Source organism: Carettochelys insculpta, chromosome 12 (assembly GCF_033958435.1).
Source record: "Carettochelys insculpta isolate YL-2023 chromosome 12, ASM3395843v1, whole genome shotgun sequence".
NCBI lineage: Eukaryota > Metazoa > Chordata > Testudines > Carettochelyidae > Carettochelys > Carettochelys insculpta.
Window position 1 is genome coordinate 15,612,088 of NC_134148.1, and position 143,396 is coordinate 15,755,483.

Sequence of the window (143,396 nt, forward strand, 5' to 3'; positions counted from 1 at the left end):
AACAGGATGAAGAGAGTCTCTCTCTCTCTCTCTCTCCCTCTCCCTCCGCCCCCCTGAAATGGCTTACCTGGCTTTGATGGAGAAGATTCATGCGTGACAATCCCAAATAGAGGTAGGCTGAAGGGAGGCGCCTGTCAGTTACGTACCTAAACCCTTTTGTACACATAGAACGTAGAACAGTGTTTCTCAACCTTTTTCTTTTTTTTTTTTTTTTGAATAAACCCCTGAGATTCTGGGGGTTAATGCAACTGCCACCCCTGACAGGAGCAGGAAAACTGACTCGTGGCTGCCACCCGTGACAGAAGCTGTTTCCTGTCCTCAAAGATGGTGGGGAGCTGAGAGCCAGGCGGCAGCCTGACTTCCCTCAGCTGGTGGGACCCAGAAAACTGAAGCTAGGTCCCGCCAGCAGAGCGGAGATGGAAGCTAGGCTGCTGCCTGGCTTCCAGCTCCCCACTGTTCAAGGGCAACTCCCCAAGTTACCCAAAATTCAAATTATGCAGGATTGCCAAGAACACAATCTCCTCAAAAGTTTAGGGTCTGCTGTACCCCTTTTAAAAATATATGTACGACCAGACTTCTGTCATGTACCCGTAAGTGTACACATACCACTGGTTGAGAAACTTGGTCCTAAAAGTAATCATAGGTCTTGAAACAAGTGCCATTCAACCTTTCCAGATTACTGTACCCTTTTCAGGAGTCAGATTCGTTCTGCATACCACTCAGTTACACCTCACTTAACAACTACTTACAAAAACATCACAGAAGACTACTGAAAGTTTGTGGATTTTCCACCATCTTATCATCAAATAAATGAATTGGAATAGAAACTGTTGTTGCATTTTGTACTTACGTGTTAGCATAACGCATATGAAGCAGTAGCAACAAGTAATTGTCTGAATGAACTTTTAGATTATACTGACTTCACTAGTGCTTTTATGTAGCCTGTTGTAAAACTAGGCAAATATCTAGAGGAGCTGATGTACACTCGGGAAGAGCTCAGTGTATCCTGATACATGTACCCCAGTTGAGAAACACTGATGTAGAAGCCCTACCTCCTTTCCTCTGGATTTCAATCCTGGCTACCTTAGAAGGCTCTGTTCAGCTTGCTGCCTCTGAAGAATCCCTTTCTTAAGTGGCTAATTCTCCTTATACAAAGCATGGGGACCCCCAAGCCTGCCAAAGGAGTGGGGAGACTGGGGAAGGCAGGCAGTTGCTTTGGGGCCTGGCATTTCAAGAGGGCTCAGAGCTCTGGTCACCACTGCTGCTGCTTTTGCAGTGGTGGCAGCTGGAGCTCCAGACCCCTTTGAAGTGCCATGGCAGCACTGCTCCACCTGCGCATGGCTGTGAGCAAGTGGGGGCAGAACCAGCTCTGAGATCTGAGTGGCGCTAAGGGTTGACGTTCTTGGCCTTTTCTGCCTTTGGCTCCCCTACCACCTGGCCCTTGCTTCCACAGCTGCTGTCAGCCCTACTGAGGAATCCAAGACTCCCTACTACAGGGCCTTGAATTCCACTACGTAGCAGAGATCCCTTTGCAAATATAGCCCTATGCTCTTTTATAAAATCTCCTCACATGCAGGAAAGGAATAGCATTGGCAGTAGGTTGCTGATTCTACAACCCTTTGTAAGGTATTTAAGCTATTCATGTAAGCAAGGTGTACTGACGTGGGTATGAGTGTGAAGGAGGGAGACTTAGCCCTGAAGATTCCTCTCCAATTCCATTAATACAAGGGAAAAGCATTAGAAGAGAGTTTGTGGTAGCTTATTGCATTTGCCTTATAAAAGGACCCCACCAGGGTTTCCCTGAAAAGGTGGCCTTGTCAAACTCTTTTTCTAAACCCTCGACATCATTCTGTACTAACCAGGTCATTCTCTTGACTTGGAACACATCACGTGTTGCTACGTGGTTGTCACTGGTAAGCAGAAAAGCATTTTTCCCCAACGTGAGTAATTTTTTCTTGCTGGGGCTAACGCCTTAACTTTGTAAAGGCTTATAAGTAGAAAATAAGATGTAATATTTATATTACTATAGTGCTTATGAGCCCTAGTTATGGAATTAGGGGACCAGGACCCCATTATGGTAGGTACTATACAAAACAGTACAAAAAGACTGTCCTTGTTAGTGTATGGGTAAGTCTATATTAGAAATGCTACAGCTGTGTACTGCTTAGCCCATATAATGAAGATGCTATATACCAAAAGAACAGTACTCTCCCATCAGCATAATTACTCTAGCTCCAAAAGAGGGGAAAAATATGTCAGCAGCAAAGCGACTCCCAACAACACAGCACCAGTGTGGACAGTGTTTAGGATTATGTAACTTGTGTTGCTTGGATGCAGGGGGAGGGGGGGAGAAGGAAAGCAGGATGTCTTTTTCACACTGAGTGTGACAGTGCTAACAGGTTCTAGGGTAACTATTTTGTAATAAAACTTGGGCCTTGATGTTAAATATCTTTTATATGGTATACAAAGGAAAATGTTAGTGTCTTCTGCCCATATCGTTGGGATCTATTAATGAACATTTAGTCCATTTTGCACAATTTTGCATTCCCCATGCAGCATAATGTCTAGCTTGCTTAAATGTTAAGTGAATTTCGAGAGCTGATCATTGTTACCCTTTGTGATGTCATCTTTTAAAAATTATGTAACCCCTTGTCTGCTTTTGATAATTTGCTCTTGATGTCAAATCTTGACAAAAATGTACTATTGTCAACTGATGGCTCTCAGTATACCTGCAACATTCCATGTAGGTTTAAAAGGTAGAAAAGAGCATGTATTAGGATCAATATATGATACCTGTGTAACAGATTATCTGGCATTTTCAGTTTAATACCTTAATCTGTGGATTTGTAGATAACTTTTTTTATTTTAGATGAATCCAATAAGAGATAACATTCTAACCTCAAACTATGTCAGAGTATTGTGTGTATACATAAATATAGGTTTGAAAACTGAAGTGGAAGTGTATCAGTATGGGAAATTTAACGGCCAGATCCTGGTGTAAATCAGTGTAGTTCCAGCATCTTCAATCAAGCTGTACCCGTTTGAACCAGTTGAGAATCTGGCCCTATCTGTCTACACACTGGGTGCATCTACACTAGGAACTAACTTTGAAGTTAACTTCGAAGTTAGGCACTACACCGAAGTAGCCAGCAGAGTCTACACACATTTTCCCTTACTTTGAAAGTAACTTTGAGGTAGGGAGCCCAACTTCGAAGTCCTTACTCCATTCCTGGGAATGGAGTAGTGCTCTGCTTCAAAGTTTAACTTCGAAGTAGGGTGTGTATAGACATTCTACATCGAAGTTGCTTACTTAGAAGTAAGCAACTTGAAGTTATTTTTGTAGTGTAGACACAGCCACTGAGAAATCATCCATCTGCCCAATAAAGGTTAATATTGATGTTTGTTGCTAGAGCTTCTACAGATTTGAATTTAAATTCATCTGACTGTAAGTTGTGTTTTTGTGCAGCACCAAGTACAGTGTGGTCCAGGTCCATGACTTGGAATCAGAGGTGCTACAGCAATTCAAGTAAATAATATACTGTCAGTTCCAGAGTGACATCATCCAGGGCTGGAATTTTAGTACAAAATACTAGCAATACTTTGGGATTGTTTTGTTTTCCTTGTTGACATAGACATTAAATATAGCTCTTACCTTAAACAAAAGAGAAAAAAAATGGGCACATGCAAACTGATCCTGCATTCCTTGCACAATAAAATCTCCCACCAACTTGAGTAGAAATGCAGAATCAGGCCAGTAGTCTAGGAAACTAAACCAAGCTGACATGTAGTACACTTTGCTTCTAGCTAATCAGATCATACTACTTTAAGATTCTGAATGCAAATCATGAACATTTGTATTGATTAACTATTTTGGAATCTTTATAATATTATGTAAAGTAAAACATATAATTAAAAAAATCAACATGTCAGCATTACAACAAGATTTACCCAGATTTTAGACTAACAATTAGATTAAGCTGTACCAAATTAAACTATTTGAGCTATTTAAGAACAGGCTAGATAGATGTCTGTCAGGGATGGTTTTTAGACAGTACTTGGTCCTGCCATTGGGGCAGAGGGCTGGACTCGATGGCCTCGCGAGGTCCCTTCCAATCCTAGTGTTCTATGATTCTATGATTTGCGCCATACTGATAAAAAGACTGCACTAAACAAGGAATGAAAACATTGAAAAACTGCAATTAAACCTTATGGGGACAATCACAAATTCAACTGCAGAACTACAAATACAGATGCAAATAAAGATATGATGCAACTAAAGTATGGTTAACATACATAGTCACTAATAGGTATAAAATCCAAAATACTTATATCAGTGACAGAATGGAAGGCTGAGCACTAAACTAATGCATCTAGGACATCACCCCATATTCATTTGGAATGAAGTTATTTTTTTAAAAGTAAGCAAAATAGACATAGACAATTTATCTGCATGTAAACAGAATGGGAAGGCAAAGAAGCAAATGTTTATGCAGATAATGCTGATGAAAAGTAAAAACTGTATCTCATGGGATTTCAATTCCCCCAAAGCAAAATCTGACTCTACTAGTGAAAGATGGAAGACCCCCAACATGTTTATTTGCTGTTCTCCTTTCACCCTTCTTTTTTGCACTTCCTTCTAACATTGACTACAATCATGGCACAATTGTTTCAGGTGTCAAAATGAGAGGAGCAGCTTCCTGTCAAAAACAAGCTAATGCTGCTCGATAAATTGACCTTGACCTGCCCATTGTGGTGCCACAAGCCACAGGCAACCTGGTTACAGTTGTTAGGTAGGTCAAGACTAGCTTTTGTTGTCGCTGCAGTTAATAAAAATGTCAGATAGGAAAGCTTTCCTGTGTGATCACTTAGCTCATCAGAAACTAATCCTGATACATTTCAAAGAACATTTGGGACTTGACACAATCTATGTAAGTAAAACATTACCCATATGCTCACTACCTGCTGCATTAGGTACTGAGCAAGCAGAAATGTATACTGTTTATACTAAAAATACATACAGAAATAGGGATGGCACTCTTACAGCATTTGTACTGGTAACTAAATTAGCCCTGCAGAGCAGCGGATGTTTGGAGGAAGCTAGTCAGGGTTTCATCTCAGTAACCTTTGGCAGGAAATGGCTGTTCCTGCTTTCCTTGAGCTTTAATGACATTGGCTTCGTTCATCACCTCCTGCAGAATAAAGGAGGGGGTGCAGAAGAGGAAAGCTCTGAATTCCTTCACAGAGCTTCCTCTCACACCCTGTCATCAGGATGCCAAGGTCTGACACCCTGTGGGGAAAGCCATCTGTCCCTAGACTGGGGGATCCCCAAGAATTGGTACAAATACTGCTGGTATCGCAGGCCATCAATGCAGAAGCCCTGATCCTCCTGATTGGCATTGGTTCCAAAGTAGTGCAGCTCCAAAGCAGCTTCGTTACCAGGGACTGTGCTGGCTGTGGTTCCCCCCAGGAAGGCTAGGAGAACCCCAGACAGTATTTTCTTGTCTGGCTACTGTCCACAGAGCTAGAAGGCAGATTATTTACCTCACACCCAGCCAACTTCTTTTCCCCAGACAATGCAGAGAGCATGCTGGGGGACAGAGGGGAGTAGTATCAAGTAGGTGACCGAGCTCTGCTTTCAAAATGAGGGGGGCAGATTTGGAAGGTTCCTTCCATGCAGGCTTAAGGAGCACAATCTAGTCTATTGTTAAAAAATAGATGAAATGTTGGTATCTCTGGGGGCAGAACAGAAAGCATATGTTCCATCACTATCTTTGAACTCTTATTTTCCTGCAGCGGTACATATAGGAATGCCAGGCCATCCCAGGGGGAACAGGTCCTGGGATAACTTCCCTCCCAGGACATCCTCCGCTGCAGGCCTCAGGGCACTGCTCCTGCCAGTCTCTGCTCCTCCCCTGCCTCCACACCCCCTCTTTCTGCACCCCTGCTCTGCCCCTGCCTCTTACACCTTCCCCTGAGTAATGCAGTGGGTAGATTTTGGAGGCCTGGCATAGTGGCAGATGAGTTCGCCCTCCTCCCCAGATCACTATGCAGGTGGTGGGAGGCAGACTGGCCTGGCAGCAAGCTCCACACTGCCCTCCAGGCCTGCTGCACCTCATTTCTTGTGGCATCAGGAAGCAGAGCACCCTGAGGTGGGGTGGACTGTTTCCTGCCACCACTGACCAGCTGCACACAGTGGGCCAAGAAGGGGTGGCACAGCAGGGCAGAGTGGAGCAAGCTGTCCATATGGTGAGTGTGTGGTAGGGAGAAGCAAACCCTGCTGCCACCATACTAGGCTCCCATAATTTCCAGGGTCCCTCCCATCCATAAGACAGTTGGGGTGGCCATTGCAGAGGCCCCAAATGCACCGGGCCTGAGGCCTATGCATTAGACAGTTCTTCGAGAATGACTATATCAAATATAAAGATGATCTAAATCACCTGCAGTAAGTTCCCCATTCCTTATGTAAAGTGACTGAGTTATCACATTTCTTGTTCCTGGATACAGGTATTTGGGCAGACCTGATATATTTCATATTCTTCTCCCTACAGGTTTGCTTAAGTACCAAAAAGTTAAATTGCAGCAGAGACGGGGATATTCTGTGTGGTACAAGTAATGTTTGAGTGTAGATATAAAAGCATATTTGTGGAAAGTGTTTGCTAAACACATACTAATATACACATTCTAAAAGTCTAGTGTAGGCAGTGCAAGCTTCACATCAGTACATGCTAGCTGATTGAATTGAAGCCTAGGGGCAGCTTTTTAGAGCACTGCTAAAATGTGCTAACACATTCTGACAACTCACCTTTGAATTCTAGTCAAGGCAAATCCAAAATGGCTTTTTAAAGAATAAACGTTTTATCTGGAAATTGTAAGAACCTGAAATGAAAGGCCTTTAGTAGGTTCAGTTGTTAATAACTGCAGTTATGAGGATACTGAAATACAGATTCCAGTATGGTGTTAAGTAGGATATCCACATCTTCTAAAAAAGTCTCAGTGTACTACCGGTTGAATCTCTCTCGCACAGCACTCTCTTGTCCAGCAACATCTGTAATCCAGCATGATTTTACTTAGCCACTTAGCATTGGTGTGGCCAAGTTTCCCATGGTCCCACACAGCTTATTTACAGCCACCAGTCATGGCTCACTGTTCCGTGCCCAGTAAGCAGTGAAAGTGTTGTTAATGCTATAGATTACATTTGCTTCCTGTGCGCTGGCAAATTCTCTCGTTCAGCACTGATCAGGTCCTGAGGGTACTGGACTAGAGAGGTTCAACCTGTAATTCAGTTCAAACTCCTCAATATCATTGTCAAATTCTGACCTAGATGTCCCTCAAGTCTAAGGAGTTGCTTAGTTTGGATCATGGAATGTTGTGTAAAATGTTCTGTCAAATGAACTTTCACATTAAAATCTTACTCTTAGTATCCTTTCATTATTACAGATGCCACTAGTCTGTAATTTGTCTGTTTGAAGACAAGTTAGTCAGTAAAACTGCCTGACTTGCAGATCATGAAAACAGGGAGAAGCAGAAATGTTGACCAAAAAAATTAGAACAAAAAAAAAAAAGACACTAGACCTAACTGTGTTACTGCCCAGGCAAGGGAATTGGGCACAGCCTCATTCATCTCAATGCTGGGAGAATGTTATTAATATTCAACTTAATTTTTCTTTATTTAATTTTATCCCATCGTATTCCGTGGCTGAGGCCTAACTCTCTTAACAAAGGGCTATAATATGATTTAGTCTGGTTCATATAGGAAAAACCAAACCTTGTTATAACAGTTAGAATATAGCTGTATTATAATTTGATTATTAGACAAAGCCAAATGCTGTCAAAATAATCATCCCTGCTGCCAAGGTTCGGACATAATGGACTTGGTTTGCCACCTCCCTGGACTTAATGTAGTCATTTACACATTTGAAAGTGGATATAAAATGCTACCGGATCAGAGTGGTGAAAATTTACACCCATTTTGCACTGACGTAAATGACTGCACGAAGTGCAGGGCATCAAAGAATTAGGCCTGATTTCCCCATGTACTGCATTATCACACCTGCTCAGAGTCAGACCATAATCCTGAATAAAGTACCATTTTGGTGGACATGTTCCTTTGCATGGAAATCATTGGTGATCTGGGCCAAAAATGGTTTAATTTACCTCACACAGTGAAGTTCCACTATAATAGCAGTGGAATGGTGTTAGGAGTACATGGAATTGCCAAAGCTCATTAAACTACTAGAGGTTGAATCTCTCTAATCCAGCACCCTCAGGACTCGACTGATGCTGAATGAGAGAATTTGGACAATGGGAGGTCAATATTTTCTACCATTACCAACATTTCTGCTGCTCACGGGGCTCTCAGAAGATATTTAGGGGTAAATTACAGCTAAATAACAGTGCAGAACACTGAGGCCCACACTGGTGGCTGTAAACAAACTTTATGGGACCTGTGACAGGGCCACTAGCCCCACACCTCTTCTGAGGACTTTCCCCACTGCCCTCAGGCCCCAGTGGCTTAGCCTGCATCCATTCAATCAGGCCCAGCGGCCTAGTGAGGCCTCCCACTTCCTCAGGGACACAGGGGCAGGGGTGAGGGGGCTCAGGCCCTCCCTCTCCACCAAGCTCCAGCCCAGGATCGTGTTCAAGGTGAGGGGGCTCAGGCCCTCCCCAACCACCAGCTCAGCAGGGATCCCCACCATAACACACTGTGCTCCCAGGTTACCTCCTGGTTCCCTGACCTGAGCTCCTTCCTACCCCATTCCAGACGCAGTCCACCATCCCAGCTCTAGCTGCGCCGCCTCCTCCTCCACTGGTGGTAGTGGTGGTAGCCCCACTGCGAGCACATGTTGCTCCCAAGCTGCAGCAGGAGCTCCTCCCCTGCTGGCCAGCCCCAACTGGGGCTGCAGATGGAGCATGCCCAGCAGGGCCATGTGGGAGGGGCCTTTTCCGCCCAGCAAGCCTGGCCTCCCATCCTTCTCCCCGGCTAGCATGGGGTTGGTACACCCCATCACAGGACCACAGGAAAACGCCACACCCAGGGTAAGTGGTTGTCCAGCTAAATAAAATCATGCTGGTTTAAGAATGTTGCCAGATAAGGATGTGCCGGATTTGAGGGCTTCAACCTGTGTATATTTGAGACTGTATGTTCATCTGTGTGTCTGTGTGTTCAAGAACTTCTTATAAACTGTAAGGGCTAGGACCACCTGCAGCTTTCTCTTATCATAACCTTAACGCAAGGTAAAGGGTTTGGATGTGCTAGGAAAATGGGATCTGGCTGGAATGGGATTGTGTCTCATAGAACCATAGAGAAAAGAAACAGAATCACCACACAGGTTAAAGGGGCTGGCTGGGGTTGATGACCCAGCCCCAAGCCTCCCACCCCACCAGGCACTCTTTAGGGAAGGTGGAGGGGGGAGGGTGAAGCATGCCCCCACCCCAATTCATAGAGGGACATTGCTGGCTATTCCCCTTCATCAGGAACCCTGGGGAAAGTGCACAGTTTTCTCATTCCTCACTCTGGCTAGGAAGCACAGGGGGCAGATGAGCCTGGATGTGCCCCAGCCAGGGCCAAACACCCATCTCCCACCTGTGCCCATGGGATCTTCAGCAGCCCTGGAGAAGTGCTGCTCACCTGGCCCCAAGATGCTGCAGTGAGAGAGGGCTGGGAAAGTCCTCTCTCCCCAGAGCAGTCTGCATACTGAACCCTTCATTCCCAGCCCCATCCCAGAGCACTGATTTAAACGAAGACAAACAAAAATTAACTGAGTTAAGGACAATTGTGTAAATCTAAGCAATGCTGAGTAAATCTTCTAGTACTTAACTAACAGAAGTTACATGAGTACATCCAAATTAACAAACACTGCTATATTTTCTAAAAATCTGCAACAATGGTACATTTTAGTCTGTATTTGTACAACGAGGTCCTGATCCATAAATTCAGTGCTGGAGCAATTCAAACCATAAGTAATTGCTCAAATCTTTTAATAACTTTATAATAGTACCATCTAGTGGTCAAATCAAACAGGATAAAGACTTTAAGTCCCTGGTACACTTAGCAACACATTTAGGCTACGTCTACACTAGCACACTACGTCGAAGTAGCCTATTTCGAAGTAAGAACATTGAAATAGGCTACTTCGACGCATATCGTCTACACGTCTTCCAGGGCTGGTGCCATTGACGTTCAATGGCGAAGTAGCGACAGGGAACGTCGAAAGGAGCCCCCCTCGAAGGAAATGCGGAGCATCCACACACACAAGCACCCTCTTTTGAAATAAGGGGCCAGGAAAGCCTGTTGACCAGGTCACAGGCTGGACTAGCCCTTCCAGGGCAACAGCAAGCCGCTCCTTTAAAGGGCCCCTCCCAGACACACCCGGCCTGCATAGCATGAGGTCTGCAGAGCAGTAGCCACTCTCTCGCAGACCAAGTCACAGCAGATATGGACACCCAGCAGCAGCAGCAGCAGCAGAAGGAAGAGGAGGCCCTCCAGGTAGTCATCCAGGGGGCAAGCGCCCTGCTAGGTGCTGCCCGGGAGGCCACCCAGTGGTTCCTGCCAGAGGAGCCCTCCCTGGAGGCAGATGGGGACGCCCCTGACCACGGGGCTCCCCTCTTCCTCCCTCACTGGCTGCTCCCCCACCTCTGGAGCTACCCCACCAGCTCCAAGTGGTGGGAGCAGCTCATCATGCGGGAGTGGGACGACAATATGTGTCTCTGGAACTTCCGCATGTGCCGGCAGACCTTTCTCGAGCTCTGCCAGTGGCTCACCCCAGCACTGAGGCACCATGACACCTGGATGCGGTGCGCCCTTCCCATCGAGAGGAGGGTCTCAATAGCTGTCTGGAAGCTGGCCGCTCCAGACAGCTATCGCTCTGTGGGACACCAGTTTGGAGTGCGAAAGGCCACGGTCGGGGCCGTCGTCATGGAGGTAAGGAGGCCTGGGCACACACCCACTGGGGGGGTGGCCGGGTGTGGGGTTGGGGGGGAGGGAGGGAGGGAGGGGTTGGGTGTGGGCGAGGGAGGGAGGGGCACCGGGGAGGGAGGGGCTGGGCGGATGGGGTACCCAGGGAGGTGCCTGGGAGGGGGGCCTGGGGGAAGGGTCCTGGGGCATTCTGCACAGCCTCATGGGCACCTGTGTTCCTTCCCCACAGGTGGTCCGTGTGCTTAACGCCATGTTGCTCCAGAGGGTCATCTGACTTGGGGACCTGGACGCAGCTGTTGCCAGATTCGCCTCCATGGGGTTCCCGAACTGCTTCAGGGCCCTGGATGGGACCCACATCCCCATCTGCGCCCCGGACCACAGCAGAGGAAGATACATGAACCACAGGGGCTGCCACTCCGTGGTCCTGCAGGCCATGGTGGACAGTCGGGGCCGCTTCCAGGACGTGTACATGGGCTGGCCTGGCTGCACACACGATGCCTGTGTTTTTAGGAACTCGGGCCTCTGCCGCCGGCTGGAGGTGGGGACCTACATCCCCCAGAGGGAGATCCTTCTGGGGGACACCACCGTGCCTCTCTGCCTCGTGGCGGATGCGGCCTACCCCCTCCAGCCCTGGCTCATGCACCCGTACACTGGCCACCTCAACGCCAGCCAGGAGCGGTTCAACGCCCGCCTGAACCACGCTCACCAGGTGGTGGAGAGGACATTCAGCCGTCTGAAGGGCCGCTGGCGGTGCCTCCTTGCCTGACTGGACGTCAGCCTCCAAAAAATCCCCCAGGTTGTGGGTGCATGCTGCATGCTCCACAACATCATTGAGAGCAAGGGGGAGGCTTTCGTCCGGAGGTGGGCGGTCGACGCTGGCATGGGCTTCCCACAGCTGGACGCCGCACCCAGCTGCCAGGCCCACCATGAGGGGGGTATGGGTCTGCGAGTCCCTGCGGGCCCACTTCGATCAGGGAGACCCCTGAGCACCTCCCTGGCCTTCCCCAGAAGACCCCCCCACACACACACAGCCCGCACTGCCTGCACACCACCCCCAACACCCGCATGCTACCCCCCAACAAGCACATGCCTCCAGCTTTTTGGAAAATAAAATCTTTTTTTTCTGAAACCTGATAACTTGTTTTGTTCACAACAGAAACTGTAATGAATATACAAAAAGGGGGACAACTATATACATGGGAGACAACTATATACATGGGGGCCCGGCAGACGGCTTGGCCGTTGGCCCATCAGTCCAGGGTGGGGGTAGAGGGGCGCGACCCCCGGTGGGTATGGCTTGCAACCCCCTCCCCCGTGTCCGCAGTCCCTGGTGTGGCCGGCTGGGGTCTGGGAGGACCGGCAAGTATGGCTGGGATGCCTCCACTGACTGGTCTTCAGCCCCAGTGGGCTCTGTGGAGCTTGCAGGTGGTGAGGCGGGTGGGGCGGCAGGCGGAGCTGCAGGCGGCGAGGTGGCTGGGGCGGCAGGCGGTGCAGCGGGGGGGGGCCTCAGGTGGAGCAGCGGGGAGGGCAGCCCGGGGGGCGGGAGCTGGGTGACGGCCTCCCGGATCGACCCGGCTATGTCCCAAAAGACCCCCATAAAGTCCTCCCATGCCACCCACCGCTGGGTGGACTCCTCCCGGTCAAAGCGGAGTCTCTCCTCCGCCACCTCCATCTGACACCGGAGAGCTGCCAGGAGCTGGGGGTCCACAGGGGCCATCCCCAGAGTCCGGCGGTGGCGGGACCATCCCGCTACCCTTGGGGGTGTCTCCAGGTGCTGGCAGTGGCTGACCTCTGGTGGGCTGTCAGGGACGACGGAGGGTGCCTGGCTGCCTGGGGAGTCAGATGCTGCAGCTGCAGAGAGGGAGAGGAAGGCTGTTAGTACAGTGCACTGGCCCGTGGCCCGTTCCCCCCCACCCGCTCTTGGGTGCTGGGTCTCCGTCCCCGTCGATGGGTTTGATGTCCGTGTTGGCTGTCGCCATGGCATTGTCCCCCCGACCCCGGGGTTAAGGCTGAGTGCTGTCCACGGGTGCAGGTGCTGACGGGTGCTGATGGCTGTGCCGCCGTCCTGGGACTGTACTGTGGCTGGGTGTTTGTGGGTTGGGGTCCACTGGGGGTGTGTGAGGCTCCCGGTCATGTCTGGTGCCCTGCCCTGTGGCCCATGGGTGTGTGCTCTGTGGGGTACATACCTGACTGTCCATTGCCGCGGTCAGGGGAAGCCCGGTGGGTGGACGCCTGGCTGGTGCTCCAGGAGGGGAGGTTGATGAGGAGCCCCCACTCTCGCTGCTGGACCCCTCCTCTCCTGTCCTGAGGGGGAGCTCCTCGGGTGGGCCCCGGGCTGCAGGGCTGGCCTCCGGGCCAGACTCTGGGTCCAAGGCCTGCTGGAGCTCATTGACCGTGGTGTCAAGTATGGCCGGGGGGGAGGAGGTGTCCTGGGGGATCAGGATGGCCCTGAGCTTCCTGTAATAGGGGCAAGCGGTGGGGGCAGCCCCAGACCAGCTGGCCGAGTCCCGGGCTTGGGCATACCCCTGCTGCAACTCCTTCACCTTACTCCGGACATGATCCAGAGTGCGGGCAGGGTGACCCCGGGTGGCCAGGCCCTCGGCCAGTTGGGCAAACACTTCTGTATTCTGTCGCTTGCTCCCCATCACATGGAGCACCTCCTCTTCACCCCAGAGCCCCAGCAGGTCTCGGAGCTCAGCCTCCGACCAGGAGGGGCCTGCCTCTTTTTGGCCCCCCCGCTTGGCTGCTGGGGGTACCTGGGTCCCCTCAGAAGGGGAGCCCTGGGGGCGCTCAGGGGGCTGGCTTGATGCCATGGCGCTGGGTGCTCGGGTCGGGGTCCGTAGAGGGCGTGCAGGGCTAGCACGTGCGTGTGCTGCTGCCTGCACACTCTCAGCTTCCTGTCACAGGAAATCTGGGTCTGTGGTGCTTTAAAGGCTGCTGTGCGCGGGGACCATAGAGCCCCACAGGGGCTGGACAGAGCGTCTCAACCCCTCAGCTGACGGCTGCCATGGAGGACCCCGCTATTTCGAAGTAGTGGGACGCAGATCATCTACACACACCCTACTTCGACGTTCAATGTCGAAGTAGGGCGCTACTCCCATCTTCGGATGGGAATAGCGACTTTGACGTCTCACTGCCTAACATCGATTTCGACGTCGAAATAGCACACGGCACGTGTAGACGCGACGGGTGCTATTTCGACGTTGTGCTGGCTACTTCGAAGTAGCCAGCTAGTGTAGACGCACCCTTAATGTTAGCTACCAATTGCATCATAACTGCCTTTTGTGTACTTTAGTGATAATAAATAGACATCTCTTATCAGCTTTACTTAACTTATTGGAAAACAGAGATGGATACTTATTTCCCTGTACTATATCTCCAGCATGCTCTACAGCACATATTTTTGAATTTTGATTAAATTTCAAATCTTTATGAAGAAATAAGAACTTTTTTTAAAAAAATACTTGCATTTTCCAAATGACCCGTTTTTGGATTAGTTCTAGCCATTACCATTTAACTAAAAGGCTATGTCGACCCAGCAGTATTATTCCCAAACAAGCTATTCCAGAAGAGATATTCTGGAATAGCCTCTTCCAGTATATTGTAGATACACACAATGCACTTTGAAATAGTGCTCAGCTGTTTCAAAATAGAGTGTCTACACACAACAGAGCCTATTTAGAGAAAGAGCCATTAGATGCACTGTGGCTTATTTTGAAATAAGCCCTAGTCCCCAGATGAGTCTACACAGCATTCCCCTTTTGGAGGAGGAATGCAAATGAGGGAGATTGAAAATGCAAATGAAGAGCTGATTTACAAGTCTCACAATTCATTTGCATAATTTCTTGTGATTTCATTTCTGGAAGAGACTTTTCTGAAAGCAAAAAGAGCCCTGTGGACAGTTTTTCCAAAGGAATCCTGTCTACACAGCAGTTTTCACTCTTGGAAAAATCACTTCCTGGTAACATGACTGCATGAGATTATGCAAATGAAGCATGAGATTTGTAAATCAGTGCTTCATTTGCATTTTCAATTTACCTCATTTGCATTCCTCCTCCAAAAGGGGAATTCTGTGTAGACATGGCCCCTGTCTATGTAGCCCCTATATCAAAATACCTATTTCAAAATAGGCACTATTCCTGGTACAGTGAGGTTTACCAATTTTGAAATAAGGCATCCAGCTGCTATTTCAAAATAACTTTGCTGTGTAGACATACCCAAAGTGTACTAATCCCCTAAGCTGCGTCTACACGTGCACGCTACTTCGAAGTAGCGGCACTAACTTCGAAATAGCGCCCGTCACGTCTACACGCGTCGGGCGCTATTTCGAAGTTGAAATCGACGTTAGGCGGCGAGACGTCGAAGTCGCTAACCCCATGAGGGGATGGGAATAGCGCCCTACTTCGACGTTCAACATCGAAGTAGGGACGTGTAGACGATCCGCGTCCCGCAACATCGAAATAGCGGGGTCCTCCATGGCGGCCATCAGCTGGGGGGTTGAGAGATACTCTCTCTCCAGCCCTTGCGGGGCTCTGTGGTCACCGTGGGCAGCAGCCCTTAGCCCAGGGCTTCTGTCTGCTGCTGTTGCAGCTGGGGGTCCGTGCTGCATATACAGGGTCTGCAACTAGTTGTTGGCTCTGTGTATCTTGCACTGTTTAATGAAAGTGTGTCTGGGAGGGGCCCTTTAAGGGAGCGACTTGCTGTTGAGTCCGCCCCGTGACCCTGTCTGCAGCTGTGCCTGGCTCCCTTATTTCGATGTGTGCTACTTTGGCGTGTAGACGTTCCCTCGCTGTGCCTATTTCGATGTTGGGCTGAGCAACGTCGAAGTTGAACATCGACGTTGCCAGCCCTGGAGGACGTGTAGACGTTATTCATCGAAATAGCCTATTTCGATGTCGCAACATCGAAATAAGCTATTTCGAAGTTGGGTGCACGTGTAGACGTAGCCCTAGAAAGATAAATAATGCTACTAAAGCACAGAGTTTAATGAGATGTAGGGTAAAGCTGGCTGTTCTTACAAAGAGACTGAAATAAAGCAAGCAGTCCTGCGGCACCTTAGAGACTAACAATATTATTTATTTATTCAGTAATGAGCTTACATGGGAAAGACCTACTTCTTCAGATTCTGGAGCAGAACTGAGAGAAAACTGAGGCATCAGCAGCTAAATATAAAAATTAAAAAGTAAGAGGGAGAGGTGAAGGGGAGAGAGAAAGTGAGAAACCTCTAGGAAGTGTAAATTAAGTGAGATGTCTGCCATTCGTTTGAATATCAGAGGTGGGGAAATTGTCCTTGTACAGTAAACCTTTGATTTAATGAACTAATGGGGGAGGGGTGTCCATTATTCATTAAATTCTGTTAAATGTGAGGGTTTAGAGCCCACCCACCCTCTCCAGGTTCTCTCAGCCCTGGTCTTCCCCCACCCCGGCACCCCAAAAGCTGGCAACTGACCAAAGCCACCACCGCTGGAGGAGCTTCTGGAGCCTGCCTCGTGGCTGGGACCCCGCTGTGCGGCTGGAGATGTCAGACCTGTGGCTGGGGTCCCTCTGTGCAGCTGGAGCTGCCCCACCATGTGTGGCTGGAGCTGCTGGACCCCACTGCACACAGCCTGGAGGAGCCACCACCGCCACCACCAGAGCCACCACATGCTCCTCCCACCAGGAATGGGGTACATATGCGAATGCCATCTGCCAGCATATGCGCCCCGCCCCTGGTGGGAGGAGCACATGGTGGCTCCGGCGGAGGTGGGGCAACTCCTCCAGACCGCAGGAGCGGTAAGTCCCTTAACATATTTTTTTTTGAGGAAGGGGATTTAGGATTTTACAGATCCCAGCAGAGTTCAGGAACTATGGGGTGGGGAGGGAGGGCTGGCAGACGTCTATCGTTCCTGAAGTCCGCTAAATCAGGGTCTGTAAAATCGAGAGCTTACTGTAATGCATAAGACAATTAGGATCGTTGCTGAGTCCCCAGTGAAAGCTATCAAACTTGCAGTGAATTCCAATTCAGATGCCTCTCTTTGTAATCTGGTTTTAAAATCTCTTTGTAGTAACATGCAAGCATTAAAGTAATTAATGGAATGTCCTGTCAGGTTAAAATGCTCACTTACCAGTTTATGAGTATTCACATTCTTAGTGTCTGATTTGTATCCATTCATCTGTTGGCATAAGGACTGTCCAGTTTGTCCAATGTACATGGCAAAAGGGTACTGCTGGCACATGATAGCATATATCGCATTAGTGGAAGTGCAGGAATATGAGCCCTGTATGGTGTGAGTGATGTGGCTAGGTCCAATGATGGTGTCTCTAGTGTAGATATGTGGACAGAGCTGGCAATGGAGTTTGTTGCAAGGAAAGGTTCCAGCGTTAGTATTTCTGCAGTATGGCGTGTGGCTATCTGTAGGAAAGAACAGGCCTCTTATGCAGGGCCTGTGAGAGTGAGGGGTCATGTTCCAATATATGTTGTAGATTGCCAGTAGCATGCTGGAGACGGTTAAATTGAGGGCTGTCGGTGATGACAAGAGGTGTTCTGTTGTTTGCCTTCTCGGGGATATCTAGAAGTAGCTAGCTTCTTGGTATTCATCTATCAATCTGTTTCTTTACTTCTCCAAGTGGGTAAGTAAGTTTTATGAATGCCTGGTAGCGATCTTGAAAGTTTTTTGTCTCTGTCAGTGGGATTGGAGCAGATGCGGTTGTATTTTAGGGTTTGACTATAAATGATGGATCATCTGATGTGTCCTGGATGCGAGCTGGAAGCAGGTGGGTAAGAGTAGAGGTCAGTGGGTTTCTAGACTAGAGTGGTATTAATTTGACCCTCAACTATGTCTGTACTAGCACGCCACTTTCAAAAGGGGGATGCTAATGAGACACTTTGGGATATGCTAATGACTCATTAGCATAATGGCAGCAGTAGCACTTCAGAAGTGCTGCTTTCGATCACACGTGGCTCATCTACATGGGGTTCTTTTTGAAAGGACCCCCAGACTTTGAAATCCCCTTCATCCTATAACTAAATAATAATAAGGGGCTTCAAAGTCTATGGAGTCCTTTTGAAAAGGACCCCATGTAGACCAGCCCAGCCACGCGTGATCGAAAGCAGCACTTTCAAAGTGCCGTGGCTGCCATTATGCTAATAAGGCACTGCATATTAATTGCAGTGCCTCATTAGCATATCCCGAAGTTTCTTATTAGCATCCCCCTTTCAGAAAGGGGGTGCTAGTGTGGACACGGCCTCAGTGATTTGTTCTGTAGCGTCCAGGAAATGGATCTCTCGTATGGAATAGTCAAGGCTGAAATTGATGATGGATGCAAATTGTTAAAAGAAACTGAAATACACAGCAACAAAAGCTTGCAGGCTGTGGATTAAATAGGCCTAAATAGAATGTGACCAAGCTTTTTTCTGTCCAGTTATTCCCTATATCATTACTCAATGTGTTTTTTTTGACTCCGGACTTTATAAAGCTGTTCAAATGATTAAAAATTGGTTAATTACATTATAAACCCTACAGAACATTCAGAAGACTGTTCTGATTTCTCATCAGTTACCATATCAAACCATAACTAGGAATATCATCTGCACACCAATGTCCGTAAACAGCTGAGAGAGAATAACACAATGGAGGACATATCTATTAGGTTTGTTTTTAGCCATATGACCTCTCCTCTGGAGTGTGCATACATCTCAGGGTTTGAGGTCTGATTTTAAGTGTGGATTTAGTTTATATACAGGTGGGGGTATGGGGTCTGAAAATATGGCCCTTTCTGATCAGCCATGATAAGAGCCTCTGCTCCTGCAGCCAGTCACTCATTACCACCAAATAGCCTTCCCATTGTTCATTATTGTCTAAATAAGAGTTATCTTTATTTGAGAGCATTATTCACTTACCAGATTGGCCTTTGTGGCAACATGGATCCTATAAGGCACCCCTGATGCCCACTGGTCCCACACCCACTTCAGTGGTAGGTGAGCTACTGAGGCACCCCCAGAATAGAAAACATTCTGGAACTTCCAGAATAATGTGGATCCGCTCCTGCTGGCATGACCTTGCACACACAGTTCTTGGGAAGCCACATCACAAGCAATAGAGCAGCACACAATGCATAATGGCACCATCCATGATGATACTGGAGAAACCACCCATATTATACCAGGCAAAACTAGAACTGTCTGGCTTAAAATCAGACAAACGGTTGGCCTACTTGCTGGTAGGGTTGCCAACCCTACAGGATTGTCCTGGAGTCTCCAAAAATTAAATATTAATGTATAATTAATGAAACATTATTTGATGTTATTTGATGAAACCACCAGAAAAAAAGTCCAACCAAAACTGGCAATAGTACTTGCTGGAGAGAGGAATAGCAAGATTTCATATAATGAAAAAGCAAACGGGTGAGATACTGCTGAAAGGGTCAGAGCTATTTTACTCAGTGATGTTGTGGTTCAGCAAAGCACATGCTCACGTGTTCTGGTGAATCAAGAACAAGATTCCTATGGGATTGAGAGACACCATATCATGGATATACCCACAACACTGGGTACCCTGGGATCCTCAGCATGTGAAGGATTGGGCCTCAAATCATTAGACCAACCAGAACATGACACCATTTGTAAATTATAAAATACTTTGCTGGGAAAAGGATTCACTTAGCGTGATACAAATTTGCTAATCATGGTGCTATAATTGATATTCCATTTTAAAAGTAATTTTAAGTGACTGCAAAGTACAGGGTCATGATTCTTTGCTATTAACAAAATGGAAAGCCACATTTCTCTTTCGTATATCCATTTTGAGAGCATATGTAAGGACTATTGGACAGTCATTGTCCCTCTGAAGTCAGGAGAAATATTACCAATGACTTCATTGCACTCAGAATTTGACCCACTAACTTGAGTTATCTGGGAAATTATTGCTTTTCTGGTTCCAAAAATTACCTTATATGAAACATAAATAGTACTTGAAAGTGCAGGTCCCACCTTATTAATTCCATTATTTTATCATTGACATAGAGGCTGTGTCTACACGTGCCCCAAACTTCGAAATGGCCATGCAAATGGCCATTTCGAAGTTTACTAATGAAGCGCTGAAATGCATATTCAGCGCTTCATTAGCATGTAGGCGGCAGCGGCGCTTCGAAATTGATGTGCCTTGCCGCCGCGCGGCGTGTCCAGACGGGGCTCCTTTTCGAAAGGACGCCACCTTCTTCGAAGGCCCCTTATTCCCATGAGCTCATGGGAATAAGGGGACTTCGAAGTAGGCGGGGCCCTTTCGAAAAGGAGCCCCGTCTGGACACGCCGCGCGGCGGCAAGGCACATCAATTTCGAAGCGCCGCTGCCGCCTACATGCTAATGAAGCGCTGAATATGCATTTCAGCGCTTCATTAGTAAACTTCGAAATGGCCAATTGCATGGCCATTTCGAAGTTTGGGGCACGTGTAGACACAGCCAGAGAGTGGTAAAATATCAATTTGCAAACTGTCTACACCGTAAACCTGTTATTTTGACTCTTTCAAAATTATCACAGCCTGCATTTATATTCCATAACTGTTTCCCTTATGTCTGTTTAAAAAACTTTTTTGTTGCTTAATTAAAATATACTGATGATTTCCAGATTATCTTGCAGCTCTGATCAGGTGTTTATAAAATAGTAAAACAGGTTTCCATTTGTACCAGTAATATCAGCTGCTATACTTCCAAGAACAGGAAGACTTATCTGGACTCCCTACATCTGGACATGGACTGTCTACATATTAGTATTTTATCACATAATTTAGGTTTTAGCTGTCAACAACATTTGGGTTGAAATACAACAATTTAACATTCACATTCTAAATTATTCTTTCAGTCCTCCTACCACCTTGCTGAAAGAACGCATAATACATTCCAAACTGCTATTCAAATTCTATTTCCCAAATTAGCAAAACTGTACTTGAGAGATGTCACGAACCTTTCATGTGCCAGATTCTGCACATTCTTATGCCAGCATAAAATTTGTATAGCAGAGTGATAATTCAGGTATGTTGTCTTTTAGCTACTGTAGCAAGGCAGGAGGCTCCTTTAAGCTGCGTCTACACGTGCACGCTACTTCGAAGTAGCGGCACCAACTTCGAAATAGCGCCCGTCGCGTCTACACACGTCGGGCGCTATTTCGAAGTTAACTTCGACGTTAGGCGGCGAGACGTCGAAGTCGCTAACCTCATGAGGAGATAGGAATAGCACCCTACTTCGACGTTCAACGTCGAAGTAGGGACCGTGTAGACGATCCGCATCCCGCAATGTCGAAATTGCTGGGTCCTCCATGGCGGCCATCAGCTGGGGGGTTGAGAGATGCTCTCTCTCCAGCCCCTGCGGGGCTCTATGGTCACCGTGGGCAGCAGCCCTTAGCCCAGGGCTTCTGGCTGCTTCTGCGGCAGCTGGGGATCTATGCTGCAGGCTCAGGGTCTGCAACCAGTTGTCAGCTCTGTGTATCTTGTGTTGTTTAGTGCAACTGTGTCTGGGAGGGGCCCTTTAAGGGAGCGGCTTGCTGTTGAGTCCGCCCTGTGACCCTGTCTGCAGCTGTGCCTGGCATCCCTATTTCTATGTGTGCTACTTTGACGTGTAGACGTTCCCTCGCTGCGCCTATTTCGATGTTGGGCTGAGCAACGTCGAAGTTGAACATCGACGTTGCTGGCCCTGGAGGACGTGTAGACGTTATTCATCGAAATAGACTATTTCGATGTCGCAACATCGAAATAAGCTATTTCGATGTTGGCTGCACGTGTAGACGTAGCCTTAGAGTGAGAGACAGGCAGCCCAAAAAGGGAAAAGACCTACTAAATAGAAGCAGAGGGTAGCAACACAATTAGAAGCAGGTGAGAGGGAGCTGACACAGGCAAATTGGGGCCAACTGACTCCACTGCTGGCTTGATGAAGGCCTTTATAAAACTTCCACAGCTAGATGGGCAGGAGAGTGAGAGGACAGACAAAGCAAGATATAGCAGCATCAGGTCAGAAACAACAGAGAAAGAAGTCCTGGGAGCAGTGGCTGGGTGCCTTACCATAGAGACCCATTGCAAGTCCCAGCCACTAGGATAAAGAAGTGAGAAACTGAACCAAACAGGGGTCCTTGCCACATTGCACGTTACATCTTGGCTCATGTCAAAGTAATACAACGTTGGATTTGCATTTTAGTTCTTACATCAGAGGTAAAAACTGTCCTGGAGAAAGACAGAAAATCTGTGGTGAGGGGTTCCAGGTCTGCACTCTTTGGGTCTGTCTACACGGGCACAAATCTTTGAAATAGCCATGCTAATAGGCATTTTGAAGATTACTAATGAGGTGCTGAACTGAATATTCAGTGCCTCATTAGCATTAGGACGCTTCCGGCTGTGGCGCTTCAAAAGATAGCGCTGCTTTTGAACGTGCGCAGCTCAGCGTGGCTACACGGGGATCCTTTTCGAAAGAACCCTGCACCTTTTGAAATCCCCTGGTGCTGAATATTCAATTCAGTGCCTCATTAGTAATCTTCAAAATGGCTATTAGTATGGCCATTTCAAAGATTTGTGCCCGTGTAGACACACCCTTTGTGTTCACAAAACTTACACATGCAAAAAGTCATCTTGGTGGGGGTAGGGGGAAATGTCAGTTAGACTTCAACAATTCCAGCTGTGAATGCTTTCTGATTGTCTGCTCCCCAGAGACACTTGTAATTTGCCTTTGTGAAAAGATAACAGGCAGATCCTTGATACAGTCTTGCCCTATCTGAGCAGCAGATTCCATTTGCTTGAGTTAACTGCTAACTGGAAGAGCGCTGGCATAGGAGAAGGTGTGGGAGAACCATGGATGGGCAGATAGCATGTCTCGAGTGGTACAGCACTCCAGAGATCCCAAGCCAAAATAATGGCCCCAAAGATGCAGATACTGTCAACACCAGATTGAGCAGTTCTGAGACTGCTCTATGTTGCACTGAGGGTTGAATGGACTCAGCAGCTTTGTGGATGAGAGAATGGTAGAGAAGCACCTTTTTGTGCACCCACCCCCACTATGACCTACCCCAGTTTTAGCCGGGATAGTGCCATCACACCTAATTGTTGCACACTTTTTATTCAATAGGCACTAACTCTGCATGTTTACCTTTTTAAAACCAATTCTGGAAAAAATGGGAACAGCTTTGAATAAAAGTAGAGCATATTTTTTATTGCACCTCATTTGGTATTCATTTAACGGTAATTGATAAAATACACATGGATATAAGCAGCAAATTAGTGTCTTATTTCCTCATGGGGATTTTCCCATCAGCCTGTCAAAACCTGTGGGTATTCAGATATCCACAGAGCTGGGGCACAGACAAGGTCTGGAACTATTTTCGGGGAGCATAATCAGAGCAATTAAGTACAACTGTATTTGCTTTCACACACTACTGTCCCTCACAGCATGGCTTTTACATGGCAGTTTCGTATACAGTAGTATATATGAGTTTTCATGCTGAAAAAATGGTTTTCAAATTATGAAAATTAAATAATTTATTTTAAGGCTGTAAAATATTCTAGTACATTTCAGAAATGTCATGGTCACTCAGGCTACGTCTACACGTGAAGCCTACATCGAAATAGCTTATTTCGATGAATAACGTCTACACGTCCTCCAGGGCCGGCAACGTCGATGTTCAACTTCGACGTTGCGCAGCCCAACATCGAAATAGGCGCAGCGAGGGAACGTCTACACGCCAAAGTAGCAGACATCGAAATAGGGATGCCAGGCACAGCTGCAGACAGGGTCACAGGGCGGACTAGCGCTTCCGGGGCAACAGCTAGCTGCTCCCTTAAAGCGCCCCTCCCAGACACACTCAGCCTGCACAGCACGCGGTCTGAGGAGCCATAGGCACACAGACCCCGGGCGCCGCAGTCATGGACCCCCAGCAGCAGCAGCAGCAGCAGCAGCAGCAGCAGCAGCAGCAGCAGCAGCAGCCAGAGGTCCACCCAGCCCTCCCGGCAGGAGCAGGGCTTGCCCTGCTCCATGCCATGCGGGAGGCAGCTGAGCACCTCCTTGCTACCCCGGAGGAGGAGCTGCCCCCAGGGCAGCAGGGCTCAACCCCCCACCCTGCAGCACCCCACCGCCGCCCCCGCCTCACACGCTGGCGGCTGTGGAGCTACCCCACCAGCACCGACTGGTGGGAGTGGCTGGTGCTTGGGGAGTGGGACGACGACCACTGGCTCAGGAACTTCAGGATGAGCCAGCAGACATTTATGGAGCTGTGCCAGTGGCTCACCCCCGCACTCAGGCACCAGGACACCGCCATGTGGCGTGCCCTCACAGTGGAGAAATGGGTCGGCATCGCTGTCTGGAAGCTGACCACTCCCGACAGCTACCGATCCGTGGGGCAGCAGTTTGGTGTGGGCAAGGCCACCGTCGGGGCTGTCCTCATGGAGGTAAGAGAACCCACGGGGGGAGGGCAGGGCAGGGCAGGGGAGGGGGGCCTGGGCAGAGGAGGGCAGGGCAGGGCAGGGCCACGCACACCCTGCTCACCCCTCATTGGTGCTGTCCCATGTGCTTTCTCTGCAGGTTGTGCGTGCCATCAACGCCATGCTCCTGCACAGGCTCGTGAGGCTGGGGGACCCAGATGCCACCATCGCGGCCTTTGCCACCCTGGGCTTCCCCAACTGCTTTGGGGCTCTGGATGGGACTCACATCCCCATCCACGCCCCGCATCACAGTGGAGGACGATACCTGAATCGCAAGGGCTACCATTCTGTCGTCCTCCAGGCCTTGGTGGACAGCCGGGGACATTTCCAGGACATTTATGTGGGCTGGCCTGGCAGCACCCACGACACCCGGGTTTTCCGGAACTCGGGCCTGTGCCGCTGGCTGGAGGCGGGGACCTACATCCCCCAGCGGGAGATCCCTCTGGGGGACACCACCATGCCCTTCTGCGTCATCGCAGATGCGGCCTACACGCTCCTGCTGTGGCTCATGCGCCCGTACACGGGCCATCTCTCCGCTAGCCAGGAGCGCTTCAACGAGCGCCTGAACCACGCGCGCCAGGTGGTGGAGCGCTCATTTGGCCGCCTGAAGGGACGCTGGAGATCTCTCCTGACCCGCCTGGATGCGGGCCCCAACAACATCCCCCTGATTGTGGGTGCCTGCTGCGCCCTGCACAATTTGGCGGAGAGCAAGGGGGAGACCTTTTTCCAGGGCTGGGCTGTGGAGGCCGGCAGGGCCGACGTCCAGCCACCTGCTGCCCCCAGTCGGCAGGTGGACCCCGAAGGGACCCGGGTCCGGGAGGCCCTGCGGGCCCACTTTGATGATGAGGCCGCGAGGTGAACTCTGCCCAGGCCCCCCACTGCCCGCCCCTTCCTCCAGCACACTCCTGGCCCAATGCCCACACCATGGAGCACCCAACCGCACCCCACTCCCACTTTTCCTGGACAAATGACAGCACGCACTTGTGGCTGAACTTAAACTTCTTTTTCTTTGAGAACTTTTTTTTTAACTGTAAATATATAAAACAAGAACAAACTATATACAACATGTGGAAACAAAGTCATATGTACAAATAAAACAATCGTCACAAACAAGTGTCCTCATTAATAAAAAGAAAACCAGGGAGGATAAAGGGGAGAACTATTTACATGGGGGGGACGGGGCAAACGGGGGACACAAACTAATAAGTTTAAACTATATACAAGGGGGGGGGCCACGTCCCGGGCCCCTCACCCCTACAGTCCGGCACTGGGCATGGGTGGCCGGGAGCCCCGCCACGGCCGCAGCCCTGTCCTGGGCTGGCTGGGAGCGGGCCAGACCGGAAGATATGCCCGGCGAGTCTCAGCTGGCTCCAGGGGTCCCTCGGCGCTCCAGCCCTCGGCGGTGGGTGGCGGGGCGACGGCGGACGGGACAGCGACAGGCGGAGCTGCTGGTGGTGCGGCTGGTGGAGCAGGCATGGCGGGCGCTGCAGCGGCCGGCGCGGCATGGGGGGCCAGGTAGTCCACCAGGCAGTTGAAAGTCTCCATGTAGGCCCCCCATGCCTCTTGGCGCCAGGCCAGCGCCCGCTCCTGCAGCTGCAGGTGCTGCTCCGCGACCTCCAGCTGCCGTCGGTGGATGGCCAGCAGCTGGGGGTCCGTTGCCATTGGCTGTTGGTGGCGCGGGGTCCGCCGTCTAGCCCGCCGTGGGGCCGGTCGGTCCTCGGCCGAGGGGCTGGCCTGGAGCGATGGTCCCGGCCCTCCGGGACCACTGATGCCTCGCCGGCGCTCTCTTCCGGTCCTTCCGATGGTGCAGCTGCGGGACGCAGGAGAGGAGGCGGGGAAGAAGAACGGAGACAGGCGTTAGTGTGGGCCCCGAGCCGTGGCCTTTGTCCCCCCAGCCCTGTGCTGCAGGTTCCCCATCCCCATCCCCGGGAGATGCTGCTGTGATGGATGGGGTTCAGGGGTCCCCCTGCGCTGCACCCCGTCCCCTGGTGGGAGCGACTCTCACTTCACTCCGCAGGGTCTAACAGCAGGAGAGGTTTCTTAGGCCACAGATGCCCAGTTTCTCCCAGGAGTGACAGCACCAGCTGTCGGAAGAGACAGTCCTTCCAGCCCGTCGTGGGGAGAAGACCCCAAGGGGTGCCCCTCTGGGATGCAGCTTTCCCTCTCCTCAGGCTGGCTGCCTTCCAGCTCTCCCTTCCCCTAGCCTCTACCTGTGGCCCCCGCCCTCCCCCCCCAATTCCAAGCCAGCTCGGCTCCTCCCTCCTCTTTGTTCAGGGCAGAGGTGTCACCTGCCAGCTGTAGCCCCAGGATCATCCTTTGCCCCTGGGAGCTATTCGGCTCTTGTTGCTCATATGTAGCCTGAGTCTCCCTTTTGCACTCCCCCCACTCCATCACATGCTGCTGCTGCTGCTGCTGCTGTTGCTGCTGCTGCTGCTGCGGGGTGTCCCACCCACTCCTCCCGGGGGCCCCTCGAGGTTCCGCTCCCCCCTGCCCCGGGGATGGGGCATGGCACTGTCGTGCAGGGTGGGGGTGGGGCAGGGGCTGATGCAGTGCTGTGAGGGCCATGGCCCTGCTGTCCTTGGGGCCATGGCCATGTGAGCATGTGGGGGGCCCTGGACACATATCTATTACCCCCCGCCCCTCAAGCCCAGGGGTGTACACCAGAGGGGGGTACCTACCTGTCGGTCCACTCCCATGGTCTGGAGATCCCCGGGGGGGGGAGGCCCGGCTGCTGCTCTGGGATGGCAGGAGGAGGATCTGCAGCCCGGATTCTGCAGAGGAGGAGCCCCCCTCCTCCTCCTCCTCCTCCTCCTGCCGCGATGTCCCGGGGGTGGGCTCCGGGGCTTATCTCCGGGGCGGACTCCAGCTGCAGGGCCTGCTGGGGCTCGTCGGCTGAGGTATCAAGGGTGGCCGGAGGGGAGGAGGTGTGCCGGGGGCCCAGGATGTCCCTAAGCTCCCTGTAAAAGGGGCAAGTGACGGGGGCGGCCCCAGATCGGCTGGCCGCATCCCGGGCCCGGGAGTAACCCTGCCGCAGCTCCTTCACCTTACTCCTGACGTGATCAGGAGTGCGGGCAGGGTGACCCCAGGCAGCCAGGCTGTCGGCCAGCCGAGCAAACGCATCCGCGTTCCGCCTCTTGCTCCCCATTACCTGGAGCACCTCCTCCTCACTCCAGAGCCCCAGCAGGTCCCGCAGCTCGGCCTCCATCCAGGAGGGGCCCTGCTGCCGCTTGCCAGCCTGGCTGCCCTTCTGGCTGGGCTGGCTGCCCTGGCTCCCCTTGGGGGGGGTCCCCTGGGGGCACTGGGGGGGCTGCCGGGCAGCCATCGCAGCTGGGTGGGTGGCTGAGGGACGTGCAGGCTGGCCGCGTGTCTGGGCTGCCGCCTGCACGTTCCCTCAGCTTCCTGCACAGGAAGGGAGGGGGAGGGGACCTTTAAGGGGCCGCTCCATGCGGCCACCATTGAGCTGAGGGGCTGGAGAGAGCGTCTCTCAACCCCTCAGCTGATGGCCGCCATGGAGGACCTGGCAATTTCGACGTTGCGGGACACGCAACGACTACACGGTCCCTACTTCGACGTTGAACGTCGGAGTAGGGCGCTATTCGTATCCCCTCATGGGGTTAGTGACTTCGACGTCTCACCGCCTAACGTCGAAGTTAACTTCGAAATAGCGCCTGACGTGTGTAGCCGTGACAGGTGCTATTTCGAAGTTAGTGCCGCTACTTCGAAGTAGCGTGCACGTGTAGACACGGCTTCAATAAACTGCAGCTCTTCTGCATTCAAAATTCTTAAGCTCAGTTGTAAAGCTGTTTTCAAACAGCAACTTGAGATAGCCACACACACACAGAGTTACATGGAAAAGGCTGTATACAAAATCTATTATGTTCCACCTGTGAGAATAACTGGCCCATGTCATAACATTTTTAAAAATGCATCTCATGTTCACAGCCTGGACATTATTTCCAATGGTAATTCCTCTGACAGGGTGGCACAGTCTTCTCTTGATCCAGAAGAGACAGATACATACATATTCTATTTATGCTAATAAGAGACATATGTCTCAGTTCTTCATCCCCCAAGCAGTGGGAGAAAACATCATTGTCTAACAGGAGGAAAAGTCAGAGACAAAGAGGAAAATAATTAAACATTTTCTCATATGCCATCTGTGTGAATTTCATGGAGCTAAGTTAAAATGTGTAATAAGAAGGCAAATTTACAAACTAAAGCTGCAAAAGCACTGTTAATTTGAGCACACGCTCTGGTGTCTGTGACCCCGGTACAACCCTTTATCCCCATCCAATGGAGATGTTTTGGGTAGTGAGCTCTCACTTCTAGAACTTCCTGCTTCGATTTAGCATGTGCCCATACAAATATTTCCTTTCTTTTTACTCAAGTCTCTCTAAAGTCTGAACATTGGAATCTTGAAATCATAACCAGCAGGACAGAGCCCTTTGCATCTTTTGCCTTAAAGCTTCTTGCTGCATGGGGACACAAAGGTTCTATCTTCTCATGCAGAAAGATAATGATAAGCCAAGTTAAACTATTTATAGTGCACCTCGAGACCACAGTAATGAACAAATTATGTGTGTAATAAAAAGGTGTACAGTCTAACATCTCATAATCTGTTCCTTATTACATTAGAGATTAATGCAGTTCCTATTAAAGTCAATTGAAGCTTTGCCCTTTATTTCAATGGAAGCAGGATCTATCCTTAAATGTACCTATGCTTTATGTGATTTTTTTAAATAATAGTTGTAAATGTTACTATCAGTCCATTTTTCTCTTTGTATTTGCTGTTTCTTTTGCTATAATAGTGCTTAGTTTTCCTTATTGTCTGCATGTAATTCACACTTCCCTTACTGTTATATTTATGGACATTATTGTCTGTCTCTGATTGGTTGCCTGGTTGGTAGGGGAGACTGTTGCCTTGGTTCTTAACATTGTGTGAATTAATGCAGGCCTGCGTGGGTGGTGCATATGGCCTGCTTTTGGCTATAATATTTTCTTCAGACATAGGGCTGTCATTTTCATAAATTGCTACAAGTCCTTGGGATCTATTTCCCCCACACACACTCTGTGGGGAATGTGTGTGGATGTGAACGGTTTCCCTTCTGACAACTGAAGTAGGTGTGACACTAATGGAAATCACAGTGAAGGCTGGATGCCAATGATGCTTTCCCCTGAGTGAAGGGATAACAGTGTCAGCACACAACAAGAAGTGTGAAAAATTTTGTTTGTATTTTGGAAGCACATTATTAGTATAGTTGTGGGAAACAGTATTGCTTCTGGTGGTTTTTATTTTTGTCCATCTGCTGCAGGTATTGGGTAAACTGTGAGCTCGTTGGTTAGATGCTTATTTCTGTCCCTGACCTCCTTCTGGCCAGGGCTTCGACAGAGGGGACCATGATCTACTGTGGCTGTGGAACACCTCTGGTCACAGCAGCCCACACTCCATGCACTTGGGAGGACTAATGATGGTATCCTGCATGGCTGTACTTGCAAAAGTATAGCTTCCCATGCATTTTGCCCTAGCACAGGTTGAACCTCTCTAGTCCAGGACACTCTCATCCAGCAACATCCCTAATCCAATGTGATTTTAATTAGCCGGATGACCACTTATCTTGGGTGTGGCCAAGTTCTCATGGTCCGATAAAGTTTGTTTACAGTTACCAGTCCTGGCACCTAGTGTTCTTTGCTGTTATTTAGTTGTAATTTAACCCTAAGGCCATGGCCACACTAGCCCCTACTATTGGAAGGGCTATGGTAATGTGGCACTTCAGAAGATGCTAATGAGGTGCTGCAGTGTCTCATTAGCATAATAGTGGCTTTGCAGGCTTCAAAACTGCCAGTTTCGAAATGCATGCCGCCCGTGTAGCCTGGGGCCTTTAGAAACAACCCCCTGATTTTGAAAGTCCCTTCTTTTCATCCAGTTTTGGGAAGAAGGGGCTTTTGAACTTGGGGGGGTCATTTTGAAAGGCCCCCCTGGCTACACGGGCAGCGTGCGTTTCAAAACTGGCAGTTTTGAAGCCCGTGCAGCCACTATTATGCTAACGAGGCACTGCATATTCATGGCAGCACCTCATTAGCATATTCCAAAGTGCCACATTACCATAGCCCACCCGAAAGGCGACTGGAAAATTAGAGCTGTTAATTCCACAGTGGAATTTCTAATTTTCCAGTCACCCACATGCACTGATTTTCACATAACTCTTGTGAGGTAGGAAAGTACTACCCTTACCCCTACAAATGGAAAGTTAAGGTATAAAGAAACTAAATAAATAGCTAGAGTGCAATTAAAACCCATGGCAGGCCCATGCCAAGGAACTGTTTAATTCAGTATTGACATCTGGGCTTGGGCTGGAGCCCAGGTCTGAATGTCTATACTGCAATTAAACAGCCTTTTAGCTGGAGACCCATAAGCCTGAGTCAGCCATTGCAGGATAGCCACAGATTTTTTAATTCCAGTGCAGGCATACTCTCAGGGTACATCTTTGCTACACGGAAGATTGACTCTGGCTCAATCAAACTTCCAGAGTTCAGTTTAGCATGCCTGGTAGGGATGCCCTAAATCGAACGTACAAGGCACCTGCATCAGCACTGGTATTCCTGTCCCTCCTTAGGAGTAAGAGAAGTCAATGGAAGAAAATGCTCCTTTCGACCTTCATTAGTGGAGATGGTACAGAAACACAAATTAAGGTACATTACCTCCAGCTACGTAAACAAGGTAGCTGGTACTGTGTACCTTAATTGAAAATTCTGCTGTAGTGGAGACCTGCCCAAAGTGAGTCACTCAAGGTGACACAGATAGCCCATGACAGAGACCCAGATCACAGCCTTTCCCACAACATCAGCCTCTCCCCCTTTTTGCATCTCTTTTACATGAAAACCTAATCAAAAGTTAGTAAATTAAAAAGAAATATGAATTCTTACATAGTGGTATGGTCTTTCTGCATCATATGGTCTTTACCACTGAGAATTTCAAAGGCCTGTCAGAGACATAGCTACCTAACTCCCATTGAATTGCACCAAAAGTTGAGTGTTTAACTTCCTTCAGCTCCTTGTCAAATCCAGGCCTATGTAGCTCTCCTGTATGACATTGCTAGGGTTCTTTTAAATAATAAACTGGGGCAGTTGGATCTCAAAATTACCCTGCGCCACTCTCAGGACTGATAGCTTGTAAAAGACTTGAAAAAATTATTTAAACTAATGCCAGTTTTGTTGTAGTTGTATCTTTTTTTCTTAGTGAGGAATCACATATCTATACAGTTAATAATATGAGGAGGACATGAGTAGTGGGTCCTCTGAATAACTACTTTACTCGTGACCACTGCAAATAGATGGTGCTTCCAAGTGTCACATGGTTACAGGAGAAGACACGCATGAGATGTGAGTTTCCCACCCTTCCTCCTCAAATCAAGTTATCTTCTCCTGTCACGCAAAATACCAAATGATGAAGACCAATGACCAAAACCCAGATCAAAAGACATGGTCATTCAACATGGCATTGATAGCAATATATGTCAGAAATAGTGCATGAAACCAAATGAAACTAGAAACTTCCTATTAGACTCCCTGAATTTTTTCTAGAAACTGACTAACAGCATCTAGTGTGATGGCTTTTTTAAAAAAAATAGATAATATCAGTAACTTGAACCTGTACCTGTTGAAAGATTGATTCAGTTTTTCCCCAGAAGAAGGTTTTCCTTCCTGGTTATTGGTCTCATGGAGTTCCATCTCTGATACAGCTATCAGTTTTGTTTTTTCAGCTGATAAGTCTGGGAAGCATCTATGAATCTTACCTGAATAACAATAAAGACATTTTTTAAAAGCTGACATACAGCTCAAAGTCATCTACTGTACAATAGGACTACATAGATACTACCCACTTGTAGCATCATAAATAGTGGTAGGACACTATATCTGATATCTATTTTGCAGTAAAGATAAATTAATGTATTTATGGGCTCCTGTTATGGGAGAATTGTATTTGACATAACCTGGACTTGATATAATTGCATCCATTTTAACTCAGCCACCATAAGCTGGAAGTGAGGATACCACAAGGTCAGGAATAATTTGGTTTTTGCTTATGCAGAGAAAAACATCTGCACAGCTGCCGTGTTTCTAATAAGAGAAGATAAAGGACAGATTCATGAGCATGGAGGAAAGTGTGAATAGCTGATCTTGAATCTGGGTGTCTGTGAGATTCTTTGCTGATAAGTAGAAATTATAATTTTTTTTTGCTGTTACTAGGGAAATTGGCAGCCCATTGGGGTTACTATGAGTTATGGGCTTTGTCTTGAGCAACATATTAAAGAAATTAGTTAGAGGACTTACTTTAGAGAAGTTTTGGAGAGAATTTCAAGGAATTCAGAAACTGACCTAGGCATGCTGTGGAGCCTCAATCATTGGAGACATTTCAAAGCTGCTTAGATAAACATCTGTCAGGAATGGTGGTGCTTGGTCCTGCCATGAGTGCAGGGGACTGAACTTGATGACCTCACAAGGTTCCTTCCAATTCTAGTATTCTGTGATTCTAGGTGATCAAAATCCCCAGTGAGTAGGAGAAAGGCTGACCGTAGGAAACCTGCTACTGCCCACTCAACACGATCTCAGACAGTGGGTACCTGTGTCTGTGGAGCTCTAGACTATTGTTATAGATGTGTGCTTCAGACTGGATGAAAACAACGATTTTGGAGGTGAAAGCACTTGTGTGTGTACCAGTCATTTATCAGTTATGTCCCCCATTGATTTATTTCCTGACAATGGCTGGAAAACAGAGACTAGCCACAAGTTTCAGGTTCAGATAACCCCGGATTAACCCTCCATGGTTTTTGCTTTTATTACTTTATCTAAGGTGGTCTGGAAGGAATGGGCATTGGAAAGAAATGCATTTAGGCCCTGATTCTGCAGTTCATTACACACAAGTCCACTGAGTTTAGCAGTCCACTGTGTGCAAGAGCAGGATCAAAGCTTTAATTATTTGTTTCCAAAACATTCAAATAATAGATTAACCAAACTGATTCTTTACACTAGTTTAAGAATAAAAAAGACTGAAAATAATGACTATGGTGGCCTGCTATAAGTAATTAAAAAGAAACATAACTTAACATGTAACATAAGGTTACCTGCTTTTTGGTAGAGCAGTAATAATGATGCTAAAAGAGTCTTATCCTTCCTGACCTAAGTCTGTCCAGTTTATTTCAATGGGCTTTGGGGTCAGCCTCTCAGTTTAGAGTAGATTTTTTGCAGTAAACATAACTGCTGTAACATTTAACTTCAAATCTAAGGAGCCAAAGCCTAAAAATAGATTTTAGAGAAATGATTTGCGGCTAGCTGGTCAGTAGTCTGCTGTCACGCTAAAAAAGTTAAGAGTATGGGGAAACAGTCTGCTACTAACTCTGCTCCAGCACAAGTGCTGGAGAGTCACAAAGAAACAGAATTGTCTCCATATAAATATCTCCATTTGCCTTGAACAGGCACAGAGCAGAATTAATATGCGTAGGAGTTTGGGAACAAATCCAACAATATTTACTCCCTCTAGGTGCCTCTTCAGCCAGTGAAGGACAGACTGATTTCTCATTGTACTCACTGTTCTCAGCAGAGTGGGGGCCCAAATCTCACTCCCATTGCAGCAATTGGCATTTTGCCACTGACTTTAATGAGGATTCTGTGGTATGGAGGGAATGGAGAATGAGGTCACTCATGACTTGAGGAATAACTATGGCATTAACACCTCTTAAATTATTCAGGATGTAATCCTCCATGAGTTAATGAGGCAGAGGAATTCAGTGTTGATAAATCAATTGTGAGTGAACAACACTACACACCATCCACTGGTCACAGTTCACTGGCACAGTTTACTGTCTTTATAATGAACTGAATTAGGTTAGAGATTAAGGGACCTCTCATCTGGAAACCTGCCATAATTTCAGTACCTGTCACCTGTTCCTCTCTACCAGGGCAGCAGAACATGTGCTTTGGAAACAAGCTGAAATGCCTTTCAGGAAAATGATATTCCAAAGCAGAATGGACTCCTGTTCTTACTGGCAAGACATTTAGGCTGTTTCTACACGTCACTTTCTCTGAAAGTGGCATGCTAACAAACAGCCTGAAATATGCTAATGAGGCACAGATGCAAATTCTCTGTGCCTCATTAACATAAGGTCACATGATTTGGAGTCCAGAAGACTCTCTTCTGGATTCCAAAACGCCATGCAGAAGCAGGGTCACCGGAGGTCTTCCAGAAGGAAGTCCTCCTTCCGGAGGTCCCTTCTTCCCAAAAATTCTTCCGGACTCCAAATCACATGACCTTATTGTAATGAGGTGTGGGGAATTTGCATCTGCACCTCATTAGCATATTTCGGGCTGTTTATTAGCATGTGTAGAAACAGCCTTAATGTTTTGTAACCAGTACTGTCTAAGAGTGGCTTTAGTTCTTATTCTTCACATGGTTTTGCTACTCCCAAAATACTGCTAGACAACTGTATACAGAATGCCCTTTTCATTTCACAGTTTCCTTTCCATTATCTGTTGTAGGTGCCCAGTCCTGCCTAAACTTCATTATAAAATTTTTATGTGTGCGGTGTTAATCAGTACCATTTTGTCAGTTAGTGTAGCTATACCAATTTATACCAGCAGAGCATCTGATTATAATTATTGCATTGTCTTCAAATATATGCATTGTACATGGCACCACTTAGCAAAGCTCAGGCCCAAATGATGCCTTACCTTATAGGTATGCATAGGGTGGTCACTGACATATCTCCAAACTACCAGACATTCAGATACTTGTACCTTTCTGCTTCCTGACGTCTTTCCCCAGCAGCAGATAGAGGAGTTGAGAGGACAGTGTGCCCAAATGGGAGATCAGAGCTGGAGTGCCCTGTGTTTCTTGGCTTCCAAAGCCTACACCCTCCACAGCTATGGTTATAAACCATGGACTAGCAGCATAACTATGAGCTGACACGTGGCAGTTGCACAGCAACTCAGGACCAAGCCTCTGGATTGCAGAAGAGGATTCCTTTTCCCTCCATGACACTGTCCATTCACCCAGTCTTATGTGGGGGTAGAGGTACTAAGAAAAGAGAAAACTACATCCTTTCTCATCTCTAGCTACAGCAAATTTTGGATCCTCATATTAGTTTCTATTTTGCTGAACAAAAGTTCAGTGTATTAGCTTACAGGTCAGCAACCTTTCCGATGCAGAGTGCCGATATTTGACCTCTTGACCTCTATGTGTGGTCTGAGTGGTGGTGATACTTTTAAATTTCACTAATAGTCCTACTTACAACATTTTTAATAAATAAAGATGCAGAGCTTTACTGTTTAGGTGGTGGTTGGTTGTGGTAGCTGGTCTTTTGTTAATCCCCCAGGTGGCATGGCTTTGAGCAAGCTCCCAGCTGCATAGGGAGGAGGGGCAGGGCTGAGCTTCCGCCTTGCATGTGGATGAAAATCAGCCCACGTGCCATTCTTGGCACCTGTGCTAAGGGTTGCTGATCATAGCATTCATTTTAAAACTATGCAAAATCTGTACATGCAGATATGTAATACTGTTTATCTTTGATCATTTATTTACTTCAGAACCTTCAGAATGCATGTATGAATTTGAACTTGCAATGCACATGCATGTAAAAGTGAATCTGCTGTGTGTGTGGGTGCATATGGTGTGTGTATTAATATGAGCCTGCACTATCTGTGGCTATGTCTACACCAAGAGGACTTTTCTGGCAAAATAGACTTTTCTCAAAAAAACCCGTGGAGCACCTAGACGCAAAATGTACTTTGTCAACAGTTTGCCGACAAAACCTGGCACATCCACTGGCAGCGTTAGACCTACCTCCTTTCAGGTATAATGCCTCGCAACAGTGTTCTGTCGAGAAAACAGCCGTGTCGATGCTCTGGGAGCCCTTTTGTCGACAGACAGGGCTTCCGGTTCACTGGGCTGCCCTGTTTGCAGAGCTTCCATCAGCTGTTCTGTTGAGAGAGTGCCAGGCAGTCTGGCTGCTCTCTGTTAACAGAGGGGATTGCTCTTTCGATCTGTTTTTATGTGTAGATGCAATCTGTCATCAGAAGTTTTTTTGGGAAGTCCCTTCCGATAGTCACTCCTATCGACAGATGCTTCTTGTGTAGATGTAGCCTGTGTGTATTTACTTTACTATACAGCATGTTCTTTTCTTATCCATCCATCAGGAGATCATGATCTCCAATAGCAGAGTCTGAAATGGTTGCTTTGAATAGCTGATGCATGCTGGTGCAGGAAGGCATAGGGAAGTGGAACCACAGTGGCTGAGGAAAAGTAGCCTGGGGCATTCTTCAGAGACAGGCAGAATGGACAACAGAACAAGGGAAGCAGTATCAGCAGCATCCTTTATTATTGCTTGTGAAATATGCAGCCTCTGCTTTCTCTCCTTTATTCCCTGCACAGTCACCTACTGCCATATACCACATTTGAAATGCCAGGCCCCAGTGCAGCTGCCCTTTTTGTCCCCCATTTGGCAGGCCTGGGCCCCATGGCCCAGTTGCCATTGGGAGCGCTAAAGACCACATTGTGGCTGGCTGCAGTGTGGGGTGATTTCAAGGATGCTGAAGGAAAGATTCCCTATGTTGTCTCTGAAGCGGGTGCAACTGGAGCCGAAATTTGACCCCAAATGCACATCCTAAAGATGAAGCTTTGTAGAATGTACATAATTCAGAATATCTGGATGTGTATATGTTTTGACTTGATGATGCTATCCCATGTAAAAATTCATTTTTATGATAGCTGATAATGAAGAATCCCTTAAATGGACATTGTGCATAAAATACAATTTGTATGCATCAAAATCCACTTGGGTATTTGAGAAGCTCATGCTTTTATTTTCTTGTAATGGCATAAATCTGCCCTTTAAATGGATAATAAGGTTCACTAAATGGACATCTGTTCTTAAGTAAATAATGGTAAACACCCTTCTGCATAATTAGATTTCTAACTGTCAATTTTAAAGGTAATTAAATTTTCAAGTGTGGACACAAGGATACAGTTATTTCTAAAGCAAAATGACTTCAGATTTTCTTTATATAACCATATAACCAAAATTGCAATGGAGCCCAGATTTATTACTGTTTCTATATTTATAGTTTTATTACTGAGGGCTTTTAAAACTTTTTTTCTTATTCATTAAGAAAAAGTCTTCATGTTTCAATGAAATTTTAAAATTGCTTTCTGTATATAATCTTTGAGCACAATCCTATAGTCATTACTTAGCAAACTTGCCCTGAGTTCAAAGCTTAAAAACACTGGACTATTAAAGACTTTTAAAAAATCTAGGGCATGAGGATGTATTTTGTAACCACTCCAAATTTCTTCTATACTATATGTACTCACATCTAATAAACAATTTAAATTAATTGAGATATTTGTAGGGCCCAGTGCTCAGAGAAAATTTCCATTCATTTAAATAGTAATGTGGATATTTAGGAATGCAACCTTTTTCATCCAGTAAACATTTTTTTAATAAATGTAGTACATAATGTGGCAAAATATGCCTTGTGAAAAGAACTGCGATTTAATAAGTACACATAATTAAGGTAGGATGCTTACAAAATATCACTTACATGGAACAGCTTATTTTATTTGTGCACCTAGGTATACCCCTGAATTTCCCTTTTATGGCAAGAAGCCATATACAGAACTAATGGTTAGTCCAAAAGAGGAAGTAAATGCCTAATTACAGTAAACAACTAGAGACAGAGGATTTCAGGACATGAGCAATATGTACTTGAACATTTCAAAGCAAACAATGACCTTACCTTTATAGTCAGGAAGAAGGCATGTGAGCAAGTGGGGACAGACCTCTTCCAAAATGGAAAAGAAAGCAGAAAAAGCATATGGGCCTTTTAAAGTGAGTTTATCCAAAAAATATTCAGCTCTCTTCTTATAGCTCTCCTGGGACCAAATATCTTTGTATTCCTCCAAGGAAAAGATTCTCTCATAAACCAAGTATAATAGCATTCTGTTCACATCCAACTCTTCCAGTATCTTCTCCCTGTGATTGCTTAGGATTTCAGAAAGCCATTTATTCCTGTTCCCAGTTTCTTCTTTAATAGGTTTTTCACAGTTATAAAAACAAGATTTGGCTGTTCTTCCAAACATTTTGGCATTTAAATACACAATCAGAATTTCTACTTCAGTGTTTATTTTGCAGTCTTCAGCACGCAATGTGCACAGATAAAATGCGAATACATATTGCTGTCTGAAGTGATTCTAATTCTACTGGAATAAAGAAGGCCTACATCCAAACTGTAAAGAAAAATAGCTCAGTGCTCGCAGACCCCTAAGAGGATTACTTTACACTAATTAGCCCTTTATACCAGTTAACATCTTTTGAACCATAAGGAGGAGACTGAGAATTGCTCAGCTACTGTTACTTTTTAATTCTGTAACTGATCTTCAGAGATACCCCTCTGCAATAAATGGCATATTCAAGAAGACAACTGATCATACTGAAATAATCTGCCCTAACTGCTAAAGATCACAAGATAACATGACTTCTTTGGATTTCAATTATGTATTCTGAGAGGACCATGACACAAATCCCAGTATAAACTATCCACTCTCTCTCTTTTGGGAAGCATTCTATTAATGACACATTAGATTTACATATTTAGAGAAATAAATAGAAAAATTAATTATAAACACACAGTTCTGTACATATTTCAAAAAGCTATATATGAAGCAGGAAATAAAGGAGCAAGTGTGCTTTCTTTGAGAAGACAAGCCTTTGTAACTCCTGAGGGGGGGTTGTGTTTACATTTACTAAATCATGTCTAATATAAAACCCCCTTACAGTTTCCACTTGATGAAGCAGAATTAAGAGACGAGATTACTGCAATCCCACTGTAGGTGTTCTGCCACTGGTAATCATTCACTGAGGATTGCACACTTATATAACCTCCTCCCTCAAGGCCTGCAAATCTCTGTAGTTTACTGGAATTTCTCATGTAACAGGATTTTTTTTTACTCTTTTTTTTCCCTCATATTCTCTCTTTTCTGTCTTGGACTCTCTCCTCCCACCAGCAGAACGTGGGCAAACCCCATCTCATCCCTGTTGCTGATATTCTGGTGCATACCATTCCAACACTGCCCAGCTACTGCTGCTGCATTCATAACCCTCACTTGTGCTGCCTCATGGGGGATCAGTGCTAGGGCTACTTCACCTATTGTACCGCAAAACCGAATGTACTTGAAGACATTTTTGCTAAGTCTGCAGGAACAGAGAGGTAGCTGTGGTTGTCTGTATTCTAACAAACAAACCAGCACTTTAAAGACTAACAAATGATTTATTAGGTGATGAGCTTTCGTGGGACAGACCCACTTGTCCCACAAAACCTCATCACCTAATAAAGTCTCTCGGAAGTCAAGTTTTATAACAACATGTTTGCTCCTCACCATCTTCAGGAGCAGGTACTCTCTCTTCCTGTCAGACCTCCTACACCTCTGACGTTTCACCCATTTATGATCCTGCATCACAGCTGACCAGTGAATACAATGCCAGCTAAACAAATGATTTGCCAGACTAAAGGGAAATGTTCTGAAGCACTGCCACAGCGTGGTTATTTGTGGCTATAGCAAGACTACATTCGAGTTCCAGGAAGCATCAGATTTGCCACGTTATGAGCAGTCAGTAAAATCAGAACCTGTACTATTGAAAGCGATATATTAATTTCTTAATTTAAAAAATTTATGATTTACTGTACAGGGGAATGGGCGTGTTCCTACCTCTCCCACAAAGAGTTAGTTTGACTGAGCCCTGGGTTTTGTTAGGATTATGTAGTATCCTATGCCCCAGTGACCCTGCAGGGAAAACCCCCATTGACTTTAAGAGGGATTATGATGATAAAAGTCACTTGTAATATCCATTAAGAATGGCCCCATATGTGGATGGTCAGCCAGGGATGGCTATGACATCTGTAATTTATCACACTCCTCCCAGCACCCTCCACTGGTGGCTCATCTAGAACTATGACCCTGCTTGAACCCCAGAAGAAGGGTGTAGTTTAAACACCACTCATCCTCCTGGCGTGCACGTGCCGCCACTGGTTAAATCAAACCTACTGTTTTCTTCAAAGTTCTCCATTTCTTTTCATTATTAAGAACTATTATTAATAATCAGAATCATAAATATAGCACCATCAACTAGCCCTGATAAAGTTTTGGGCCCCATTGTATTAGTTCCTGCACTCAATCTCTAGTTCCTGCACACTCCAGTTCCTGCACTCAATCTAAGATAGAACTGTCCATTTTATATCATCCTAACAAATTTACACTGTGAATAAATTCCAGAATAGGGCCCAGAAGTCACTACATGAATTTTTGTGCCTCTTTAGTATGAGTGACAATGATCTGTGAATGATGAATACTTTATAGTTTGTCTAGGGAAGCAAAATCTTTTGAGCCAGCACTCTCTGCATAATGTATTGGAAGAGGACCTGTCTCCACAGTTGAAAGGAGATGCCCCATTAATCTTAAATATAGCATCTTTATAAGACTATCAAAGTTAGAAGGACTAATGAGTCATGTTATAGGAGATGAACCATTGCCAAGTAAAGGTGCATTTACTCATTATGTATTGCACATGGAAGTAGAAAATATAAACCTACAAACAGACACTGAGTCTGTGAGTCATTCATGCCTTGCCCACGATGTAGTTATTTCCATATTTTACAAAATAGCTGTGCAAAATGGAATGCTACCATTCTGATTTGGTAATCCCCAGACCTCTAACAAGAGTGGGGGTGGGCAATAATTTTTGATGGGGATCCACTCTAAGATTTTGATGTGGTCAAGGACAGCACTTTTCTATGGAAGAGGTGTGGGATCTGGAATAGCGGTTGGGTACAGAAAGGAGCTCAGGATAGGGGATTGGAGCGCAGGAGAAAGTGTGTGGTCTGGGAGGGAACTTGGGTGAAGGAGGAGGTTTTGACTTGGGGTCAGGGCTCAGGAAGAGGAACAGCTTCTGGGAGAGAGTTGTGACCAGAAGCAGAGGTCAAGGAAGGGATGCAGCAGGCTTGGATTGTGACCAGAAAAAAGAGTTGGGGTTTGGGAGGAGGTGAGGTGCCAGGTGCAGACTCTGGTTGGCAGGTGGCTCTTGACCAGCAGCATGAGACCTTAGGCCAGGCTCTCTGTCTGCCATGCTCTGCCTGGCACTCAAGGTGGCTGGCATCTGGGGCCATGTGTGTCTCTGTGAGGCACAGTGAGGGGGAGGGGGCTCCCTGAGCTGCTTGCACCCACAAACAAAGCCAGGCAGCTCCCAATGGCCGGTTAGTGATAGGCGCACACTGTGCAGAGATCGAGCAGCTGACTGCTTTGAGCAGCATGCAAAATGTGACAGCCATGGTCCTTCTAGGCTGTGTGACATTGGTGGCCCAGAGGATATGGCAGACCAGATCTAACGCTTTGGCAGGCCAGATCTGGATTATGCTCTGTATTTTGCCCACCCCAAACTAGAGAGTCCAAACCAAGGGAAGACGCTAGTCATAGATACTTCACCTAGACAATACCTCCTGACTTTCGGTGGTGATAGAGGTGTCACTGGGTGACACGGGGCAGAGCGATGAAGGGGGCCAATCTAGTCATAGCTCTGCGGCTGTGGTGGACATAATGGAGACTGCTGCCTAGGCAGGGGAAGGGGAAGGGGAGAAAGCTGTGAAGTAGGTTGGGTTCCTCCAAGATTGTCCTAGAGGCTCTAGGAGTTAAAGATTAATCTTTAATTAAAGATTAGGTCATGTGATGAAGCTGCTAGAAATACATCCAACCAAAAGTGGCAATCCTATGGGGCATGCAGATGTCTGAGGAGGTGACAGCATTGGGAACACAGATAAGGGGGACATGTAGCAGGGAGAAGTATCAGGGAAAAGGGGAAAAGTCAAGTGTAGCAGCCAGAAGCAGAAGAGAACTTAATGGGAAAGCAGACTGAGGGGAGAGGGGAAATCTGAGCAGGGGAGCCACAAGGAAGGTGAGGGAAAGGAGAAGTGTGAGAATTGCTTCAGGGGCAAAACAGATCTGAGGAAATGGGGAAGCTGAGGTGAGAGAATGAAGGAGGAACTTGAAGGGAGAAGTGATGTGTTTGGTATGGAGAATGTATTAACAGCACAGTCAAGGAAGTAAGGGATTCAGTGGTAAGAGATGTATGTAAATGAAGAAATGCATATTCACTGACTACACAAAACGAGGCATAACATCTCTAGATTTCCAAACTCAGACTTCCTGGGTAAGCCAGTGTTGCATACTGCCTAAACCAGGGATCTGCACCCTGTAGCTCCAGAACCACATGTGGCTCTTTAAGGACTTCTTTGTGGCTCCTGAAGCTATAATTGCAAAGTAAAAAAAAAAAAAACCCTCCTGATTATTTTTGAGAAACAGTGGATGTCTAAAAGCCCAACAATGAACAATTTATATCTAAATAGCAAATGATACATGATCTCGAAACATCAGATAACTCCCTCTTTAATATGTGCAGTGCATTGTGGGATATGATACTGTATCTGTGTTTTGATCATGTTGCTAATAAAGTCTCGATTTTGAAAAGGAAAAGGACGCTTGCAGCATTACTGCTGGGAAGAACACATGCATTTTAAGAAAGAAAACTGAAATTAAACATGAAGTAAAATTGGCAGAATTAAAATAGGTTCAGGAGTGACCGTCAGGAAGATAGTGGTACAAACACACACACATGTAAAGTGTAAAGTGTGAAGGAAACAGAATATGTAAAAAGTTTGTGACTGTCCTGCAGTAAACACACATTGCATTATAAATCATTCTGTTAAAATAGGGGTTACAAAGAGAATGGTTGACGCTATTTATTCAGGACCATCCAGTATTCACATGCATTGTGGCTCTTGAATTATTGAGCTCTTTACCTAACTCGAAAGAAAAGTGTCTTTTCTTGCTATTTTGGTTGCTGACCCCTGGCCTGGACATACAGTAAATCTACACTGCAATAAAAGGTCTGCAGCACAGCTGTAGCTGGCCCAGCCCAGGTCAATTGTTTTAGACTCACTGGGATCAGGTTGCAGCACTAAAAATTGCAGTATAGACTGTTGGGCTGAGGCTGGAGCATAGGCTCTTAAACCGTGTGAAGAGGGATGGTCTGAAAGCTTGGTCTCCAGCCCAAACATCTGCAAGCTTGAATCAGCTGACGTGGGTTTCAAGATGGGCTTTTTATAGCAGTGTAGCTTTACCCATGGAACTTATCAGCTGATTCACCTTGGTGCAGATTTTAAGACTCTACATAAAAACAGTATTTTTCTGAGTCCCACCGAAATTATTGAGGCAGGTTCCATTAGTGCCAACACAGGATACAAAATGGGCTTTAGCCACACTCAGGGAGAATCAGGGGCAATGCTCCCTTTAGCGTTTTCAGTTCCTGTGTGGATGTGTTTCATCCGTGTGCAGAATAAATGTTATGTGCACACCCAGTAGAAATGAAAAACCTTGCTGGGGAAGACAAATCTAATGAGAACTTCTGTTAACTCCCAAGTCAATTGTTATTTCAGAGGGCACAAGAAGACAAGTGAGCCATGAAATTGCAGTAATATGTAAGCCAAGGAGGATGTCCAAAAGGAAATATCATAAACTGGTCTGAGCCGATGCCCAGGTGCCAGCTAAAGGTCTGGTGGGGCAAAGGGGGTGATGCCACACCAGCAGCTACGCTAAGCAGCCAGGGCAGGCTGGGTTCTTTGGTTTGTGTTTAGTTCACAGCAGCAAGAGGAAAATTACACTTAGAGAGGCTTTAACAGTTACTTTTTATTTATACAAAGATAGAAACAATTTAACTAAGACAAATGATTAAAGTACAAGTTAGTACTCGTGGTTTTTAAAGAGGAAACAACACAATTCAACTTAAGAAAAGTTTTAGACAAACTAGCTAGCTTAAACTAATACAATTAATGTGTACACAAGAAAGGCAAGTTGCAGGTGTGATTTTCGCCCTTGCCTCTTAGACCTGGTGGAACCAGAGTCTTTCCCTCAATTCCTATACGAAAGAAGTGTAATACAGGTGTAATTCTTACCCCTGCCTCCTAGATCCAGTGTGACCCAGAATCTTTCTCTCAATCCCTCGGGAAGAAGTAGATACGAACCAGGCGTCCCCAGTCTCGGGAGTTAATTCCAGACCTGACCAGCAGGTGTAGGTGATTGAAACTCAAAGGCGGGGGTGGTCTGCCAAGCCCCTTTATATCCCTTTTGTCACGTACGCTTCTTCCTGGTCTCAAGTGGCCAATCGGGAGGAATGTTTTGAACCCCAGGTTTGCCAGGGAAGATGCAAGGCTCAATTCGCACCTGTGAATTATGGACAATTGGGCACCTTTGGAGGTGATGGGCGGGGTTCCCAGTCCTTCGTGGGGAAGTGATCAAGGCGTGTCAATTACTGAGATCAGCCAGAAGGGCGGCCATTAGCTAGCCCATTCACTTTCTGGTTTTTGTGTATAGTAGAGAGGCTGGGCGAGACAGCACACCTGTGTTCCCAGGACATCAAAGGCTACCTGTCTCCCCTGCTTGTTTCTCTCTCTGTCTCTCCCAGTGGGGGGGAGAGGAAGAAAAGGCCAAGTGGGGGGTTCATGTCTGGCTACAACTGGCAAGGTGTGCAGTTTTATTTACCATCTGAAACTAGATTTGACCATCAATATTCAACAAACTATGAGCCTTCTTCTGCTTCAATGTTGTTTCCCTATTGACATATACACGCAAAAGCTGGAAATCCTAAAGGTACAGCCCCATGCCAGATAGGAGTAAGGGGATTTTGAAGTTGGCGGGGTCCTTTCAAAAAGGACCCCCATCTGGACGAGCTGTGCAGGAGTGAAAAGCAATTTTGAAGTGCTGCAGACAGCAGCATGATAATGAGGCGCTGAATGTGCATTTCAGTGTCTCATTAGTATTCTTCGAAATGGCCATTAGCATGGCTATTTTGAAGATTTCTCTTAGTGTAGATGTAGCCTAATGGTTTTATTTGGACATATGCTTTCCTGGGTGAAAACCACGTTGTCAAGTGCATGGAGTGGAAATCAGACGTAAGGCTATATATGTGTACTGGCATCTAAAAAAGAAGGGAGTTACTTTTTTAATATAGGACCATTGTTATTGAGGCCATTCAGTCAGCGTGGGTGTAGCTGACTCCCACCAGAGGGGGAAATTCTCCCAAGGAGGAGAGAACCTTGTGGTGAGAACCATTCCAAGTCATTCACTCCTAATTTAATCGTGTTAAACTTGCAAAGGAATTGCAGCTCTGCTGTTTCTCTTTGTAGTCTAGTTTTGAAGTTCTGATGACTAAGCTGTTACAGCATGTCCAGGAAGGTTGAAATGTTCTCTGATGGTTTCTGTTTGTTGCCTTTCTTGACGTCTGATTTGTGTCCATTTATCTGTTGACACAAAGACTATCCATTTTCACCAATAACATGGCAGAGGGGCATAATAGTGACCTAACCACATCACCTACACCACCAGGTGAACTTCTACTAATGTAATATATACCAAAGGATTTAAGGATTAAAACCGTTAACAGTAAAGTAATTCTCAAGAAATCACTAAGTGTATCCAATTGTCTTTTGCTTCCCCCCTCACAAATAAATTACTCTTGTCTGTGTTGGTCCCACACAGAGACAGACTTAATATTCTGAGTCCCAAAAATGATTCTTCGGTGAACCTTTGCCCAAAAAGATTCATTTTACACTCAAGTGCAGACTGGGATTTTCATTCCATCACCAGTCTCCTGTAACAGCCACGAAAAAGCTTTTCAAGAAACAGTTTTCCAGCTAAGCTGTGTGTGAGGGACGCAAGTGACTCTGCTGCAAATGTTAAATATTAGCTAATTAATAATTCTGCCATAAATGTGGTGGGTATTATTGACAATTTCAGAGAAGCTCTTGAAGCATATAGGTAATATGTCGGGTAGCAACTTTCATAGGTTTATAAGAAGAAAAAACCGTGTTAAGTGAACCTAGTAGTGAGGATACTAGAGTGCAGGTGCGTCTGTCTGTCACTGCCTACTAACAGGAAGTGTGACACTGCATAATACCCTCCGGGGGGATGACAACTTCCTAGGGAAGCTTAACCCTTCTCAGCCCAAAAAGGACGTGGCAAGCTGAGCCATGTTTATGTCTGTTTTTTAATGACCGTTGTTAGTTATAACACCCAAATTTCCTCTAATCCAATCCCAATAATTTTCTCTCATTTCTGACAGTCTACCAGACACATTGGACAGGAGGTTTTGGTGGTCTTGCTCCCATCAGCAACAGCCTTGGTGACACCATCCGCACCCACGTTTTGTGCCGGGTTCCCTTCCTCCCCGGGCCCGAGCGATTGATGGCGGGGTTGCAGCTGTCCGGCGTGCAGGGAAAGTCACTCCGTGCGCTTTCCAGCCCAGTCTCTACGTCGCTCCACAACATCGTAAAATACAATGGAGATTTTTCCTGCAAGGACAGGACAGGAAATCCCGGGTTGACCCTAAATTACACCCTGCACAGTGGGGGATTTTAAAGACCTTCCCGCCCGCCCGTAGCACTGAAACAACCAAGCAAAGGTGAGACATGAATCCCCCACCCCTTTACGGTTCAGTGAATGGCTGGCGCCGGACACTGGCTGCCGCTGACGGTATCAGCCGAGCAGCGTCTGGGCGGGGCACGGGGGCAGTGATTCCCGCTGCTCCTGCAGCCTCAGCCCATCCCCCGCGGCGGGCAAGGAAGGAGCTGAGCGGCCGGACCGGCGCTCCCGACGCGGGGAGAAGATGGCAGCCGCCGCCGCCGCCGCCATCGCCTCGCGCCTGGCCCGGCAGGAGGAGGAGATCCGCTGCTTAACAGCCGAGATCGGCCGCCTGAAGGAGCCGGAGCCGGAAAGCGGCCTGGGCAGTAGTAGCCCCGAGCTGCAGCGGCTCCGGGCGGAGAACGAGAAGCTGCGCTACCGGCTCCTGCACCTCCGGCGCAGCCTGGCCGCGGAGCTGGGCCCCGGGGAGCAGCGGCGGCCGGGCCCTGCAGGCTGCGGCGAGGTAGCGCACGCGGGGGGACGGAGGGCGGGAAGCCTCCAGCCTGCTGTGTGCGCGGTTCGGGAGCAGCTGGGGCTGGCGGCCTGCAGAGCGTGGGGCGACCTAGGGCTGGGCTGTGCCACGGCAGCGGGGGCAGTGTTTCTAGTGGTGTGAGGGAGCCACTGAACCAAACTGTAAATCAGCGGAGCCCTTTCGAGTCAGGGGGTGCTGCAGCCTACACCCCTAGTTCCAGCACCTGTGGGCTGGGCTTCACGCCACGGGCCTCGGTGGCCTTGTGGTTTTCCAGCTGGATTGGGCTGCCTGGGGCCCTCTGGCAGCTGTGGGGGTTCAGTGGCATAACACCAACAGCCATCACTCAAGTGCTAAGTTCCCAAGACTCTTTAAAAAAAAAAAACAGCCTGGTTTAATTGGGGCACTTTCAGGTTGCCCTCCTGCCATAACAGGTCATCTTTTTCTTTTGACAAGTGCTGAAATGCTGGTGCGGCCACTATGTGGGGGTGGAGAGTAGCTCCCTGAACGTGCATTGAGCATGCATGGGTCCGGGCCAGGAACTGTTTGCTTAGTGTTTGTGGTTTGTTTTGCGCTCTGAAAATGTGAGGTGCAATGCAGGTGGGAGTTATCACTGGGTCACAAACTGCGCAGTGCCTTGCTGGAGTAGGGCAAACTGCCGTGATTTCATAAGGTAGGGACATACTAGAACAGACGTTCTCAAACTTCATTGCATTGAAATCCTCTTCTGACAGCAAAAGCTACCACATGGCCCCAGTAGGGGTGAGCAAAGCCTGAGCCCTGCCATCCTGAACCCAGCCTTGCGGGCTGGGGCAAAGCTGATGCCTTAGGGCTTCAACCCAGATGGGGGAGGGCGGGGCTGCAACCTGAGCACCCAAGGGTTCAGCTTGGTCCTGGTAGGTGAGGTGCTGGCTTGGGCTTTGGCCCCAGGTGGTTGGACTTGGGCTTCAGCCTAAACTAGTCCTGGGACCTCATTAAAATGGGGTTGTGATGGACTTTGGGATCTCACCCACAGTTCGAGAACAGCTGCATTAGACGAAGTGGCAGGTGTTTATATGTTCTGTGTCCAAAAGGTGAGTTTACCTGCCATTTGTTCAGGTTCACACCTTGTATGTTGTATTGGGTGCACAGCATGATTCTATGTCCTCAGGTAGTGATAGCTGCCTGTTATTGGTGGTATGGGGCACCGGAGGCAGTGACTCCTTTAGGATAAGATCCCTGCTCTAGTGATTCACGTTTCTGTGATTTTGAGACTGTTACTGCAATATGTACTTCTCCTTCACAAATAACAAGCAGTCCTGTAGCACTGAAGAAGGGGGTCTTACCCATGAAAGCTCTGTACTTAATAAATTCGTTAGCCTGGAAGCTGCTACCAGGGTGCTTATTATTTGTGAAGCTACAGACTAACATATCTAGCCCATTGCATGTTGATTTGTCCACATATCTTCTCTGGAAATACCATCACTGGACCTAACCAGGTTACTCACAGAATCACAGGCACTTTCTCGTGCTCCTCTACTAACATCATATATGCCATCATGTGCCAACAATGCCCACATGCTTTGTATATTGGACAGACTTCTAACTCCCTTAGACAAGGGGTCAACGGACACAAAACAGACATCAAAACACTCCAGATCCACAAACCAGTTAGTCAACATTTTAATGGAATGGGGCATTCTGTCAATGACCTCAAGGTGTGTGTGTTACTGAAGAGAAATTATCGCACCATTTGAGAGAGAGAAGTGGACGAGCTGACTTTTATATTCAAATTTGGCACATTCACACATGGCTTAAATCGTGATGGGAACTTTCTGAGTCACTATAGGGGCTTGTCTGCATACTTGGCTCAATCGAATTCTTGCTCTTCCCCCCACCCCACCCCTCCACTCTCTGATTTGCTCACCTTGATTATCTTTTTCTGATTTGTCCTCCTTGCTTACTGTTTTTGGTTCTCTGTGCCTTAAATATTGAGTCTGTTCTGGTCTGGCTCTGGTCTGAAGAAGTGGGTCTGTCCCACGAAAGCTCACCTAATAAACTATTTTGCTAGTCTTTAAAGTGCTACTTGACTGCTTTTTGTTTTGATATCTAGCCCACTGTGACTATTCTCCTTTACAGTCACTCAAATTTCAGCTGGGATAGACTAATAATCCATTTGTGTTGCTTTAGAGAGCAGATAATACAGGAGCTCAAATAGATGGAATTGAAATATACAGTTTTAAATGGGATGCAACCTAGTTACCTCATTGACACCTTTCTCTCTTAATGATTAAATGATCGTATTAAGTTAGCATATAGTAGTAGACTATGACCAGTCCCAAAATGTTTGCATTCTAAACAGCTTAGTGGGTAGAAGGGAAAATAGGTATATCCCAGCAGGTGAAATGACTAGGTGTAGGTCACACAGCAAGTCAGTAGCAGAACCGGAAATAAAATGTATCCTGAGTTGAAATCCATTAGTTTATATTCTGGATCACAGTACCTCTCTATAGTCAACTTGTTTTCAGTATATTCTGAGTGTAGAATTCACTTCTTTTGTGTCCTCACCAAAGCCTGATTTTGTTGCTGTTCAGGCTTTTTTGTTCTCCAGTCTTTTTCTGGGAAGAAGGATGTTGCTGTGTTGGAGCAAGGAAAAAATTCTAGAAGATTTGGGAAGACTCTGGTCTCTTGGATGCTGGACCTGTTGTTTTCTTGAACCTGGGGACATATACCCAGAACATTGTTGAGCCATGCAGAGTTATAATTTATTTGTTTATATAATGTCTTATGATAGGGTACATCTCGTGACTACTTTACTGAATCATTAGTCTATGTCCTTTTTCTGAATGTCCTTTCATTGTTGTATGTCTGTCTAAACCATGTGCCAGATATGGAATGTCCCAGTAAACACTGTAGTAACACCAGATTTTATTTTATTTTTTTCAGAATGCCTCCAATGCAGGCCTAACTGGTGCCCAAAATAAGAATAAAAAAGAGAAGAAAAAAGAAAATGAAGTTGTGAATGGGCTTCAGAATGAGGTAAGCAGATCTTCTATGCTCTATAAAATAAGAGGCTTCGCTAGGTTCAGAGCTGGTCCTTCCGTTTGTCACATCTTGTGTCTCATGAGATTGTTGGGGTCTCTGACAGATTTTGCTAATTTGTGAAACATTTTGGGGTTGGGCGGCATGTTTGATGTTAAGGAGAAGTGGGAGACTTCTAGTAACTGGCTAAGACTTGCACTTGTTCTGAACTTGATGCACTCACTAATCCTATTAAGCAAGTACTACTAAATTTATGGTGTGACTATACTTACTCGGGGGGAGCATTGGCACACCGCGATCAATCCTCCTGAGTTCGATTTTTGCCATGTTTGTGAAGATGTGACAAAATTGATCTCTCTGGGCTTGGCCGTTGATCCTGGTACCCGTGCTATTGTGTGGAGTCAAGGACGTTGGTGTGAGCCTGAAGGGCCCCAATTGACACAAGGGCAGGAAGTCGATCCTGATATGGCGATTTTGGCTGTGATAATGGCATACCTAGAGTTGCATATCTGGGATTGACTTTATGCCTTTGTTTAGACCAGGCCTTGCAGTATATAGAGTTAAGCGTGCGCAAAGTTGTTTCAAGATTAGTATATTCTTCTCAATATTCACCAAGAAGCAGAATGGTTTAATCAGCTGTAAGTGTGGCAAGCGAATATCAGAACTGAGTCGTGCTGTGGGCAGAGTGGTACATGGTGAACAAGAATGCAAGGGGGCATGTGGTGAATGTGTAGTGGGAGTGCTGAGCCTTCCCAGAGTAGGCCTGGTGAGATTTGGATTTTAGAATATTTCAATATTAACCATTATAACAAACTTGAAAGTGGCTATGATCATTATTACAACCTGACACTTTGGGTTTGGAAGTGTTCATGAATGTCTGTATTTATATTTCAAAAGCACCTGGAGACATCAAAGGAGATCAGTCTTCTTGTGCTAGATGTTGTATCAACACACAGTAAATTAACCTCCTCCGTGTGTGTTCTCTTCTTAAAATCGTTTTGTGACTGTGATTCTTACAGCTGCAGTGTGAGCCAAGCTTCATAGAGGACAGGCTGAAACTTTATGAAACACTGAAAAAAGAGCATGATGCTTTGCTTGCTTACAAAGCAAACAAGCAGAGTAAGCTGATCCAAGTGGTTCTGACAGATGGTAAAGTGATTGAAGGAGAATCTTGGAAAACAACACCGTGTCAGTTGGCTGCAGGAATTAGGTAAAAAAAGTTAATGTTTTAATAAATAGTGGCTTTTTTTGTCGCCTGTGTCCTTTGGAGTTAGTTGATATGGGGTCTTTGAGTGGGTGATTGGCTGTTTGTAAATATTTGTTTTCATTGTGGAAGCATTGAAACAGGTCTTGGACATACTGCAGAAATCACTGGGTGTGTTTCTTTGGCCTTTTGTTATGCAGGAGTTCAGGCAAGATTACCAGAATGGTTTCATCTCTTCTGTCTTTAAAATCCAATGACATGGTCACAATTAACACTAGGGTTGGACATGATTTCAAGTATCAAATAATAATAGAATTTGAAATTATTATTCAGTAAGCAAAGGATGGGAATACTCTCACTCTCTCCTGAAGGAGAGATATGGAGGTGCCAAGTTTGAAAATGTTCTGTAAGTCTGTGGAGGTCTAAGGACCAGATTTTGGAGGTTACATTTTAGGCATCTGAATAGATAAATGCATGGTAGGATTTCAGGACACCTACATAAAATCTGGTCTCTAGTACACATGTTGTTACTTTTATTCATTAGTCGAGGACTGGCTGATAATGCAGTAATAGCCAAAGTGAATGGTGAATTGTGGGATCTGGATCGTCCATTGGAGGGAGATTGTTCACTGGAGCTGCTTACATTTGAAAATGAAGAAGCTCAGGCCGTAAGTAAATACTCTGTCTTGATATCACTTGATTAAAGAAACTAATATCTTGAAGTGATATCTCCCTCCTATTATCTTGATTTTCTTTTTTAATTAAAATTCTGAATATTAGTAGTAATTCAATGTATTTTATAAGTTACTGATACAGTAAAATTATTGTTAAATGATTAGTGAAGTGACAAATTATTGGAGTTTGACCTAGTATATTTGATAACAACCTGTTTAGGGCTGGGGAGTGTTTCCTGTCTCCTTTTTAGCTAATGTATAGAAATTGGGGGGGGACCAAAAAAAAAAACTAGATTGGTATATTAAATTTTAAAATCAGTTTAGTGTTTTAAAATTGTCTGTAATATATGTTGTGGATGAAGCATCTGATGATTTGAGTCTGGGAGAGCAGTCAGGTCCTAAATGTGTTAACATGTGAAACATCATAGACTTTTCCCTAAAATCTCATCCTGATAGAGAATTTGATGCATGAATAAAATATATCTTCCTGAGCCAGCAGCAGTTTAATTATTTCAAGCATGTGCATATCTCATTCAGTGAAAATGTGCATGAAGTTCCATGCCTATGAGCTAGGGGATGAAGGTCCAATCCTACAAAGATTTTAAAATGTTCCTAGTTTGTGCACTGTGAATAGTTTGATTATGTACAATAGGGAACTAATCATGGTGCGTAGAGGTAAGTCCATGAATAAGTCTTTGTAGGCTTGAAGGCTAAATTCACAGTAATTCAAAAACTAAAAAGACTTTGTCATTGCAGAAGTGTGTCTATCAGGTGTTCTCTAATAATGCGTCTAATGGCATTTATAATCATTATTTGGATATAAATTAAAGATGAGTTGGCCAGAGATTCTGATTTATAAATGAATAAAAAACCAAAAGGTTATTGTTGCTGAATCACACCAGAGGTCCAGTCACCAAACAAATTAGAATAAAATAGGGCCACAATAGTACAACTACCATCACAATGTTGAGCCAATGTTTATCAGATGCAATGAATCTACATTAGTTATCTAACATACTAAAAATGAAGACAGACGTAGCATTTCCTGCTCAGAATTTAAATGTCAAGGCTTTATCTCAACACTTCTCTTCCATAGAAATGCACCTCTTTTTAAATATTATGTGGCATCAAGAAGACACTGTTCTGTGACCAACTTTTTTGACTTTATTATTTGTTTATAGGTTTATTGGCATTCAAGTGCTCACATTCTTGGAGAGGCCATGGAAAGTTATTATGGAGGCTGTTTGTGCTATGGGCCGCCTATTGAGAATGGATTTTATTATGATATGTACATTGAAGACAGGTAAAATGTCACAGATGTCTGTAAATATTTTGGTTTTGACTTCAGTACTTAGGTGCTTTTTTTATGCTGAATCAGGTTCCTACTTGCTTTAGGAAGTACAACTGATCAGTATTTTGCTGGAAAACTGTCAGATTAGTCTTTTCTTCCTGGCAATTTTTGGAAGAAATAATTATTTTTGAAATTCATTCCTATCAGACTGTTCCCCAAGACTTTTTTTTTTTAAAACAGAAGAGAGTAGAATTTTGGGATAAAATTTTCTAAGATGCCTACGTGACTTAGTAGCAGAAGTCCCATTTTCCGAAGTGATAGACTGGTAAGGGACTAAGTCTTCAGTGCCTTTCCAAACTTTGTCTTCTGCTCCTAAGTTACTTAGGCATTTGCCCTTTGTCTAACTGTTTTTTTTTTTTTTTTTTTTGCAGTTATGTAGCTCTGTCTTTCTATCTTTCCTATGTGAATATAGCCAGACAAAACCGAGAACCTGAAACTAACAGGATGTGTCTTCAATGCTGGCCCATGTATTGTTAAAAGTGAATATTACAGGAGAATTTTCTACTCTGTTATATGTAAAGTTGACTTAATGTTTTCTCCTTGTTTTTGTTTAACCTTAGAAATATCTTAAATATTGAGTTGTCTTCCCTTTTCTGAAGTATTTCTAAAAATTGGAAAAACTAAAAGTGTCTGTTTTCTCAGCCCTCATCTGAAGGGGACATAGTGTTGAAACCTTTGCACAAAAACACCTCTTCTACAATGTATTTGATATGTGTTTGAGAGGAGCATGATTTTTTTTAAAGCCTGACTGCAGGTCTGGTGCTTAGGTCTTTTGGGGTTGAGAAATTGTAATGTAGATGTTTGAGATCTGGGACCCTGACGGTGTGGAGGATCTCGGAGCTCTGACTCCAGCCTGCTCATGGACATCAACACAGCAACTTTTCAGCAGAGGCCTGAGCCAGCTGACCCAGGCCAACCACAGCCATGCTGTGAGATTTTTGTTCCTGTTTTGGATGTACCTTAATGCAAGCAGGTGCCATGGAAATAGAATCAGTACAAATAAACAGGACAATTGTATAACAGAATATATCATTTTGGGGCCCCAATCCTGCAACACTTCTACATGTTGATTAGTAACGGTTACTTTTCTGTGTTGGTCTGTATTCTAACAAAACAGAACAGCAGTCATGTAGTACTTTAAAGACTAACAAAATAATTTATTAGGCAATGGGCTTTCTTGGGACAGACCCAATTCTTCTGATGGTCTGTCCCACAAAAGCTCATTGCCTAATAAACTATTGTGTTCGTCTTTAAAGTGCTACATGACTGCTGTTTTGTTTTACTTCTACATGTATTTAACTACTACAGAAAGTAGCCCCATTGATTTCAAAGGGATTTCTAACAATAATAAAGTTAATCGTGTGTAATAGTTGGCAGGGTAGGGTTCTGAATGCATAGTTGTATTAAACCAGCAGAACGATTATCATGATCTTGGAGTTATAGTGCATAGTTCTCTGAAGACATCCACGCAGTGTGCAGCGGCAGTTACTAAAGCAAATGGGATGTTAGGAATTATTAAAAAAGGGATCGATAATAAGACAAAAGATATCATACTTCCCCTCTATAAAACTATGGTACGCCCACATCTTGAGTACTGCGTGCAGATGTGGTCTCCTCACCTCAAAAAAGATATATTGGCATTAGAAAAGGTTCAGAAAAGGGCGACTAAGATGATTAGGGGCTTGGAACGGGTCCCATATGGGGAGAGGCTAGAGAGACTGGGACTTCTCAGTTTGGAAAAGAGGTGATTGAGGGGCGATATGATAGAGGTATATAAAATCATGAATGGTGTGGAGAAAGTGAATATAGAAAAATTATTTACCTTTTCCCATAATATAAGAACTAGGGGACACCAAATGAAATTGATGGGTAGTAGGTTCAAAACTAATAAAAGGAAATTTTTCTTCACACAGCGCACAGTCAACCTGTGGAACTCCTTGCCCGAGGAGGCTGTGAAGGCCAGGACTCTATTAGGGTTTAAAAAAGAGGTTGATAAATTTTTGCAGGTTAGGTCCATAAATGGCTATTAGCCAGGGATAAAGTATGGTGCCCTAGCCTTCAGAACAAGGGCAGGAGATGGATGGCAGGAGATAAATCACTTGATCATTGTCTTCTGTTCTCCTTCTCTGGGGCACCTGGCATTGGCCACCGTCGGCAGATGGGATGCTGGGCTGGATGGACCTTTGGTCTGACCCAGTATGGCCATTCTTATGTTCTTATGATCAAATCAAAGATCCATTCTCACAAAAAAAGAAGTAAATGAATATGGTTTCCAATGGCATTTGAGGGTAACAAATTGTCCTTGTAAAGGTATAATAACTTTTCTTCTTTTTTTGTTTAGAGGTGTGTCTAGTACTGAATTCCCTACGCTGGAGAACACATGTAAAAATATCATAAAAGAAAAGCAGCCTTTTGAAAGACTAGAAGTCAGTAAGGAGGTCCTATTAGATATGTTTAAGGTAATTCTTCGGAGTAATGAGCATATAATAATTTTTAAAAAATAATTTATTTGGATAATTGTACTTTTTCTTTATCCATTTGTATAATGGGTATTTAATTACCTCTAAGTTTTTCATAAAAGCACTTTGAGGTGCTTTATGGAAAGACACTACATATAATGTGTGTATACCTACACTGATCAGCTATTTTTGCCTTCTCCAAATGTTTTTTAACACTGTCTTCTGGAAGCAATGTCAGGCCCTCCGTGCCATGTGTATGTACATCGCTCTTACTAGTTTTAGTACCTTCTAATGACTTGTATATGAGGGCTAACATTATACCAGAATGCGATTGTAGTAATTGATGTTAATAAACTTACAGTTACAGATACCTGTTTTATTTTCTTTCCCTTCTAGTATAATAAGTTTAAATGTCGTATCCTGAATGAGAAAGTTAACACACCGACTACCACAGTATACAGGTAAAATACACAAAATACATACATTATTTCATTGCTTAAATAGATATACATTGTGCTTCTATAATTGGAAAACAGGAATTTGGGCAGACTTTATCTGTGTTGAAGGAAGAATTTATTTTCCCTAAATTTTATTAAGATGACATCTCAGACTTCATGAATATTCCCTTTTTTAAAACTAGGACATACTTAACTTTAAGCACAAGAATATGCTCGCACTCCGTCCCCAACTCAAATCCATAAAGTCAAACACATATCCGAGATTGAAGCCTACATATGCAGTTGGTAGTTGTGCGCAGTTGCAGCTTATCGTGACACATTCTTCCACAAAATTACCTCCTGCCTTCATGGGCAGACGGAGGAGCAAATCCACCCTTGTTGTAATTGCCTCCCATCTGAGGGAGTAAAACAAAACATGGTCACAAGTGGAATTGGAACCCCACAGCAGTAACATTAACTGTGAGTGTGATGTTGGATGTGAATCCTGTGCAACAAACATGGCTGGAAAGTGACATGCACAATTTTTGCCAATTTTGTCTAGATGAAACCTTCCTGATCTGCTTTGACTGGGGAGAGCACAGGTCGCAGGATGTCCTAGATTAGTGGCGCTCGGCTTTTCTAGGCTGCTTAGGGAGACCATCCATCCCATTTTGACCGGGACAGTCCCTTATTTAAGCTGTCCACAGGCATTCTGACTTATAAAGAAAATAGGCAGATTGTCCCACATTTTGCAGGTTTCCTGTTGCCTGACACCCTCTGTCTTGGGGGGCAGCCTCTCCTGCCAGGGAGCTCTTCTACTGGGTGATTGACTTGTTCCCCAGAGCTCTGTGCCTTGTGGGAGCATGTCCTGCTGCAACAGAGCTCCTCTGTGGAGCAGCTGCCCCATTCCCTGGCACCCCACAGTGGCAGCCCTGCTGCTGGCGAAGTCCACAAGAGAGTGGCTGCCTCATGCCCTGGTGCCCTACACTGAGGGGAGACAGCTCCTGTTGCCAGGGAGCCCCTCTGTGTGTCAGCTGCCTTGTTCCCCAGCCTCTCATGCCTCAGGGAGGCAGCTCCTGCTTCATTCCCTACTCTTTCCCCCCACTCCCACCCTCCTGCTTGGGAGGCTTTGGGACACCCCCCCACCAGGGACTTCTGGAATCCCCATCCTCCACTCCCCTTCATCCCTAGTGCCTCCCCTTTGGAGATTCCAAACCCCCCATCCCTGGTGCCTCAACCTGGAGCAGCAGCCCCCATCACCAAAGAGCCCTGACACACAATAGCAGCCCTGTTCCCATCCCCAGAGGCCGGTGTCCTATATTTGCTATAGGGTAATGCGGTCACCGTACCACTGCTCGTCTCCTTTCATCTTGTTCATCTAAGTTTCACCTCACTTAAAAACTACTTGCTTCCAAAATCAGATATAAAAATACAAAACTGTCACAGCATGCTCTTAGTGACAAATTGCCTACTTTCTCACTTTTACTGTAATGAGTGTAAAAGGTCAATTGAAATACTAATGGTTTACTTATTTCTGTCTATCGTCAATAGAGCACTATAAACAAATGATTGTGTGAAATGTTAGTTTGTACTGACTTTGCTAGAGCTTTTTAGGTAGCCTATCGTAAGACTACTGCTACTACTTACTACTTAAATTCTGCTACTCCTGAGTGGAGCATAGGTCATCTAAAGTCTCCTCCACTTCACTCTGGACTAGGCAGATAAATTGCTCTCTCTCCAAAAGATCTCTGCATATCCCACTGTCTTAGGTACCCTCAACTATCTAATGAGGTCAAGTGCAGAGTGTTTCCCAAGACTCAGCTCCTTATGACTCCAGGAGGAAGCGGTTTGCTCTACTGGGTCGTAGACCTCATGCTCCACAATTACACACAAAACAGGCCTCAAATATCTGAGTACTTACAGTAATTATATGTATTAGTAGCTGTGTGCTAGCCTATGTACTGTTTCTTGAACATTATGATTTGACAACATTATAAAATGTTTGTAACATTTCAGAAATAAGACTCCTTAATTATTTTGTTGTAGGTGTGGTCCATTGATTGATCTCTGCAGGGGCCCACATGTGAGACACACTGGAAAAATTAAAGCTTTAAAGATTTTTAAGGTAAGGGTAGAAACTGAAAAGCTTTTCCAAGCTCACTAGAGCAGGTGTAAAATGGAATTACACTGACTTGTGCATTCGTAATTTTTCACCTGAAATGCCATACAGTGTGATCTAACGTGTCTTTTTTTTTTTTTCTTGAGTGTAGCAAAGCCATCCTTAATTTATCCCCTTCTCTCTGAACCTCAAATAAAATTACCTTTTCTCCTCCCTTCCACCCGAGGTCAATTGACTCTTTGTCTATTCTGATTGCACCCAGTTTCATAGCGTTGTAGATGAACAAATTCAGTTCATTGTTACAGATTATTAGTGTAGCTATTTGTTTCCAAAGTAAGGGAACATCCATCTTTATTGGCACAGAAAACAGTGTTGTGTTTTGCCTTTTTTTCTTTCTTTTTAGAGCCCATTAATTTGGCCATGTGCTGGAAGTGCTGGTCAGCTGAGCTAATGGAGCTGGCACAGGTGCATCTCAAGACCACACCTGGTCTGCTACCACATGTTGCCTTCTGCACTCTCATTCAAATCCCTAGTGAGCACAATTTTGAGCTGGTCTCCTTGTATTCAACAAGATCTCTAGAGTAGGTGACCACAAGAACTAGTTACCCATAATTATTTTTCCCAAATCTGGAATGTTTGCTCTGGGTGGCTCGAAGGAGTCTGTAAATTTGTAATTGTAAGAGAAATCAGTGAAAAGCATCTGTTTATAGCCTTGAGAATGTTAAAGGAAAAAAAAATTCAAGGAGACAATTTAAAAGCTGTTTTTTTGTAAATGAAAACTGAGGGTAGGCCTCTACACTATGGGGTTAAGTCAATCCAAATTAAGCAGCTCCAGCTATGGGAATACTATAGCTGGAGTCATGTAGCTTAAGTTGACTTATTGCAGTGCCTAGGTACCTTAGCTTCTTGTTCTGGCGGAGCACCAGAGTTGACAGAGCGAGAGGCAGTTGATTTAGCAGGTCTTTGCTGCAGCGTAGATGGGGATGGAGCGTAGATGGTAATGGAGACAAGCCCTGAGAATCGTTTTCATGTTTTCAGGCCTCTGAAAGTATGGCATTTACATTCCTGCTAATGCTGGGTTAGCTTTCTGTACCTGACAGCACTGCTTCTTTGACGTGACAAGAACCGAACTTTTAACTTTTGCAAATGGTTCTGTTAATTATGTAATATAAGTTACTGGCAGCCGCTAATTGATTAATTTGGTTGGGCTTTCAGAGCCCTTGATTTCCATTGCACATACTTTTGTTCAGTTAACTTTGTGCTTGACATCTATGGTGCTGTTGTATTTAAATATTCAGATTAAGAGTTCAGTCCTCAAAACAGCAGCAGTATTTGACTTCGAAAAAATATTTTAATGTGTTCTGTTTTCTTCTTATATTGCATCATATTGTGAAGTTACAGCATGTTGCTTTACATTATCTCTAATATTCATGACATGATGTGAGTTAAAATAACATGGCTAAAGACAACAAATACATGATTAAAACAATTACTTATTTTGTATACAATGTATTAGTGTCCCAACAAAAAAGTAGTGCAAATATCTTTAATAACAGCAAGTAGTCCTTTAGCTTAACTGCATAATTATTTTCCCAGGGATCAGTCAGATAATCTGATTGCATTAGTATTTATTCTTCCCTGTTGGCTCTGCTTGTACAATGCTTTTTTTATTTTAAATTATTTATTGTTTGTTTGTTTTATTTAAATCAGAGTTCTGCTACATACTGGGAGGGAAAGGCTGACATGGAAACATTACAGAGAATCTATGGAATATCCTTTCCTGACAATAAAATGATGAAGGAATGGGAAAAATTCCAAGAAGAAGCCAGAAATCGGGATCATAGGAAAATTGGAAAGGTAGGTACACTTATTCAGAAAGGACATGATCCTGATACTGGTGATCCACAATATATTTTTCACCCAGAAAGACCTTCTGAAATTTGAGTACTATTGACCACCCCCAAGTGATGGCTCAAGTTGGGTGTCCTGTCAACAAAACTAAGACTGACATTGCCATTGCGGATATAAAAACATATGAATTGAAGATGACTAGTCAGATCACTCAGACGAGGGGTGCGCTAAGTGGGGTGTGTGAAATTTCTTAAGAGGGGAGGTATAGCATGGTTGGCCTCCTTTTCCTTCTTCCCACCAGCCTCTCAGTAGGCACAGGCAGCACCGTAAGAATTAATAGTGGCTGAAGGAAGGAAGCACTTTCAAAGAGAAGGTTTCAGAGCTAAAAGTCCATACATCCTATTTACAGATAGTCCCTGACTTATGAATGGGTTACGTTCTGAACACTTGGTCGTAACTTGATTTAGTTGTAAGTCAGAAATACCCTAATACTGTAATCCTTCGAGTTATGTGAGGGTTGCGGTCCTCACGTACCTTGAATTTTGCATAAGTTGGGGACGGCTTGGCTTGGGTTGGGGTCCTGGGAGGGGGCAGTGGACTTAAGCCTGGGTGGGTTAGGGCAGCAGGGGTGGTGGAAGGGTGTAGTTGAGCTGGGGCTTGCACGGGGTTGGACCTTTAAGCTATGCCATACAGTCTCAGTGATTTTTATCTCAGAAGCCATACCTTCTCTTAAAGAACAGCAGTCCAGTTTTGTGTTGCCTGCTTTTTTTCTGAATCAGCATGGGATTAAAGTTGATGAAGGTCCTGCTTTGAATCACTCAGATAACAAATCAATTTCCTAATATTGAAAATATAAATCAGAAAATCCTGTGAAGCAGCTACTTGATGACTTAGATGCAATTATGTGCTACAAATAACTGAAATCTTTCATATATTAAGCTGAAACTAGTTTACATGCACTGAGTCTCCATAAGTCCTATATATGCTTATATATGGCTGCTTCAAGCTGACTCTCTTCTCTCATTTATATTCAACCTTACCTAAATCCTAGCCTGTAAAAATCAAGAATGGGATCTGACTACCTACATGAGGAACCTAGTGATAATTGTACAAAGAGTAAACATGATCTGTGTGTGTTTGATCACATTTCATATTTGGATTCTATGCATAACAAATTTTAAAGGGATTCATAAACAATCAGTAGATGCTGTAAGTATGTTACAGGTATGATCCTATGTGTATTACAGATGGTTTCAAGCACATCATTAGACTTTGCTGTAACTATATGAGCCACAGATTGATTTTTTGGACACCAACAATAAAGTAACATGAATTACAACATTTGGATAATTTATAAAGGGTTAATAAACTGAATCTTTAACATGAAGCGTGATCTTTTGTTCAATGTGCGTTATTTGCATTTTCTTCTTTCCTGGTTCAAAATGGGTGAACTAGTATAACATTTGAGAACCTCTTAGTATTCTAAGAAAAATGTACTATATTCCCCACTCTGCCCGCGGTCATAGCATGGGCTTTTGACAAACTTTCTACTTGCTCAAAATCCTGGACCTTAAAACCATCTCACCAGTGAGTGGTGTTTGCCTGCCAGATGACTTTCCTCCTGTAATGTTGGGTAGGAGTGTCATACTCATTGATCAGACTGTTTGTTTGTTTTAAGGGGTCCAAAATTTGAGGAACCATGAGGTTAGTCAGCCACACCTTTGGAGATGGGTCTCTAGCGCCACGTGACTTCTGAAAACCAAAGTTGCTAGGAAATTTCTCGACATGTTTAATCTTGTTCTTCTCTATATTTGTTGCTACACTCTTACAGTAGCTTTCCTTATCTGTAATGAGGCCTCTGAACGCTGTTAATTAAAAATACTGACTGAATTGGAAAAAGAGTGCATGAATACAATTTAGAGGGGTAACTGAATTCTACATGTGTTTGTACAGGAGCAAGAGCTTTTCTTCTTCCATGATCTGAGTCCAGGAAGTTGTTTTTTCCTCCCCAGAGGTGCCTTTATTTATAATATGCTCATGGATTTTATACGAGTAAGTGGGCATGTCTTCAGAATTTCTAATGAACATCTTGAAAATGGGTTGCCTTTTTCAGACTGTCCATGACGCATTCTTGAGGTCCCTTCTAGCTCTACATTTCTGTGGCCATGTCTACAATACCACTTTATTGCACTGCAACTTTCTCGTTTGGGGTATAACTGCCTCCTTCCCACTTCCAGTGCAGCAAATTCCAGGGCTGTAAGTGCCCGCGTAAATGGCTCGTGGTGCTGGGAGTTATTCCCCTTGTTCAGGTGGGTGACACAGAGCTCTAGGACAGCTCTCTCCCAGTGCTGGTGCCATGACCATACTTTAATTTTTGGCCCTGGCCAAAGAGTTTGCAGGGCCCAAGCTGGCATGCTGACAGCAGGGTGAGTAGTGGGCAGTGGATGTTGTTATCAGTTGGAGAGTGGGGCCTTAAAGGCACAGGGCTCCAAGCAACAACCTTGGGCTGGGCCTGTTCATTTTAAATTGCTACCATGGCAATGCTTGAATGTTTAAAGTGTAGATTTAGCCTGTGGTTTTTATTGATCCAATTCTTGCCTTAAGCAACACGCAACAAAAAAGTGTGCCCTGTGTATATATTTTTGTACAGATATACTGAAACTTTAGTGAGGATGCATGGGGTAACTGCAGGAAGAATTTGCCTAACTTTGTTTTGCAGTAGTAAGCTGTTGACAAATTATTACTTCACAACATATTTATAACTTGATCTCAGTCCTCTAACCCTTACTGTGATCACTCACATGTGTAACTTGAGTAAAGAGCTGTTGTAAGTAAGGATTGCAGCATCAAGCCTTTATGTCAAACACACTAACTATTTTGTTATTTTGGCTGCATCATCTTTTGGATTTATTTTCTAGGAGGAATATCACAGGCGTAATTTTACTGAAGTTGTATCACCTAATGTCTACAACAGTAAACTCTGGGAAACATCAGGTCACTGGCAGCACTACAGTGAAAACATGTTCTCATTTGATGTTGAGAAGGAAACATTCGCCCTTAAGCCTATGAACTGTCCAGGACATTGGTTTGTATTTTCAGCTTCAATCAAAATTCTTTTCTGTTTGGGAGGGTAGCTTTTTTGAGGCTCAGGTTATAGTAAAGCCTCTACAGTAGACAACCTTTAATAAAGCCAGCAGCTATTTTCAGTGCGTGTCCCAAGGTATCTTTGGAGGACTTGAGTACAGCTCTTCTCCAGACATATTGGAAAGCCCCTTGGTGATTCTCCCCAGGGGTAAAGAGAGTTGAGGCATTTCACCATTACTTGTTACCAGTTCTGTCCCTAAGTGGATAGAAACACTGGGTTGTGTGAATCTGCTGACGACCAACAGTTCTGAGATATATTTTTAGAGAAAATAAGATATAGTTGGGATACTAATGGAAACAGAAATGATTTTGTATGAAAACAGTGTGACACACTTCCCAGACCTAAACTTTAATAGTCTAGACCCTTGTCTAAAGCAGTTGCCTGTCCATAGGAATCTCCCAGTATCTGCACCCAAATGGCTGAAATTCCACTTTTGTTCATGCGAAAAGTGCTGTCCTTTTATCTTCCTTGGTGAAGGATAAAGATGTCCTTATGCCTTCTCATATCTCCAATGTACTTTTTTTTTTTTACCCCAACAGAGTGAAAATGCCCCCCTGTGAGTTGTTTCCTGGTGTGATGACTCTATGTTGCTGTCACATTCTCATGTGACTTCACAGGCAATTTACATGTGAACTGAGGCAGTCTGGTTCTTGTATATAGGGTTTTTTTTGGGGGGTGGCAAAACCAGTTTGTCAGCCCTGTTTTGATTTGAACTTAAACATGTTTTTCAGTGTATGTATATTTGTGTATTCATAACTCATTTGTTGTATCAGCATGTACAGTTCACGATTGTTATTGACCGTTGTGATCCTGGCATGGGCTTAAGATCTCGCTTGCCATTCTTTCTAGCTAAATACTATGAAAGCAACAGAGAGGAAGCCGTGCTAGTCTATACACTACCAAAACAAAAAGCAGTCAAGTAGCACTTTAAAGACTAGCAAAATAGTTTTATTAGGTGAGCTTTCGTGGGACAGACCCACTTCTTCAGACCATAGCCAGACCAGAATTGAGTCTGTTCTGGTCTGGCTATGGTCTGAAGAAGTGGGTCTGTCCCACGAAAGCTCACCTAATAAGCTATTTTGCTAGTCTTTAAAGTGCTACTTGACTGCTTTTTGTTTTACTATGAAAGCAGTGTGATAGGTTAGTGAGTTTGTCAGGCCTCATAGGAGCTGCTGTTTAGAACAGTGAGCCCTTTGCCAATTGGCATTGAGGTTTTTCCTATGGTTGCATCCTCTACCAAGTAATAGGTTTTTGGTGCTTGAGACAGATTTCAGCATACTATTATTAAGTGTGTCAATATATTCAATCTATGTCTATACTAGAAGCATCTGTCAAGAGGGAAGTCTTGACAGAACCTCTGTCAACAGATTACATCTACACACAACTTGTGGTCAACAGAGAACTGCCAGACTGCACTGCCCTCTGGTGCCAGAAAGCAGAACGGCAGCTCTGGAAAAGAGGGCTGCCTGGCAACTGGGAACCCTCTCTGTCCACAGAAATGTCTACATTGCACTTCTGTCAACAATACTATATCAACAGATGGTTATACCTTGTATTTTTGAGGGATAATATTGCTGAGGCAAATGCAGAGTTCTGTAGATTCTGTCGACAGAATGCTTTAAGTGTGCAGATGCTCTCTAAGTTATGGTGACAGAAGGCCCCTTCTGTTGACAAAATTCTCTAGTGTAGACTCAGTCTCTGTTTCTTGTATTATTTCTTTTCTGGAGACAGAAGTAAGAAATTTAGGTTTTTGGATACATAATGGCCAAAAACTTAGTCATTTCTTTGGGTGCTCTTGATGAATACATGTTGAGGGGAAACAATGTTAGAATTTGAAATTCTTGTTTATTTACAATTGGTTGAAAATTTACCGTAAATTGGGATGGGATGGCCTCATGACTAGAGACTACAGGTGCTGAAAACCACAGACTTCTAACTTTGGCTCCCACAGAGATTTGGCTCTGTGTTCTTTGTCCAGTCACTATTTTTCCTATGGTTCCGTTTTACTATCTGTTTAATGGTGGCTATACTTGCCTACCTTTTTATGGGGTGTGGAGAGAATTAATTGTTGTATTATTTAAGTGTTTTGTAACTGATAACCTATTGATCTTTTTGGGATTGGCCTAAGATGATTTAGTTCAAAATGACTTTTATTTATAGCCTTGTGGAAGAATATGAGTATGCAAAGAATGTTGGTTAAATGTTTTACTACCTACGTATACTTTGTTCTGTCTCTTTCAGCTTGATGTTTGCTCATCGCCCTCGGTCATGGAGGGAAATGCCTATCAGACTTGCAGACTTCGGGGTTCTTCACAGAAATGAACTCTCAGGGACTTTGAGTGGTTTGACTCGAGTCAGGCGTTTCCAACAGGATGATGCACACATCTTTTGCACAATGGAACAGGTGAAGAACTTTTCAGCCTTGATGTTCTCTTGACATGTTACTGTGTTGTATTTGTTTCTTTTATTTCATTCCTCTTAGGCTGCTTTCTTCCTAATGAATCTAGGATTCAGTACATCTGAGGGGACTGACGTAAGCAATTATATAGACCTCTCTCATGCTTAGTGTCAGTGTCAAATTGACAACAGGATAATACTTTGTTTTAAGTTTTTCTGTTACTGCAGAAATATTGCTGTAGTTGTAAAGGAGAACAATAAGCATGTGAGATGTTACACAGTAGACCTACCTGCAGCTGTATGTCAACAGGGAAAAAATCCTACACAGGATCTTACCTTTTTGTGTCTTAACACAAGGATATTTAAGTAGTAACAAACAATTACAGGAGATTAAAGAACGAGTGAAGAAAAAAGTGGTTCATCAGGTTGATGTTCTCCACTTAACTATGCTGAGTTGTATCTTATTCCATGAGCGATCCCAAATTAATTTAAATACACGGTGTGTGAGAGTGTGGTACAACCTCGCCTCAAAATCCCAGGGCTCTGAAATATTCTTCTGGTACAGGAAGAAATTAAGCTAGTCTGGTTACAGTGATAATACAAGTTAAGATCAACCAGTTTTCTGTGGCAGCATTTTGAAATTCTGTTTGTCAGTTGATTTGTGTTGCTTACATTTCAGATTGAGGAAGAAATGAAGGGCTGTCTGAACTTTCTGAAGTCCGTTTATGCAGTCTTTGGTTTTACCTTTCAACTGCATCTTTCTACAAGACCTGAAAACTTCCTAGGAGAAATAGAGATATGGGACCATGCAGAAAAGGTGACTCAGGAAGGGATCTTAAATTTCTGTAAATAAAAGTATTAGGAGTTTTAATATGGCTAAACCTAAATGCCTACATCTCAGAACATATAGTGTAGGCCATACTTACATAACAGGGGACTCTTCCTTAGGAAGCATTGACTCTGAAAGAGATTTGGAGGATGTGGTGGATAATCAGGTGAACATGAGTTCCCAGGGGGATGTTATGGCCAAGAGAGCTAATGTCATCTTGGGACACATAAACAGAGGACTCTTATGTAGAAGTGGAGAGGTTGCTTTGCCTCTGTCTTTAATATTGGCATGGCAACTTCTGGAATACTGTATCCCCTGTGGTTCCTATAATTCAAGATGGATAATGAAAAATTGGAGAGCATTTAGAGAAGAGCCACAAGAACAATTAACAGGATTAGAAAATGTGCTTTAGACTCAAAGATCTCAGTCTGTTTAGCGTAAAAAAGACAGACGAGATTAAAGAATGACTTGGTTGCAGTCTGCAAGTATCTACGTGGCAAACCCATTTAGTAATGTGCTCTTCGGTCTAGCAGAGAAAACTATAACTTGGTCCAATGGCTGAAAGTTGAAGCGATACAAATTCAGGCTGGAAATACGTCTTTTTTTTTTTTTTAAACAGAATAGTCAACTATTTATGAAGGGTCACGGTGTATTCTGCACTGCCAGTTTTGAAATCGAGATTGGATTTTTTTCAAATTTATGCTCTAAGAATTATTTTAGGGAAATTCTGTGGCTTGTGTTATACCTGAGGTCAGAAAAGATGATCACAATGGTCCCTTCTGGCCTTGGAGTTTATGAAACATATGACTTTCTAATGTTCAGTCTTGCAAACAGTCAGTCATGCTGAAATCAGTGAGATGTATATGAAATGTGAGTATTTTAGGGCAGGACTCAGAAATCTGTACTTGGTAAATATGTTTGCTGAGAGGTGTGAAGTACACCCATCCCTCATTTAATAGTACTTCCTTTATGAGTATTCACTAAAATGAGGGAGACACAAACCCATGTATGTTCACTCAATGAGTGAACTTCCCCCACTAAAATGAGCAAGCCACAGGGTCCCTGGCCAGGAAGCGGGAGACCTGCACACACACCCCTCCCCACAGCCCCTAACTGCCCCCAGCCTTAGAACCCCCCTGCAGCTCCAAACTGCCCCCAGCCTTAGGGCCCCCCCCCACATCCCTAAACCACCCCCAGCCTTAGATCCACCTGCCCCCGCCCCACTGCAGCTCTAAATGGCCCCAGCCTTAGACACTCCTCCTCCTCCTCCTCCTCCCGCCCCCCGCAGCCTCTTCACTGGGGCTGTTAGGCTGGGTGGCTCCTCCCGCCCTCCTGCTCTCAGCAGGTAGCAGTTGTTAAAACCAATTAACTCAAGTGTTAAGCTTTCAGCACCTAGGCATAAGGTAATTGCTATCTCTAGTGACAGACATTTGCCTGAGGCAGCAGTTTTAAGAAACTGCAAATGGCTTCTTTAACAGCCACGTGCAGCTTGGAACTGCCCAGCTGGTGATCCTTAACAAATTTAATGGTGACCCATGTTTGGATCCCGATCCATAGGCTGGGAATCCCTTCTCTATGTACATAGACTACATCCTATTTCTGGTGCCATACTATTCAAATACATCAGAAAAGTACCTAAACTCAACTCCTTTATGTCAAGTTACAAGCACTTGGAACAAATCAGAGACTTTTACATGTATTTTAATGGGAATTCAGTGTTGCTATTATGAGTTTTCGCCAATGAGCAGAAATTTGGGAGCCAATTGCGCTCATATAGCGAGGGATGAGTGTACTGACGAAACAAATGTCCTGATTCATATAGTTTTTTGTAGATACCCCTAGCTTCAACTATCTTTATAACAAAAAAAAAATTCTTGTTGTTAATCTTCACTCTCTATGGCTCCAAAAGCCAGGATTTAAAGTAATTATGGCTTTTAGCTGCATTAGTTTATAACTTGGTATTGCTAAGGAATTTGAGTCCATATTACCCATTTTCTTACTTCATATGAATTAGTCTTTGAAATAGTTCTTTTCCCTCACCTTCCCCTTTGTAAGAGGCCTTGTTAGGATTGCTAAAGAAATAAAAGTTTGAACAAACCTGTAATATTTAAACTTCATCTTTATGATTTTTATAAATAGCAATTACAAAACAGTTTGGATGACTTTGGAGAACCATGGAAGCTGAATCCAGGAGATGGAGCATTTTATGGTCCTAAGGTTAGTAAATCAATGCAGATCCACAGTGAAGCTCTAATGCAGTTTTTTTGGTGCATAATACAGTAACCAAAAACTTGTATCTAGTAACTAAAGTGTTTCCTTTACAGATTGACATTAAAATCAAAGATGCTATTGGCCGGTACCATCAGTGTGCTACCATCCAACTTGACTTCCAGCTACCTATCAGATTTAATCTTAGTTATGTTGGGTAAGTTGTTGAGTTTTAGTCTGTTGACTACATGGTGGGTAGTGTGTGTTTGTTTGTTTCATTTTGTTTTATAACTTTCACTGTTTATAGCTCTCATTGAAAATGAGTTAAACAAAAACTTTTTAATTGTTTACTGATTTCTGGGCAAGCTGCTGACTTAACCTTACATGCGTAGGTGTACTGGGGGGGGGCAAGAGAGCCCCTGCAGTGGAACTGAGTACTTGGACTTGGCCATGTCCTGAGGCTGTCCCCCTAATTTATAGCATGTTCAACTGTTCAGTTGCATTGTAAATGCTACTGAAGAGCAGGGAAAAAAATTAGCCTGTCTGTCTGATCTGCTCTTCCTGAAGAGAACCGCTTGTATCTGAGCATAAGTTTCCTCACAGGTTACCTATTTGGGACAGGCATACTAATCAATCACTATTGTTTGCGGCCTCTTCTGTACACATTTAAGATGACCATTAAATTGTCAACATCTTGCAGCCTTGGATTCTTGACAGAATCCCAATTTAAAGGTCAGATCAGCTAGTTTATTCTTGATGGAAGTGCATAAATCATATGAACAGAGCTGGGTAGTTTTTTCCTTTTTGGGGAAAGGCAGTATCCTTCAGTGTTTTCAGTTTGAGAGGAGAAGACTTTGTTGAATTAATGCCTTTTATGACAGTCATGTTGCTCTTGGATGTGTGCTTCCATTGGTTTTCTGTTTTGCGACATTTTGATTTGTGTAGTAATTTCTCTCCTGTCACTTTCATTAAATAACAAAAGGAGATTTTTGTTTCGATTTATCTGCTCTTGCTACTCATTCCTCATCTGAAGTCCCAATTCTTTGGTTTCTGTGGTGATTATTATGCTATGAAAAACAAAGGATTGAAGTGTCAGATGGAAAATAAGCAGTAGGAATAGGAAAGAACCTAATGAAGATAATACATTAATGCAAATGTCAGTAAAAATGAGAGGAAAACTGTATCAGATATGAAAATATATTGAGATGGACCTGAGTCATAGAGATGGAATTTGAATCTGTATTCAGTGATTTACAAAGCCAGGGGTTTCTTTTCTTCCCCTTTCTCATATGTAGGATTACTTAAACCTGCCTTGACCATACCTTGAATGTCACTATGTCTTAAACAGAGTAAGTTTGGAATGAAAGCTGTTGGATTTCATGCAGTAATTAACTTGTTAATATTTATTGTACCTTTTTATATAAAACCAAAGTAGAGGATGGAAAAAATTACAGTAAGCTTATGTGTGCTGATTAAAGCAAATGTCTTAATCTTCTTTCTTTCTTCCCTTGCAGTAAGGATAGTGATGATAAGAAAAGGCCAGTGATCATTCATAGAGCTATTCTGGGCTCAGTGGAGAGAATGATAGCTATTCTAGCAGAAAATTATGGAGGAAAATGGTATGTGGCTCATGTATAGAACTAAAACAATTAGGAATAAAGCTAGTAAATACAGTAGCTTCTTATATCCAATATCATAATAGAAAATAATTTGCTATGACTCCCAAGAAAAGTAGTACAGGCAAAGCAACCAGAAGTTCAAATGTCTCATGGAAGTGTGAATACCATACAATCATTACTATGGTTCATATTTCAAATATTTCCACTACTGTGTATATCTGAGTGGGAATAAGTTGGAGGTGCTTCATATTAATTGCCTGTGCAACCACAGATCACAGTCGCTTGCAGCTCATGTTGGCTGCAAATTGCTGTTCCCAGCCAGTGGGAGTTGTGGCAAGTAGCATGGACTAGGGTCCCCACTTATCATTGTTCTCAGCCAGTGGGAGCTGCAGTCTGTAGTCATGGGGTGCTGTGAGAGGCCATACCTGTGGCCATGCAGGTAAATAAAGTGCTGGTGGCCTGCAAGGGCTAACCCTGGTGAACTGCTTCAGTCTCACAGGCCATTCAGTGACCAGTTAGTAGACCAACTCATACATGACATAATTGTAGATTAAAAGATTAGAAATTCAGTTTTACAAGATGTAGTAAAGCTAGTAGAGTAAGACCATATTTTAAATATGGCAACTGAAACATTTGCAGAATACATTTTATTCACCCTTCATTACTTATCTTGCAAATTCATGTTTATACTTATCGATGACTGTTTAAAATATTTACAGAATTATATAATATATTCAACATTATATAAATAGCGAAAGCCTCTCCTTTTTTCATGATTAATGTCTGAAAGATAGTATATCCATGAATTGGTGATAAAGTTTCATTGAATGGAGGGGCTGGGGAAGAGAGCAGATTTTACTTAAGAATATACAGTCCACCTATTTTGAAAGTACAAAATAAAGGAAAATGGATGTGTAAAAAATTCAAGTGTAGTTGTGTATGAAACCAAATGTGTAACTTAGAAGAGAACAAGAGATCAAAGCTGTGTATGTATCTTTAGGCACTGTGGGTTTGTATCCTGAGTTCATTCAAGGGATTCCAGATTTTTCCTCAGCTAATTGCACACTGAAATCACAAGCAGAAGTGCACAACCCAAGGCTGGTAGCATCACTAGAATATTTCCTTAAGACAGTGATTCCTACAAGTGATTCTGCTTTTAGACCATAAGCAGAATTGATTGTAAAGCAACCTGAGCATGTCAATTATTATCTGCTAATATTTTCTCTCTTAGAAACATTAAAACCAAAGTAAAGGTAAACTTAGAGTAACATCTTTCCTTAATTTTTTATAATTCAAAGGAAAAGTGAAGCATATAATATTCTGTAATGTCTAAAGATTATCCACTGTTTTTGAGACAGCTAGTCACACCAGAATGGATTGAATTCCTTATATTTTAGTTTTAACAGTAAAGGTCATGGCCTCCTGTTCATTTATCCCAGATCCAAAATTATTCTTTAATATATTATGTTCAGGTGAACTGGGCAGGATAAAGATCATGCTTAGCCTAGATATCTAATTAAAATTAAATATTTTTGAAAATTATTCAGCTACTTTCAGGGCGTATAAACACTGGTATGAATGGAAGGTGGGTTTGGTGTAGGTATACATACAATATTTTTTAATATATATTTTTTTACATTTGCCAGGCCTTTCTGGCTCTCTCCTCGCCAGGTCATGCTTGTCCCTGTGGGGCCTACTTGTGAAAAATATGCTCAGCAGGTAAAAATAGACATCCTTTTAAAAAAAGAAATCTGTAATTCCGTCCTAGAATAGGAATGTGCAGCTCCTGGGAAATATTAGACGTGCTTGTCAGAGATGAAAGCGTTACTGAAGTAATCCGTATCTTCTAAAAGTTTCGTCATCTAAGAAGGGGATCTGAAATCCTAACAAAAATGTTATTTTGGGCTCTCTTGCTGCTTAGGCTTCAGAAATTCTCCAATTTAAGAAAAAAATAACAACATAGCTATAGACTAGCCATCTCATATATTGTAATCAGTGTTTCATTAGGCTAACAGAAAAAATTAGCCGCAGTTTTGTCAGATACATAAGCTTATGTAATTTTCTCAATGATTTCCATGGCCTTCCTCAAAAACATATATTTATGCATACTTAAATGTCTTGCTGAGTCAGGATATCTAGTATTTGATTGCTTTCTGGTGTCATATTAACTGCAATATTAATGGAACTTGAACGTTCTTTTAGGTTTGTCATCAATTTTTTGAAGCAGGATTTATGGCTGATGTTGATCTAGATCACAGCTGCACATTAAACAAAAAAATAAGAAATGCACAGCTTGCACAGTATAACTTCATTTTAGGTAACTATTTGTTTCTCATCATTGTAAAAATGAGGTTTTTTAAATTTTGGTTATAAACAGAAAATGCTGATATGGAGTTTGATTTTAATTTTAAATTGAAGAAGAGCAGATGATAAAACAGATTTAAGCAAACTAGTTAAAGCAGAGTTTCTTTCCACATCTTTTAAACAGTATAAAGTGATAGGTGTAATGGTTTTATGTTAATGGTAGGGCATGCATTCTTGAATGTACAGAAATGGCTAAGATAATGGGTCTGGAATGGTGACCAGCATAGGCCCCAGGGTGTTTGTTTTGTTTTTTTTTTCCTAGTAACTATTTTCTTTTTACCATTTTTTTACTTTTTACTATTTACTTTACAAAAAATTACATTCCTGCTACATATCCATTAATGTCTTTCTGAAACATTCTGCTTACAGTTGTTGGAGAAAAGGAAAAAGCAAATAATGCTGTCAATGTACGAACAAGAGACAATAAGGTTCATGGAGAGATTTTGGTACCATCTGCCATTGAAAAACTAAAGAAACTTAAGAAATCACGTTCTTTATATGCAGAGGAAGAATTCTGAAATTGCTGCTGATGTGAGCCATCTTGAAACTGATTATTTTTCCTCCTCTTTAACATTGTTATGATTATTTGCAAGGTCTTTGAATTAATGCACAAAAATGTTGTAGATCTATGAGTTTTGAAATTGTGTGAAAGGACACATGCAAACCTTGGACAGTTCAAGCAATCATATGACTCCATAGCAATTGGAAAATTCCAGTTAGAAAAAAACCTGTACCTTAATTGCAAAATGTATTGTTTCTGCTATACAAAGAAAGCCGGGACAGATTATTCAAGTGATCGAGAAACATTTGAAAGTGTGCTTGCTGCTACTGCTAACAAACTTAGTCAAAAGATATCCATTTAACTTGTGTGTCATCAAACCTTGACAACTTATAGAAGAAATTAAAATGTTCCTCATATTTGTTTTGACTTCAGGTTTCTCAAATATTTGTATTTGGGATCTGACTAGTTACAACTGGACTAGTGTCTACCGGCCAGTCACAAGTTGCTGTTGAGACTTGTAGCAAAGACAGGCACTGAACTGGCATTAAGAATGAACAACCACTCATTCCACAGGTGACCACCTAAAAATAGGTTGAATTATAGATACTAAGCGCTGTTGGGAACTTAAGTTGTTGTCTGTAGTATTCTTGTTTTGTGAGTACATGGAGGACCTCCATTTCCAGTGCTGAAAACCTGTCTCTTTGAACAAGCACAGAATGTACTAAATAACACCTTTAAAAGGCTTAAAAAATAAACCCCAAACCCTCTTTAGAATGTATTGCAGTGTTTCTGCTTTGTGTGGAGGCAAAGACACTGGGAAAATATGTCCAAAACCTGTGATGTAAAATTCCTTAATTTATTTTACCTTTAGAACAGAGTTGTGTGAAAACATCAGCCTATGTGTATTTTGAATCCAAATTTCTTTTAATTGCTCCATTTTGTAACTAGATTGAAAAGTTTACGATTCCTGGCAACTGAATAAATCTTCAATACAACTATCTGTTTTGAGAGGTTTATTCGCTATAGGAGTATAATTTTATTTCACTTTCTTTTGTACAGTTTAGTAATGTGGCTTGTCTAGTTTTTGTTTGACTTGATACTAAATTATACTAAACCAAATGTAAAACAGTTAAATAAATCAGTGTATCTAAATTAAATTATTAATTACATATCTTAAAAATGGAAGCAGAAGGTAGGATGTAATGTGCAATATTTGACTTAAATGGAAAATTCATTAATATAACTTTGACATCTCTACACCTTCCTCAGGCTGTTGAACATGCAAAATTGCCTATACAGATTGCATATCTGAAATCTAGGACTCCCTGGTCAAGTCAGGACCATGGATGTTGCTGAACTACAGAGCCTGGTGGCCTGTAGTGGGGGCTAGCTGCAAGTTCACTGGAACTATGGTGGTCTGGTGACAGGGAGCGGTGATTGAGCAGCAGCCCAACAGTGGGCAGGAAGCCATGGCCACCACTGGGGCTGAGCAGCAATAGCCCAGCGGCAGACAGGGAGCTGGCAGTCATGGGGGAGTTGCCACCACAAGGACTGATGGCCTAGCAGTGACCAATGGTTGGTATAGTGGAAGTGGGTAGGGATGAGAATAGGCCCACAACAGGAGTGCCCAGGGCAGGGCTGGAGGTTGTCAGGGCCATTGATTTTCACTGGTCCTGCCAAATCCCTTGAGCCAGAACTACTCAGGTCCTTAGAGTGCTGGACCAGGGAGCTAGCTACAACTTTTACTGATCTGGCCCTTGAAGAGCAGGAGTAGGGAAGGGGCTGTAGCTCTTGGAGATGAGAAGCAGATGGTAAAAATTGTGCTTGTGTTACTTGTGCACTACAGGGTGAACCTCTCTAATCTGGCACAATCTTGTCTGCAGTAAGGGCAATCTGGCATGAATTTAGTTAGCTGGATGTCCACCTATGGGTATGGACAAGTTTCCCACAGTCCCATAAAGTTTGTTTACATCTACCAGTCCTGCCTCTGGTTTTTGTGCTGTTATTTACTCCTACATGTCTTCAGGGAGCCTGTAAGCAGGGTTGCTAATGCTCCTACACAATACGCCTAGCTCACGATCTCTCAAATTGTCTCATTTGGCACTGGTCAGATCCGAGGGTGCCGGACTAGAGACGTTCAACCTCCTGAAGCTGTGCAGATTTAGGCCCTAGAGTCAGAGTCTGCACGCGCTCAATACAGCTCTCCTACGTATTAGAGTTCATTCATCTGCTACCACACAGGCGCAAGAGCTTGAGTCAGGAACTGACTTGCATTAGAGGAAGGAAGAAGGTGAGGGGCTGGGAACGCTTGCCAGGCCGGCAGGTGGAAGCAGACTGAGGAGCGTGGGCTCACTCAGTTCATGCCTGGAGCGGTTCAGGCCGGAGGGAGGTTTCCCGAAGGATGAGGAGCCGTCCTTCCCCTGCACGCCTGGTTCCGCCCTTCTCTGCGCCTTGTGTCCTGGTGACAGAGGAGCAGCCCGGAGGAGGGCAGAGGCCCAGCGACTGCAGGAGACGGGTAGGAGCGCAGGCCGGGCTGTTTGGTAGCTTCTGAAAGCGGCTAAATGGTGCTGGATCCCGCCCAGCTTAGCGCCAGCAGCGCTAACGCCCCGCAGCAGAGACGGGTAGCGGGCCGGCATCACGCCTGCAAAGCCAGGCTCTCAGAGGGGCTCGGGCACTGGGCAGCCAGACGATCAGAGCGGCTGTTGAGAGGCGAGGCGCTGGTTAGCCTATCAGATGGGAGAACTGAGGGGAGAGGAGGGGAGGCGGTTGGCCTATCGGATGGGAGAACTGAGGGGAGGCGGTTGGCCTATCGGATGGGAGAACTGAGGCGAGGGGGGGGGAAAGGGAGGCGGTTGGCCTATCAGACGGGAGAACTGAGGGGAGGGGGGGCGGTTGGCCTATCAGACGGGAGAACTGAGGGGAGGGGGGGCACCACCCGTACGTGTTACGTCAGCTACCAGGCGGGTGGCCTCTGTCCGTGTGATTTCCGTGTTGTCACAGCCCCTAAGCCCACCCCAATTCCCGTACACCGAGCAGCCTCCCGGAAGACGCTGCCGCTGCCGCTGCCGCTGCCGCCTTTGCTCCACCCCGCGCGGGCGGGCGGCCTCTCCGCTCTCTGCGCCTGCCTGCCTGCTCCTGCTGAGGGCGCGGATGGGGCCAAGATGGCGGCGGTGACCGCGGCGGCGGTGGCGAAGTGGCTCTGTAGCGTTCTGCTCTTCCTCTCGCAGCTCTACGTGCTCTCGGGCCGCGGTGAGTGTGGTCGTCATCCTCCTTCACTGGGGCACGACTGCCACCCGCCGCCGAGAGTTAAGGGCTCCCTCAGCTTCCCGTGCACGCTGGCAGCTGGGTCATTCCCGGTCGTAGCCCCGTAGGAAGGGCCACTGCGTCCGCGCCGACCTCTGGTACTCCCACCTCTCTGCCCCCTGTCCTCGGTCAGCTGCCTGAAGATGCCCATGGGACTCCGCGCATCAGCCCAAGGCCTTGGTTGCCGACGCCCAAGTGACCGAGGCCTGTGGACCTCTTTGCTATAAGCTGGTGTTGATGTTGCTGCGTTGTGCGCTGGTTGTGTGGCTGTTTCTGCTTGAGAGGGAGGCTGCATTGTGGGGGTGTAGTTAGCAGGCCAAAGAACAAATGGCAATGATATACGGAGGTGACTTAGCAGAGTGAATAATTCATCTGTGGCATTTATTGTCACAGGAATTTTGGTATGCCCAAGATCTGAGAATTTAAGAAAGAATTGGCTTTTTGTGGGGTAGAGATGCCAGCTAAAAGTGACTTTTACCCAGCGCTGATTAGCCTCATTGTGTGCAGCCTCTAAGAAATGTTATTGTGTTGCTTATTGAGTAGTTTGGTTGTAACCACATGTGGCTAGCTAAATGTGGTAAACATGTTTATTTTCCCATCTTGGTGTGTCCCACATACCCTGTGTGATGCTGCATTGTGGGTCTAAGCCCTGGTTTTTTTCCAGTAGTTATGACTGTGAGTATTCCCACAAAGCCAGTGAAACTACTTATGTCAGCAGATTTGCATATTTAGTGTTCAGAATGGAGAGTGGAAACTGGTGTCTGGACTGGGACCAATACTATTCAACATACTCATAAACGTTATGGAAAGATGGGTAAACAAAGGTGGCAAGACTTGCAGATGGTACCAAACTGCCCCAGGTAGTTCAGTCCAAAGCAAACTGAAGAGCTTCAAAAGGGTCTCGCAAAACTATGTGACTGGGCAACAAAATGGTAGATGAATTTTTAATGTTGATAAATGCGAAGTGCTTTATAGTGGAAGACATCTCATCTGTATGTATGAAATGATGGAGACTAACATAGCCGTTAGTACTCAAGAAAGATCTTAGCATCATTGTGGATGGTTCACCGAAAATATTCACTCATTGTGCAGCAGCAGTCCAAAAAGCAAATGGAATATTGGGAATCATTAAAAAAGAACAGAGAATAAAGACTGAGAACTAGGACTGTCAAATAATTAAAAGAAATTTAATTGTGATTCCTTGCAGGGTTTTCCCAGCCCGAGCTAGGGTCCCCATGACTGCAAGGCTGCTGGCAGAGCTCTGCGCCCCAGCCGTGGACCCATGGCTGTGGGGTTGCCGTCAGTGCTCCATGCCCCAGCTGCTTTTAGCCGTAGGACCCCAGGTGTGGCAGAAAACTCCAGCAGCCCCGCTGCTGCAAGCAGCTGGGGCATGGAGCCCTGCCAGCAGCCCCAGCTGTCAATTAAGGTGCATTAACATCTGCGATTAACGTGTTAATTTTTTAAATGTTTTAATTCTGTCCTACTTTAATCACAGGCATTAACACGCATTAATTGACAGCCCTATTGAGAATATCTTACTACTTCTGTGCCAATCCATGGTGTATCCCGATGTGATCAGCTCATCTCAAAACAGAAACCTTAGCATTAAAAAAGTTAAGAAAAAGATAACAATACGATTAGGGGTATGGCACACCTGCCATATGAGGAGAGATGAGTAAGGCTGGGACTTCTCAGCTGAGAAAAGAGAAGACTAAGGGGGTATATGATAGATGTCTGCACAGGGGGCACATGCAGCGTGTGCAGCTGCATATGGCACTGCTAAATTTGGGACACCAGTGGTACTCCAAATTTGGTAGTGCCCTATGCTGTGTATGCCTAGGGCTACCACCAGCTGCAGGTAACACCAGCTCTGGCAGCCCTATCTCCTGTCCCCCAGCACTCTGCTCTACTTCCCAGCCCTGTTGGAGCCAATTCTTCAGTCTCCCAGCCTCAGTCCTATGCCCTCCACCTGCAAGCACACAGCACAAGGTTGCTGTGCTACTCTGTCTGCCTGCTCCCTCCTCAGCCTCTTTATCCTTCTCTCTCTTTCCCGCACCACAGCATAGCTCCTGCCTCCACAACCCTGAACACCACCTCTCTCTATGGAGTAACTTCTTCTTCCCTTCCCAGCAGAGGATAGAAGGTGTAGATCCTCAGGCTGTGTAGAACACCAGAAATCATAAGGATGGTCCTGGGTTGGTAAAATCATGATTGGTGTGGAGAAAGTAAAGTAATAAAAAGTTTTATTTACTTGTTCCCATCACACAACTAGCGGTCAACAAATGAAATTAATAGGTAGCAAGTTTAAAGCAAACAGAAGGAAGTATTTCTGCACACAACGCACAGTCAATCTGTGGAACTCCTTACCAGAAGATGATGTGAAAGCTAGGACTTAAACAGAGTTCAAAACAGAACTAGAAGAAGTCATGGAGGACAGGTCCATCAATGTCTGCTAGCCTAATGTGCAGGAATGGTGTCTCTTGCCTCTGTCTGTCAGAAGCTGGAAATTCGTGATGGGATGGATCACTGTTCTTCTTATTCCCGCTGGAGCACTGGACATTGGCCATTGTCAGAAGACAGGATACTTGGCTAGATGGATCTTTGTTCTGACCCAGTATGGCTGTTCCTACGTTATTAAGTGTTTGTAAATTTGTAACCATAGTCCTTAGCCAGCTCTGTGGTACAGTTTTCCTAGTAAAATGGCTAGTGAGTTACTTGATGTTTAATTATTTTTGTTCTGTCATAGACCACATACTGTAACATTTGCTTTCCAAACAGTACAGCTTTCTGCTAGGTTACAAGAACTAAAGAGCGAAAGTGACCAGAAACAAGCTGTATTTTTTTTATTGTTTTAAGTGGAGTAAAGTGCAAAAACCTAATGCAGCAAAGTAAGGGAATCTATTGGGCTTATTAAATATTTTTACCCAAAGATGACCCTTCCTAATATCAGAGGTATTCCTTGTATTTTTATATTTGAGACTGGGATTAAACCGTGTCTGATGACTAGTTAAATTCTGGATTATTATACCCTCATAACAATAACAGAAGTGCATTGAATCTGTTAAATTTTCTTACAGCAGGATCTTTGATGACAACAGAACACTCAAAACAGCAGTTTGTCTCGACAAAAGGTGTAACATCTCCAAGTACAAATCCTCCATCTACAAAAGCAACAGGTACAAGTTCATGTTCTTGTTTTAAAGCGCCTAAATACATAGATTCCATAGCCTAAAGGGACCATTGTGATCATCTCGTCTGATAGCCTCGATAACCGATAGGTTAGACAGATAACCTTGACAGAATTAACATAGATAGAATTTCCCAAAATAATGCATGCTGCGCATCTTTTAGAAAATATGTAGTCATGGTCTAAGTTCCCTGTAAGCAACTGCCTGTTTAGTGCTGCACAGATGCTGAAAGAAGCTGTGTAGGGCAGGGACCTGCGGTGGCTGAGATGTTGCAGGCCCAACTCCAGCTCTACCTTAGCCTGCCCTGCAGGTTGCCTGAGCCAGTGGGCCCTGGGCTAGATCCTGTCATGGGGAGGGTGGCTTGGATGTGGCCCAGCTGGGGCCTGACCCTGTCATGGTCAGGATGGATTGATTTAAATGAAGGAGATTTCAATAATTGATTTAAATCAAGTTTCCAGCTGATACTACTTCACTTTTTCTTAAACAGCCATGCAAATCTGGTCACTAAAACATGTTAATTTACACCTCTCTACAGCATTTTACAACATCTGTGAGGAAATACGTCATGTGGTTTTTTAAAATAATTTGATTGTTATTAATTTAGGAAATAGTACGTAGTTGTCATTACCTGTGTCAAGCTGTGGATGCAGCAGCAGTACATTAGGAATGGAAAGAACTAAGTGACACACATAGTAGCACTGATATTTTATTAAACTTAATCTTAAATATTATATCAATGTTTCACATTTGCAATTGCACATGTTCCCTGAGTTGCTGGCTGAGGACTGTCCTTTACCTTTTTTTTAATGTTAAGATTTTAACACCTCCTAACAAACAAGTCTTTAGAACACTAAATGTACAGTATCTTTAAAACTAGCTAGCTTTCATCTTTCTCCCTGCACTGTCATTTTGATTCATAGACTGAAACAGAAAAGTCTTTCTGCTTTTACAGTGCCCAGACAGTTTCTGAGACTTGTGTGAATAATACTCAACAATGAAAATGTTCTCTGTGCCTGCAGAGGAAGCTACTGCTGTGAAAAATTGGCTTAGACATGGGAGTGACTTTGTTCAAAACTTCATCAGTAAACATGCTGATTATATGGTTTTGCTCTAGCCCTGACATTTATTATAACTGACAGCATCAGCATGTTCAGAAATTAGATATCTACCTTTATATCTGGGGATAAGAATGTTGGTAAGAAAATGAGATGGAGTTAGTGTTTGATCCATTCACTTTCTTTATTGCCTTCAGTTTAACTTTTTGGTGAGGTATTTCTTTTGTCAGTCTCTTGAAGTGCCTTCCAAATGTTGACAGCATCAACAATGCAGCAGCAATCTCTGCTAAGTTTGTTTAAGCTTATGTATAATAGGTTTCAGTGTACTGAGCATATCCTGTACATTCCTTTTCAGTCTAACGCTCTTCTCCAGGCTTGCGCCTCCTCCCACAGCATGAACACCTTGGTCCCACCTTGGCCATGTGTATTTTATGGGCACCACTAAGAAGGTGATGTATGACAGTGATAGAGGTGCACATAATAAAATTAATTCCCTGCAGAGATGGGAAACATTAGAGGTAACACTGCTGTAGGGTACTTCCTTCAAAGCAACTGATACTGCTGCTGTTGGAGGAGGATGCCATTCTTTATGAGCTACTGGTTTGTTGGCTGTAAGCGGAGAGTTCATTACTATGAAATAATATGTATAATGGAAGTGCGTGCCTATAGCATACAGTAGGTAATACTAAACACTTATTCTTAACAAATCCTTTCACCCTTTAGAGACCACAGAGATTCCGTCTTATGTGAGTAAGTGTCCCAGCAATGGGCTATGCAGCAAATTGCCTCCAGATTGTATGACATGTAAAACAAACTTCTCCTGTATATATGGGAAGCCAGCCACTTTTGACTGCAAGGTCAAACCACATGTTCATTGTGTTGTAAGTAATAAACCTATTTTCTTTTCAGTTGGAATTTAAATCACCTGTTAAAAGTACAGTGTAGTTTAAATTATGTCGAAAAACTTTACAAAAGAAATTTCTAGGCTTAAATAGAGTTATGTAGATAGTATGATTATTTCTGTAGTATTTCATTAGTAACCATTACCCAAGTGATGAAGATAATGTGTAAGTAGTAAATGAACCAGGTTGTTGTTCTGTCTTTGCACAGCGGTGAAATCTCTGAAGTAGGTGTTTTTATCACGTGAAACATTCTTATACTATTTGGAATTATTAACACCAATAATACTGTCCTTCATAGGATCAGAAAAACAATGAAGTGGAGAACTTCACAGTCAACATGACTTGCCAGTTTTGCTGGCAGCTTGAACCTACTAATTATGTATGTACTAATTCTACAAGTTGTATGACAGTCTCTTGTCCACGACAACGATATAATGCCACTTGTACGGTACATGATCATATTCATTGTCTAGGTAAGTTGTTCTTCAAGTGAATGGTTTCTAGAGATTCTTTTTGTGAAGAAATCTTGACTGTACTTTGTCAGTGAAGTGGATAGACGTGCATGTAACTTATTTCAATGTCTTTGTTTTTGTTGAAATACTGTGCATTATTTCATTTGTAGTTTCATTTTATAGTTTGACTTTTTTTAAATGAACATGATGCTTTACAACAGTAGTTCCCAAACTTTTCGGCATCGTGCCCCCATTTAGATTTTTTGAGAAACCCTCATGTTCACACCCCCTTAGCATCATCCAACCCCCCTTTTAACAAAAAAAAAATTCATAATTTTAAAATAAACACAAACTTGATATAAAAATGTTATTAAATTAAAAATAAGCACAAATAGTTTTCCTTGTGCCTGGCGTGGCCCCAGCTGCCTGAGCCCTGTGCCTGCCATCAGGACTGCCCACACAAGTTGCCCACCCTCTTGAGCCCTGTGCTGCCAGAGCCGCCCTCCAGAGCCCCACACTGCTAAGGCCTCTCACCTGCCTGCCAGCCTGAGGTGCCTGAACTCATGGTGCTGGGTCCAGCCACCTGCCCCCTTGCCTGTCAGCCACCTGAGCCTTTCGCTGCTGGGCCCAGCCGCCTGAACCCTGTGCTGCCAGGGTCAGCCACCCGAACCCCAGAGCTGTCTGCCCAAGCCCCTCCCCTATCCCAAAGCCAGGCACTTCCTGCTCTTAGCCCATCCTCCTCCCCTGAGCCAGGCACCCCCCAGTCCCCCATCTAACCCCATCCTACTCCTCCTCCCCCCTCAACCCACTCACTCACCTTTGTAGGGGGTAGCTAGCTCCACATGGGTCTTTGCTGGCTGCCTGCTTTTTATAGTGGCTGTTCTGGGTCACCCATGTAAAATGGCAGGGGCTGAGAGCCGGAAGCAAAGGCCAGCTCTTTCTTGGGGTGGGGGATTGACAGGGGGTGGGAGGGGGGCTGGGTTGCCTCATGCCCCCCCCTCTGGAATTTCTTCATGCCCCCTCAGGGGCATGCGCCCCAGGTGGGGAAACCATGGTTTGGAACCATTGGCTCAGCAGTAGTCTGACAGAGTTATCAAGGGTATTTTCTCTCCCATGTTCACTTTCTTCAGTGGACTTATTTGATCCAGCAGAGTGCTTATTTATGGCATACATTAAAAACGTCCTGTCACTTAGCATTTGAAATAACAATATAAGGTCTAAACCAAGTCGGTTGGTTCTTAATTTTCTTTAATTGGTTGGTGTTTTGGTGGGAACCCATCTAGTAGAATCTAAGGAATGGAGATAGTGTTCAGGCTTTTAAAGTGGTCTCATCAGAAATGGTGGGTTCAGTTACTGATGCCATTTTATTGGAAGAACAGACACTTGTTTTAAACAGTAATTTGGCAGATTTGTGCCACATTTCAGTTCCTTGGGCTTTTATTCAGGACATCAGGATTTGAATGTGTTTCATTTGTCATCTTAGGTAATCGTGTATTTCCTAAGATGCTTTACTGCAACTGGACTGGAGGCTATAAATGGTCTACAGCCTTGGCACTAAGGTAGATCTCAAGTATTTCATGCCTTCATGTTCAAATTTATGTATGAATGCCTTTCCTTAAATAGGGTTCTCTGTTCAATGGTATATTTCCTAACCTTAAATTAAACTTGAGTAAAAAACATTTAATATTTTTCTGTGATTTTGATTGGTGGCCAAACATATACTTGTGCTTTAATATAAAATGGTCGTTGTTGTTTTTTTTCCTATGTTGTAGGGGTGCCAATGTGGTATGTGTCTGTGGTATGGAGGGAGGTGGTATTCTTCCAAGTTCTGGCTGTAGAATAATCTGTTTACAGGAATAACCAAATGAGAGATTGTAATTTTGAACAGCTGTACAATGTGTTACAGCAGTGAAGGGTCCTTTGGCACCTTATAGACTAACAGAAAAGTTTTGAGCATGAGCTTTCGTGAGCACAGACTCACTTCGTCAGATGCTGGTCTTGGAAATCTGCAGGGCCAGGTATAAATAAGCCAGAGCAAGGCTGGGGATAACGAGGTAGCTCAGTCAGGAAGGGGTGAGGCTTACTACCAGCAGTTGATCTGGAGGTGTGAACACCAAGGGAGGGGAAGCTGCTTTTGTATTTACCCAGCCATTCACAGTCTGTGTTTGAGCCTGAGCTGAGGGTGTCGAATTTGCAGATGAATTGTAGCTCAGCAATTTCTCTTTGGAGTCTGGTCCTGAAATTTTTTTGCTGTAGGATAGCTACTTTTAAGTCTGCTACTGTGTGGCCTGGGAGATTGAAGTGCTCTCCTACAGGTTTTTGTATATTGCCATTTCTGATATCTGATTTGTGTGCATTTATTCTTTTATGTAGAGACTGTCCATTTTGTCCCATGTATATAGCAGAGGGGCATTGCTGGCACATGATGGCATAAATTATATTGGTATATGTGCAGCTGAATGAACCCACGATGGCGTGGCTGATCCGGTTCGGTCCTGTAATGGTGTTGCTGGTGTAGATATGTGGGCAGAGCTGGCAGCTAGGTTTGTTGCATGGATTGGTCCCTGAGTTAGAGTGACTGTGGTGCGGTGTACAGTTGCTGGTTAGGATTTGCTTCAGGTTGGCAGGTTGTCTGTGGGCAAGGACTGGTCTGCCTCCGAAGGCCTGTGAAAGTGAGGGATCATTGTCCAGGATGGGTTGTAAATCCCTGATGATGCGCTGTAGAGGTTTTAGCTGAGGACTGTAGGTGATGGCTAGTGGTGTTCTGTTGGTTTCTCTCTTGGGCTTGTCTTGTAGTAAGAGGCTTCGTGGCACACGTGTGGCTCTGTTGATCTGTTTTTTCACTTCCTCAGGTGGGTATTGCAGTTTCAAGAATGCTTGGTAGAGATCCTGTAGGTGTTTGTCTCTGTCGGAGGGGTTGGAGCAAATGCTTAGTGCTTGGCTGTAGACCATGGACCGTGTGGTGTGTCTGGGAGGGAAGCTGAAGGCATGAAGGTAGGCGTAGTGGTCAGTGGATTTAGGGTACAGGGTGGTATTGATGTGGCATCATGTATTAGCACCGTGGTGTCCAGGAAGTGGATCTCCTGTGTAGACTGTTCCAGGCTGAGGTTGATATTGGGGTGAAAGCTGTTGAAGTTCCGGTGGAATTCCTCCAGAGTCTCCTTCCCATGGGTCCATATGATGATGTCATCAATGTAGCGTAAGTAGAGACGGGCTGTTAGTGGACTAGAGCTAAGGAAGCGCTGTTCCAGGTCAGCCATGAAAATATTGGCATATTGAGCGGCCATGTGGGTACCCATAGCTGTGCCACTGATTTGAAGGTATATATCGAAGGTGTGTGCGTGTGCGCGCGTGCACACACAAGGTATGTATTGCTCTGGCTTATTTATACCTGGCCCTGCAGATTTCCAAGACCAGCATCTGATGAAGTGAGTCTGTGCTCACGAAAGCTCATGCTCAAAACTTTTCTGTTAGTCTGTAAGGTGCCACAGGACCCTTTGTTGCTGTTACAGATCCCGACTAACACGGCTACCCCTCTGATACTTGTACAATATGTTGTGACAATGCATGCTGTGCTAAGTTTAGCTATTTCTTTGGGGTTTGATAGCTTGCTGGATTTTATTAGATTTCTTGATAGAAGAAAGAAAACAATGGTGGTGTTTCCCAAACAGCATCTGCTCAAGATGCAAACGTGAACTTTCATGCCTAATAGAGCAGGGGTAGTCAGGTGGTGGTCCAGTTTTTTTTTTTTTTTGTGAAGCTATAGTTGAGGTGCAGAGTCCAGAAAAATATTTCTGATACCCACAATAACAGGTAAATAAAAAGATTTTGCAGTCAATTCACAAGCTTCTCGTGGCCTGGGTTTGGCCCATGGTCTGCCTATTGGCTTCCCTGATGAAGAGTCTACCAGTCTGTGAATACAGAACTTCCTTTTCCTCAGAACTGAATGAGCATTGAGAGACTTGAGATGTGAATTATCATTGGGCAACTGAAATGCATGGGGCAGTTCACTTTTGAGAGCTGTGCCAGACTCAACTAGATGTTGCTACACTGGTTGTAACTGACTCACAACAGGTATCGACTCTGTTGAAGAGAGCAATGAGCTCTTGGAAAACAAGATGGCAACTTGGGAGATGTGTCAGGGTGCTATACAGTAGTCGCTCAAGTTATGCGAGGGGTGCGTTCCCACACCCCCTCGCATTACTTGAATTTCACATAAGTTGGGGGCAGCTTTCTTTCCTGGCAGAACGCAAGTTCTGTAGCTGGGGAAGAAACAGGAGCACCTGGAGCACGTTTTGAAAGATAAGTCTTGGGGGTCAGGGGGGCAGTTGGGGAGGGTTAAGCCTAGTGGTGGGTTGGGGATGTGGGATAAGCCTGGGGTGGGTTACGACTGCTGGGGGGGGTGTTGAGCTGGAGCCAGGCAGGTGTTTGTGTAGGTGTGAGCCAGAGCTGTGGGGGGGGGGATGGTTGAGCTTGGGTGAGGGGTGGTGAGCTGGGGCCACACAAGTGGGGATTGAACTGGGGCTGGGGTGTTGAGCCAGGGCCTGGGGGAGCCAGATTTTGAGTTGTGCTTAACTCACGTTGAGGCAAGTTAAGTGCAACTTGAAATCATGCATTTTGAGGGTTTACTGTACTGTTAACTCAGTCTGTAGCTTAATGTGTGAAGAATCAAAGCATTGTACCCCTGTGGTGATTTTGGATGTTGTCACAAGATCACTATTTATTTATGTAAATTTAATGTGAAACAAGAATTATTTCCTTTTAAAAAAGCAAAATTCGATTCAGAAGTACCCTAAAAGGTTTAAAAAAAAATTTGGTTGATATGAGAGGATGAACCTGTACTACCTGCGTTATCATAAGTTGTGTGAACCAGAAAAGTAATAGTTTTGGTAACTGACTGGTCTGACATCGTCTTTTGGAGCTAGCATCATTCCCTTTTCTAGCTAAGCTTTATCCAGACACTACAAAAGCAGAATCTCCTCTCTGTAGCATTTTCCAGCCCCTGACAATTCAAGGAACTCAGGAGTCCAAACTCTGCTCATGAGCCAACTTGCTTTTTTTGAAGCTTAAAATAGTCTATATTATACCATACCTTTATACCTGCAGAATTTCACAAACGACTTGGGGAAATATTTCAGTTAAGAACTAGTCTTTTTAATGCATACTTGTATCAAAATGTTTTTACCACTATTGCTTTTTAAAGTTCTTCAGCATCTTTGCATAAAATTCTCATAGTAATTTTATATCCTAGCATACAGGAGCAGGAAACTATCCAACTGCTATAAATATTTAAGGAGAGTTTGACATCTAAATGCAGGATTCTCCACAACTATTTTCATGAATTTTTGTGTTCCTAGCATCACCCTTGGTGGATTTGGAGCAGATCGATTCTACTTGGGCCAGTGGCGTGAAGGTCTGGGCAAACTCTTCAGCTTTGGTGGATTGGGAATTTGGACACTAATAGATGTGCTGCTAATAGGAGTTGGATACGTGGGGCCTGCAGATGGATCTCTCTACATTTAAATACACAGACAGAGAAGGATCAAATGTGGGAAGGAGCCTAAAGAGAGAATGTAGAAATTGGTCGTTAAAAGTAGAACTTGTAACATGTTCCCTATGTGTGCATATTTTAATGTACAGTATCTGTACTTAGCCTGCCTTGAACTAAGGTAAATAAATGAGTGGATCACTGAGCAATGTTTATTTGTAATTCATTTCCTTTGGCTTTCAAGTACCATTTTTTTCTATGAAAAACGTTTGTTGCACAGCTCAACAAGTTGACTACTGTTCCTGAAGAAAATGTAAACTAATTAAAAGGCTAAGCTGAGAATTGTTTACCTCATAGTTGTATGTTGTGTGAATTTAGCTAACAAGCTTCCATAAATGCTAGTGTTTTTTTCCCCATGTTTTATGGCAAGATAAATTGCTTGAATAAGCCTAAGCTACTTGGACATTTTGTAGATTGCCATTTATTGTAATCTTAATTACATGCAGTTTCTCTTCTGCTTTGTCACTGTGGACTATCACAAATTTAATTTCTGTTGTCAAGGTGTGGCCTTTTAGAACTAGGATGCAGTAATACTAAAAAATTAATAGGCTAAATCATGTGAGATGTACACTGCAGGACTGTTTCCAACATGATGATGATTTTGGTTGGCCTTGATCTGAGATGACTTTATATATTGCATAAATTTGGTGCTCTCAAATTTACAGGGTGTTAATTTGAATTCAAAAAAGAGATCTGGTAATTAGCTTATTAGTGAAGATTTGGTAACAAAATATTTTCTTATTTAAATGTTGTACATTTACTTGTAGCAACTTTCACTAACATTCTAGAAATGTTTCCCTAGCTTGTAACACCTGTTTTTTTTAAATTAGGCAAGTCATATTTTCAAACTTTTTTGAGGTTCTACTGCTCGTTTTCGTGTTATCTTTCTATGGTGCTCTTTAGCAATCCAGTCTTAAATTGTGCGCCAAGACTGCTTGGCTTTTGCAGCATTAAACTACTACACTGAAAACTGTCAGTTGCATAAACTTGAATTAAATATAACTTATACAGCAACGTTTTGGTTTTATATTACATTTAGTCTATAGATTGCTGTCATGCTTTCACTGTTCACAAGCTTCGGGATGTGGGAGAGCAAAAATAGTAATGCTGTTGGTAGCTCTGCCTGTAAGAAACTTCCCCTGCATACAGTGATATTTTTATATCAAAGACTTTTACAGTTGATTGTGAAGATATTATAAACTCCAGTTTGACTTTCCCCTTTCTGGGGCTTGAATAGGTTCCTGGGTTTTTGGACGTGGTTCCTTACTATGAAGGGGAGAGGAGGTGGTGTCTTCCACGTAGCACCACCGTGTAGTAATAAAAAATGAGATGCTGGAGTAAACCTGCAGCTCTCTATTCAGTTCTTAAAGGAGCAGTGAAATAGTGTTTAAATGGCAACTTTAAGGCAGTCAGGACAGCCATGAGCAGGTCCCAGTGGTGAAAGCCCTTATCTCAGCTTTCCCCGAGTTCCTCTGACTGCCGGCTTGGGTACAGCGCTGCTTTACCTTTCTAAGGCTCTCTGCGACTGAACAGTCGCTAATTGGATGCTGCAAGGGGGGGAGGGGATCGAGCTGCTGTTTCCAAGCGCTGATGGGCCCTAAGCCTCCCACCACCTGTGCGCAAAGGCTTGGAGCGCATTACTCAGTGGCTCAGCGCTTTGGCGTTGCGGTCGTCAGTCTCCATCCCGCTGTCTGATGCCCTGCCAGGTCTTAAGCTGCTGCGATCACGCACGCTCCTTGCTGCGCCATCAAACAGCGCCGTCGTGTCTCTGTGCTAGCTCCCGTTGCGCCCTCGTCCGCCCCAGGCCTGTGCAGCCCTCCGTCCCTATCAGCGCCTGGCACGCTGGCTGCAAAGCAAATCCCCGGGCGCGCAGCCCCACCCTGCCCGGCCCAAGGCGCTGTCCCGGGGGCCCAGCGCGGGGGAGGGCGGCGGCGGCGTCTCAGGCCCCGATGCTGTCATGTGACTCTCGCTCTGCCCGGCAGACGCACGATGGCGGCCGATGCGGAGCAGCAGCTGCGCTTTTACAGGGAGCTCCCGAAAGTGGTGAGAGCCGCGTCGGGTCCTAGTGCGGGGCGGTCTCCCGTCTGCACTGGGCACCCCGGCATGGGGCAGGGCTGGGCAGCCTTCCAGAGCGGGGGTCAGGGGCCGGGTGGCTGGAGACCAGCAGCCCAGCCCACGTGTAAACTCTGCTCCGTGTCGAGCACCCCCTTTGCGGAGAGCCAATCAGCCGGTGCCTCTTGGCGCTTGTGGGGGGAGCGCTCGGAGAGATTTCCCCCTGCAGCCGGGCTCTCAGGTGGCAGCATTGAGCGCTTCCCTCCGAAGGCCGGGTTACTTGTACTGTCTTGAGAGGGGGCGAGAGATTCACTCACGCACTTGGACGGTTTGTCTTCATTGCAGTGCGAGCGTTCGTTTTCCATCTTCCATCATCTGCTCCATTCTGTCTGGCTGTTTTTGTGCGTGTAGAAGCAAATCTGCCCTTCTTGCCTCCTTTCGTGGTGCTGCGTCTTCTGCACCAGCTTACAGATCCGCAGGGGTTTTACACAGGTGAACTGTAGCTCTGATGTGGAGTTGCTTCTGCTGCTACCTTTGCATATCTGTTGCACCTTTGTTAATCTCTAAAGTGCCATAGGAATGCTTATTGTTTGCGAAACTACAGACTCACTCACCTACTGCTCTGAGACTTTGCAGAGCGAACAGTCCTTCACCCTTTTTCTTCTCTCTGCGTCAGTGGTCCTCAGCCAGCCAGGGAGTGGTGCATGTACCCTTGGGGGTATGCAGAAGTCTTCCAGGGAGTACATGAACTCACATAGATATTTGCCAAGTTTTAGAATATACCATATAAAAAGCACTAGCAAGATCAGTACAAACGAAAGGTAAATATGATGATTATATGGCTGTATACTACACACTGAAATATAAGTACAATATTTATTTTCCAGATGATTTATAATTATATGGTAGAAATGATGTTCTTTGATGCTTGTATTTTTATATCTGATTTTTGTAAGCTGGTAGTTTTTAAATGAGTTGAAACTTGTGACGTATGCAAGACAGGTCAGAATTGTGAAAAGGGGTACAGTAGTGGAGGAGTTTAGAGCTGCTGGTCTACATCATATACACATTGGGATTGGTGTAGGGAGAAAAGGTGTAGGGTTCTGTAGCCAGACAGAGTCTCCCCCTTACAAGCCAGCTTGCTCGTTGCCCCCCCCCACTGAGGAGCACACAGGGCACGGAAATGGCTGCTGACAGCACAGTCTTTGATGCCCTCATTGAGGCCCAGATATGCTGGCTTATCGTGACCCTGAGAAGCAGAAAGTACAGCTAGAAGGCTAACAGGCCAGACTGTCAACATGAGGGGGGGTGAACCCTCAAGAAATCACCCCAGCTGGCATTGATCAATATGATGCACACACAATCACCCAGAAGGGGACGTGCCCCGCCCGCACAAAAGAATGTCCTGTACTCCTAAATTGTTTATCTCTTGTCTTACAAGTGCAAACTAAGTAGAAATGCCCTTGTAACAAACTGGAGTCACAAAGACAAACCAGTATGACCTGGCACCATAGATAAGAAAGAGAATACGTAACCCAAAAGGGGGTATAAAAGATGGGTCCAGCAGAACTCTAACTTTGAGTGCATTTCAACCAACTTCCTGCTGGTCGGGTCAGGTGATTGCCTCCCGAGGTCCACAGCTGGGGACGCCCAACCTCGTATTCGTCTTTCCGTCGGAATTGAGTGACCGATCCGGCTTGGCTACGCTGGTATCGAGGAGACGCAGAGAGGGTAAGATACACCCATGCTAGGTCTCTGACTTTTTTTTGTGCACAGCTAAAGAATTAGAGCTCTGTAACTAGTATCAAGATATCATTGTGTTAGATGGTAACAGATATCTTTGTATTGGATTGTAACGTAACTTGTTAACACCTGTACTTTGCTAGCATATAAGAAGTAAACAATAGCCTTTTGTAACCACACGCTTATAACTGTAGCTTAATAAACTTGTAACTAGTTAAGATCCAAGCCTAACTATTTTTGTTAACCCTTTTGTCACTGCAACACAGCCGGCACAACAAAAGAACTTTAACCATTTGGTTACAACAGCCTGGCCGTAGGTAAGAGTGCTAGGAGCTGCCTGCTCTAACAGTAAAAAACTGGGTTGCTTAGGACCCAGGGGAGTCCGTCAGCCTGTCTTGGCTGCTTGCAGCGACGAGCTCTCTGCTCTTGTAGTTTTAAACTTGGATGATAACAAGGGCATAGTTGGTACCTCACCGCACATTACCTGGCCACCGGCTAACAGGTTCTCCTTATTTAAAGTAGGAACAACCCCTAAGAGCAGTCTGCATGGCCAAATGCACTGTACAGCTACTAAAGGCATAATTGCTGTTTGAAGATGAAGGCAAAACTGATCATGGGTAGGTCTTTATTGCCAGCATATTTAAACTAAAGCAGTTTCTGCCCATCTTTCAAGGAGAGAACATCAAAGCAAACAGTTCCTAACAGGTCATAAGTTTATTTGAACTAAGGTACTCTATTGATTTCAATGATAGATAAAAGGTTCAAAAATTTTGCCACAACCTGACTCCTTAAATTTCTTTTTCAAGGCCTGTAGATTTATTTTGCCAGCAAATCAATTCAGCATATCTGTTCCCCACACCCTGGTGGAGGCCCCCTCTATAAGTCTACTTCTGATAACAGTTTTTGCAACATTCTAAAGGGTGTGGCCTGGCACGTTCTTGGTATTATTGTTTACTGTATGTTCCTGGAACACTTATCAAGCTCAACAATTCTGGAGTCACGTAACAACAAATTTCATGTCCACCATGAAAATGGGCACAGGTTCATGTGTAAAAGACATGCAAAAGTGAGGTATTATTTACATACTGTCTGTTTCTATGTTTTGAGGCCTCCATTGCAAAAAGGTGTTCTGACGGCACCCTTGTAAGCTATCGTCTTTTTGTGGTTGGCAGAATCTCTCGGTAATTTCTGCAGAGTTTCATTGGCATAATCTGTGGAACAGGCATGCCTTTTTTTTTTTTTTTTTTAGAGTTTCTGGATTTGATTTCCAGAAGTGATAAATAATCAGAGCTCCCATTAGTGGAGTTGTGGCTGCTCAGCCCTTCTGACAGTAGCCCTTCCATGTTTTTTGCATATTTACAATTGCGATATATTTTGCCTTGTATAGTTTAACAGAAGCATATTTTCAAATATTTTACAAACACAGTCAAAATTTCATCATATTTATCCATCCAGCTTTTTGTGAAAATATATTGCCAATATTTGCTCAGGTAAAAATGGGGAACCCAAAGGGGATGGTCAGGAGAGTAAAGATGTGTGGGCTAAGTTACGTATTTTACAGACACATTTTTAAGTAAGATGGAGCAACACAAGAAGACTGTTCCAGATGCAGGAGCTGCAAGATTGTGAGAAAGGGTTAATGTGAGGTTAGTGGGTAGTAAAGTGGGAAGCTAAATAATGGATTGCTGGGTTCAAGAGAGAGGCTGGAAAAAGTGGTAAGTTCTAAATGCCAAGAGTGCAGTTCAATTGCTAATTCTGTTTTCTGTTTGTAGGGGGAAACAAGAGCTCCCGGTTCTCTTAAGAGTACAAGAAAAGGAAGACTGTGTCTGGCTAGAAAAATGCTTCTTTCTTAGTCTAATTAAAAAGAAACTATGAACCAATTTAGGCCAAGATTTGACCAGTTATAAACTAAGTCAGCAATAGGGCTGCTGTTCTAATTTTTTAAAACTCTTAACAGATAAGATCTTCTTTCCCTCCATCCCCCAAGGTGTGCCACTACAGCAATTAACAGATACTTCAAGACTCTTTGCAGTGTCATCTACATTCTTGCTGATATCATTGCTAATGCTCCCTATGCAAAATACGTAAGAGAATATTATTTGAGGCACTGGTGTATAGAACCCGAAGTCAAAATAGTCATTTAGGATTGATAAGGAAATCTGTTTTTCTCAGCCCTCTAATAAAATAACTTTATAAAATCAAATGGGAAAAAACCCCTGAAATCTAATTGAAATTAAATATGCTACTTTCACTCCTTTTGATTTTATAACTTAGGAGCTCCACGCCCACTTGAATGGCTCCATCAGTTCTGTTACTATGAAGAAACTTATAGCCCAGAAACCATATCTTCAAATCCATAATAGAATGACAATGATTGACAAGGGGAAGAAAAGGACTTTAGAAGAGTGAGTGTCTAAAAGTTATGCCTTCAGTTCTCCTGCACACAAAGGCCTTTATGAATATACTGAAACAGGTAGAATCTGTAAGCTTGCATTTTGTGACTGCAGAAAACACAATTAAAAGTTGCATTATCCAATATAATCAAGCTTCCAAGTTAAAACATTGAGAAAATTATTACTTTTTAAAAATGTTCTTAAGAGAAGATAGTCTTTCATTTCTTAAATCTGTCAAGTCACTTCTTAAAACTGAACATGTATCCCTTGTTATCTTGTTGATTTGTTTTCATTTTAATCAGATGATTGAATATATTTACACAAAGTGTGGGCTCTTGAGAGAAAATTTAGACATACAAGATTTTCTTTTTGGGTAGGAATATAGTCAGTAACTTAATCTTTGTTTTCCTATGTGCTTTTTAATGCTTTTGCTTTATTTATTAAATGCAGAGCATGTATAGTGCAGTGAATTTGTAGTTTTTAAGGCCAGGGAGAACAATAATGATTGTCTGTGCCATAAGAAAGCCAGTAAATACATTTCTTAGGTTGGGGTTTGCAGTTAGGAATGCTAGTTGCACCAGCAGATGCCTAACCTTTTTTTTTTAAACTTTGTTGTAGGTGTTTTCAGATGTTTAATATCATTCACAAGATTACCAGTAGGACTGAAGATATATTAATGGTAAGTCATACAGAGCTTTGTTTGGAAAAAATCAGCGCATTTCTCTCTTCAGAAACAATTCCTTTTAAAGGTAGGTGGAAAAATGATTGCATTGTGCCTGTGCCCAGTGTGTAAAGGCTGAATTGAACTGATTGAGTAATATGTTACCATTGCTGGCATGTCAGAACCGTGTTCAGAGTGAGTTACCGAGATTGGGAAGTCAGTGTGTGCTTTCAGATGACTGATGATCGCTTATGAATGCGATATCTGTATGTATTTACCTAAGCTTTAATTGAGCAAAGTCTCCTAATACTACTTCATTTCAATGTCTATGGAGAATTCCTTACTAGAGATGTACTGTGTTCGTTTCTGAGTCCAGCACAGAGAGGGAGATCTGCTGGTGGGAAGGCTTATCATGGGGTGCGACATGGAGAGTGGTGCAAAGAGTTGTGAATCTTCCCTCTCCCGTGGTGGTTTCAGGCAGCCAATGCAGCCCTCCCAGTGGCCAGAATGACCAAGGAAGAGGTCAAGGGTAGGGCAGCGGAGGGATATACTGTTTCAGCACATTGCCACTGAAATCCCCACTGTCCGGCACAGCTTTGATATCCTGATGGAACAGGACAGAAATGTAAATGCTGTGGGATTCAGACAACTTCTGTGAATGTTACATGACTGCATTTCCATGTTTCACACTGCAGACTTACCTGCATGTCTTTGTCTTTATCTTTGAGTCCCCCAGTGTAACAACTTATGTATCTTTAATTTCAAAATATTTTATTTTTTGTTTTTAAACAGGTAACTAAAGATGTTATTAGAGAATTTGCTGCTGATGGTGTCAAGTATCTGGAGTTAAGAAGCACACCTAGAGAGGAAAATGGCACTGGTACAAAGCTTTCTGTCTTTTCATTAGTGTGCCAAATTCTTTTATGGAACTTCTTACATTATAAAGCTATAATTAATAATATTTTAGGGTAATACCAAGTGAATTATGACTGACATGTAAGTAACTACTGGAGTCACTTTTGAAAGTCAGTTGTTTCAGTAAATGTGTGACAAATTTGGAAACAAATCAGTGACTGTCACATTGTCAGTTCTTTCCTACAGTGTCAAATTCCTCTGGTAATTTCATTGAAACCAGCAGAACTGCTCCAGGGATGAATTTCCCCCGCCTGTATATGAGTGACCAGATGTCTGATTTTCAGCTGAAACTCCTGGTCAAAAGAGGACTGTGGTGGCTCTGGTCGGCGCTGATGATTGCGCCATTAAAAAGTCTGGCCAGCAGTGCTGTGGAGCTGAAGCAGCCTAGTCCCTACCTGTCCTGGAGCATGATAATGCACCCTAGAAGTGGCCAGCCGGTCCAGCTCCTAGGATGGGAGAGCCATGGGGCTCTGTTTACTGGCCCCAGCCTGAATATTGGCTCTGTACTTTGGGAGCTATAGGGCCATGCGTGCAGGCAAGAGCAGCACATGCAGTGTGCTGCATAGCCTCCTGTCCTCCCACTTCCCCAGCCTATGAGCCAGACCTGATGGCTGCTCTTGGGGAGCAGTGTGGTGCACCCTGACAGGCAAGCACTAGGCAGCCCAACTTAGTACCATTGACCAGGAGCCACCCAGGTAAGCCTGAGTCCCTGCTCCAGCCCCCTTGCAAACCCAGAGCCATCTCTTGCACTCCAACACCCCTCATCCTCAGCCCTACCACCAAAGCCCACACCCCCAGTCAAGAGTTTGTACCTCTTGTACCCAGCTGAGGGCCCATAACCCCTACTGCACTCAGACACCCAGGCCTGAGTCCCTTCCCACATGTACTTGCATCCCAAAAACCTCACTCCTGAGCCTACCTCAGAGCCTGGTTCCCGACTTCCTGTCTCAACCCACAGCTCCATGCCACTCCCCAAAATCCCAGCTTCACCCCAGAGCCCTCCCACACCCCAGCTATCAGTCCAGAGTCCCCTTCTGTACCCACAGCCCCTCATAGAGCCAAACCCCATTTAGAGCCTTCACCCCCAACCCCGTCACAGTCCAGTGAAAATGAAGGTGGGGGGAGGGCAAGCCACAGAGGGAGGGGGAATGTAATGAGGGGATGACTTCAGGTCAGGGATGGAGCTGTGGTGTTCGGTGCCAGTAGACTGTTGGCAAGCCTGCTGTGTATGTACAGTTGTGTGTATTCAGTATTAGATGTAGTGAACTGAACAATGAAAGTGATAATGTGGGTAAAATGTTCCTTTCAGTAAGACTGTTTTGGGCGTGTGGAGGGGAGAAATTACAGTGAGCCAAATTCTTTCCTGTCATAGCTCCCTTGTCCAGCGATACATTTAGTATATTCAGTTTAATCTGATGTCTTATTCTTATCAAGCTCCACCGTTGATATAATACCACCTTTGCAAAAAGCAGAAGTTATGTCAATGAGAGACCCCATAGCACCGTGCACATGAGCGCGTATGTGGGCCGTGTTTTATTCACGTGCCTCAGTGATGTAAATTATGGTGACGTAGGCTATAGTGGAGACCTAGGATTTTTGTAGTTTTTGTTTCTTGTAATAGCTGCTACATTTCCTTATGTCTCGTAATCTGTTTATTGCTTTAAAACAAAGGCTTCAGTGGCACCTGAGGAAACCCTGATGTTAGACTCTTGTGTAAAGGCTTTTATTTTTTTCCCTGCACAAACTTAGAGCAGACAAAATCCAAAGAGAGGCCTCAAAATAATAATTTCTTGGTAAAAATCAGACCTATACAAAAATGTAAAATCACAGAATAATATCAAGCTGCCAAATGAAACTACCAGGAATAAATCCATCCCAAGGTGCAAATGAAATATGAAAGATTAATAAGTGAAATGCATAAAAAAGTTAAAACGAAAAATACTTTCATGGTTGGTTGGAGATTGTATCAGATATAACTTTTATAATCAGTCCATTTACATCTCGTCAGATCAGATGTGCATACCTTTGTTTATGTGTTTTATAGGAATGACCAAAAGGACATACGTGGAAGCTGTACTTGAAGGCATAAAGCAGTGTAAAGAGGAGAATTTGGATATAGATGTCAGGTAAAATAACATGTGAAACTCTTCTGATTTGGTATTTTGTTATGAACCTGGTGCTTGACCCAGGTTTAGAGGTCATGAATACTGGGGTGCAATTTGTATAGCAACCAGATAAATTTTTACTTAAAACTTAGCAAAACTCCAGGTGTTTGACTAAGGATTTGCGCAAAGATGATTGAGCACATTCAGTATTGAAATGGGGATTTTTTATCTCTCTCACTAAATAGGGAGCAAAACCAGTGGTGATTTCGGAAGTCTCTGTTCTCTGCAATGTGTTACAGCAGAAGCCATGCAATACCAGTCTGTCAATAAAGTTGCAGCACTTCATCCATACAGATATAATTAAATCATTGCACACACCCCCATGCCCCTGTCCAATGTTGATATAGTTATGCCAATATAAACTTGATTTATATCAATATAGCTCATTCTGGTATAGGGAGGGGAATATATTGTATCAGTAGGAGCACCATTATACTTGCACAACTGTATCCATATGAGCAGTTCTATTGATTTAACCAATTTGATTGAAAAAAAACAAAACAAAACAAAATGCAGCAACTCCATAACCAAATTAGTTGTTCTGAGACAAAAACTGTGTGTAGATCGGGCCTTAGAAAGACACTCCAGTTTCTATTAGTAATTTAACAGATTGTATAAAGTTGAATTGAATTGTAAACCAGCTATCAAAAGTCAACCTAATATTAGGGGTGTTAACCAACCAGTAAGTGTGTTTACCAGTTAACTCCCGTGATAGCTATCTGTGCTGTGACAGAGCAGCCCTGCTGTGACAGGGCCAGTAGGCTAGGTGTTGGGACCCCAGCTGTGACAGGGCCAGGTGGTAGGGAAGTCAGTGGGACCTAGGTATAAACAGTTAATTGGTTAAGCACTGTTGTTTAACTGGTTAACCATTTTAACATCCCAGTGTAGATATAATATGTGTCTTCCTCTTTGCTGAGAAATCTTAACAATTTTCTGTACTGTATAACAGTAATCATAATGAGCTACTGAACATTGAACTGTTGTTTTATGAACATGCTTACCTTGATCCTCTGGGAAAGCTGCTTTTACTGTCAGCTTTTTATTGTGCATAGGGCTCTGCCAAATTAATGGTCCATTATGGCCAATTGCACAACCATAGGATTTGAAAACTGGTAACTTTCACATCTGCACTTGTTTAAACCTGAAATTTCATAGTATTTTAACGGTAGGGACCTGTCCCAAAAGGAGATTAGGAGGGCTTGGAAACCAGTTGTATTGCTACCCTCCCTTCTGGTTATTTTCAGAGCTGGACTTTGAAGGTAGCAATTGCAGACTTTCCTGCAGCTGCGGGATGTTTCAAGAGGTAAAAGTGGGTCTGATCTCCCCTGCGCTGCTTTGAACGCCAAGCCAGGGGCTCTTAGCTGCTAGCCCTGGCTGATTGAGGAAGGACAATACCTGCTTTTCCTCTGCTAGCTGCAGAGGATTCTGTACTACTTGTGCCACACTTGCTTCTTGCCCTATTGCTCCAAAACTGCAGGAGGAAGGGTCACTGTACGGGATGTGCCCCCTTCCAGACACAAGTATTGGTTTGTGTCAGTAAGATAAAGAGAGGTCACGGGAACTGTGACTGTATTTATTGACACTTTACACCAGCAAATAACATTCAGGGCACTCCAAGCAGCACAGGGAAGATCTTACCCAGTTTCCTTCTCCAGCTGCAGGTACTTCAGGCTGTTGCCCAGTCCCAGAATGCATCCTGCAGCAGGGAAGGCACCCAGAGGTGGGTCTGGTCTGGTGCCTTCCTCCTGCTGCCAGAGCAGCGTGCAGGGGAGGGATAAGTTGTGTCCTTCCCCTGCTGAGTCAGAGCTAGGAGCCCTGTTTGCTGGGTTGCTCCTTTGAACAAGGAGGCATTAGATTTCACAGGGAAGAGTTTATTTCATGGTTCATTACATGATTTTCATGGCCATGAAATTGGTGCAGCCCAAACTATGTGCAAACCCTGGGTTAGTTTTGTTCCTCTTTTAAAGCAAAAGCCCCACAAAAATAAGCAAGCATAAAACTACCAGCTACAGAGATACAAAAACTGCTTTACTACAGATATATTGGACAATTTAAATAAGGTTTAAATTGTTTTAAAATGACCCACCTACGCTAGTATATTTGATACAGGAAACAAAACACGTTGTTTGTGCATGCAGCACCTTTGTTGCTACATGCAGGAGTACCAGTTACAATGTACAGTTTCCTTCTGAGTTTCACTTGGTTTTGAGAATTGAAAAATCAAGGAGAAACTGAAAAGATGTGAACCAATAAAAAAATGAGGGTTCTTAAAACCTCTCAGATTTGTTTGAAAGTCAGAAACATGGAAACTAAATGATATGAAACCAAAGGAAGATAAACACCCACTAGTTAGGGATTCGACTTTCCTGTGTGGGAGCTTTAAATTCATTTTTGCAAGAAACTAATAGTACACATTAAAAATCTGCCATGAAAAGTTGTCCTTAGTTCTTGCCTCTTTAATGGCCTCCCGTAAACTATGTAATATGTAGGGCTATCTTTTCAAATAAGGTTGCAGTGATGCAGCTGCAGCACTTGACGTTTTGTACCCTGAATGGTACAGTATGTGCATCTCCCAGAGGGGCACTAGTGAGTGAGCACAGTTAACTTTTTGCACTCTAACATTCAAATGTTTTTTCCTGTTTGCTTCAAGTCGCATTTACCTTTGAAAATTTGAACCAGACAGGGTTTTTGGTTTGGTTTTGTTCTTGTATTTTGTTTGTGTTCTTGGTGGCAAGATATATTGTACCTCTCATACTGGAGGGGTAATAGTAACAAACTATCTATAAATACATGTATCATTTGTACATATTACATCATAAAAACATAAGGTAATGTCACAGTTGCCAGTCTTTGTAGAGCCAGTTTGGAGCCTCCTTAGTATCTTAAGCATTGGCCTTAATATTTTCTCCCTGTGCCTGAAATACAGGGTATTGTAGAAGTCAAATGCTAAGCTCTTTGTAAAAGGTAGGGGCTGAAATGTCTAGGCCATCAGGTCTTGCTGGCTGATCCAGAACATAGCATTGGTAGAAGCTGCAAGGAAAGAGTTGATAGGTGAAAGTCAACGCAGGTTGAACTTCTTTTGTCTGGTACCCTCAGGAGCTAACCAATGCCGAATGAGAGAATTTGTGGACCATAGGAGATCAATATTATCTAGCGTATTACCAACATTTCCACTGCTTACTGAGTTCTTAGAAAATATGTAGGGGTAAATTACAGCTAAATAACAACCCAGAATATGGAGAGCCAGGACTGGGAACTTTATGGGAACTTGGGAAACTTGGCCACACCCTAGATAAGTGGTTGTCCAGCTAACTAAAATCATGCGGGATAACAGATGTTGCCAGATGAGAGCGTTCTGGATTAGAAAGGCTCAGCCTGTACATTGGTATATGCAAGGGCTGATAGGCAGACTGGGACATGATGCCAGTATAAGCAGTGGCTGGAAGGGTATCGCCTGTCTGGAGGACAGGATAACACTGTTCTGTATTTGATGTGAGATGTATGTTTTTAAAGAAATATTTAGAGGTTCTTCTCTGGAGATGCAGCTTACCAGATCTTTCTGGGACACAGCTGGCTTGGTTTTGATGTGAAAAAAGAAGAACCAAACCATGCCAATAACATTTTTAAAATAAACTGATATTTATTAAAGTGAGAATTATTAAAAGCTGTGAGTGCAGAGGACTGGACATGACCTCTTAAAGTTCCTTCCAGTTCTAGTATTCTAGTGTTCTAAATAGACTGTTTATCCCAAGTCTGGGTTGAATTCCAGCTCCTTGTGTCCAACTGTACAAGCCCAGTCCTTTGTTTCAGTGTCACATCTGTATTGTGTATTTTTACCTCTGTAATGAAGCCAGTGTGGCTGGAAGGGAGATGCCATGAAGAGATGATAGAATTAGAGTCGACATGTGTGTCAGATGTGTCATCCAGCCCACTGTGATAACACTGCAGTGTTGTATTTCTCTAAACACCCATAATTACCCTCAGATATGCCATCAGAGCCTTACATTTCTTTGTCAGTCACCTGCTATGACTTCCAATTGAATGTAAGATGTACATCTCTGTTCTAGGTTTTTACTAGCAATAGACAGAAGAGGTGGAGCTATCGTGGCCAAGCAGACTGTTAAACTCGCTGAAGAGTACCTCCTTTCCACCGATGGGGTTGTGGTGGGGCTTGACTTCAGTGGTGATCCCAATGTAAGCTACTCTCCTTGAAGAAGGATACGTTTATCATTGTAATGATTATTGTATCAAAATGGAACTGGTCACAGCAGGGGTTAGGAATGACTATCCTCTCCCCCTGCCATCTAAAACACTGTATAAATGAGTGTAGATGCATTTTAGAGTGCCTTTGCCTTCATCTGAAGTACTGGGTACTGTCCAACACTGCAGGCAAGATATATAATTATTATTTATTAATTATATACTTTGCTTTAAATGGCACTTGCAGGGCTTGTCTACACTAGCTCCCTACTTCGAAGGGAGCGTGGTAATAGGGTGTTGCGAGTTTATTAGTTAAGTGCTGCGGTGCATGTGCGGCACTTCAGTAAGCTATTCCCCCTGGTGGCAACTCTGAAGTGTTAAAATTCGAAGTGCCGGCTTGCATGTAGCCGTGTCTCACCTGCCAGTACTTCGAAGGGCCTGGACAACTTCGAAGTCCCTTTACTCCTCAAAATTTGGGTGGGGGGAGCTGGGCTGGGCCCCTTGCTGGCTGGGGAAGAGACTGGAGCTGGTGTGTATGCCAGGGGTGTTGGCCAGGGGAGGAGTTGGCATGGTGCAAGCGGGGCTCTGTCAGGAGGGGCTGGGGCTGGCACATTGCATGGGGTGGAGAGACATGGTAGAACCTTGCTTGGACAGACAGATGGACAAACAGACACAGCAAAAATAATATTCATGGTTTAAGGATAAATTACAGCTAAACAACAGCACAGAACAATGAGAGCCAGGACTGGTGGCTGTAAACAGACTTTATGGGACGACTGGAAACTTGGTCACATTGGTGATAAGTGGTTTTCCAGCTAACTAAAATCATGCTGGGTTGCAGATGTTGCCGGATGAGAGAGTGACGAACTAGAGAGTTTCAGTCTGTAGTAACGTTTGCTTAACTGAAAAGGATTAGGGAAATACATTTTTCTTTATTTCCTCACTGTTGTCCCCTTAATAGCACTCTGTCTGTGGTCAGTTTCACTGTTTCCTCTCTATAGTCAGTAAATTTTCTGGCTGTTGGTTAAATGTCTTGCCCATATTTATGGTGTGAAGAGAACACCCTTTTGTCTTGAACAAAAAATTGCAAATGTACAAAATAATACATAAAACTGTCCAAAAATGGGAACTTGAAAGCAACTTCTGAGCTCGGAAAAGTGTCAGTTGTTACATTGCTCTGATTATATCAAATTGATTGGGATTGACATATATCAAGTAATATTGAGAATAAACACAACCTGAGAACTAAAGTTGGTTGACAAGGACCCCAAAATGGGCTGTGAGTTGCAGTAGGTGTTTTTTAGTTTGCTCCCTCAGGGTTCACCTGGTGGGTTACAGTGCAATGTGCCAGTGTGTCCTGCAATTCCCATAGAATCTTAGAAGATTAGGTTTGGAAGGGACTTCAGGAGGTCACTGAGTCGAGTCCCCTGTTAGAAGCAGGACCAATCCCAACAAAATCATTACAGCCACGGTTTTGTAAGCCAGGCTCTAAAAGCGTCTAAGGATGGAGATTCCATCGCCTCCCTGGGTAACCTATTATGGTACTTGACCACCCTTCTGGTAAAATAGTTTTTCCTAAGGTACAATCTAAATTTCCCCCACTGCAGCTTGATCTTTATTCTGCAATCTGCCACCACTGAGACTAGCTTATCTCCATCCTCTTTGGAACCCACCTTCAGGTTGTTGAATTCAGTTTTCAAATCATTCCTTCCTACAGACTAAATAAGCCCAGTTCACTCAGCCTCTCCTCAGAAGGCATGTGTCCCAGCTCCCTAATCATTTTTGTTGCCCTCTGCTGGCCTCTCCAGTTTGTCCATGTCCTTTCTATAGTGGGGGCCCCAAAACAGAATGCAGTATTCCAGATGTATCCTCATCAGTGGTGAACAGAGAGGAATAATCACTCCTTTTGATTTGCTGCAATTAATGCAGTTGAATATGCCATTAGTGTTCTGACCAGCAAGAGCATACTGTTGACTCATACCCAACTTCTCACCAACTGTAATCCCCAGATGCTTTTCTGCACAACTGCCACTTTTTAGCCAGTCGGTCCGCAGCCTGTAACAGTGCATGGAATTCTTCCATCCTAACTGCAAAACTCTATACTTGTCCTTGTTGAACCCCATCAGATTGCTTTTGGCTCGGTCCTCCAATTTGTGTAGATTGCTCTGGACCCTTTCCTTACCCTCCAGCATACCTTTGTCTCCCTGGGGTCCCATAGTTTGAACTGGTGGCCATGCAGATGTAAAGTGCAAGTATCTAATGTGCTGCTGTTAGAAAGAAAAGAGGTTGAAGAATAGCCTTCTCAAATTGAAGTGAAAAGAATTGAGTTACTGTATTTAGTATGCAATAGCAAAGGAAAAATTTTTACAATTTACTATTTTGGATTAATTATATTGATGATCTGAAACTTCATACTGATTTGTATAATTAGAAAGGTATAATAAAAATATCTCCTGATTAATCATGCATTTTTATTTGGATTTTTCTTCTAGGCAGGGCATGGCAAAGATTTTTTTGAACCTCTGTTTGAAGCAAAAAAGGCAGGTCTGAAACTGGCATTGCATCTTTCAGAGGTAAATTTTTTGAATGCCTGAAATCTATTATAACTTAAAGTAATAACTGTAGATTTTCAGTTTTTCAGTCTGAAGGACTTGTTGTTGGTTTGTGGCATTTTCAAGAGATGGGGTTGGAAAGGAGAAATTTAAATTAAATAGTCAAATACATGGATTTTCAAATGACCCTGCCCCCACAGCTCCTGTCCAGAACCAAAAACCAGCTACCAATTAACCTTGACTAAATGTCGTCTACCTTTCTAGGAACGTTACAGTCCACCAGAGAACCATTGCTGTCCCCACTCCTGAGACTGGTGATGGCATAAGAAACTTTTAATGGTGCTATTTCCAGTTTTGAATTGTGTATTCATTTTGGATAGACCAATATAGTAAATGATCTAATACTGTAAATGTTGAGAGCCACAGAAGGAATTCCAATAATTTAACATACTCCATCTTTGAACCTGCAAGGTCCTTATATGAGTCATTAAATTATGGAAACAAATAGGACCTCAGCATAGGGAGAACCCTGATTCAAGAGCATGCTTAAGCCGTATTCATGAAGGGTTATTGGAGGAACTGTCGGCTGTAATTTATTGTATTTAAATTTACACATATATTGACCAATGTATTGCCTTCTGGCTGACACATATCTGGAATATTATATAGTAGATCTTTTTATGCATCTTTGTTTTTACTGACACAAATAGTTCTGTGTTGATTTTTAATTTCTGTTTGTGTATGTGCGTTGAGGAGAATTTAGAGTACCTTCTCTAACCTTGAAGGATCCATGTAGGGTTTGATTTAGCAGCCTGATGAATAATGCAAACCGTCTAATTTCTGACAGATGTAGTGCCTTCAGAAAATGAAGGCTGATATTGTTGATGAGTTTTTTGCATGGAACTCTTGGTACTTCTAAGTGTCTCACCTTCTTTCTACCTTTGTCTTACTGTGTTCTACCTCTGTTTTGCTGCCAGTTTATTCATTTTATACATTGGAGATAATTGTAACCTTTCTTCACAAAGTAGTTGGGGGTTATTTAATTAAGGCTTGTAAAGCTAATTGAAGCCCTTCAATCAAATAACTAATGCATCTTCTTTCCAATTAGTGCCTTTCCAGCTATCAGTTCTAAAATTAAGACCCACTTTCCTGCATCTCGTATTTCTCCAGAACTTAGTAACTAACAGTAATTAGCACACACACTTATTTCTAATTTTCTTTGTTGATAAAAATACAGTAGGGCCTTGACATTCGCGAGTGCCACGTTCACGAATTCAATTATTTGCTAGTGGCCTAGCTTTCCTGGGGCTCCAGGGTGGGGAGCGCTGGTGGCTGCTGTGGGTCCTTTGGGAGTGCCAGCGACTGCTATGGCTTCGCCGGGGCCCCAGGCAGGAAAGCCAGCAGCCACTGCTTCCCTGGAACTCTGGGCAGGGAGCGCTGGCAGCTGCCGCTCGCTGGGACTCCAAGCTCCCCCCTGTTCCCCATTTGTGAAAATCAACATTTGCGAGGTTTCTGAAGACAGAACACTCACGAGTGTTGAGACCCTTCTGTATACTAGTACAAAAAAATCTAGAGGCCAGATTTTTTTAGGGCTGACTTAGGACTTCAATTACTCAGCTGCATTATGGCGTTTTTACAGACTCTGTTGTGGGGGGTGGGCTGTGTTTTGTTTTAGATCCCAAACAAAGAAGAGGAGACCAAAATTCTCCTTGGCCTGCCTCCGGACAGAATTGGACATGGTACGTTTCTCAACTCTACAACGGGCTCAGAGGACCTTGTACAGGTTGTTAGACAGAATTGCATACCTATAGGTAAGCAAGAAAATTTTTAAAAAATTGTTTGGTGACCCTCAGGTTTTGATACATTGTATCTCACAAATGATTCAATAAGTCTTAGTACATTTATATCTCCCAGAAATAAATATGGAAACATCCATGATGTGAAAATAAATACATATTATGAGAAAATAACTGATACATATGGTGTGCTGCAGTCCTTCTGCTTTTCATTTAAAATAAAACTGGTGGTAGAGGATTTTTAAACATTTTTACTAAGCACCATTAATTGTCTTGGTACTTTATATGCATGTATTTCAATATACACACACATTCTTTTATGTACTGCTCTCAGGCCATGTCTGCCTTACCCCTCCCTTTCGGAACGAGGTATTTAAATGACACGGATCAGACCTATTAATGAGGCACTGATATGACATTTCAGCACCTCATTAGCATAATGGTGGCAAGTCTCACTTTGAAAGTGCTGCTTTCGATATGCAAACTGGCCGTGTAGACGCAGGCACTTTGAAATAAACCCCAGACTTCAAAATTGCCTTATTCCCAATTTGTTTTTGAAAGCAGCACTTTCAAAGCACGACTGGCCACCATTATGTTAATGAGATGCTGAATAGTCACGTCAGCGCCTCATTACCCAGTTCTAATCCGTGTCATTAAAATACCCCTTCCAAAAGGGCGGGGTAATGTAGACACAGCCTCAATGTTAGTGCTTTTCAGCAGTTTAAAGCCTGTCCTTAGTGCAGAATCAACAAATAGTTTGTAAAGGACAACAGAAAGCACAGAGATTTGGAACATTAAAATAGTACAGAATTGTTTTATGTTTACACTTGTTGCTACTTGATTAAGATCAATAAACTACGCCTTAGTATTGACTTGTGTAATGAAATTTCTTCTAAATATGTGTGAAAGGATTTAGCGGCATATGTGTAGGCTGTTCAAAGTTTTATATCTGCTTTAAAACATGGGACTGTACAAATCCAGGTATTTTTATTGGTGCACAAATGAACATTTTGTCTTATGATTAACTGTGTTTGTAGCGGGTATATCCAAAATATTGAAGAAAAAAAAATAAAACCAGTAACATTAAACACTTCAGCTCTGGTTTGAAATGTATCATTAATGTACACAAAGTTCCATGCATATCCCTGTTTATTTCTTTTAATTGAGACTTTTTTCTTTTATCACTTAGAACTTTGCATGACTTCAAACTTCAAAAGTCAGACTGTACCTTCCTGTGACAGACACCATTTTGGATACTGGTACAGCCTCGGCCACCCTGCTGTACTTTGTGTAAGCCATTTTGATAGTACAGAAAACATTTAGATGCTGACCAACTGCAGGACCAACAGCTACCACAGGCCCTGGAGCAAGGTGGGAGGATGGGCTGGGGTCCATGCCTCCAGAAGGCAGAAAGGGTGTGGCCTAGGGCATCCAGCCTTCAAAGCCAACCAGACCGTGGCGCTGGGCTCCCTCCCACTCCCTCCCAGAAGTGCTGCCATGGCACTTCAAAGAGGCCTGGAGCTCTGGTGCCATGGTTTCTCCTCCCCGGCTTGCTGAACAAAGAGAACATGGAAACTGAGTTACTGGAGCCCAGGTATAGAGAAACCCACCTGTTGCATCTATAAAAGAGCTAAATGAGCAGCGAAGTTCTCTGAACTCACAAGAAATCTTGTGTCCTGTTTAAGAGAAATATCTAATAAAAATTTAGAAAAATGCTTTACTGGGACCCTGTCCGGAAGGTGAATACTCTCACGTGTGACAAAGTGTGTGGGGGTGGACCAGGGAAGGGGAAAGGACAAGAGTTGGATGGTCACACATTTACATGTTAGCTGTGTGCATAGCTTGATGGTTCTGAATCATCAGAATTGTTTCAAAATATAAACAGATGCCAGCTATCCCCGAGGCCCGCCATCTAGTCGTTACTGATTCTCTGTAGGCGTAATGGCAGAGGCAGGTCTTGAAGAGGAAAGGCACAAACAGTCTCCTGGATTAGTTTGGAGAGGGTGCTCCATGTGTAGCAGGAGACATAGAATAAAGCACACAGACACTGGCTGTTGCTATAGAACTCATATTTTTATAAAAACTGTTCTTTGATGTAGTTTTTATTGTTCAACGTATGATATTTTTGGATGATATAAATTGATATTAATTTCACAGTTTCCTACAAGTAGTATTTATTCTATTTGTTAGTACTTATTTAACAGACAGAGTAAGTACTAGCAACAATTAAACTGTGAAATACAACAGTGTGAAACTGGTAGTGAATTAATTTTCTATTTTTCAAAGCAAGGCACATGGAATAATTTTTAAATTTTTTTTACCCCCCTGCCAGACTGATGATAAAGGTGTCTTTGCAACGGATCTGTCTCAGGAGTACCAGCTGGCTGCTGAAACATTTAACCTGACTCAGTCACAGATGTGGGATCTCTCCTATGACTCAATCAACTATATCTTTGCTTCAAACAGTGTAAAAGTAAAGCTAAAGGAACACTGGCAGAAAGTGAAACCAAGTCTGTTAGGTAATTAAACTATAGTTATAAATAGATGGAGATAGAATATATTAGCTCCATTAACAAGGATGATCTGCCTAAGAGGATCTGTCTTTACCTTTTTTAATTTTTGTACAGCCAGAGGGCCCAGTCCTGCAGCCTCTGCTTATATGAATTAAGGGCAACTGGAACAGATCCTTATTTAACTAGGATGCGAGAGAAGTTACTTTTCATACTTTTTCAAGAAAAAGTCTGTCAATGAGTAAAATTCCAAATTTTCATGTACTAAATACCATATTCATCGGAGAGAAACTAGGTTTGTTTATTTTTAACTCAATGTTTAACTTTTGCTCAAAAGTGTTAAAATGTCACAAATATTGGAACAATCATAGCGAAATAAAGATGAATAGGAAAAGAACATTATACATGCATAGCAACAATGTGCTAAGCAGTTCTTATGTTTTTTATATGAATCTTAATTAGGCTGATTGAACAGAGATATATGGATAGTTTCAGGGAGAAAAAACAGTATCCGTAAGAATTTACACTTAGTTAAAGGGCATGTTAAAACTTTTGCTGCTTATATAGATGTATGACTGAAGACTTCTGTGGGTAGTTTTAACGAATACATTGACACACAATCAAACTAAGGCTATGTCTAAACTAGGCAAAGTAAGTCGACTGCAGGTACACAGTTGTAGCTATAGCAATTGTGTAGCTAGAATCAGCCTATCTGCGGTTGGCTTACTTGTCTGTCCCTACTGAAGAAGATTGATAGGGAAGTTTCTCCTGTTGACCTTCCTTGGTCTTTGAGTTTTGTGAGAACTACAGAATCGACTGTGACCCCTGAGGTTGACTTCACACATCCCTACCAGAGGCATGAAATTGAACCTTGGAAGATTGACCCCCAAGTGTGTCAGTCTTCCAGGCTAGTATAAACTTAGCCTAAACTACACTATCAGCGCACTCAGAATTGTTGTTTTAACTTGTCTCTGTTACACTGGCAAGCAGAAACCTGGTCTAAAAACAAGCTCAATAACTGTGACATGTTTTATGGGGTTTTGTTTTTAAAATGCTTTATTACAATTTAAAGTTTATATCTTTTGTTTTCTTAAAAAACAAAAAATACCTTAATTGAACCTGTGTATTATTAAAACCACGACATTTGTTTTTATTCAGGGCTTGTAGAGTGGAGGCATATAAGTTCCACAGCTCATTACGTAAAGCTGTATCATTTATGAGGGGTGCTTTCCTTCTATTTAGTGATACCATGTGTGTTCTGACACCACAGGGAGCTTTAGTTCAGGAAATGAGATGAGATACATGTTTTGTCAGTGCTGCTAATTTATACACTGATGGATCAGACACTCATCTCAGAAGAATCACTGACAGGACAATATTATAACCCCAAGAGACTGGTTTGTGAGTGGTTCAAGTAATTGTACTAGGAATTGGCATTGAACGTCACAGGTTAAGAAGGAGATTCCATGGTGACTGTAGAACTTAGGTACTGTTACTTCAGGAAAGCCCTCTGCTGTCTGAGTTTCAGCAAACCAGACTACTAACAGACTAAGAGAGACTGCATTTGTTGCAGTGCAACTTAAAGACCGTAATGAATGTTCTGAAGATTCAAAGGCAATCTATTTGAATGAGTCATTTGCTATGCTTTCTTGTTGGCTCATGAAAACTCATGGGTAATGATTTTTTTTTAATCTTGTGGCAGTCATCTGGAACAAAGTTTGGAGTGTAGGTTGTGTCGCCTTCATGAACAGTCTTTGTAGCTTTCATTCTGTTTGATCCTGCCATGAGCTTATACAATGGGATCTTAAAATTCTTCTTAGGAGGAGGAAGTCTTGCAACTGGCCTGGGGATGGCTAATGTCATACCTTCACATATTTGTGTTATGATCAAACTCCACACCCCTAGCGACAGACTCTCAGTTCTTGATCCTTAGATGTCAGGGAAATTTGTTGTGGCTGAGACAATTGGAAAAATGTTTTATGGTGATAAAAATTAGAGAGAGTTAAATGCTTGTGGCAGGATAAGCTTTCTCATCTAGGTGTCGTTTAGAATGAAGCCTCTGGCTTTTGGTAAATAATGAGTGACCCAGTAGAGGGATCATTCTTTTCTGCTGAGTATTTCCACCTCTCATGTGCTAAGAACTCTGTACAAATGATGGGTAAAATGACCACTTAACAGCAGCTGGACATAAGAAACAACCACAGCTTTGTAATATTGTCTCTGTATGGTAGAAGCTGTCCTGGCTGAGCAGTCATCCTTTCTGTGTCCCAGCAGGAGATTGCTCTTCAACATCAGAGCTAGGGATTGAGTTGTTTATTGAGATCCATCTTCAGGTAGCTGCTTCTTATACAGATGTTGGGAAGAACAAGACCTATCTGTTGCATTCTGCTCCTGTATCCCCCAGTCCTAGAGCATTCTTTCTTTGGCCTCAGGATAAGGAGCTGTGGTTCAGCTCCTTTTAGTGAATATTCCCTTAGCATCCTATCAGTCATTCAGGACTGGGATCAGTTGTGGCCCAGATAAAGTACAAGTAATTTATGTAAACTGCCATGTGGGGGATGTGTGCTCACTGGCAAACCATCCAGAATATAAGTTTACAGTAGAACCTCACAGTTATGAACATCAGAGTTATGTACTGACCAGTCAGCCACATACCTCCTTTGGAACCAGAAGTACACAGCATCCACTATCAGAGACTTTTAACACAATACTGTACTGTATTTTTTAATGTGAACTGCTGAGGAATAGGGGAAAGAAGCATTTTTCTTTGGTTTCAGTAATGTTTAAAAGCTGTGTTAAGTAAAGGTTCAGTTATAAACTTTTGAAACAACCATAGTGTTTTGTTCAGTGCTACAAACATTTCAGTTATGAGCAACCTCTGTTACTAAGGGTTTGTAACTCTGAGGTTCTCCCTCATGTTAACAATACTGCTGGGAGATGGAATGCTCTGGAGAAAAGAGTAAAAGGTCAGAAGAGATGTCCTGACAGTAAAGCCCGTCTCTGCTGGTGTTTGGTTGTATGGCCATAGATAAATCACCTTATTGCCCTGGCTTTCCAGGCTGTAGGATGGAGATAAATATTCTTTGTCACATGGAAGTTGTTAGGATCTGTGGGTTCATTCAGCATTTTGAACACACAAAGTGGTATGTAAACACTAAGTTTTGTGATTCTGAATGCAAACTTGTGTCCGTGTGAAATACAGTGAGGGTCACAAGCTAGTCTTCCATTTTCTATGTAGCAAAGTCTCTTCAGTCCTTTTGAAGCGGGTAGCATTCCATGGGACTCCCGAGGCAGTATTCAGTTTGTCTTTCCACTGCTCGATCCTCTTTGTGCTGAGTGGTTTACTAGTCTAAGGTAAACTTTGTATAATTGCTCCTTTACCTGGATCTCTCTGGCTGTGTCTACACTACCTCCCTACTTCAAAATTTTGAGGAATAAAGGGACTTAGAAGTTACCCAAGTACTTTGAAGTACTGGAGGGTTAGTTGCAGCTGCAGGCGAGCTGGCACTTTGAAGTTTAAAGCTTTGGAGTTGACACGGGGTAGAATTAGCTTAATGAAGTGTTGCATAAGCAGTGCAGCACTTCATTAATAATCTCCCGCCACCCTACTTAACCATCCTCCCTTTGAAGTCCGGTGGTACTATAGACAAGCCCTCTCTCTAGCTTTTAAAATACAAATTAGCTTTATTTCCTAGTTTAAAAATATTTTGTCACTTGGAGCCACAAGTAAATGAAAGTCTTGTTTGTTGTGCTTTTCCACTGAAAAGAAATAAAATAGATTTGAATAACGTCTGTATGCCTTTTCTTTTAAAGCAAAGCTGAGGTAATCATGCATGAATTGTTATGCTGGTTTTAGTCTGTGTTTAAGACCCTGATCTTGCAGTTGATGCTGGTATCTCCATGGATCTACACTGAAGTCAGTGGATCAGCATGCATATACAGGAGTCTGGCCATGCTGAACCAGTTGTGGGATCAGGGCGTTAGAAATGTGTATACAGCTGTGACATACTATAATACTGAATCGATCCTGCCAGAAGGATGTGCGAATATTGGTGGTTGTGTATCCCTTCCATATCTAGATCTGAACCATTCATACTACACTTGGGAACATGGGATCTGCAAGAAATTGATTTCCCTTGTAGGTTGACATTAAAATAAGGATGATGGACTTTTGGCATGCTTTTGTTTTATACCGAAGAAAAAGCCCACAAAATTAAAGGAGCATGGAAAGAGATGGATTTCACTCCAGTCTGACTGTCACTCTTTGATACTCCATTCATGACTCTGTCCTCTTCCCACTCAGGTAAGTAATAAAACTCCCATTGATTTTGATGGTGAAGAGTGCTGTGGTAGTATCCTGGACCCCTCCATGCTAAAAGAGAAGGCATGGAAGCACATGCCTTGTTTTGAAAACGGGTTAAACGTCCTCTTGCTTATTACTGGTACAGCAATATCATGCTTTTGTCTAACTGCACTAATTTTTCATACTCTTAATAATTTAAGAACATTGTGTTGTTTTCCATGGAAAGCATGATACACCTTGGGCCTCCCTGTTCTGGTATGCTTGGGTCTTGACCGGTCCCAAACAAGGGAGTTTGCTGGACCAGAGGAGGTCAGGCCTCTGGGCTCTGCCATGGGGCTGCCAGGCTCCTCTCTTAACCACTGGCCCTGCTTCCTGGTCTGTTGGTGGAGCTCCATTCCCAGCATGCCTGGATGTGCCCCAGCTGTTCCTGCTGGAGCAACAGCATCCATGGAGAGGTGTTTTGTACCTTGCCCCAAGGTGCTACAATGAGAGAGGGCTGGGGTACTCCTCTTGCCCTGGGCCAACCTGCTACTGAACCCCTCTTCCCTAGACGGACTCCAGAGCAGTGATTTAAATGAATGATGTACATTTTTCATTTTATTTACTAAGAAAACAAAAATTAATTGAATTAAGGACCCAAGCAACACCTGGTAAATCTAGTAATAAATACCTAATAGTTGTAACCTGTACTGCAACTTTTAAAATGTAAGATATGCTTGTTCTTAGTGCTCTAAGGGTAGAGGCTAAGTCCTGAGATCCTTGAATACAATGGGAGTGTTGCTGGAATGACGACAGCAGTAAGGAGTAATTACTGGAGTGAGCACATTTTAAGCAAGGACCTTGGTACTTGATGTCCCTATTTAGCAATATTCATATTCCTTGGATCTATATTAAAAGTGATATTTTTACCTTAATCTCAACATAACTACAAATGGTCTTTAAAGTGAAGGATTTAAACCTCGTTAATGGTGCGCCATAACCGCTTTAGTAACTTGCTCCACTTGGCAGTGTGGAATTCTTGTTCCTCCACTAGGTATTTATGTGGAATGGCAGGAATTTCCATGCATACATGTGTAACTTCAGGAGAGGGCTTGAGCATCTATACAGACTCATACCAGTAGCAAGGATTTTTGTTACGGCATCTAACGCAGGTGCAAGGTGCTGTGCTAACAGGAGATATAGCTGTTACACCCGTTCTGTCATGTCTTCATGAGCACGAGAGATAAATTGATGCAGTTTGACTAGGATCCTGACTGTTCAGTCATCTAAAGTGATGACGCTGTAACAAGCAGAAATTGGACCTCAGTTTTGAATGCAGCTAACTGGAATAATGAATGGAGTCCAATGCGACTAGTGAAGATATGTGAATAAGTGATGTCATTAAAGTGGAATAATCTGCATATGGTTTGGGCAGCGCTGTAGGATGAAGAGAGCATTATAAAATGTAAGATACTTTGGCTCACATTAGAAATTATACCAATTTCCGAACAGGCATGGAACGGAGATTGCAAATGTAGGATCGTTCTGTTACACCAATCCAATTACTGTCAGTTGTGTTATTTTTCTGTATTAAATGTGCTTATGGCTGATTTTAAAAAGGTACTGTAGGAAATGAAAGTCAAGACTCTTCCTCGTTGACTGAATGTTTTTTTTTTTGTTTTTTTTTATGGCAGATGAAGGAATGAAGCTGCAGTAGACAGAACCTAGCCAGGGCATCGTGGATTTGTACCAGCAGGTTAACCAAAGAGAAAGGGCAGAGTAGCTGCACTTAATCTGTTCAGGCTTCATTTTCTTCTGTCCCTTCCTCTAACTAGCCCAGAGACTGAATCGGTCACACACTGCAAAAGACATAAAGCAGATACAGCTCATGTGAAATAGGAAGATTGTGTCAACGTTTGACAAATGCACTCAATGGAAAAATTTCCCAAGAGCCTACATTTACTCATCCTTTTCTAGTCCCTACTGTCAGAGGTGGAAAAAGTACCCCAAAAGTTACTTGAGTAAAAGTATCAGAGGGTAGCTGAGTTAATCTGTATCTTCAAAAACAAGAAGTCCTGTGGCACCTTATAGACTAGCTACAAAATAGCTGTAAGTCTATAAGGTGCCACAGGACTTCTTGTTGTTTTTGAGTAAAAGTGCAGCTGGTTTCACATCTAGATACTTCAGTATAATAAAGATGTCATGTGCGTGCATGCACGTACTTTGAGTAAATTACTCAAGTAGTTTTCCAGAGGGACCCTGGTGATTTGTACTTAAGTATCCCCGCTAGCAGCTGTACTTTTACTCAAGTAACTTTTTGGGTACGTTTCCTACCTCTGCCTATTGTGATTTGCCAATAGCAGTGTCAGTTCCAGATGCTCACACAATACTGTCATGTTAACCAATGTATTCTGGTAGCATATGGTTTGAGTTACTTTGGCCTTTTATTATGGCAATAATATTTGCAAACTCTTGGCTGGCAGGAGAAGTCCTGGAAGACTTGGAGAAGGGCTAGCATAGTCCCCCTGCTCTTTAAAAGTGGGGAAAATGAGGAAGTGGAAACTATAGCTTAGTCAGCCTGTCCTCGATACTGAGATGCAACTGAGTGATAAAGCATTCAGTGTATGAACACCTGGAGGATGAAGTCTTAATCGCTAACAGCCAGTATGGATTTACTAAGAACAAATCATGCTAAACCACTTTGATTTCTGTCAATGATGGGATAACTGGTTTGGTGGACATAATGTCTTTAGCTAGGCCGCATATAACATTCTGATAAGTAAACTGGAGAAATGCGGTTTTGGCAGAAGTACGATTAAATGGATATATAACTGGTTAAACAACCTCTAACAAAGAGTAGTGGAATTATGCCAGACTGGAAGGAGATTTCAAGTGGGATTCCCTAGGGGTATGTTCTGCATCTATTGTTGTTTAGCATCTTTATTAATGACCTGGGTTCAGGAATAGAGCATACTAACAAAATTTACACATGACACAAAGCTTGGGAGGGTCACCAACATGTTAGAGGACAGAGCTAAAAGTCAAAGGGATATTGATAAATTGGAGAGCTGAGCTATTGATAACAAAACAAAATTCAGCAAAGACAAATGTCAGATGCTATATGTAGTGGGGGTGAGGAGAAAAATAAGTACATTAGAAAATGGGGGATAACTGGCTTGGTAACAGCCCTGCTGAGAAGGGTCTGGGAGCCGTGGATCATAATCTCACCTTGAGTCAATGCTGTGCTGTTGCAGGAAAAAAAAAAGCAAATGCAATTTTGGGTTGTGTGATCAGAGGCATAGCATGTAAGTTACAGGAAGAGAGAGCACTGCACAACTTGGCACTGGTTAGGCCTCTGCTAGTGGTGAGCTACAAAGACGATCAGAGGTCTGGAATGCAAAGGCTGAAGGAACTTGATGTGTTTAGTGTGGAAAAGAGGAGACTAGGTGAGGACATCATAGTGGTCTCCAGAAACGTGGAAGGCTACCATGTTAAAAAAAAAAAAAAAAAGAGAAAAGTTGTTTTCCCTTGCTCTAGGGGGCAGGACAAGAGGCAGTGGGCTTAGACTACAGCCTAGGGAAATCATGGAAGCTCCTTCTCTGGAGGTTTTCAAAAGGAGGCTGGATAAGCTATCTGTCCAGGATGCATAAACACAACAAATCCTGCATTTTTGCTGGGGGTTATATTAAATGACCTCAGTGCTCCCTTCTAACCATATGTTTCTATGAGTCTTACATGGGGCAAGCAAAATAAGGCCTGTGGGCCAAATCCAGCCTGCAGGAGCCTCTGTCAGGCTCCCTGCCTTCCCAGTCCCCCGCTGTGAGTTCAGAGCAGCTCTCTGAACCTGCCATTTGGGAGGGAGGTGGGGAGAGACTTTCAGTTTCTGGCCAATGGGAGCTGCCTGTTTGCAAGACAGGCAGTGCAGGAAGTATCCCTCCGGGCTCTCAGTGTTCAGAGCCAGGCACGCATGTTCTGGTTCCAGGAGCATGGTAGGCAGGGATCCTAGCTGAGGAAACAGCAAGGCTGCTGGCCAGGAGCTGCCCAAGTTAGCATCTCCAGGCCAAAGACTGACACACCAGCCCCTCCTGCCTCTGCCCCCCCCCCCCACAGTATACCTACACCATATAACCAAAACTCTCTGCACCCCTGCTCCTGCACCCATAACCCTCCCAGACCTTGTGCCTCCAGAAACAATCTCCCACCCCCCTGTCACAATCCAAATCCCTGCTTCCCGTCCTCCTCTCTGTGCCCCAGGTCACAACCCCATCCCAGACCCTGCCCCAGGTCACAACCCACTTCTTCACCCAAACTCCCTCCTAGATCCCACAGCCCCTCCTTCATCTCAGTCTCTTACCGTAAGTTCCCTTCTGCAACCAACCTGCTTCCCAGACCCACACCTCCTCCATTAATATAATGGAAGAGTGTGGCCCTTGACCACTTACCAAATTCTTGGAGTGCCCCCTGCAAGAAAAATTATTGCCCACTCCTGGTCTTACATGATCACCGTGTATGCAGTGGTGCCAAGCTTTGCTGTTCATATTGTTATATACTTCACCTGACAACCCTGTACTTGAGTTACAGCGGGTTGGCCTGTAGGCAGACAGCAACTGTTTGTAAACTCCGGAAGTTTGTTAACAAAACAAACCATCAGTCATGTAGCACTTTAAAGACTAACAAAATAATTTATTAGGTGATGAGTTTTCGTGGGACAGATGCACTTCATCGGATCTGGAGATATAACATTTCCAGTACAGCACTGATGGTTTTATAACACAGAAATTTAAAAAAAAATTAAATAAAAACTGACAAATCAGCTACATAGAATGGAAGGGGAGTGGGGAGGGCTAGAAAATACTAAAGTGTCCCGCCTGCGATCATTACAAATATCAAAGGAAGGGAAACTGTGTTTGTAATGCATGAGGTAATTGCTATCTCCATTAAGGCCAAGTGTCAATGTATTGAATTTGAGCATGAACTCCAGTTCATATATCTCCCTCTGTAATCTGCTGTTAAAGTCTCTTTGTTGTAGGACACACATTCTCAGGTCTTTAACAGAATGGCCCACTCCACTGAAATGCTCACTGACAGGTTTATGTGTATTCAGATTCTAATGTCTGCTTTGTGCCCATTCATTCTTTGGCAACGTGTTTTTCCAGTTTGTCCAATATTCATAGCAGAGAGGCACTGCTGGCACATGATGGCATATATAACATTGGTTGAGGTACAGGAGGATGAGTCCCGATCTTGTAATTAACGTGGTTAGGTCTAATGATGGTATCTCCAGAATAAATATATGGGCAAAATTGGCACTGGGATTTGTGGCAAAGAAAAGTTCCAGTATGAATATTACTGTGGTATGGCCTGTGGTTGCTAGTGAGAATTTTCCTGAGATTAGGTAATTGTCTGTAGGAGAGAACAAGCCGCTCACTTATGGCCTCTTGGAGTATAGCATCATGTTCAAGTATAGGTTGTAGGCTTTTGATGATGTGCTGCAGGGGTTTGAGCTTGGGGCTATAGGTAATGACAAGTGGTGTTTTGTTTTTGATTGTCTTGGGCCTATCTTGAGGTATTTGGGTTTCTGGGTATTCATCTGGCCCAGGGATGGTGTTCCTGATCGCTTGTGGTTCATCTGCTCTAATATTGCTGACTGAGACCAAAACTTCAAGATCTCTAGCAAGCATTCGTAAAACTTAATTACCCACTGGGAGAAGTAAAAGAACAGACTGAGAGGGACAAATGAATACCAAGAAGCCAGCTGCTTCAAAATAGGCCCAAGAAGATCTTCATAGTAGTTTCTAAGGTGTATTAAATATATGTTCAGCTGTGAACGTCTGAAAGAACAACTTTATTGTTTTATTCAGTAATGAAAATTTCAGAGTTATGAGTGACCATCGTCAAGGTGTTCATAACTCTGAGGTTCTACGGCATGAATTTACCGTTTTGATTTTTCAACAAACCAAGTTAGCATTCCTATAAAAGAGGCATAGTTTGTTGAAATTCACAGAGGGATGATGAAACAGCATGGATTAATTTGCCCATTTGTAAAATAACCATTTTTTTGGAATATTTTAAATTATCATGTATTTAATTGGTTCTTTATAAGAATACCATGGGTATTGCATAAATGAAAGAATGCAGATGTACTTGTGCATGTGTGCAACCCCCGAGCATATATTAATATATATTTATATTACTCCTGTGGGTATTATCACTAAGAACTAATGAGAGAAATAGATTTTTTCAGAAAATGACTTCAGATTTTCACTGTATACTTTGCTAATGTACCCTTTTATTCAAAACTGCTTTTAATACTACTGCAGTAGTATTGTATGACACATGGGTCATGCTAGAAGTTACTCTTGCTGTCACAATATGAGCTTTTTCTCTCTAAGTATTTTCAGAACAGGAAGCTTGACTTTAATGTTTGTAAAGCACCAAGCACACCGTCGGTGAACTACAAATAAAATTAAGCAGCTTGAAATAAATTAGTTTGCGTTATCAACCAAGATAACAAAAATTATAGACTCCATCAAACCCAAGGTTAGTGGAACAGATCCCTGTGGGAACCCCATTTGAGATCTCCTTCCAGTCAGACATAATTCCACTAATAATCTTTGTGCATACTTGTTTAACCACTTACGTCTCCATTTAATCGTACTTCTGCCAAGCCTGCATTTCTCCAGTTTGCTTATCAGACTGTAAGATAGGGCCTTAAAGTCCTGGCACATTATGTTAGGAACTTTTTAAAAACAGAGGCTTACGTCTACACTACAGAGATCTTTTGAAAGAAGTTCTTCTGGAAGAGATTTGCAAAAACTTCTTTCGAAAGAGTGTGTTCACACACAAAAAAGTGGATCAAAACATCAATCCACTCTTTTGATAGACGGCATCCACACAGCCCCCGCACCTCTGAAAAAATGGGCAAGGGATAGAAAAAGCTGGCACCATGAAGTCTTCTCTTCAAAAAAAAAAAAGCCCGCTGAGCATCTACACGCACTTTTTCTGTAAAGAAACTTTTGGAAGAAGGCGCTCTTCCTGATCCGGGAGCAGAAGAGGGCTTCTGGAAGAGGAGTCATGTTCACCTTGCCGCATCTTTGCCATGAAAGTATTTTTAATAGCTTTAAAGATTAATTTGAAATTGGTTTTGATGGTTGGGACAACAAGATTTGTGACTTACCGCTTTTGAATATGCTACCCACATCCTCTGAGAACTATTTCATGCTTGACTTACTAATACTAAATACTAAACATCTACAAAGATGTTTGCAAGAGGGACCTCAGGGAGGTAGACATTGAGCTGGACAGCTGGGAGGAGCTGGCAGACGATCGCAGGAGATGGAGGCAGGAACTACACAAGGGCCTTCAGAAGGGTGAGATGAGGATCAGACAACTAGCACAGGAGAAGCCAGCCCACAGAAAGCTCAGTAAGGACCTGCCAGACACCCACTACACATGCAACAGATGCAGGAAGGACTGTCACTCTCGTGTGGGCCTTCACAGTCACAGTCGATGCTGCAAATGATGATCCCAAATGGAACTACGAAGGGCGTGATCCATAGTCTACATAGACTGAAGGATGCTACTATTACTACTAATACTACTACTGTCAATTTGAAGCCAGATTTGGCTCTCAGCAGGAAGACGCAAAAGTGCAAAATGTTGCTCACCAAAAGGCTTGCCAGCAGTTCTCCAGGGTTTGATGGAGTCTATTACTTTTATGTAGCTATGTTGTTTTCTGTCCATTACAGGACCACAACCTGCAGAAGGGAAATACAGTTTCTTGAACTAAGTGCCCAGTCCTACAATCCTTACCCTTGTTATTCGTTACAGTGGCAGTGATGGGAACTCATCCATGTAGAAGGGTTTCAGAATTGGACACAAATATTTATTTCCTAGCAGCGGTGATAGTAAGCTGGTGCGTTCTGGTGTGGTGCTTGGCGAAGCCAGAGCTGGCTGGCTGGAGCACTCATCTGGAGGAGTGGGTGTGGTGCTCTCCCAGCTGAGCTCCCTGGGCTTTCCTGTAACTGCCATGCTGAGCAGCAGGCAGCTTAAAGGGGATTCATACACTGCTGCTTTGTCACACTGGCCTCATTTACACTAGGGAAATAGAACACACACACACACTCACTCACTCTGAAATCTTCTGATGTAGCTAAGTGGGCTATAAAAATTGTTCCAGGTGACAGAGCCTTCCCTACATTGCTGTTCTACCCAGTTTGGAAAATGGTCCCATTTGAATTTTGGGGGAAGTTTTTCCAGTGTACTCAAATACTTTGAGCCTCTGGTTGAGCCTTATTGGTGCTCTCTTTAACAAAGCTTTCTGCCATCTGCATGCACTTTGAGTCTGTCCATGTCTGTAATTTCCTAGGGCAGGCAAACAAGCATCTTCAGTGCAAAGCTTCTACCTTTGATTTTGTTGCCTCTTGTGGTCTGCCAAAACTAGGTTTAATAACTTTTAGCAAAATGCATATATTAGATTTGTTCCTAGAAAATGGGGCTGGGTAGTGATTGGTTTTGACATTTCTATTTCTCTCCATTTGGACAGTGATAACTTCAATTTTCCAGACAGAGAGTTTTCAGGTTCTCATGCCCAATGCCTGTGTTGCAATTTTTGAGAAGTAAAGAATGCATAAGAATTGAAAAAAAAAATCCATTGGCCTTTTAAGAGAATTCATGAAAATATTTTGTAGTTTTTTTTATTGTTTCTTGAAAGCTTATTTTTACAAAAAACAAAAGTTACCATGCATTAAACATGGCATCTGTTTTAACTAAAATATTTTCAGTACAGTAAACTATCATCTGAAACTCTCAGATAACTGGCATTTTAATCATAAGTAAATTTTAGTTATGTTTTTCAGTATAAGTACATTATAGTGAAAGGAAATACAAATAAATACAGCAAATACAGTATAAGTTTACAGTGCACGATACTACTGTTGTTGGTAAATTCAAGTACTCTGCATACATTTTTGTTTGTGTCTTGATACAGGTATCTAATCATTTTTCTTTAGTGTTATGCATTGCTAAGTATACCTCTCTATTATCCAGAATATTTGAACATCTGGTAACCTCCTGGTCTCATGGCTGCTGGATATGAAAGAGTTTACTGTAATATTAAAGCACAATGCTCATTTGGTCTTCTACTGAGATTTTGTTCAGTAAGTCAAGGTCTAATTGAAAGATGACTCATTTTTACCTGAAGTGGAAACGAGGTTAGCTTTCTTGACTTGGGCTTGAATATTCCTTGTATTTGCCCCATTTTGGTACACCGGAAAGTTCCATTTCTCCTAGAGCACACAAACATTTAAAATCTAATTGTGAATTCTGATTCAGTACTAGTGAATTCAGTAGGCTCAGGAGTCAACTATGACTCCCCAAGATGGCAAAAAAAATTAGTGCATTTTAGGAGAAAAGCATACTTACTAGATCAGTAAGATACACTTTTGACCTGTTGTCCATTTTATGGTCTGAAAAGACTCTGGGTGTAAAATTAAAGATGGTCTCTGAAAGTTAGAAAGATGAAATAATAAAAAAATAAATAATACTACAAGTTCATTATTTTCTGTGAAATAGCATATGCATGAACTATTTCAAATTTACTTCAATTTCTGTGCCTAACAAAGCACTTAAATTCAGAGAGAAATATTTTAAAAGAACACAGTATTTTAAGAACATAAGCATGGCCATACTGGGTCAGACCAAAGGTCCATCCACCCCAGTATCCCGTCTGCCGACAGTGGCCAATGCCAGGTGCCCCAGAGAAGGAGAACAGAAGACAATGATCAAGTGATTTATCTCCTGCCATCCATCTCCTGCCCTTGTACTGAAGGCTAGGGCACCATACTTTACCCTGGCTAATAGCCATTTATGGACCTAACCTGCAAAAATTTATCGAGCTCTTTTTTAAACCCTAATAGAGTCCTGGCCTTCACAGCCTCCTCCGGCAAGGAGTTCCACAGGTTGACTGTGCGCTTTGTGAAGAAAAATTTCCTTTTATTAGTTTTGAACCTACTACCCATCAATTTCATTTGGTGTCCCCTAGTTCTTGTATTATGGGAAAAGGTAAATAATTTTTCTATATTCACTTTCTCCACACCATTCTTGATTTTATATACCTCTATCATATTGCCCCTCAATCGCCTCTTTTCCAGACTGAAAAGTCCCAGTCTCTCTAGCCTCTCCCCATGTGGGACCCGTTCCAAACCCCTAATCATCTTAGTCACCCTTTTCTGAACCTTTTCTAATGCCAATATATCTTTTTTGAGGTGAGGAGACCACATCTGCACACAGTACTCAAGATGTGGGCGTACCATAGTTTTATAGAGGGGAAGTATGATATCTTTTGTCTTATTATCTATCCTTTTTTAATAATTCCTAACATCCTATTTGCTTTACTAACTGCCGCTGCACACTGTGTGGATGTCTTCAGAGAACTATCCACTATAACTCCAAGATCCCTTTCCTGATCTGTCGTAGCTAAATTTGACCCCATCATGTTGTACATGTAATTTGGGTTATTTTTTCCAATGTGCATTACCTTACACTTACCCACATTAAATTTTATTTGCCGTTTTGCTGCCCAATCACTCAGTTTGCTGAGATCTTTTTGTAGTTCTTCACAATCCCTTTTGGTTTTGACTGTCCTGAACAACTTGGTGTCATCATCTGCAAACTTTGCCACCTCACTGCTTACCTCATTTTCTAGATCATTGATGAACAAGTTGAACAGGATCGGTCCCAGGACTGACCCCTGGGGAGCACCACTAGTTGCCCTCCTCCATTGTGAAAATTTACCATTTATTCCAACCCTTTGTTTTCTGTCTTTTAACCAATTCCTGATCCATGAAAGGATCTTTCTTCCTATCCCATGACCGCCTAATTTACATAAAAGCCTTTGGTGTGGGACCGTGTCAAAGGCTTTCTGGAAATCTAGGTATATTATGTCCACTGGGTGCCCCTTGTCCGCATGTTTATTAACCCCTTCAAAGAATTCTAATAGATTAGTTAGACACAACTTCCCTCTGCAGAAACCATGCTGACTTTTGCCCAACAATTTGTGCTCTTCTACGTGCCTTGCAATTTTATTCTTTACTATTGTTTCTACTAATTTGCCTGGTACTGATGTTAGACTTATCGGTCTATAATTGCCAGGGTCTCCTCTGGAGCCTTTTTTAAATATTGGCGTTATATTGGCCGTCTTCCAGTCATTGGGTACCGAAGCGGATTTAAAGGATAGGTTACAACCACTGTTGTTAACTCCGCAATTTCACATTTGAGTTCTTTCAGAACCCTTGGGTGAATACCGTCTGGTCCTGGAGACTTGTTACTATTCAGCTTATCAATTAACTCCAAAACCTCCTCTAATGTCACTTCAATCTGGGAGAGTTCCTCAGATTTGTCACCTAAAAAGGCTGGCTCAGATTTTTCTTTGAATAAACACTGATTCTGGTTAAATTTGAGTGTAAACCTATTTTATGATAAATTAAATTGGACCAAAATCAATCCCTCCCATCAAAAACTCCCCTGAAGTTATTTACCTGGCACAGGAGGACTTGATGTAATCTGCCTTGGTGTTGGCTGAACCTGGGTTTTATCTGATTTCTGTACTAGTTTCAAGTAATGACTTCACAATGCATTTAACCTAGAGTCGTCTTTGACCTTATGACGTGTGAAGCAGCAGTATCATCATTTGATATCTTAACCTATGTAGCTGTATTGTGAGATTTATTACAGATTAAAAGCTGTTTTATAAAGAAGTTATTAGCATAGAAGTGCACCAGTTAACTAAGTAGATAATTGATACCAACAGGAAGGAGTAGTTTAGATGTGTGTTCTTATGAACAGGCACAAAAGGAAATACAGTTAAAAAGAGAGAGCACAAATTTTCCTTCTTAATTGAGGAGAACCCATTATACTAACTTATTGGGTATTTGTGACTCTTAATTTTGAAAAAAACTGTATGTGTTTTATGTCCTCAATTTCCTGCTGCCATCACAAATGAACTCTCCAAGTTATTACAGTCTATCCCTTCTGTTCTTCAGCTCCATGCTTATCTTACACGTTCTCCTACATTGGCATGTACAGAGGCAAGTTCTTTGATGCTGTTAACACCATCACATTATGTACGCAGTATGAGTAGTTTTTTAGTGTTGCTTAGATACAATTTCTAGGTGGCAGAATATCATCAGTAAATTCTAACTTGTTTGCAATATGCTATATGAGTACTCCAGACCAGAGTTTCCCAACGTGTATATAGTTGGGATCCATTTTAACACATTAACACGTGGTTTGAACCGGGATGGGAATTTTTAGGTCATTATAGGGGCTCTTTTGCATACGTGGCTTAATCTAATTCTTGACTCCCTGCCTTCTGCCCCTCTACTCTCTGATTTGCTCACCTTGATTACTATTTTTGGTTCTCTGTGCCTTAAATATTGAGTCTGTTCTCGTATGGCTATGATCTGCAGAAGTGGGTCTGTCCCAGAAAACTCATCACCTAATAAATTATTCTGTTAGTCTTTAAAGTGCTACTGGACTATTTTTTTGGTTTTGGTTTGTAACGTTTGGCTTTTACAGTAGCGTGCGTAAGAAAGAACTTCTGTTGGCTTGAATGTGAGGTGAATGCTTCCATCAGTCAGATACACCTTTCTCCTGCACATCTAACTTTTCCATGTTGGGTAACGTGAATAACAGGTCATATGCATTTCCAATAAGCTTCAATGAGGCTTTTAGTAATTGATCAGAATTGAATCACTTGACAGAAAATGTTAAGGACTGATTTCTTGCACACATTTTCTTTTCCAGGGCAGCAGTGACAGATGATTAGATGAAACACTTGATCTTGGCAAATTATATCCAGCGTTGTATTTCAATTATGCCCTCATTGGAAAGACATGACCATTTTATAAACAAGTTAAGCACCAAATAGTGCAGTGTCTCACTAGGAACAAGTGATGATGGAGTAGGGACCCAACTGTTGAAATGAGTGCAGTGCCGACTAAATACTTGCGGTACCTACGCTAGGGAGAATGGAAGTTACAGCCTGAAGCTTGTTCACACCAGCATGCCACACAAAAGGGCTACTTCTTGGAGCAGCTATCCTTGTGGGAGGGCGGGAGTGAAAAAAGGCTCAAGGAACTGTAAGCTGACCTTGGTGCTGTTGTCCAGGGGTCCCAACGTTCTCCTAACTGGTCCCCTTCAATTCACCTAACTAGGCCAGTCTAGACCTAGTTATATTGAGTCTGTTAGCTCTTTAAGCTCCAAGGCTTGGAGGCTCCTTTTGCCTATGTAGAGTGGGGCAAAGTGCTGAATAGTATGAGCACGGTAGTTGAGTTAGTCTGTATCTTCAAAAACAACAAGAAGTCCTGTGGTACCTTATAGACTAACAGCTATTTTGGAGCATAAGCTTTCTTGGGCAAAGACCCGCTTTGTCAGATGCATGAGTGGGGGGCAGATTCAGAGGAGGATTTAAAGAGTGGGGTCTCAGTAAATGGGGGAGCCAGAGCTGACAAGGTGAAAAGGACCCCCCCCCCACGTAGACGAGGCACGGGCGAGTGAACCGTGGCGCTTTCGAAGTGCTGCAGCTGGCAACATGCTACAGATGCACTGAATATGCATTTCAGCGCCTCTTTAGTATTCTTTGATTTGGCCATTAGCATGGCCATTTCGAAGTTTTTACTAAGTGTAGACATAGCCCAAGAGAGGCGAAATCAAGACAGTTCAGTCGAGGGGGATGTGGCCCATGTGGAGGTGTGAACATAAAGAGCGGAGAAACTGCTTTTGTAATGGGCCATACGCTCCCAGTCTCCATTCAATCCTTGGTTGATGGAATCAAATTTGCAAATGAATTGCAGTTCTCAAAGTTCTCTTTGCATTTTATTTTTGAAACTTTTTTGTTGTAGGACTGCTGCTTTTAAATCTGTTACTGAGTGTCCAGGGAGATTGAAGTGTTCTCCTACAGGTTTTTGTATGTTACTTTTCCTGATGTCTGATTTATGTCCATGTATTCTTTTATGTTGTTGTTTTTAAAGTGCAGAATGTGTCTCTAGCTAATTGACTTATTTTCTCCTTCTTCCACTTTTGTAAAGAAGAATGAATGCACTTGAGGTCCCCAGTAAAAGGTTGTTGCAGTCTGAGGCTGTTAGAGTTTAGCCATGTTTTAACATCTGGAATAACTGATTTTATAATCAGTAGGATAGCACTGTTTGCTAAATTGAGTAATATTTTTCTTGGCTACAGTTTTCTGCTGGAGTTGTCTGTGAAATCATGTTTATTAACGTGTGAATTAAAAGAGAGACCAGGACCAGTTTATTGTCAGATCTTCACTGAGCAGTGAGTGGGATACTTTTGATGTTAATTGTTGTTGCATCAGAAAGTTTAGTTTAAAACTGGCTGATTTTGAACCTAGGAGAGGATTTGGTATTCAAAATGTCAAACAGAATAGTAAATTTTACTTTAGAGGCCTGCAAACTGAATAAACCAATGGCACAGCTCTAGTAAGCTTTACTAGTTTTCTCTGTAAACATTTGTTGCCTCCCCTCCCTTAAACAAAGATGAGACTTTGTGCTAGTTATATTTGAGAGGACCCTGACTTTTTAAAAAAGGTAGATAATTTAATGTGTGAATTGCCCTACACACAATGAGCTGAAATTTGTTTTTGTTAATTATAGATAACCCAATCCCAGGGACAGTGAGTGCTATTTTTTCCTTTCAGATTTTAATAAACACATGCTGTTGGGTCAAAATGTTTTTTCGCATTACTGATGAAGCACTTACTTTTCAGCCTGGTCAAAAAATGATCATGCTGCTGTATTTGCTAGAAATGGATGCTCACAACTGGAAATTTTAACTTACTGTCTAGGACTAGGAAGGGACATGTTTTTTTTATCAAAATAGCCCTATATTTTCTGAACAGTGCTCCATCTACTCCAGTATTTTGTCTTTTGACAGCTGCCAGTGCTAGATGCTTTTGAGGGAATGAACTGCACAGGACAATGATCATGTGATCTAGTTCCTTTTGTCTAGGCTCAGGCTCTGCTAGCTGGAGGTTTAGGGACAGCTGGATTAGAGGTATGTTTTTCTGGCCATTGTGGCAAATAGGCACTAATGGCTTTGTCTTCCATGTACTTAATTATGCTTTTGGCTGTCTCACCATCCCACAGCAATGAGTGCTGTAAGATGATTGATCTTTGCACAAAGTATTTCCTTGTGTTTGTTTTAAACCTGAAACCTATTATTTTCATTAGGTGACCCCCCTTGGGTCGTGTATTAAATGAAAGAGTAAATTTCACTTTGACCTGCAATGCGTGAGTTTATAGATTGCTCTCCTATGATCCCTCATGTCAGAAATGCTTCTTCAAACTAAATGCAGGCCCAGAAAAAGCTGTACTTTTCTCTCTAGGATTTCCTGCTTAGGAGCACGTTTGCTCAAATGTAGCCTGCTGAGGTATGTGTATTGTCAAATTTAGGATTTTCATTCAAAGGACACTCCCGTCCCGCCCTCCCCCCCCATGGGTGATGCATGTTACGTGAATAATAGATCTCTGTGCTAGAGTTGTTAGTTTGTCATTCTCACAAAGGGACCAGGCAAGATAGCTGGTGTGTGGGTACAGTGGTTTTGCTCCTTTGCTGTAGCTGGAGAAGCTGTTTTTTGCTATGAAGCTAGGCCAGCAGCCAACTTGTTTGCCTAACTTGCTTACGTAGCCCTCAAACTTCATTTTCATTCCATTGCTCAGATGTTCTGTGGAGAAACCCAATTTTCAACCCCCTTTCACTGTTAAGGAACAGTCCCTGTTCTTTTTAAAATCAAGTAATTAAAAATATCTCAAAGTTAGTTTCCGCTGCTACTGTGACCCAAATCTTCAGATCTGGAAATACTGATCCAAGTAGACTGGCACCACAAGAATTTCACAGAAAGATAGGGGAAAAGAAAACAAAAACAATTGACAAATCAACCGCATAGGACAGAAGGCAGGGGAGCAGGGAAGTAAATTACTTTCTGCAAGTGTCTGTTATAAGTAAGTTGCCTGAGGTCACTACAAATATCAAAGATGAGGAAATTGTCCTTGTAATGCATAACGTAATTGCTATCTGTATTGAGACCACGGCATTAAGTATTTGCTTTGAGAATAAACTTCAATTCAGACCTCTCCCTTTGTAATCTGGTGTTAAAGTCTCTTGGTTTTAGGATGTAGGTTTTCAGGTGTTGGATGCTATGGTCTGCTCCACTGAAATGCTCACTGATGGGTTCACATGTGTTCAGGTTACTAATGTCTGATTTGTGTCTATTCATTCTTTGGCAAAGTGATTGTCCAGTTTGTCCAATATACAGTAAACCCTCAATATACATCCAATCAAGTTTCCTGTCTCAGGTTAACCTGATTGCTGCCTCTGACAGGCATGGTTTCTTGCTCCTGTCAGGGGCAGCAGTAGCTCCTGTCAAGTGTGGCAACCATGAGACAGGCTGCCATCCCTGACAGGAGTGGGGAAAAAATGCTCCTGTCAGGGATGGCAGCCTGACTCATGGCTGCCACCCTTGACAGGAGCGGTTTCCTGTTTGGGGCAGCAGCTACGAGTCACACTGCTGTCCCTGACAGAAAGCTGCTGGTGGCACTGGTTCTCCCAGCTGGGAGACACGTGCCACAAGCCTCTGTCTGTACACCAGTCTCCCCAGTTTCTCAGAAACTGCAGTGCAAGCAGCTGTGTTCCCTGAGCTGGGAGAAGCTGGGGGGCCGCATGGCTGCCTCCCACCACCCCCAGCTGCTCACTCCCCCATCCCCCAATTTTTGCAAAATTTGATTTCTGCAGATGTTGCCCAGGACACAACCTCTGCATAAATCAAGGGATTACTGTATATAGCAGAGGGGCACTGCTGGCATATGATGGCATCTATAAATTGTTTGTGTTAAATTCTCATCATGCCAATTTACTTTTACCAGAAATTCCAGATCTAAAGAAGTTGATCTGTCCCAGGAAAGCTCATCACTTAATAAATAATTGTTAGTCTTTGAAGGGCTACAAGACTGCTCTTTTGTTTTCTGAGAACAGTGCTCTAAAGAGAGCTAAATTTACAGTTAGCACACATTGGTGCTACTTCAGTACAAATTAAGTCACTCAGGCTGAGGGAAAGCAATGGATCTAAGCACCAGTCTGGACAGCAACACATTGGAGAGAGAAGCTCTCTTGCTGACATAGTTACCACCACTTGGGAAGGTGGAACGATGGTGATGGGGCAGCTCTCATTGGCCTACACTTTCTGTACTAGCAGTGCACCTGTACAGCTGTGCCACTGTAATTTAGCCCTTGTTCAAATAGGCTTCACTTTAAACTGCAACAGGCAATTGGCATATACACATGATGTCCTCACACAATAAGTAGAACAAATGGCTTGAAACATGAGACCTAAACCTGGCCCAGAGAGGGTTGGAAGATTAGTCAATATTCTAAAAAAAATAAATGGTTCAGTCTACTTTGTGGGAATCATCCATTCAAACGTGGTTCAAACAGATTGTCCATACTTCAGAACTTTGTCTCATTGGATTAATTTTGAACATTAGAATCTGGTACCTAAAACAGTTTGTCAGCACTTTTGTTTATTCTCATCACAGAAAAACACAGTTTGGTCCTATTACATATCTTTGGAAATTTAAGCAAACAAACTTAGCCAAGTTTCTGACATGACATTACAACTTAGTGTTCCTTTCAACATATTGGAAATAGGAAGCCTCTGAGTAACAGACCGGTGATGTCTTGTTTTGAAATGCTATGGTACAACAGCTAAATACTACCAAGTGTTTACACACTGCTGTTCAGAATCATAGCTTTGCACAAAAATGCAGTTACGTAAAATGTTTTAAATACCTGGCGTAAAAATAACATTTCAATGTTCAACTCTTTTTAACAAACAAAAAATATAAAAATAATGCAGAGTAAGTGCAAATATAAATATACAAATGAGTTCTCTACATGAATACAAAAACCTTTAAAAATTAAATATTGACTTCATTCAGTTATGTACTAGTCTTTTTACCAAGCTTGAGCAAAAATAAAACTTATTTGTGAAACTTGTTTTTAAAAAAATATCCAAGATTTACTCGTTCTTCACAGGTTTATTCCTTTTGCAGCCATTATGGAATCCTTTAGTACCATCAGGGCCTTTGGGTAACCGCAACACTCCTACAGGTAACCCATCTGCATTTTGAATTTTGCGGGCAAGCATTGGGCTACTTAATGGACTTTTTTCTTGTGTTACTGTTTGAACTTGCCTTCTTCTCTGAACCCATGGGCTACTAGATGGAGTGATACTGCTATCTGAAGAGTAATCTGCACGTTTCCTTGAGATTTCAGGGCTAGTGCTTGGGTTAAGTTTGCCATCTTCAGCAAGTGGAGACTTCTTGGCCACTTTGCGCAGAGAAGATGGGCTGTTCCAGGGGCTTGATCGAGGTGAAACGTTAGGGCTCAGGTGGTTATTCTGATAGGTAGTAGGGCTCAATTTGTTAGTAGGGGTCGTCTTGCGTCCAGATAGTGGAGATGTAGGATTGCTTTCTGGGTCAGAGGAGCTGTTTGCTGAAGATTCATCCCCAACATACTGAAGTTCCTCAACTCTCTTATTCAGAGATCTAGTTTTGTTGACAGACTTGCTGGGGTCTTCATCATGGTTCTTGTCTTTCACAACTTTTTTCTTTGGAGGCTTCATACCTATCAGGACAACCTTCATGCCAGTTTTGTTATTTTGTTCAATACACATGATTTCATGAGCTTTAATTGCTGCATCTACTTCTTCAAATTCTACTATTGCACATTCCTCTGTTCCAAGCTGGGTGTATCGAGCACTGAATCTCTTGACATCAGGTGGAAGATCCTTACCAGGTTTGAGAATGCGAACTGATGAGATTACACCAAAATTAATGAAGGTCTTGAGAAGATGCTCCATCATCTTTTCTTGCATGCATCCATTTTCTTGATTCTTGCTCAGATCCTGTAGCTCAGAAATCAAGTGGATATCATATACAAGCAACATCTTGCTAGGCAGGTTCTCACTCGCAAACACTGGAACTGGGGTATTTCTTCTAACCTTTCTGCTATCTTCATTCAGCTCCAGAATGTCTGAATACTTCAACGCATAGGCTGTAGTTCTCCAGTCTCTGGTAAGATTTTTTACCTTTAAGAAAAAGGGTCACACTAAGTTAGTACAGCTCATTGAAATCCTCAGAATTATAGTTCGACAGCTACTGAAAACCTGAGGCAAATACTGGCTTGGATTTCAAATGAAAGATCAGCCAAAAACTTCTATAATATCCAGTCTGAATGGAAAATAGCAGGAAAAAATATTTAAAGCTGTCTCTGAAAGCATCAGTTAGATGTTGTGAAGCTCCTTGTCTTTTCACATGACTGGGGATCAGAATTACCCAGCTGTAGAACTACCCAGACAAAACATTATTTCTATGGCTATTTTATGCCTCTTTGAGAGTTCTTAGAATCTTCCTACTCCACTCTGATCTTAGAGGCATGCTCATACTGCATATTGAACAACTGCTTTGCCTGGTGCATCAAATTCCAAACAGGTAGCTTCCCCTGCTGTCCTATGACCTTACCTTTGTGCTTTATTTTAGAAAAGAAAGATATAATTCCTGCCCTTTAATAGTTCAAAACAGGCATGTCCACAGTGCCTTACAGAAGATTATAGGCAACAGATCAGGCCTAGAACCCACATGTCCTGAAACTCTAACACTCCAGCTACTGAATCAAACTGCAAAGCCAGGTTCCTAAGTTTGCACAGGTCAAAAGACATGGATCTCTAGTCAGGCAGGTACTGGCTCAAAGAAACACCCCACCCTACAACCACCCCAAAAACATCTACCATGTAACTTCAAAAGTCTTCTCCCTAAAAGTGAAAAGTTCCCAAAGCTGGGGTGGAGGCAGGGAGGGAAAACAGTTTGGAGTCTACCAAGCAAGATCTTAATTAAAGGATTCTTTTTCTAAATTTAATTCTCCTTTAGGCTTGGGCTCACAGTGTGTTGGGCACATCAAAAGGTTGTCATTGTTTGTACAACATTTTAGAAGAAAAGAACAAATAGAACAGTAGGATGTTAACTGCATCGGCCTTTCAGACGGGCTAAAAGCAACAAGTGCATATTATCTGTTTAACAGCTCATTACGTTGGTTAGCTGTGCTCAGTACCTCCTGAAAAAGTGGATCTGTCATGAAAGCTCATCACCAAATAAATCATTTTGTTAGTCTTTAAAGAGCTACATTTCTGCTGGTTTGTTTTGTCTCAGCACCTCCTGATATTCTCTCAGTAAGATAGATTTAAAAAGGCTCTTCATCAATTAACCTACCTTTTTGAAAGACGTGAGTAGCTTAACACTGACATAGCCCATCTTATTTCTTCTCACATGCTTTAAGAGGAAGGCATCTTTCTCAAGATTCTCATCTGAGAAATAATATTCAACCTGTGTGACAAGCTTCTGGATCAGCTCATTGTCTGGGGGTTTCCAGTCCTGGTTGGAGTCATCACCATCATTCTCCCCGCAACTAAAACAAGACAATGAAACAATTTTATAAAGTGCCCTTAGCTTGGTCAGGGCTGCCTTACTTCTTATTAGCTTTAGCAGTAAAAAAAAAAATTATCCAACTGTAGACACTTATTGAGAGCATGCTATGCTGGAAATATAAATGTGATGCACTAAATTAAGCAGTGTTAACCCTTCAAACCCAGCAAGAGTCTTGTGTGGCAGTGGATCTTACTACTCAGATTTCACTGTATGAATATATCAGACATAAGCGTGAGAAAGGGAATGAGGAAAACTGGCTGTTAAATGAACAGCTGAAAATACAGATTTAAAGCAGATGTGAGTGTCATCACAACAAAGTTTCCTGTTCCTGGCTATCGGCTCTGCTGAACAGAAAATGACAAATAGGCCTATGGGGACAAACATCTAGTTTTCACTGGTGACCCAAAGAACTCAACCCCCAGCTCTGCCTGTGCCCTTTTCATTCTCATTATCCCACAGAACCACGTGGGCACCAGAGCAAAAGCAGTGATTCCTTCCTCAGAAGTCGTTGATAAGCTGTGAGTAGATTCAGGCAGTTCTCCTTGTGCAAAAGGATGCCTGTTCAGAGACAGAATCCTTTCAGTCAGACTAAGGAGCCAAAGTCCTCAGCTCACTGCAAGAGCAGAAAACACAGAACAATCAGTCATGTACTACACTTTCATATATGGTGGAACTAAGGTGTAGGGGTTGCTCCATCACCCCCGGCTTGAAAGGGTTTCATTATATACAGCATTTACAGTTTATTTCAGTGCCTCTCAGCCAATACAAATTGTTCCAGCATCCAGTGTACTTCAGCAGTTCAAAGAAGACCAGGTCTTCAGCCATTTTTTGACAAAGTCAGATGTTAAGAATGCCAATGCTCAGTGTTATGCATAGTTTATTTATCACTGCTTCCATTTACCACCTGAAGCTGCTAAAAATAACTATGGACTTTTTTTTGTGAGTATAGTTGTATAACAAGCAATGAGCCAGAAAACAGTAGTTGATGTTAAAAGCTAGGATTCTAACAAGCATTTGAACAGTGAACATGACAAAGAGGACTGTATTTTGCACATTTGAAAGGTTATCGCCAAACAAGCAAAGGCACATATGATAACCATACAACAGAGATGGGCTAGAGATGACTGTTTCAGATTAACTAGTTTGGGTCAAGATTTATTCTTGTTCCGTGTCCATCTTATCAGGTTTGGATCTGTACATGCAGTTTTCAGGTTTTGCTCTTCCCTTTGGATAGACCTTCCACAGCCAGTTCAGTTCTCGCTCTCTTTGCCTGAAGTTCTTTATCTAACAAGTCATCACCTCTGTTGGACACCCATCCAAAGCAGTCATTCTTAATCCAGCCACACAGCTCTTAGACCTCTGTCTCTCTACAGCTTCCAGTGCCTGTAAATTGGGGTACAAATCTGGTCAGACAGTTGCCACATGTCAATTGGCAAGTAGCTCGACACAAGAGCACATGCTTAGAAATTATATCACAGTTCACGGCAGTTTAAAATGAAATTAGTTATACACTGAATGCACAGGTATGTGTCCTATCTATTAAAGGCCAGATTTGCAGCAGGGCCTCATCCTGGAATTTACTTAAATCTACAGTTAACTAGATACATTTTAGATTTAATTAAAAATGCCTCCACAAAAAGCTGTTTGCACTATAAATCACAGTAACCATAAAATAAGTTTACTGACCAATTGTCTGCCACCAAAGTAATTCAAATCAACCTAAAAGACCCCTAGAATATCCCCTCATCTTTTCCTCCACAATTTTATTTGGCTTCTGCAACATGCTATTGTGGCTCACTTGGGGCTTTTACACAGGGCACTCTGTTGGCTGCTCACTCTGAGGGTAGGAGGGAACACTTCTCTGCTATGGAGGTATGTCAAGTGGGGAAAAACTGTATCAGTGATAGGCAGCCTGTGGCTCAGGGGCTCCAGATTGCCCGTGACTGGGGTGTCTCAGGCAAGTGCGCTACCACTTGCATATGCTATCCTGAAACACGACTGTGTGTACCCACCAAGCAAGATTTAATCACTGGCAGACGGAGATGACTGTTTTGTACATAAAGGTGTTAGCTGGGTGGGTGGACTTTGGACACAATTCATGCTGCTCACTCAGTTGCAGATGCAAAATAAGTCCTCCCCTGCACCAATAAATAAATCAATGCTTATGTGTTGAGCCATCACAGTAACACCATAAACTACATTAAGTAAATGAATAATGGAACAAATTCTAAAAAAGGCCATATTTTAGCCAGCTACGTGATGTTGGAAAGCGTGTTCATGAGAGGGAATTGGAGCTCTTATCTGAATGGCAGGTCTTAAGCAGATGGTCCTGAGGTTAATAAAGTTTTGTACCCTGTTAGTACAGTTTACTTTTGGATTGAGGCCTCGGAGGGAGATGGAAAGGGAAGCTTAGCATCCTAGTCCAATGATTGGACCATTTCTCACTTTTTGCTAGGTCACAAACGATACAGAAAGTTGTTTCATCTAATTAGAACATCTATTTTTAACTCTAGACATACCCTTACTTAGCTACCACTAGGGAATTATTTTTACCAGGAATTTAAGTGCAAAACCTAGAGCCATTAAGGTCTTTTAAAAGTGATTTTCTGAGTATGGATGTTTGCAATTACTGAGTTAAGAGTCACAGGGGAGGAAAATCTGGGAAGAACCTCATGCTTCAAAAGAACAAGCTTTTAATTTACAAAAGGTCAGTACCATGCCCACAGTATTACAACACCACATTGATGCTCGCAGGTACCCTTCTACCTCTTTACCAAATGTCAGCTATATGCCAGAAGCACAAACGCTCATCTGATTCATTGGTCTGAGCTGTTGCATTGCTAGTTCTACCCACCTGGAACAACATACACCTTTGCAGTTCTGTTAGACCACATGGTTTTACTTGGCACATTTGTAAGTTTATGAAGTTGCTTTCGACTTTTTAGCTCTAGTTTTCTATAAAACACAGGATGTTGGCATTTTTATTTACAACTAGCTTCCTGCAGTTTCTCCAGCTCCAGTGATAACCTGAAGAAAATCACCATTCTTCTAATATCAAGCTCCACCGTCAAAAAAGTTATTAAAATAATATTAAAATCTGTGTTAGAAAGTCAAAGAGTGGATGTGAGAAGCAAGTGTCTTAATAGGCATATAATGTCTACAATTTACACTGAGTGTTTCTCTTTCCTTGGAGATACTTTATAAAGGATTTGGTTGTCAAAGCTTCATGGACAAACTGAAAAACAACTTATTTATGTTGTGACTCATCTGGAGATTACTCATGCAGGAAACTAAATGCATCTGTGCACAGTGGGTAGAGCATGCCTTCTGGGATTCAAGCTCATAGGATTATCAATATATTACGTGGTTTGGATACATTCTAACCTTGACAATGCTCACTGATAGCTTGTTTGAAAGTGACACTGCACTACAGAAGTAAGCCTCATATGACAGGAGCAAAATTAATAAAACTGAAGTGGGAGTGCCACTGCTGTAGTCACTGAAAACAGCAGGAGCCTGGTATCAATTGAAATGGATTCAGGATTGGATTGCTAGTACTGGGAGCAGCAGAAATTGCTGCCTTTCAAATTGTGAAACTATTACCTTTCTAAGCCTCTGTTTTAGACAGTCATAACATCACAAAACGTTCACCTTTGAGGCTGAAGATTTCCAGTATTAGTCTGTGTCCAAACTTTTTAAAAATCTGAGCAAAACCAAATAAGCTCTTTTTGCATACAGGGAGGGAAACAATTTCTCATTAGAAAAATATTTGTAGCCTTTTTCCAACTACCCAGTAGCCATAATAGTCGAGGACTAAACATCGCAATTTGCCTTAAAATAGTTTACAATATCGTTTCCAGTTTGCTACCTTGACCCAATGAAATTGGTCTTCAGCTGCTATGTTTCAAGAGTCTCAAACTAAATGCACTGTGGTGATTTGGAGAATCTATCATTTATAATACTGGTTGATATTAGGAAGCTGTTCTTAGGAAAACTGCTGCATCATGGAATGCCTCCTCTATAGGTACGTCTACATCACAGAACCTGTATCAGCATAGCTACATCCCTGTAGCAAAGCTAGGATAACATCATACAGTAAACTCCTTCATATCCAGTAACCTCGGCACTTGGATGTTGCCAGATATGCAAATACACCAGTTAACAGAGAGAAGCTGGCTAGGCACAGGCAGGTGGGGAGAGACAAAGCTGCAGGATCTCTGGCCAGGGCTGTGGGAATGCCAGCTGGGGCTGGGGAGGGAGGGGGCGGAACACTGGCAGCTCCAGGGCTGGAGAACGGCAAGGCAGGGGGGAACACCAGCAGCTCTGGGGCTGGGGGAAAGCCAGCAACCCTGGAGCCAGGAAGCCAGCTGGGGCTGGGGATAAACCAGCAGTTCTGGAGCCGAAGATGTGGCTGGGGTGTGGGGGAACACCGGCAGCTCTAGCCCTGGGGAACTCGCCAGAAATTGGGGAACTCTGGCAGCCCTAGGGCTGGAAGTTATTTCCACTCTGTTTTGCTCTCAGAACAGAAAGCAGCATGTTTGTGCCAGTTGTCTGAGAGTTCTGGTTGAATTAATACCAGCTGAAAGAGAGTTTACTGTAGTATAGGTACAGCCTACATACAGGAGGTTTTTTTTCTATCAGTGCACAAACACAACCTTCTCAAACAATGGCAGCTGGTTCATTGGAAGCATTCTTCTATCGGCACAGCTGCAGCTAACCCTGGGTTAGGTTGGCATAGGTTTGTCTGGCAGGATTTGGCACTTTTTATCCTCTGACCAGTGTAGCTATATTGACCCAACTAAAGTGCAGAGCAGGCCTAAGTGCACCCACCGTAATCAAAGAGGCCTTATTATGTACTCCTCTCAGACCAGATACATCGGGGTCATTAGAACTTAGTGGAAATACCTGAATGCCACCAGGATGGCTAAAGATGGGCAGAACTGTTTCCTCCTATACCCCTGCAGGGTGCTGGGACTTAGAGAGGCAAGTTCTTAAACAAGGCTAAACCCTGGTCTAAATTTGCTATGGGCAGGTCAATCTAAATGATATGGGGCTGTAGAAAAGTCACTGTCCTGTGTACTGTAGTTAAGCTGACCTGACCACTGTACAGATGCAGCTAGATTAGTGGAAGAATGTGTCCATCAGTCTAGCTACTGCTGCTCAGAGAGAGGCATTACCTTGGTTTACAGTGTGTGTGTGTGTGTGTGTGTGAGAGAGAGAGAGAGAGAGAGAGAGAGAGACCGCTTGTGTCCATACCAGAAACTTTTATGGTATGGTTCTAGTGCTGAAACTCTGCTGCTGCAGAGAACAGCAAGAAGTCTTGTGGCACCTTATACACTAACAGATATTTTGGAGGATAACCTTTTGTGGGCAAAGACCCACAGCAGGTCTTTGTCCACGAAAGCTTATGCTCCAAAATATCTGTTAGTGTATAAGGTGCCACAAGGCTTCTTGTTCTCAAAGCTACAGACTAACATGGCTACCTCTCTGCTGCTGTAGTATCCCTAACAAACATTTAAAAACGACTCACAGGAACAAGGCTCAGAGCCGCACAGGAGCCTTTTGGGAGGAGAGAGAGAGAGACAGGCATATTGTCATGGGTGGTAGTGGTTTAGTTGTGGGTGCTAGGGCACAGAAAGCAAGCTGATCTAAACTGCAGCCACCAGGGGGGCACCAACCTTGGAAAGCTCCACAATGGGGAGAAAACTGACAGGGAAAATAAAGTGCAGGGTTTCCACCTTTTTGTACACATCTGTGCATTTCTTTTGTTGTTTAAAAGCAAAGGCATTGTTTTGGAATCTTGTACAGTCGGTTGTGCTACACTGATCATGTGCCTCTTTGAAAAAGAAAACTGTGGACCTAGAACACCCACATGGTGGAGTTCTCAGAGAGGGTGAATTTAAGGTCTGGGGAGGCCTGAAGGGTTAGCACTGGTTCCAGGGACTAAGCAATTGCATCAAGACATATCTGCTCTCAGGAGCTGGGCGGGCTGAGAGGGCACAGCCGCAGCTATTCAGAGGATCTGCACTCAAGAGTAGTGAATTAGTTTAGGCCCTGGAGATGTAAAAGCACATACAATCCACATTTGTATTCTCACAGGAGTCTTCTAAGTGGTCAAGAGGGGGTGTTTGACTAGGTCTCATGCACAGTTCAGTTTTTTCTAAAATTAAGTTTCCGTGGAACAGGAAGTTGTGCATGAGGGCTCAGAGTAGCTGAGCTACACGGTGACCTGGCTTGTTCCCAGAGAGGCTTCAAACTTCAAGCTTTGGGAAGCCTAGGAGTGGATAAACAGGGAACACTTCTCTCTCCTGTTTCTTTACCCATCAAAATCTCTCTTCACTACAGTCATGTACTGGGAGAGTGGGCATTCTACTCCCACCTCCTTCCCATGTGCCTTTCATAGTGCTCTCCATTTCATAACATTTTCCTTTCCTAGCCTAAGGGGAAAGAAGTGGATTTTCACCAAAAATTGTTAGGTCACAACACTTAGCACACAGTGGCCATACAACCCTGTCTACACTAACATTATTAAATGTGTTAAATGCTGTCCACATCAGTTGCTAGGTGGTAGTTAAAATTGTGCAGGCTAGTGTTAATTAACATAACCCCAACATCTTTTGTCCTAGTCTAGACAAGGAATGAGTAATTGTTGACATACAAGTCTAAGTAAGTCAAGTTAAAGTATTACAGCGTGAACACTGTTACATTAGCATGAAAATGCCTTATATAGAACTATACCAGTATAAAGCACCTTTAATGGCATCCATAGTGGAATGGTACCAGCAGAGAAACAGATGCAGAAACATCATTATAGTAGTACAGAAGCTGTGTGTAGGCCAAGCCTAGTGGAAGGGCTTCACAGTTGATTTAATTTTAAGTTGCAAAATTACCACCAGGCAAGGAAATAGTCCTCCCAGAGCAGTGCAGAGTCTTAGTTGCATCTGAGCAGCTTGTGAGCTTTTCAGTCACCTACTGAAACTGAAAAGAAGAGGCTTTTACAACACATTGAGAAAGGTAGCTACCACATTGTAAAATCCTAGCGTAGACAGGTCAAATTTGCAGTTTTGCAACTAAGTCAATCCAAGCCAACACATACCCTTTTTCTTTATGCATCATAAGGCAAACCCAGAGCCTTTGCCCTACAATCACAATGGCATTGTCTATCCTGAAAAAAAAAAAAGAGTAGTGCTAGTGTTTACATACAAACTGCACAGTCTCAATCAGATCAGCCCCCTGATATGCAAATACATAGTTATATTGGTATGTCTTATTCCAGTTAGGGAAGAAAGATAATTTATACTGGTATAGAAGTGCTTTGTAACTTTTTTGTACACTAGGGACATACTGATCAGTAAAACACTTACATCCTTAACTGAAGCAGGAATATACTTTGAAAAGGTCATATACAAAACTGTTCAAGTTGTAATTAATGCATTGTTACCCACCACATAATCCCAAATCAGTCATGTTTAAAAATCTGTTAACTGGGCAGTTTACCCTACAGATTTTGCCTCTATGTGTAATAAAATCTGCACACACCATACTTAATGAAAGTAGTTGGATTGTCACAATATCATGGGAAAATGCACAGTGCACTCTTTACATTATAAACAGTTCCCAAAGGATCATTACGGCCACTGGGATGTACACATTACAAGAAGATTGCTGTGCCTAGAAGCCGTTCATCTACCTAAGGCTGTCCAATTACAGCACAGGATTTAGTGTCAGAACAAGTAACTAGCAGCAAATGGAAGTCCTAATTTCCAGAAGAGTTTTGCTAAGAGCATCCCTTACTTCACCTAGCTGGACTGTCCCAACTCATTACTACAGCTTTAAGATGAGGTAATGCCATTGGACTGAGCTCTCGAGGACTTTGATGTATTTTTTTCTACAGTAACTCCTTGCTGAGCTTGGCCAGTGGATCACACTCCAGGAGACTGACAAACCAATTGTGCTGACAAACAATGCTGGAAATACCTTCCAATCACAGCGCACCATGTAGCACTAGTGTCTTAGGGCAGCATTAAGGACTGGATGGGGTCTAATCTCCCTTTCTCCTCCCGACTCTAGGCAGACTGTGCCACATAAACACAACCTATTCAGTGAGATTAGAAGAGTATCCAGCTCAGAAGGAAATACTGAATCAATGATTTACATGAAAGATTCACTGCGTGAGTACTGTAGAATTTGGAGAGTCATGTCCAGTGTTCCCTGTAAGCCAAGTTTGTGGGAAACTGGCCAGGAGAAAGCAAATGCAGCCCAGCTGATTAGCAGATCGCCTATGACTGGCAACCTGTATTTCTATTGGTGGCACACATCACTTTTTTTCTGCCCATGTATGGAAAAAAAAGTTACAGGGAACACCTGTCATGGCCAGGGGCATTTCACCCTCCTAGGGTCTGGTAGCCCCACCAGCCAGGCAATGTACCTACCCTCTCTATTAATGCAAAGGATATATATTGGCAAAAGATACATTTGGGTCCCTAGTTTCCAATTTTGTTCATGGATTTCTTCCCACATTCCTTACAGCACAGCTCTCGGCACCCTGTGGGGGTGGTTGTGGCAGGTGGTGGGCTGTGACTGGATAAGGGTAGTTAAGGTCCCAGGGCGACTGAAGAATCCTATTACTGGAGGTTTCTAAGAACAGCCTGGATAAACACCTGGCAGAGATGGCCACGTTCACCAGGTCCTGTCTCTCTGCAAGAGGTGGGACTGACCTCTCCAGGCCCCTTCTAGCCCCATCGTGCTCTGATGCAGAATTTAGCCCATCTGGCCTCAAGGCGCCTTTAACGCCACTTGGCTTCTCCTCAGTGGCTTTGCAGAGGACTCTTTGCAGACTGGCAAGAACGGCCCCGAGGGCGTCAGAAGGCAGACAGGAGACCCCACCCCCGCACCAGAGCGCACGGCCACCTCCAGCCACCGCCCGTGACTTCTCCCGGGCTCGGGTCTCCAGCGCTAGTGAATCCGCCCTCCTCCCTCGCCTGGGCCCCAGGCACGTCCCCGGCGCCGCGCGCCTCGAGAGGCGGAGGCCCCGCTGCTGGTGCAACGTCCAGGCCGAGTTACACCAAGTTCCCTATTGGGCCAGCGGCTCCGGCTGCATCAGGCACCGGCCGCCCCCTTGCGGCGCAGCTGCTGCAGCTCCCGGCCGGCCCGTGCCTCAGGGGCAGCACCAGGACCAGGCTCCCCGGCCTGCGTCCAACACTCCGCGGCGGCCCCGAGCTCAGCGCGGCAGGCACGACCGGGGCGCCCCAGGCGGCACTAGCTGTTCCACTGTCCGGCCCCCCCAGCACAGCAGGGCCGGGCCCGGCGCCGTACCTAGATTTCCCATAGCGGCCGCAGTCATCCTCGCTGCAGCTACCCCCGCCCAGCGCGGCCAGGCCCCGGTGTCCGCCGTCCTCCTCCTCCTCCGCCTGGACCGCCACTCGGATCCGCACCGGGCAGCTCCCCGCCTCCCCGCCAACTGTCTCCCGCGCCGGCCTCGGGGCGCCGCCGGCCCCCTCCTCTTCCAGCCGCGGGCTCTGCCCAGCGCCCCCGGGCTGCTGCTGCGGATCGGGGCCGCGGGGGCTCCCCGGCAGCAGGTCGG

At 43.6% G+C, this 143,396-nt stretch overlaps 4 protein-coding genes across 13 annotated transcripts in view; 3 read left to right on the forward strand and 1 right to left on the reverse strand.

Annotated features, from left to right (window-relative positions):
- The first annotated feature begins 46,982 nt into the window (after positions 1-46,982).
- On the forward strand, positions 46,983-74,741 carry TARS3 (threonyl-tRNA synthetase 3). 3 transcript variants are annotated; one of them, XM_075006663.1, is made up of 19 exons: positions 46,983-47,358; positions 50,290-50,382; positions 51,405-51,595; positions 52,134-52,257; positions 53,445-53,566; positions 55,956-56,073; positions 56,470-56,534; positions 58,557-58,635; positions 60,340-60,486; positions 62,434-62,532; positions 63,399-63,565; positions 65,867-66,029; positions 66,702-66,839; positions 68,991-69,068; positions 69,176-69,276; positions 70,574-70,678; positions 72,325-72,397; positions 72,881-72,995; positions 73,412-74,739. In XM_075006663.1, the coding sequence occupies exons 1-19, from the start codon at positions 47,101-47,103 to the stop codon at positions 73,558-73,560; spliced, it is 2,385 nt and encodes a 794-aa protein (XP_074862764.1). In that variant the 5' UTR covers positions 46,983-47,100; the 3' UTR covers positions 73,561-74,739. The 3 variants fall into 3 exon arrangements, 2 of the variants coding, with proteins under 2 accessions (XP_074862764.1, XP_074862765.1); XR_012647111.1 differs by lacking the exons at positions 70,574-70,678; positions 72,325-72,397 and having other exon boundaries at positions 73,412-73,548; XM_075006664.1 differs by lacking the exons at positions 70,574-70,678; positions 72,325-72,397; positions 72,881-72,995 and having other exon boundaries at positions 73,412-74,741.
- Positions 74,742-76,529: 1,788 nt separating this feature from the next.
- TM2D3 (TM2 domain containing 3) lies at positions 76,530-89,000 on the forward strand. Of its 2 annotated transcripts, none has more exons than XM_075006930.1 (6): positions 76,530-76,793; positions 79,928-80,023; positions 81,814-81,971; positions 82,291-82,465; positions 83,928-84,003; positions 87,802-89,000. In XM_075006930.1, the coding sequence occupies exons 1-6, from the start codon at positions 76,706-76,708 to the stop codon at positions 87,965-87,967; spliced, it is 759 nt and encodes a 252-aa protein (XP_074863031.1). In that variant the 5' UTR covers positions 76,530-76,705; the 3' UTR covers positions 87,968-89,000. The 2 variants fall into 2 exon arrangements, with proteins under 2 accessions (XP_074863031.1, XP_074863030.1); XM_075006929.1 differs by having other exon boundaries at positions 76,531-76,793; positions 79,925-80,023.
- Positions 89,001-89,562: 562 nt separating this feature from the next.
- Positions 89,563-112,765, forward strand: MAPDA (N6-Methyl-AMP deaminase). Of its 7 annotated transcripts, XM_075006902.1 has the most exons (12): positions 89,564-90,035; positions 90,390-90,536; positions 91,661-91,775; positions 92,054-94,192; positions 94,799-94,859; positions 95,634-95,721; positions 97,801-97,882; positions 101,989-102,115; positions 104,614-104,694; positions 106,349-106,484; positions 107,659-107,759; positions 108,802-112,765. In XM_075006902.1, exons 4-12 carry the CDS (start codon positions 94,104-94,106, stop codon positions 108,994-108,996), a joined length of 960 nt encoding a protein of 319 aa, XP_074863003.1. In that variant the 5' UTR covers positions 89,564-90,035; positions 90,390-90,536; positions 91,661-91,775; positions 92,054-94,103; the 3' UTR covers positions 108,997-112,765. The 7 variants fall into 7 exon arrangements, with proteins under 7 accessions (XP_074863000.1, XP_074863003.1, XP_074863004.1 ...); XM_075006903.1 differs by lacking the exon at positions 91,661-91,775 and having other exon boundaries at positions 90,390-90,865; positions 94,062-94,192; XM_075006900.1 differs by lacking the exon at positions 91,661-91,775 and having other exon boundaries at positions 89,565-90,035; positions 94,062-94,192.
- An 18,075-nt stretch (positions 112,766-130,840) lies between these two features.
- The window catches only part of LARP6 (La ribonucleoprotein 6, translational regulator), a 12,674-nt gene continuing 118 nt past the window's right edge, over positions 130,841-143,396 (reverse strand). Inside the window, exons 1-3 of the mRNA XM_075006731.1 lie at positions 143,129-143,396; positions 133,598-133,793; positions 130,841-132,420 (exon numbers count right to left, since the gene is read on the reverse strand). The exon at positions 143,129-143,396 is cut by the window's right edge and continues 118 nt beyond it. Coding sequence (XP_074862832.1) covers positions 131,350-132,420; positions 133,598-133,793; positions 143,129-143,396 — 1,535 coding nt within the window. The 3' untranslated portion in view covers positions 130,841-131,349. The remainder of the gene's footprint in view (positions 132,421-133,597; positions 133,794-143,128) is intronic.

Excerpts from the sequence above, each read along its gene's own strand:
- TARS3 (XM_075006663.1), top strand. The coding sequence starts at position 47,101 with ATGGCAGCCGCCGCCGCCGCCGCCATCGCCTCGCGCCTGGCCCGGCAG. Across the intron at positions 56,535-58,556 it reads CCGACTACCACAGTATACAG|GTGTGGTCCATTGATTGATC; the intron begins GTAAAATACACA and ends ATTTTGTTGTAG. Across the intron at positions 62,533-63,398 it reads TGCTCATGGATTTTATACGA|GAGGAATATCACAGGCGTAA; the intron begins GTAAGTGGGCAT and ends TTTATTTTCTAG.
- TM2D3 (XM_075006929.1), top strand. The coding sequence starts at position 76,706 with ATGGCGGCGGTGACCGCGGCGGCGGTGGCGAAGTGGCTCTGTAGCGTT. Across the intron at positions 76,794-79,924 it reads CTACGTGCTCTCGGGCCGCG|CAGGATCTTTGATGACAACA; the intron begins GTGAGTGTGGTC and ends ATTTTCTTACAG. Across the intron at positions 84,004-87,801 it reads TCTACAGCCTTGGCACTAAG|CATCACCCTTGGTGGATTTG; the intron begins GTAGATCTCAAG and ends TTGTGTTCCTAG.
- MAPDA (XM_075006899.1), top strand. The coding sequence starts at position 89,982 with ATGGCGGCCGATGCGGAGCAGCAGCTGCGCTTTTACAGGGAGCTCCCG. Across the intron at positions 94,193-94,798 it reads AAGAAAAGGACTTTAGAAGA|GTGTTTTCAGATGTTTAATA; the intron begins GTGAGTGTCTAA and ends ACTTTGTTGTAG. Across the intron at positions 106,485-107,658 it reads ACAGAATTGCATACCTATAG|AACTTTGCATGACTTCAAAC; the intron begins GTAAGCAAGAAA and ends TTTATCACTTAG.